This window comes from Narcine bancroftii, chromosome 9 (genome assembly GCF_036971445.1).
Source record: "Narcine bancroftii isolate sNarBan1 chromosome 9, sNarBan1.hap1, whole genome shotgun sequence".
In the NCBI taxonomy this organism is placed as follows: domain Eukaryota; kingdom Metazoa; phylum Chordata; class Chondrichthyes; order Torpediniformes; family Narcinidae; genus Narcine; species Narcine bancroftii.
In genome coordinates, this window is record NC_091477.1 from 124,953,335 (window position 1) to 125,097,513 (window position 144,179).

The following is a 144,179-nucleotide window of genomic DNA, read 5'->3' on the forward strand; positions in this document are numbered from 1 at the left end:
TCTTGGCATGTTTAACAGAAAATGACAGTGACCCAGGTTCAAATCTGTCCCTTGTGTCAGGATTTTCCCCCCATCACCTTTTACAAAATGGCAAGGTGAACAGGGGCATTTGTGTGGGTCAGGGTTTTTTTTAAATTAATTTTTAAGAGTTAGTTATATTCTTGTTAATTTTACAAGAATATAATTCAAATCCCGATACATGTGGTTGATTAATACAAATTGAGATCTACCCAGACCCACCCTCTCCACATCCCATATGAGGGACCAGAGATCTTCAACAGATGTTTTATTTAACCATAATATTGTGAATATTTCAAAACTTCACTTCAACCCACCTTTAGGAAATGTGGGCTCCAAAGATAGAATGTTCATCTCGTGAACGATACATTATTTTCTTGTGGTGAACAGTTCCGAACCTCAGCCAGTTTGCAAGATATGGCCACGCACTTTCTAGCTGTACAATTTGCAGCAATTTACACCTGGTAAATATTCAGTTCTAATTTAAATTTAATTCCTTAACATTTCTTTCTCATGGATCCTGTGGGAATTTTAAAAAAAATACTTATTTCAACCAAGCTGCCCAACTTTAGGACATTGCCAAGTCAAATGCAGAAAAGTACAAATGACTTGTTAACATTTGAAACAAATCCGATTCCATGTATTTTCTTTTGAGGTGTCTGGTGAATAAAATTGTATTGAACCAGTCTATCTCATTTATAACGATCAGTCCATTTTCTATGTTCAAATCTCCATCCCATCTTTGCCTCAGTTTATGAATTCCTAATTTCTCAGCTTTTGCAGTCATTTCTACATTACTGAATAAATTTATATTCCCATGACCTGTTTCAGATGGTCAGGGCTTGTTATGACCTGTTACTGTTCTATCTGCCACTGTATTTTACATTTTGCATATCCTCTTCCTAAAGACAAGGAAAGGACTTCTTGTTGGTCATCTAATCTCATGTACCAGTTAGGGTTAGGGAACACAAAAAAATCAACAGGAGTCTGGAAGAGTTGCTCACAGTTCACGTTAGTAATCATTCTCTGCCTGCCTGATTTCTGGTTTCCAATTTACCCAAATGTCTTAATTTCATAGCAGTCTTAAATTCTTCACTTCAAAGCAGAAACAATGCCATTCAGGGTCTGAGTGGTGCTGGGGGCTTATTGCAGCCTTTGGATCAGGTCTAACAATTTGCACCATTGTTTTGAAGATCAGGCAGGCATTTGGATATGTATGGCTCAGTAGAGGAGGTGAGAATTGATCCCTGTCTGGAATGTGCTTTTTAACTCTCTTTCCCAGCTTTCTGCCAAAGTGGTTTCTTCATCATAATTCCCAGAAGAAGATATTCTACAGCTAATATTCCACACACTTCACCAAATGAGGCTAGTTGTGGGAAAAAGAAGTTCCTGTCTGTGTGGATGGACAATTTAAGGGTGAAAAAATGACCTGATGTCCACATATAGTAACTCAACCAAATTCTGTAAGGACACAAATGCTGGAGAAGCTCATCTGATCAAGCAGTGAACCTTTATAGAGTACAAATACTCGTAGCCCTGTTAAAAGGCACAAGCCTGAAACACTGGTTGTGTATCTTTTTTTAAACTTTATTTATGAACATATAAAATACATAGTAAACAAAATAAACCAACCTCCCAAAAAAAACTATATTCCATCCCCCCTCCCCATAATTAACCCCCCCCAAACTCCCTCGACTGAGGGAGAGAAAAATCATATCAATTCGTTGCGGCAGAATGAAAACACCAAACCTAATTTTCCACGTCATCGCAATGCATTTACTGGCCACTGCTAATACTAACTGAATAAACTCAATTTGAGGTTTATCCATTCTTAATCCCGTTGTTCAAGTTGTAATATACCGCATTAGAAAAAGCAGTGGATCGAACATAAAAAGAGTTTCTTTAAAGTAGTTTCAAATAAATCCTCAAAGGCTTAACTTTATCACACAACCAGATAGACAAAAAAAAGTATTAATTTGAATCCCACAATGAAAACATTAGTCTGAATGACTAAATCCTTATCTTTTTTTCCTGGAGTTAAATACAACTGATGTAAAAAAAAATTATAATTCACCCAATTATATCGCACATTCATCAATTTAATCCACCATCTTCACACATAGTAAGTAGTCCGTTCTTCTTGGGTTAATTCAAAAGAAGAATCTCCCATTTAATCTAAAGTTGGTTTAGCCATTTTCTGTTGTCACAAACATTTCTGAAATAGATCCCTTTTTTTGCCCCATTTACAATTTTCAATTTTAGTTAACTTGGGTATCTTCAATTCCCGCCCAAATCCACCTGTGACAGCACTTGCATGGAATGACACCCGTTTACCATGTCCCTCTGTTCAACCTCACTCCTCAGTGCCCGACCGTTCACCGTGTCTATCTTTTCTTGGTTTGCCCTTCAAAATGTGACACCTCACACTTGTCTGCATTAAATTCCATCTGCCCTTTCTCCAGCTGGTCCAGATCCTTCTGCAAGATTTCCTGGCTGTCCACAACTCCTCCGTTCTTGGTGTCATCTGCCAACTTGCTAATCCAATTCACCACATTATTGTTCCAGCACCTATCCCTGAGGCACATCTCTCATCACAGGCCTCCAGTCTGAAGAGCAATTGGTCTCACCAACTCACTGGCTTCTCCTGCACAGCCGTTGTTTCACATCCAAAATACAGAGGACATATGGATGGATGTTAAAATTCTAAAAGGTACATTAGTTAAAATGGTGTCAAATCACAAGGAACAGAAGTTGGCCATTCATGCCACTGTGTCTGCTATCCCCTGATCTAAACAGTTCTCGCCTCTCATTCCAAGTTATGGCTTTTTCCCCTGATCCCTTGATACCCTGACTCATTAACCATTTATTAATTCCGCCCCCCCCCCCCCCACCACTTAAACTCTCTTAACAATCCAGCAACAAATTCCATGACCTTCTGGTGAAATAAATTTCTCATCTGCTTTAAATAGGTACCTTCCAATTCTAAGACAATGTCTTTTTATCCAAGGGAAACATTATTCACATCTACTGTCCAATCCTTTCAGCATTGGAAAGGTTTCTGAAATCTCCTCTCCTTCTTCTATACTCCAATGAAGAGTGGAGATATATCATCCTGGTAAATCTCTGCTCTCTCTCCAACAACAGCACATCCTTTTTAAGATAAACTTCGCAGTTCTCCAAATGAGGTCTCTCCCATGCCCTATCAACACCTCCCTACCCTAGAAACAAAGGCCAACATAGAATTTGCTTTCTTTTCCTGCCGATCCAACCTGGTGGTTACCCACTCACTATGTTTTCCTGAACGAGAACCCCCCAAGTCCCTTGACACTTGAAATAATTACATGTAATTTCTGTAACAAATTTGAAATTTTTGGAAAGATTTGGGAATCCTATTTATAAACTGTAGGAATTAAGTTGTAATCGCCCAACCTGAACCTTCTGACTCCTAAAATCAAGAAAATTTGTTAGATTTTATTTGATAGTTTTTTAGTAATTTTTTTATAAATACTTTCCAGACGTTATCTATCTTTTCTATTGGGTTGTTGGGCAGGGGGAATTAAAAAAAATACTATGTATTAATTTTTCATTATCTTTGAATGAGAAATTTACGTACGCATTTAATGCATGTGAAATTAAAATTTTCAAAGAGAAGCTTAACATAACGTGATACATTTGGCTTATTTTCAAGAGTTGTGGAGAGTGAGGAGGGTTTTCATGGAGTACAAAAGGATTTGGACTGTTTGGAAAGATGGCAGATGGAGTTTAATATAGGTAAGTGTGAGGGGCTTTATTTTGGTAAGAATAACCAAGACGTATGCAGTGAAGGGGAGGGCATTGAGGAACAGAGGGATCTTGGAAGAATGGTTCAATAGACAATAGGAGCAGGAGTAGGCCCTTCTGCCTGTCGAGCCTTCAGTGACCGCCATTTCACAGATCATGGCTGATCACTACTATCAGTACCCCTTTCCAGCCTTATCCCCATAACCCTGAACTCCTTTGCCCACAAGAGTCTTATCTAACTCTCTTTTGAACATAATCAGCGAATCTGCCTCTACCACCCTCTATGGCAGAGCATTCCACAGATTCACACTTCTCTGAGTAAAACAATGTTTTCTCATCTCCGTCCTAAAGGGCCTACCCTGTATTCTTAAACTATGCCCTCTAGTCCTCGTCTTCCCCATCACTGGGAACATGTAATCCGACTTCACCCTGTCCATCCCCCTGATAATTTTGTATACCTCAATCATGTCCCCCCTCATTCTTCTAAACTCCATCGGATACAAGTCTAGTTTTTCTAGCCTTTCAGCATATGTCAACCCCGCCATCGCTGGAACTAACCTTGTAAATCTGCGCTGCACATCCTCTATTGCTAGTATGTCCTTCCTCAAAATTGGAGACCAGTACTGGGTGCAATACTCCAGGTGGGGTCTCACCAGGGCCCTGTACAACTGCAGAAGGGCGTCTCTGTTCCTATACTCCAATCCCCTCTTTATGAAAGCCAACATGCCATTTGCCCATTTCACAGCTTTCTGAACGTGCATGTTAGCCTTCAGTGACCGGTGAACAAGTACACCCAGATCCATTTGCTCCTCCCCACTCCCTAGCTTGTCTCCATTTAAATAATACTCAGCTTTCCTATTATTGCCCCCGAAATGGATAACCTCACATTTGCTCACATTGAACGTCATCTTCCATTCAGCAGCCCACACCCCCAACCTGTCCAAGTCCCTCTGCATTTTCCTGACATCCTCCTCACACCCCACACCGCCACCCCGTTTAGTGTCATCTGCAAATTTGCTCATGTTAATAATAATCCCCTCATCCAAATCATTTACATAATTTACAAACAACTGAGGACCCAATACCGATTCCTGCGGCAATCCACTCATCACATCCTGCCATCCTGAAAAAGACCCGCTTACTCCAACCCTTTGTTTCCTATTTCTTAACCAATTTCCTATCCATGTCAGCACCTTACCTCCAATTCCATGCTCCCTGATCTTGCCCACTAGTCTCCCGTGCGGTACCTTATCAAAGGCCTTCTGGAAGTCCAAATACACCACATCCACTGGCTCTCCCAAGTCCACCCTCTTTGTCCCATCCACGAAAAATTCCAGAAGGTTAGTCAAGCATGACTTTTTTCTTCTTTGGCTTGGCTTCGCGGACGAAGATTTATGGAGGGGGTAAAAAGTCCACGTCAGCTGCAGGCTCGTTTGTGGCTGACCAGTCCGATGCGGGACAGGCAGACACGATTGCAGCGGTTGCAAGGGAAAATTGGTTGGTTGGGGTTGGGTGTTGGGTTTTTCCTCCTTTGCCTTTTGTCAGTGAGGTGGGCTCTGCGGTCTTCTTCAAAGGAGGCTGCTGCCCGCCAAACTGTGAGGCGCCAAGATGCACGGTTTGAGGCGTTATCAGCCCACTGGCGGTGGTCAATGTGGCAGGCACCAAGCATGACTTACCCTTAAGGAATCCATGCTGACTAGCCCTTATACTATTATTTCTGCCTAAGTGTTCTGCTATTACTCCTTTTATGATAGATTCCAGTATCTTCCCCACCACTGACATCAGGCTGACCGGTCTATAATTTCCCGTTTTCTCCCTCCCTCCCTTCTTAAAAATCGGCACCACATCAGCCACTCTCCAATCCTCAGGGACCTCCCCCGAATCTATGGAACTTTGGAAAATGTCGACCAGTGCCTCCACAATTTCCATAGCAACTTCTTTAAGCACCCTGGGATGCAGCCCATCAGGCCCTGGGGTTTTATCAGCCCTCAGTCCCAACAATTTACTCACAACCTCCTGCTTCTAGATCCGGATATCCATTAGATCCCCTACTTCCCCAGGAAAGTTCCCCAAGTCTCTTGATACCGCATGACCACTACCCCCTAACTGTCCATAACCTATATCCTCCTTGGTGAAGACAGATGCAAAGTATTTGTTAAATTCCTCAGCCAACTCCTTGTTTCCGGTAATAATTCCACCCTTTTCCATTCTTAATGGACCAATTGTAGACAGAACCAATTTCTTCCTCTTCACATATTGAAAAAAGCTTTTGCTATCCTCCATTATATTATTTGCTAATTTCCTCTCGTACTTCATTTTCCCCTCTCATGAATTTCTTAGTTACCCTCTGATGCTCTTTGAAGGTTTCCCAATCCTCTAACTTACCACTCTGCTTCGCTATCTTATACTTACTCCCTTTGGATTTGATAGTGCACTTGATTTCATTAGTTAGCCATGGCTGCCATTTGCATCTCCTAGAGCCTTTCCTCCACTTTGGAATAAATTTGTCTTGAATCCTGTAAAAAATGTCCAAAAATACCTGCCATTTTCCCCAGTTGTCCTCCCAGCTAGTGTATCTTTCCATTTTATTTTGGCTAGCTCCTCCCTCATAGCTGCATAATCCCCTTTATTTAACTGCAGTACAGATGCTTCCGACTTCCTTTCTTTTTCCCTTTCTAATTGCAGCTCAAAAATAACCATACCATGGTCACTATTCCCTAATGGCTCCCCTACATCGAGGTCACTTATTAACTCTGCGTCGCTGCACAGCACCAAGTCCAGAATCGACTTCCCCCTGGTAGGTTCTTCCACTTGCTGCTCCAAGAAAGTATCTCGTATTGGGTAGGACATGTAACACCAGCATCGTATAATTCAAAAGCAAGAGGAGTAGCTATATTAATTAGTAAAAATGTGCCATTTAAAATAGAAGAGGAAATAATAAATCCAGCAGGGAGATATGTAATGATAAAATGTCAGATATATTCAGAGTTTTGGAATCTACTCAATGTATATTCACCTAACGAAGAAGATCAAAAGTTGATGGAAGATATCTTTTTGAAGGTAGCAGATACGCAAGGGAACATATTAATAGGAGGGGATTTCAACCTGAATTTGGATTCAAATATGGATAAAACTGGGGAAAAAAATTAACAGAAAGAACAAAGTAACCAAATTATAATTAAATCAATGGAAGAAAGTATCTCGTAGACATTCAATAAACTCACTCTCTTGTGTTCCTGCCCCCGTCTGATTATCCCAGTCCACTTTCATGTTGAAGTCCCCCATAACTACCGTATTGCTACCACTTTGACATGCCACTCTTAATTCCTGATTTATACTTCTATATCTGAGCTACTTTTCGGAGGCCTGTAAATGACCCCCATTATGGTCCTCATGCCTTTACAATTTCTTAATTCTATCCAAACAGACTCGACCCACCTCTTTCAGTGTCTTTCCTTTCAAACGCCTGAATTTCATTTCTTACCAACAGAGCTAACCCACCCCCTCTTCCCAACTTTCTGTCTTTTCTATAGGACGTGTACCCAGGAACATTGATTTCCCAATCCTGCCCTTCCCGCAGCCATGTCTCCGTAACTCCGACATCTCCTGTTCAAGCTGCAGATTGCAAGGGCTGTAAAGTGCTGCCACCGCCTGTTCACACCGAGTACTGCATGCATGAAGCTAGGGAGAGAGAGAGAGAGAGATCTAGGTATAATACCACCACCTGGTGTCCGGACTCGCGAACTACAGGATACATGATTTTTATTTTTCATGGGAGTGTTGGAGAATGAGAGGAGACTTGATTAAGGTTAACAAAATAGAGCAAGATGGATAATATGGAGCTCCAATGAACAGGGAGGTCTCACCTGTGAAGGAGCAAGTGTGAGATCTCCCAGTTCATTCTTGCTCGGGCAGTGGTGGCCAATTCAAGACAGCTCCAATTAGGGGAAGAGAATATGCTGTTTCAGGTCATGGGTTTGAAACGGTTTCCCCAGTTGTGCCATTCAGACTCAAGAGAGCAGATGCTTGCAGACAGGAAGGAAACCTAGTTTTATTGTGGAGAATTGCTTGTTTTTCGGGGTGAAGGTTGTTTGTGGTCTGAGATTCCTAAATACTTTACAATGGAAGCAGCACTTTTCCTTGTGCCTGATTGCTACATAGCGGGTAAAATGTCTCAAATCTATCGCTCAGCCAGGACTTTGGGTCATTGATTTGGAGAGAGAGTGATGGCTTGGCAATATTTATAGCATGGTGAGTCCAAAGCTCTCAAAGTGACAGTGTGGAAGGAGTTTGTCTGTTGTTTGTGTTTTCTGCCACCCTTGAGAACTTAAAAAGTGTCCGTGAATTGTGGTATTGGTGAGACACAAGCTTGTTTTGCCCTCTTTTTGTACTGTATGTCTATAAAGTTTCAGTTTAGGGATAAAATGTCCAGACACTGTTCTGTTCAAAAGTCTAGTAACCAAATCAGATTCTCCCGAGTTCTTGTCATGGATATGTATCAAGAAGCCTGTTTTGCAGCAGTCGTGTTGCATTAGAGGTGCACATACAATTTTCAAAAATAATGAGTTTGAAACCAGAAAAAGATCAGGTCGTGCCCAAAGGTTCATCTGTGCTGTTGAATTGAATTGATGCCCCCAGGTCCAGAATGTGCACTTCCACCCCATGGTCTTGAGCTTCCCAAATCGCCAATGAACTTACGGCCCCCTTGAGCTGTGGAGTGTGGGAGGAAATCCACACAGACACCGAGAGGATGTAGAAACTTCTTGCAGTCAGTGCTGACTTGATCCTGGGGTGACTCGTGCTGGAGAGGTGGGACTACTGTCCTGCCTTCACCTTGTGATGGCTGATTTTTGTCTGTTGGTGGATGGACGTCTGACATGATATTCCCTTGGCCTTGAGGGAAAGAAGAGTAGAAATTGCAAGGGCTCTGACAGAAATGTTTAAAACCTGTTTATCCACGGGTGAGGTGCCAGAGGAATGGATGTAATCTAATGTTCCTTTGTTGAAAAACGGCTTCAAAAGCCAACCAGGTGAGCCTGACAGTGATAGGTTAATTATTGGAGGGTAATCAGAGAGTACCTCGAAAAGAATCTGTTCAAATAGCTGGCCTTGATCAACCATAGCATAGAATACGGGAGTTGGGCAGTGAGGTTGAGACTAGACAAGATATTGGTGAGGCCCTGTTGAGATACTGTGTACACTTCTGGTCACCAAATGAGAGGAAAGCTATCAACAAAGTAGAGAGGGTGGAGAGAAGATTTACGTCAATGTTACCTGGATATCAGCAACTAGATTACAAAGAAAGATTGAGCAAATGAAGTCTTTATTCTTTGGATTGTAGATGGTTGAGAGGGGATTTGATCGAGGTCTTTAAAATTACTAGGAGGATAGAACGAGTTGATGTGGATAGACTTTTTTCATTGCGGGAGCAGAGATTGAAACAGGAGGTAAAAGTTTGGAAGTAACATGAGGGGGAACTTCTTTACTCAGAGTGGTGGCTGAGTGGAGTGAGCTTCCGGGAGAAATAGTGGCGGCAGGGTCCATTTTGTCATTTCAGGGAAAATTGGAGGGGAGGGGAATGCAGAGAGGTGGTACGAGAGGAGAGTATTTAGTTCAGTGCAGACAAGAAGGGCCAAGTGACCTGTTTCTGTGCTGTAATTGTTATAGGGTTAAAATGTGTGGCAGTAACTTGGAAGTCCGATGCGTATTTGGGAATGGGTCGATGGCCACACTGAAATAGGCCGTTGATTCCCACTTGAAATAATTACATCGAATTCACGGAACAAATTTGAATTTCTCTTTTGAAGATTTGGGATGTGTATTTACCAATTGTCGGAATTAAGTGTTAACCACCCAACACGAACTTTCTGACTCCTAAAACCAAGAAAACCAAGATTTTATTTGAGAGTTTTGGTCAATTTTTATAAATACTATCTAGATGTTTTCTCTCTTTATTGTTTTCTATTGGGTAGCTGTGGGAGGGGTTACTTTTGAAATCACTATGCATTAATTTTATCTTATTTTCAAATAAGAAATTTAAGTTTTTTAATGCATATGTTAAATTAAATGTAAAAATGTTACAAATAAGATGAATGAAGAATTGTTTCAGGAACTGGCGATCTTCCACGAGTGCCGTCAACCCCAGGAAGCAGGAATGTGTGAACGAAACACAAAACTGGCCAGAAGAACTGAGGAAACACAGCTAAAAGTGTCCAAAAAGGTGCTGATGCCATCTTGATTTTAATGCAGGTGACACCGAGGAATGCGTTGGGGCAGAGATGGTCTATGGGCAGCCAATACGGACGCCTTGGGGAACAAAGCCCGCACCACCAGTAGGGATGGATAATGGTGGGTAATGAATAAGCATATATTAGAGACACCGAGAGAGAGCGACACACACATACCCAGACAGACAGACACACACACACAGACACAGAGAGACATATACACACACACAGACACACACAGAGACACACACAGACACACACGTAATATTTGCTTAAGTTGTCGTTTGTTTCCATGAAATTATCTCAAAGATATTGCTGCGGGTCGACTGTGGAGGCCACTCCTGTGACCGCGGTTCGTTTTACTGCGCTTTTTTGGCCAAAATGGCCACACTTTCACGCACGACCACGCCGTACATGGAAAGATTAATGATGCCTGGCGTCCCATTGGCCTGAAATATTCTATTAAATTTTATTAAAATGTTCAAAAAAAAGCTTAACATAACGTAATACATTTTGCTTATTTTCAAGTTGTGGAGAGTGAGGAGGGTTTTCATGGACTACAAAAGGATTTGGACTGTTTGGAAAGATGGCAGATGGAGTTTAATGTAGGTAAGTGTGAGGTACTTTATTTTGGTAAGAATAACCAAGACGTATGCAGTGAAGGGGAGGGCATTGAGGAACAGAGGGACCTTGGAGGAATGGTTCAATAGACAATAGGAGCAGGAGTAGGCCCTTCGGCCTGTCGAGCCTTCAGTGACCGCCATTTTACAGATCATGGCTGATCACTACTATCAGTACCCCATTCCAGCCTTATCCCCATAACCCTTTACTCCTTTGCCCACTAGAGTCTTATCTAACGCTCTTTTGAACATAATCAGCGAATCTGCCTCTTCCACCCTCTGTGGCAGAGCATTCCACAGATTCACACTTCTCTGGGTAAAAAAATGTTTTCTCATCTCCGTCCTAAAGGGCCTACCCTGTATTCTTAAACTATGCCCTCTAGTCCTCGTCTCCCCCATCACTGGGAACAAGTAATCCGACTTCACCCTGTCCATCCCCCTGATAATTTTGTATACCTCAATCATGTCCCCCCTCATCCTTCTAAACTCCATCGGATATAAGTTCAGTTTTTCTAGCCTTTCAGCATGGGATATCTGCAAGAGGAGTGAGGGACATGCAAGGCTGTGGGGGGCGGGGATCCTGCGAGGCTGAGGGGGACGGGTATCCAGAAGGTTGAGGGACACGCAAGGCTGAGGTACTCGTGGAACCAGAAGGGTGAGGGGAATGAGGACCCAGAAGGGTAATGGTGATCAGGACACAGAAGGGTGAGGGTGATCAGGACCCAGAAGGGTGAGGGTGATCAGGACCCAGAAGGGTGAGGGTGATCAGGACCCAGAAGGGTGAGGGTGATCTGGACCCAGAAGGGTGAGGGTGATCAGGACCCAGAAGGGTGAGGGTGATCAGGACCCAGAAGGGTGAGGGTGATCAGGACCCAGAAGGGTGAGGGTGATCAGGACCCAGAAAGGTTAGGGGGGACGGGGACCCAAAAAGCTGAGAGAGGACAGGGACCCAGATGGCTGACGGGGACCCAGAAGGCTGAGGGGGAAGTGGGGACCCAGAAGGCTGAGGGGGGAAGGGGACGGGGACCCAGAAGGTTGAGGAGGTACGGGGACCCAGAGGGCGGAGGGGAGGACCGGGACGTGGACCCAGAAGGCTGAGGGCACCTGCGAGGCTGAAGGTGGGGGTGGGAACCCGCGTGGTTTAGGGGATCCGTGTGGTTGAGGGGATCGGAGAACTGCGAGTGTGAGGGGGACCCGTGAGGGTGAGGGAGTCCCGGCCCCATGGATGGGAATGAGCAGGAAGGGGTGCTGGTCAGTGGGACGAGTATATCAGTTCACCACAGATTGTAAGCTTTCAGTTCTGTAATGAGACGTCATTAACTATGACACCGACAGCCCAACCCTCTTTCTCCCAGTTCCACTGCAGACATTGGAAGACGGTCCTCTTTAAAATAATCCAAATACCCCTTGGCGCGGACCCGCCGAAGCCACAGATTAGAATCTGCATCTCAGATGGTGAAGTCTTCAGATTTTTCTTTAAAATATTGTTTACATTGTAAAACCATTTGGAAAGTGCGTTCACATATATTGTTATGTTCAAATCAAAAGGAAAAACTAGCACTAAGCAAGGTTCAAAAAAAAACACACAGGAATAAAGTGCCAGCATCCTGGAGATGGATTTCACAGTGACTAAGGACAAGATTTGTTCTTGTCTCTAGCTGTGCACACACGAGGATGAGAGCAGTGTTTGAGATGCTCTAGCCAGAAAGAATTCCAATCCATATCCCCTCGGTTTTATTCCTCGGGCTGACGGCAAGGTTCAGACTGAAATAGCAGAGGATGAGAATCCAGGCAAAAGGACAGAAGCCCAGACCAAGCAACAATTTGGGCAGAAGGATTTAGATCCACTGGTAGAGAGAGAGAGAGAGAGAGAGTGGAAGGATACTGTCAGAATGCCCATAGGATTTAACCTGCTTAAAAGCAGGTGGCACAAATCTGTGCAGAGGGGCACAATTTAAAGGCGATTGCAGATGTTTGATTGGGAAGCTGCAGGAATTCAGCCCATCAGAATGAAGTAAATGCAATATCCAGAGAGAAACCTTGGGCTTTTCTCTGGAGTGATGCAGGAAGCTCATAGAGTGAATGGATTTGAGGCAGAGCTTGGTGGAGGAGCAGGCAGTGCTGAGGAAACACAAGGCTGCTGAAGGACTTGTAGAAAGAGAACGTGCAGAAGGCTGCGGGTGCCTGGAGTGCATGGCCGGGCAGGATGGTGTAGTCTGGAATAATAGGGACCTTTAACATTTAGACAGGCACATTGATGCAAGAAAAATAGTGGGTTTACGGGTGTGAGGGGTGAAAGGTTCAGTTTGTAGTAGGTTTGATCAGTTGTCTTGTGACACCAATACCCCTGAGCAAAAAGCTCTGCAAAAGTTAAGACACCACCCAGGATATCTTAGGTAAAAACCCTCCACCATTGAGAACATTTGCAGGGAACGCTGCTGTCAGAGAGCAGCAGCAATCAAGGATCCACATCACCCGCTCTGTTCTCACTGCTCCCATCAGGAAAGAGGTATAGCCGGGTTCAGGAACAGCTGCTTCCCCTTCACCACCAGACTCAACACACATTCAGGGACCCATTTAAAGACTCTTCCTTTTGCACTTTGAATTTTTTCTCTCTCTATTGCAGTTTGTTTTCATATCCACATTTTCAGAGATTACAAGTAGATGAGTCCAGTTGGGGAAACTTGGTTTTGGTCTATATAATGGTTACATTCATCCCCTTTTATTGTTCATTTATATTAGTGTCTGGGCCCCTATGTGGTCCAAGTACAGTTGACAGACCTTTACCAAAGGGTCACGTTTATGTGATTTTTTTTTCCCGTAGGTAACAGCAGTTCATTTCCACAGCCCAGCGTGCTATCGGACATCCAGTTGATCGTGATACATCTTTTCGCGAAGGCCAGTGCTATTTTTATAAATGAGATTAGATATTTGGTCAAGTTGTCGCTTGTTTCCATGAAGATATTGCTCCAGGTATCACGTGGAGGCCACTCCTGTGATCGTGGTTAATTTTTCTGCGCTTTCTTGCCAAAATGGCCTCACTTTCACGCACGACCACGTAGAAAAGTTTAATGAAGCTCATCATCCCATTGGCCTTCATTTCGGTTGAAGCACTGCATGCAGATTTTACAAAGCTGTCTGAAACCCTTTTTCCACGGGAATCCCAGTTCATTGGCCATGCAGTGTCTCAGGTTAGGAAGCCCTTGGTGCCATTTCCACTGGGACACAAGATTGCTTTTCCACTGAACACAACTCATCCCCGGGGAGCGGAGTGTTCTGCCTTCGACTGGAAACAGGTGATTCTCTGCTGTCTCTGTTCCACTGGTTTTACCATCAGGCCGACATCGGCAAACGCCGAGGATATGAGTAGGGTTAGAGGTGGCGTGAAATGACATCATTTGACACTGGCATTTGGACAGTGTCCCTTTTCCACTGGACCCTGTCCCAGTAAATTCCCGGGATTGGGCATGAGGGGCTGTACTTTTGAAGTTGAAACACTTTGCAGAGCAAAGTCTTGGAATTTAATTTCTTCAACTATGTACGCTATTCTGGCGCTCCATCCTGTAGGATGTAGGTGGTTCCTTTCATTGCACCTGAATCAATCCCTGACTAATCACAGAGCACTTCTGGTGTAGGGATTGCTTCAAGTGGAATTTGAGTTTGGGAGCATTTTGAAAACCACAGGTCTAAGTTATAGGGAAAGGTTAAGCAAGATTTTTATTCTGCGGAGCATAAAAGGTTGAGGTTGGATTGGGTTGAGGTATTTAAAATTATTGGGGTATAGATTTGACGTGGGTTGAGAGAAAGGGGCAGAAGTTTAGAGGAAATGTGAGGGGGGACTTTCACTCAGAGTGGTGGGTGTGTGGAATGGACTTGCAGATGAAGTGGAGGAGGCAGGCTCAATATTAGCTCTTAAGGAGAAGTGGGATATGTATTTGGACAGGAAAAGAATGGAGGGTCAAGGGGTGAGTGTAGGTCAATGGGATGAGGTAGGACAAAGTGTTCGGCGTGGACTCGAAGGGCCAAGTTGGCCTATTTCGATGCTGTAATAGTTAGAGAGGTAAAACGTGTATGTGAACATTTTGGGTCCAGTGACCATAGATTAGTTTCCAATCAATTATGGATAAGAGTGGGGTCTGCTGCAACAGCACCACTCAATCAATGCACCGGACACAGTTAATCAGGAAAGATGTTTATTCAGACTTGTTCCTCTCTTAGGTCTCTTGCCCACGACCTTACCAGAGAGAGGGGGATCTTTTTCTCTTCTATCCATTAGTGACTGGTGTCGCCCTCTATTCTGCTAATATTTCAAAACAGCACTGATCCCACGTTAAATGTTCCACTTGAAACTCAAACATGTTACAGACTAAACCAAGCCAGTCATCTTTGCTAAAATTAATGATGAGGGAGAAAATGAAGGGAACATAAAGCAAGGGAGTAACAGGGAGAGGATGCAGAAAATAATGCAGGCTGAATGAGAGGGGAAAGAAATCAGGCTTCAGATGATTAAGGAAGACGAGGCGAAAGAAGGAGACCCTAGGACACTGCCACCCTATGTTGAGAATGAGGACTCAAAAGATTCCTTGTGGGCAAGGCTATCTGCATGTGCTTCCCAGCAGCCACCGTGACTAGTCCTGCATCTCGCTTGGTTCAATAAAAGGTGGTTTCAGACTTGGCTCTGACGTAAACAATTTGCTCATTTTTAAACCAACTTTCCTCCCTCCGTCATTGACGGCCGTGACACTGTGCACGAGTGAGGAAGATGGGGTGAAAGATCTTGAACTGAAAGTTACCTGCAGTAATTGGAAACCTGCCTTCCAGAGAGCTTCAATCATGTCAATGTTTCACCAGTTATTGGACTTTACCAGCGATGAAACAGCGTCCCACTCCCACAGTGTTTCCTGTTACTAACTTGGACAGGAGTAAAAAAATGATTCACACAAAGAATTATAAACCAGGGGAAAGATATACTCTGAAAACAACAAGAAATGTTGTTCATATCCCACTGTGCTCCCGATAGAAGTCAAAATCCAATGGGCTTTATGAACTAAAACACAAATGGAACTTAACCCAAGATTATTCCCCCACCCCCCGTCCTATTAAATGTTGAATCCTGTTGTGTGAAGAAGGAGTTGCCTGGAACGTTAGCCCATCCCAGAAAGCTCACCAGACTTGGACTGCAGATCAACACTTAAGGATGACCAGCCGCAGCTTAATTTAATGCAATGCTTATCCCCCCCCCCCAGCAAAAATCTTCAGCATTGCTTCATTGAAACTGGTCTAATTCCAAATAAGATCAGCAATGTCTTTTGGACCGAGTACAAAAGAGAGAGAGCTGAGGTACCTTCGAAACCCAGAACCAAATACATGCAACATTCAGTGGCAGCTCTCCTTGCATCTAATCAAGCACTTTTGAGCCACTATGAACTGTTCCCCAAGAGAATTCATCCAACCATCCATGAGTGCATTCCTGTCAACTCGAAAGCCGAGAGGGGATTTGGTAGAGTATTTAAAATTACAAGAAGGATGGATAGAGTTGATGTGGATAGGCAATTCCATTGCAAGTGGGAGAGATTGAAACAAGAGGTCTTGAGTTAAGAGGCAAAAGTTTTGAAGTAACGTGAGGGGGAACTTCTTGACTCAATGGTGGCTGAGTGGAGTGAGCTTCCGGGAGAAATAGTGAAAGCAGGGTCCATTTTGTCATTTAAGAGAAAATTGGAGGGGTGGGGAATGCAGAGAGGTGGTACTAGAGGAGAGTATTTAGTTCAGAGCAGACGAGAAGGGCCAAATGACCTGTTTCTGTGCTGTAATTGTTCTTGGGGTAAAATGTGTGGCAGTAACTTGGAAGCTCAACATGAACCTTCCGACTCCTAAAATCAAGAAATTTAAGATGTTAGATTTTATTTGAAAGGTTTGGTAAATTTTTATAAATACTATCCAGATGTTTTTTTCTTTTTTTCTTTACATCAGGAAAAATTAAATGAAATGGTTCTTGCAGTCAAGAGCAAGAGAATTCCTCCAATCCAGCCCTTGCCCACAAACACCCCCCCCCCCCCATTCTGGGATCAACCCATCAGCAGCGTCCACTTCAGAGACAAACCTCAGGCACGAACATCTCAAAACCATCATCCCAAGACAAGGGGTTAATTTTTTTTAATCACTATGCATTCATTTGATGTTATTTCAAATAAAAAATTAGTTTTTAATGCATATGTGAAATTAAATAATTTAAAAAAAATAAGATGAATGAAGAATTATTTCAGGAATTATCAATCATCCACTACTCCCATTAACCCCAGACACCAGTACTGAATGAAAAACTAAACTGGCCAGATTGACTGAGTAAACACAGCTAAAATTGGCCAAAAGGTGCTGATGCCATCATTGATTTAAATGCAAGAGACACTGAGGACTGCATTGGGACAGAGATGGTCCATGGACAGCCAATACGGATGCCTTGGGGAACAAAGCCCGCACTGCCAGTTGGGATGAATTAGATTATGACATAAGCAAATATTAGATACCCCCCCCCCCCCCCCACAGAGAGACCCAGCCTTGATTTTCATTTTTTATATTGATAGAGAGATCCCAGACATCACCAAATGTACCGAGACCCCACCGCATGTTATCAGTTAAAGGCAACGTATTCCTCTCTAATGGAACTTTTACTACCTCTATTACAGGAAACATCCTCCCTGCCTCATTTGCCATTGGAACGTTAGGCCCGCTTGTCGTCACAAGGCCAGAAAACGCTTGAGTCAGAATACTGATCATCGTTTGAGGAGTGACGAAGGAATTTGTGAGCACGATAAGAATCCTGTTTCACTCTGGTCTGAGATTGGATGGTGAGTCCTCAGCTACACATCCCTGCAACACACTCTCCTTCGCCAACAACTGCCTCACACTCCTATTCACCCCACCAGCTCCGTGCATTCCCCCTCATTCACCTGCGATTTTCCCCCCCACAAACACCTGTTAACCTGCCACCTCCACTGAAGAGTGGGTGAACACACAAATCCCTTGCAGACGGGGCCAGATTTGATCCAGAGTCATGGACTTAACAGGACCATAACACCACCTGTGGCATAAATATTCCCAAACCAATGCTCTAGGGCACTGGGAGAGCAAACAGCTCAAATTCTGCATTTGAGAAGTTTGAACTGCTGCACAACCATCAGGATCAAAGAAAACCCTAGTTTGCTTAGTTTTCAGCTGTCATAGACCACAAAAGGCTTCCAAACCAAAATTCATAAGACAAGCCCCACAAACAAACAAATCTCTCATAAAGCTCTAACACTCCCCTATCGAGAGGTATCATCTCCTCAAACATCTCAATGCCACAGGTGAGAAAACTGTTTTAACTCCCACTCCAAATTAAAAAGGTGCTATTCCCTTAATTGCAGCTCTCTTGAAGGGCGGAGATGGGCCTTGTTTAAAGGGCCAGCCACAATTTACTGAGATATTTCACACCTGAATTAATTGTCCTCCTGATTCCAGCTCAGGGTTTCAAACAGGAGAGTTTCCCCACTCTCGTCACTTGCAGCTTTCAGGCAGAGATGAGGTGATGCTGCCATCAGTGGAAGGTAGGAAGCCTGGTTTTACTGTGGCTGCTTTTTCTGGGGTGGTTCTTTGAGTTGTTGGGGTGAAAGGAATCCGGTGTTTGTGGAAGCCCCTGTTTGTGGGTAGTTTGCAAACTGGTGTTCCATGTGGTTCGTGGGTATTGAGCCAGAGAAATGTGTTGTTTTAATGTGTGTGGTTTACGGTGCCTGCAACTTTAGCTCTTGTCTTGGGATGATGGTTTTGGGATGTTTGTGCCTGAGGTTTGGCTCTGAAGTTGTCGGACTCTGGCTTTCCCTTACTCTTAATTTAGTCTGTATGTGGTCTGAGTCCAGCGTGTTCTTTGAATGAAGTGATAGGAGAAGGTATTCGGTTCAACAGTCAATTTATTACCCAGCACAAGAATAAAACTTAACAGAGCTCTGGGTCAGTCGTTAGTTCATAGGTCACCTGCACAGTGAGCTATTCCCCAAGACTGACCCCTATTGTCCAGTTGGCTCAGTTTATATAGATCAACCTTATCATACAGAACAAAAGTTGGCTTCCTTTGCTAGATCTTTTTGCATAAGGGTTATCACAAGTCATCTCCTGTTTTGCAGATATCTGGGGTGTAGCGCTCCCATCTTAATCCTCCAGGCCAGACTATCCTGTTGTTTTGATCAGAAATTAATTCATCACCAGATATTTCTAATCACCATTCTGTTCCTGTCTGGCCAATTTCTGCTGTTCTCTTTAACACCTCCTCATGCCTTAATCTTCCTCCTAGACTGGTTTTCCATTTCCTTGGTTTCTTGCAGGCCATTCTTTGTTCTGGTCTGGCCTGTGTCTCCTGTGCTACTCACCACCTCCTTCAGTTGGAGCTTTCTTCCTAAATCGTTTTATGAATTTCCTCTCCCTGTATTTGGGAGCAGACAATTTTGCTCAGCCAACTTCGCTCCATGCTGTGAATGCCACTTAATCACATTCCTCTTTTTCCCTGAACCATGCAGTACATATCAACTTATTAATTAATCATTTCTTTCATAATGTTTTAACCCCTAGATTCCAACAAAGTGTAGGCTGCTGATGGTTTGATCCCAGAATTGGGGTGGGGAGGGGGGCGGGGGGTGTTATTTGTGGGCAAGGGCTGGTTTGGAGGCTGCAGGGAATTCTTTTGCTCTTGACTGTAAGAAGCATTTCATTTAATTTTTACTGATGTAACCATCTTACCTTACGTGTGTGTAATATTGCACTATGTTACAGGACAGTCAGTCGAATTTTGATCTTGGCATGTTTAACAGAAAATGACAGTGACCCAGGTTCAAATCTGTCCCTTGTGTCAGGATTTTCCCCCCATCACCTTTTACAAAATGGCAAGGTGAACAGGGGCATTTGTGTGGGTCAGGGTTTTTTTTTAATTAATTTTTAAGAGTTAGTTATATTCTTGTTAATTTTACAAGAATATAATTCAAATCCCGATACATGTGGTTGATTAATACAAATTGAGATCTACCCAGACCCACCCTCTCCACATCCCAAATGAGGGACCAGAGATCTTCAACAGATGTTTTATTTAACCATAATATTGTGAATATTTCAAAACTTCACTTCAACCCACCTTTAGGAAATGTGGGCTCCAAAGATAGAATGTTCATCTCGTGAACGATACATTATTTTCTTGTGGTGAACAGTTCCGAACCTCAGCCAGTTTGCAAGATATGGCCACGCACTTTCTAGCTGTACAATTTGCAGCAATTTACACCTGGTAAATATTCAGTTCTAATTTAAATTTAATTCCTTAACATTTCTTTCTCATGGATCCTGTGGGAATTTTAAAAAAATACTTATTTCAACCAAGCTGCCCAACTTTAGGACATTGCCAAGTCAAATGCAGAAAAGTACAAATGACTTGTTAACATTTGAAACAAATCCGATTCCATGTATTTTCTTTTGAGGTGTCTGGTGAATAAAATTGTATTGAACCAGTCTATCTCATTTATAACGATCAGTCCATTTTCTATGTTCAAATCTCCATCCCATCTTTGCCTCAGTTTATGAATTCCTAATTTCTCAGCTTTTGCAGTCATTTCTACATTACTGAATAAATTTATATTCCCATGACCTGTTTCAGATGGTCAGGGCTTGTTATGACCTGTTACTGTTCTATCTGCCACTGTATTTTACATTTTGCATATCCTCTTCCTAAAGACAAGGAAAGGACTTCTTGTTGGTCATCTAATCTCATGTACCAGTTAGGGTTAGGGAACACAAAAAAATCAACAGGAGTCTGGAAGAGTTGCTCACAGTTCACGTTAGTAATCATTCTCTGCCTGCCTGATTTCTGGTTTCCAATTTACCCAAATGTCTTAATTTCATAGCAGTCTTAAATTCTTCACTTCAAAGCAGAAACAATGCCATTCAGGGTCTGAGTGGTGCTGGGGGCTTATTGCAGCCTTTGGATCAGGTCTAACAATTTGCACCATTGTTTTGAAGATCAGGCAGGCATTTGGATATGTATGGCTCAGTAGAGGAGGTGAGAATTGATCCCTGTCTGGAATGTGCTTTTTAACTCTCTTTCCCAGCTTTCTGCCAAAGTGGTTTCTTCAACATAATTCCCAGAAGAAGATATTCTACAGCTAATATTCCACACACTTCACCAAATGAGGCTAGTTGTGGGAAAAAGAAGTTCCTGTCTGTGTGGATGGACAATTTAAGGGTGAAAAAATGACCTGATGTCCACATATAGTAACTCAACCAAATTCTGTAAGGACACAAATGCTGGAGAAGCTCATCTGATCAAGCAGTGAACCTTTATAGAGTACAGATACTCGTAGCCCTGTTAAAAGGCACAAGCCTGAAACACTGGTTGTGTATCTTTTTTTAAACTTTATTTATGAACATATAAAATACATAGTAAACAAAATAAACCAACCTCCCAAAAAAAACTATATTCCATCCCCCCTCCCCATAATTAACCCCCCCCAAACTCCCTCGACTGAGGGAGAGAAAAATCATATCAATTCGTTGCGGCAGAATGAAAACACCAAACCTAATTTTCCACGTCATCGCAATGCATTTACTGGCCACTGCTAATACTAACTGAATAAACTCAATTTGAGGTTTATCCATTCTTAATCCCGTTGTTCAAGTTGTAATATACCGCATTAGAAAAAGCAGTGGATCGAACATAAAAAGAGTTTCTTTAAAGTAGTTTCAAATAAATCCTCAAAGGCTTAACTTTATCACACAACCAGATAGACAAAAAAAAGTATTAATTTGAATCCCACAATGAAAACATTAGTCTGAATGACTAAATCCTTATCTTTTTTTCCTGGAGTTAAATACAACTGATGTAAAAAAAAATTATAATTCACCCAATTATATCGCACATTCATCAATTTAATCCACCATCTTCACACATAGTAAGTAGTCCGTTCTTCTTGGGTTAATTCAAAAGAAGAATCTCCCATTTAATCTAAAGTTGGTTTAGCCATTTTCTGTTGTCACAAACATTTCTGAAATAGATCCCTTTTTTTGCCCCATTTACAATTTTCAATTTTAGTTAACTTGGGTATCTTCAATTCCCGCCCAAATCCACCTGTGACAGCACTTGCATGGAATGACACCCGTTTACCATGTCCCTCTGTTCAACCTCACTCCTCAGTGCCCGACCGTTCACCGTGTCTATCTTTTCTTGGTTTGCCCTTCAAAATGTGACACCTCACACTTGTCTGCATTAAATTCCATCTGCCCTTTCTCCAGCTGGTCCAGATCCTTCTGCAAGATTTCCTGGCTGTCCACAACTCCTCCGTTCTTGGTGTCATCTGCCAACTTGCTAATCCAATTCACCACATTATTGTTCCAGCACCTATCCCTGAGGCACATCTCTCATCACAGGCCTCCAGTCTGAAGAGCAATTGGTCTCACCAACTCACTGGCTTCTCCTGCACAGCCGTTGTTTCACATCCAAAATACAGAGGACATATGGATGGATGTTAAAATTCTAAAAGGTACATTAGTTAAAATGGTGTCAAATCACAAGGAACAGAAGTTGGCCATTCATGCCACTGTGTCTGCTATCCCCTGATCTAAACAGTTCTCGCCTCTCATTCCAAGTTATGGCTTTTTCCCCTGATCCCTTGATACCCTGACTCATTAACCATTTATTAATTCCGCCCCCCCCCCCCCCCACCACTTAAACTCTCTTAACAATCCAGCAACAAATTCCATGACCTTCTGGTGAAATAAATTTCTCATCTGCTTTAAATAGGTACCTTCCAATTCTAAGACAATGTCTTTTTATCCAAGGGAAACATTATTCACATCTACTGTCCAATCCTTTCAGCATTGGAAAGGTTTCTGAAATCTCCTCTCCTTCTTCTATACTCCAATGAAGAGTGGAGATATATCATCCTGGTAAATCTCTGCTCTCTCTCCAACAACAGCACATCCTTTTTAAGATAAACTTCGCAGTTCTCCAAATGAGGTCTCTCCCATGCCCTATCAACACCTCCCTACCCTAGAAACAAAGGCCAACATAGAATTTGCTTTCTTTTCCTGCCGATCCAACCTGGTGGTTACCCACTCACTATGTTTTCCTGAACGAGAACCCCCCCCCCCAAGTCCCTTGACACTTGAAATAATTACATGTAATTTCTGTAACAAATTTGAAATTTTTGGAAAGATTTGGGAATCCTATTTATAAACTGTAGGAATTAAGTTGTAATCGCCCAACCTGAACCTTCTGACTCCTAAAATCAAGAAAATTTGTTAGATTTTATTTGATAGTTTTTTAGTAATTTTTTTATAAATACTTTCCAGACGTTATCTATCTTTTCTATTGGGTTGTTGGGCAGGGGGAATTAAAAAAAATACTATGTATTAATTTTTCATTATCTTTGAATGAGAAATTTACGTACGCATTTAATGCATGTGAAATTAAAATTTTCAAAGAGAAGCTTAACATAACGTAATACATTTGGCTTATTTTCAAGAGTTGTGGAGAGTGAGGAGGGTTTTCATGGAGTACAAAAGGATTTGGACTGTTTGGAAAGATGGCAGATGGAGTTTAATATAGGTAAGTGTGAGGGGCTTTATTTTGGTAAGAATAACCAAGACGTATGCAGTGAAGGGGAGGGCATTGAGGAACAGAGGGATCTTGGAAGAATGGTTCAATAGACAATAGGAGCAGGAGTAGGCCCTTCTGCCTGTCGAGCCTTCAGTGACCGCCATTTCACAGATCATGGCTGATCACTACTATCAGTACCCCTTTCCAGCCTTATCCCCATAACCCTGAACTCCTTTGCCCACAAGAGTCTTATCTAACTCTCTTTTGAACATAATCAGCGAATCTGCCTCTACCACCCTCTATGGCAGAGCATTCCACAGATTCACACTTCTCTGAGTAAAACAATGTTTTCTCATCTCCGTCCTAAAGGGCCTACCCTGTATTCTTAAACTATGCCCTCTAGTCCTCGTCTTCCCCATCACTGGGAACATGTAATCCGACTTCACCCTGTCCATCCCCCTGATAATTTTGTATACCTCAATCATGTCCCCCCTCATTCTTCTAAACTCCATCGGATACAAGTCTAGTTTTTCTAGCCTTTCAGCATATGTCAACCCCGCCATCGCTGGAACTAACCTTGTAAATCTGCGCTGCACATCCTCTATTGCTAGTATGTCCTTCCTCAAAATTGGAGACCAGTACTGGGTGCAATACTCCAGGTGGGGTCTCACCAGGGCCCTGTACAACTGCAGAAGGGCGTCTCTGTTCCTATACTCCAATCCCCTCTTTATGAAAGCCAACATGCCATTTGCCCATTTCACAGCTTTCTGAACGTGCATGTTAGCCTTCAGTGACCGGTGAACAAGTACACCCAGATCCATTTGCTCCTCCCCACTCCCTAGCTTGTCTCCATTTAAATAATACTCAGCTTTCCTATTATTGCCCCCGAAATGGATAACCTCACATTTGCTCACATTGAACGTCATCTTCCATTCAGCAGCCCACACCCCCAACCTGTCCAAGTCCCTCTGCATTTTCCTGACATCCTCCTCACACCCCACACCGCCACCCCATTTAGTGTCATCTGCAAATTTGCTCATGTTATTAATAATCCCCTCATCCAAATCATTTACATAAATTACAAACAACTGAGGACCCAATACCGATTCCTGCGGCAATCCACTCATCACATCCTGCCATCCTGAAAAAGACCCGCTTACTCCAACCCTTTGTTTCCTATTTCTTAACCAATTTCCTATCCATGTCAGCACCTTACCTCCAATTCCATGCTCCCTGATCTTGCCCACTAGTCTCCCGTGCGGTACCTTATCAAAGGCCTTCTGGAAGTCCAAATACACCACATCCACTGGCTCTCCCAAGTCCACCCTCTTTGTCCCATCCTCGAAAAATTCCAGAAGGTTAGTCAAGCATGACTTACCCTTAAGGAATCCATGCTGACTAGCCCTTATACTATTATTTCTGCCTAAGTGTTCTGCTATTACTCCTTTTATGATAGATTCCAGTATCTTCCCCACCACTGACATCAGGCTGACCGGTCTATAATTTCCCGTTTTCTCCCTCCCTCCCTTCTTAAAAATCGGCACCACATCAGCCACTCTCCAATCCTCAGGGACCTCCCCCGAATCTATGGAACTTTGGAAAATGTCGACCAGTGCCTCCACAATTTCCATAGCAACTTCTTTAAGCACCCTGGGATGCAGCCCATCAGGCCCTGGGGTTTTATCAGCCCTCAGTCCCAACAATTTACTCACAACCTCCTGCTTCTAGATCCGGATATCCATTAGATCCCCTACTTCCCCAGGAAAGTTCCCCAAGTCTCTTGATACCGCATGACCACTACCCCCTAACTGTCCATAACCTATATCCTCCTTGGTGAAGACAGATGCAAAGTATTTGTTAAATTCCTCAGCCAACTCCTTGTTTCCGGTAATAATTCCACCCTTTTCCATTCTTAATGGACCAATTGTAGACAGAACCAATTTCTTCCTCTTCACATATTGAAAAAAGCTTTTGCTATCCTCCATTATATTATTTGCTAATTTCCTCTCGTACTTCATTTTCCCCTCTCATGAATTTCTTAGTTACCCTCTGATGCTCTTTGAAGGTTTCCCAATCCTCTAACTTACCACTCTGCTTCGCTATCTTATACTTACTCCCTTTGGATTTGATAGTGCACTTGATTTCATTAGTTAGCCATGGCTGCCATTTGCATCTCCTAGAGCCTTTCCTCCACTTTGGAATAAATTTGTCTTGAATCCTGTAAAAAATGTCCAAAAATACCTGCCATTTTCCCCAGTTGTCCTCCCAGCTAGTGTATCTTTCCATTTTATTTTGGCTAGCTCCTCCCTCATAGCTGCATAATCCCCTTTATTTAACTGCAGTACAGATGCTTCCGACTTCCTTTCTCTTTCCCTTTCTAATTGCAGCTCAAAAATAACCATACCATGGTCACTATTCCCTAATGGCTCCCCTACATCGAGGTCACTTATTAACTCTGCGTCGCTGCACAGCACCAAGTCCAGAATCGACTTCCCCCTGGTAGGTTCTTCCACTTGCTGCTCCAAGAAAGTATCTCGTATTGGGTAGGACATGTAACACCAGCATCGTATAATTCAAAAGCAAGAGGAGTAGCTATATTAATTAGTAAAAATGTGCCATTTAAAATAGAAGAGGAAATAATAAATCCAGCAGGGAGATATGTAATGATAAAATGTCAGATATATTCAGAGTTTTGGAATCTACTCAATGTATATTCACCTAACGAAGAAGATCAAAAGTTGATGGAAGATATCTTTTTGAAGGTAGCAGATACGCAAGGGAACATATTAATAGGAGGGGATTTCAACCTGAATTTGGATTCAAATATGGATAAAACTGGGGAAAAAAATTAACAGAAAGAACAAAGTAACCAAATTATAATTAAATCAATGGAAGAAAGTATCTCGTAGACATTCAATAAACTCACTCTCTTGTGTTCCTGCCCCCGTCTGATTATCCCAGTCCACTTTCATGTTGAAGTCCCCCATAACTACCGTATTGCTACCACTTTGACATGCCACTCTTAATTCCTGATTTATACTTCTATATCTGAGCTACTTTTCGGAGGCCTGTAAATGACCCCCATTATGGTCCTCATGCCTTTACAATTTCTTAATTCTATCCAAACAGACTCGACCCACCTCTTTCAGTGTCTTTCCTTTCAAACGCCTGAATTTCATTTCTTACCAACAGAGCTAACCCACCCCCTCTTCCCAACTTTCTGTCTTTTCTATAGGACGTGTACCCAGGAACATTGATTTCCCAATCCTGCCCTTCCCGCAGCCATGTCTCCGTAACTCCGACATCTCCTGTTCAAGCTGCAGATTGCAAGGGCTGTAAAGTGCTGCCACCGCCTGTTCACACCGAGTACTGCATGCATGAAGCTAGGGAGAGAGAGAGAGAGAGATCTAGGTATAATACCACCACCTGGTGTCCGGACTCGCGAACTACAGGATACATGATTTTTATTTTTCATGGGAGTGTTGGAGAATGAGAGGAGACTTGATTAAGGTTAACAAAATAGAGCAAGATGGATAATATGGAGCTCCAATGAACAGGGAGGTCTCACCTGTGAAGGAGCAAGTGTGAGATCTCCCAGTTCATTCTTGCTCGGGCAGTGGTGGCCAATTCAAGACAGCTCCAATTAGGGGAAGAGAATATGCTGTTTCAGGTCATGGGTTTGAAACGGTTTCCCCAGTTGTGCCATTCAGACTCAAGAGAGCAGATGCTTGCAGACAGGAAGGAAACCTAGTTTTATTGTGGAGAATTGCTTGTTTTTCGGGGTGAAGGTTGTTTGTGGTCTGAGATTCCTAAATACTTTACAATGGAAGCAGCACTTTTCCTTGTGCCTGATTGCTACATAGCGGGTAAAATGTCTCAAATCTATCGCTCAGCCAGGACTTTGGGTCATTGATTTGGAGAGAGAGTGATGGCTTGGCAATATTTATAGCATGGTGAGTCCAAAGCTCTCAAAGTGACAGTGTGGAAGGAGTTTGTCTGTTGTTTGTGTTTTCTGCCACCCTTGAGAACTTAAAAAGTGTCCGTGAATTGTGGTATTGGTGAGACACAAGCTTGTTTTGCCCTCTTTTTGTACTGTATGTCTATAAAGTTTCAGTTTAGGGATAAAATGTCCAGACACTGTTCTGTTCAAAAGTCTAGTAACCAAATCAGATTCTCCCGAGTTCTTGTCATGGATATGTATCAAGAAGCCTGTTTTGCAGCAGTCGTGTTGCATTAGAGGTGCACATACAATTTTCAAAAATAATGAGTTTGAAACCAGAAAAAGATCAGGTCGTGCCCAAAGGTTCATCTGTGCTGTTGAATTGAATTGATGCCCCCAGGTCCAGAATGTGCACTTCCACCCCATGGTCTTGAGCTTCCCAAATCGCCAATGAACTTACGGCCCCCTTGAGCTGTGGAGTGTGGGAGGAAATCCACACAGACACCGAGAGGATGTAGAAACTTCTTGCAGTCAGTGCTGACTTGATCCTGGGGTGACTCGTGCTGGAGAGGTGGGACTACTGTCCTGCCTTCACCTTGTGATGGCTGATTTTTGTCTGTTGGTGGATGGACGTCTGACATGATATTCCCTTGGCCTTGAGGGAAAGAAGAGTAGAAATTGCAAGGGCTCTGACAGAAATGTTTAAAACCTGTTTATCCACGGGTGAGGTGCCAGAGGAATGGATGTAATCTAATGTTCCTTTGTTGAAAAACGGCTTCAAAAGCCAACCAGGTGAGCCTGACAGTGATAGGTTAATTATTGGAGGGTAATCAGAGAGTACCTCGAAAAGAATCTGTTCAAATAGCTGGCCTTGATCAACCATAGCATAGAATACGGGAGTTGGGCAGTGAGGTTGAGACTAGACAAGATATTGGTGAGGCCCTGTTGAGATACTGTGTACACTTCTGGTCACCAAATGAGAGGAAAGCTATCAACAAAGTAGAGAGGGTGGAGAGAAGATTTACGTCAATGTTACCTGGATATCAGCAACTAGATTACAAAGAAAGATTGAGCAAATGAAGTCTTTATTCTTTGGATTGTAGATGGTTGAGAGGGGATTTGATCGAGGTCTTTAAAATTACTAGGAGGATAGAACGAGTTGATGTGGATAGACTTTTTTCATTGCGGGAGCAGAGATTGAAACAGGAGGTAAAAGTTTGGAAGTAACATGAGGGGGAACTTCTTTACTCAGAGTGGTGGCTGAGTGGAGTGAGCTTCCGGGAGAAATAGTGGCGGCAGGGTCCATTTTGTCATTTCAGGGAAAATTGGAGGGGAGGGGAATGCAGAGAGGTGGTACGAGAGGAGAGTATTTAGTTCAGTGCAGACAAGAAGGGCCAAGTGACCTGTTTCTGTGCTGTAATTGTTATAGGGTTAAAATGTGTGGCAGTAACTTGGAAGTCCGATGCGTATTTGGGAATGGGTCGATGGCCACACTGAAATAGGCCGTTGATTCCCACTTGAAATAATTACATCGAATTCACGGAACAAATTTGAATTTCTCTTTTGAAGATTTGGGATGTGTATTTACCAATTGTCGGAATTAAGTGTTAACCACCCAACACGAACTTTCTGACTCCTAAAACCAAGAAAACCAAGATTTTATTTGAGAGTTTTGGTCAATTTTTATAAATACTATCTAGATGTTTTCTCTCTTTATTGTTTTCTATTGGGTAGCTGTGGGAGGGGTTACTTTTGAAATCACTATGCATTAATTTTATCTTATTTTCAAATAAGAAATTTAAGTTTTTTAATGCATATGTTAAATTAAATGTAAAAATGTTACAAATAAGATGAATGAAGAATTGTTTCAGGAACTGGCGATCTTCCACGAGTGCCGTCAACCCCAGGAAGCAGGAATGTGTGAACGAAACACAAAACTGGCCAGAAGAACTGAGGAAACACAGCTAAAAGTGTCCAAAAAGGTGCTGATGCCATCTTGATTTTAATGCAGGTGACACCGAGGAATGCGTTGGGGCAGAGATGGTCTATGGGCAGCCAATACGGACGCCTTGGGGAACAAAGCCCGCACCACCAGTAGGGATGGATAATGGTGGGTAATGAATAAGCATATATTAGAGACACCGAGAGAGAGCGACACACACATACCCAGACAGACAGACACACACACACAGACACAGAGAGACATATACACACACACAGACACACACAGAGACACACACAGACACACACGTAATATTTGCTTAAGTTGTCGTTTGTTTCCATGAAATTATCTCAAAGATATCGCTGCGGGTCGACTGTGGAGGCCACTCCTGTGATCGCGGTTCGTTTTACTGCGCTTTTTTGGCCAAAATGGCCACACTTTCACGCACGACCACGCCGTACATGGAAAGATTAATGATGCCTGGCGTCCCATTGGCCTGAAATATTCTATTAAATTTTATTAAAATGTTCAAAAAAAAGCTTAACATAACGTAATACATTTTGCTTATTTTCAAGTTGTGGAGAGTGAGGAGGGTTTTCATGGACTACAAAAGGATTTGGACTGTTTGGAAAGATGGCAGATGGAGTTTAATGTAGGTAAGTGTGAGGTACTTTATTTTGGTAAGAATAACCAAGACGTATGCAGTGAAGGGGAGGGCATTGAGGAACAGAGGGACCTTGGAGGAATGGTTCAATAGACAATAGGAGCAGGAGTAGGCCCTTCGGCCTGTCGAGCCTTCAGTGACCGCCATTTTACAGATCATGGCTGATCACTACTATCAGTACCCCATTCCAGCCTTATCCCCATAACCCTTTACTCCTTTGCCCACTAGAGTCTTATCTAACGCTCTTTTGAACATAATCAGCGAATCTGCCTCTTCCACCCTCTGTGGCAGAGCATTCCACAGATTCACACTTCTCTGGGTAAAAAAATGTTTTCTCATCTCCGTCCTAAAGGGCCTACCCTGTATTCTTAAACTATGCCCTCTAGTCCTCGTCTCCCCCATCACTGGGAACAAGTAATCCGACTTCACCCTGTCCATCCCCCTGATAATTTTGTATACCTCAATCATGTCCCCCCTCATCCTTCTAAACTCCATCGGATATAAGTTCAGTTTTTCTAGCCTTTCAGCATATGTCAACCCCGCCATCGCTGGAACTAACCTTGTAAATCTGCGCTGCACACCCACTATAGCTAGTATGTCCTTCCTCAAAATTGGAGACCAGTACTGGACGCAATACTCCAGGTGGGGTCTCACCAGGGCCCTGCACAACTGCAGAAGGGCGTCTCTGTTCCTATGCTCCAATCCCCTCTTTATGAAAGCCAACATGCTATTTGCCTTCTTCACAGCTTTCTGAACCTGCATGTTAGCCTTCAGTGACCGGTGAACAAGTACACCCAGATCCATTTGCTCCTCCCCACTCCATTTAGAGAATACTCAGCTTTCCTATTATTGTCCCCAAAATGGATAACCTCACATTTGCTCACATTGAACGTCATCTTCCATTCAGCAGCCCACACCCCCAACCTGTCCAAGTCCCTCTGCATTTTCCTGATATCACCCTCACACCCCACACCGCCACGCAGTTTAGTGTCATCTGCAAATTTGCTCATGTTATTAATCCCCTCATCCAAATCATTTACAGAAATTACAAACAACTGAGGACCCAATACCGATCCCTGCGGCACTCTACTCGTCACATCCTGCCATCCTGAAAAGGACCGGCTTACTCCAACCCTTTGTTTCCTATTTCTTAACCAATTTCCTATCCATGTCAGCACCTTACCTCCAATTCCTTGCTCCCTGATCTTGCCCACTAGTCTTCCACTTCTCTATCTTATACTTACTCCCTTTGGATTTGATATTGCACTTGATTTCATTAGTTAGCCACGACTGCCATTTGCATCTCCTAGAGCCTTTCCGCCACTTTGGAATAAATTTGTCCTGAATCCTGTGGAAAATGTCCAAAAGCACCTGCCATTTTTCCCGAGTTGTCCTCCCAGCTAGTGTATCTTTCCATTTTATTTTGGCTAGCTCCTCCATCATAGCTGCATAATCCCCTTTATTTAACTGCAGTACAGATGCTTCCGACTTCCTTTCTTTTTCCCTTTCTAATTGCCGCTCAAAAATAACCATACCATGGTCACTATTCCCTAATGGCTCCCCTACATCGAGGTCACTTATTAACTCTGCGTCGCTGCACAGCACCAAGTCCAGAATCGACTTCCCCCTGGTAGGTTCCTCCACTAGCTGCTCCAAGAAAGTATCTCGTATTGGGTAGGACACGTAACAGCAGCATCGTATAATTCAAAAGCAAGAGGAGTAGCTATATTAATTAGTAAAAATGTGCCATTTAAAATAGAAGAGGAAATAATAGATCCAGCAGGGAGATATGTAATGATAAAATGTCAGATATATTCGGAGTTTTGGAATCTACTCAATGTATATTCACCTAACGAAGAAGATCAAAAGTTTATGCAAGATATCTTTTTGAAGGTAGCAGATACGCAAGGGAACATATTAATAGGAGGGGATTTCAACCTGAATTTGGATTCAAATATGGATAAAACTGGGGAAAAAAATTAACATAAAGAACAAAGTAACCAAATTTATAATTAAATCAATGGATGAAAGTATCTCGTAGACATTCAATAAACTCACTCTCTTGTGTTCCTGCCCCCGTCTGATTATCCCAGTCCACTTTCATGTTGAAGTCCCCCATAACTACCGTATTGCTACCACTTTGACATGCCACTCTTAATTCCTGATTTATACTTTAATATCTGAGCTACTTTTCGGAGGCCTGTAAATGACCCCCATTATGGTCCTCATGCCTTTACAATTTCTTAATTCTATCAAAACAGACTCTACCCACCTGTTTCAATGTCTTTCCTTTCAAATGCCTGAATTTTATTTCTTACCAACAGAGCTACCCCACCTCCTCTTCCCAACTTTCTGTCTTTTCTATAGGACGTGTACCCGGGAACATTGATTTCCCAATCCTGCCGTTCCCGCAGCCATGTCTCTGTAACTCCGACATCTCCTGTCCAAGCTGCAGATTGCAAGAGCTGTAAAGTGCTGCCACCGCCTGTTCACACCGAGTACTGCATGCATGAAGCGAGAGGGGGAGAGAGAGAGAGAGAGATCTAGGTATAATACCACCACCTGGTGTCCAGACTCGCGAACTACAGGATACATGATTTTTATTTTTCATGGGAGTGTTGGAGAATGAGAGGAGACTTGATTAAGGTTAACAAAATTGAGCAAGATGGATAATATGGAGCTCCAATGAACAGGGAGGTCTCACCTGTGAAGGAGCAAGTGTGAGATCTCCCAGTTCATTCTTGCTCGGGCAGTGGTGGCCAATTGCAAGACAGCTCCAATTAGGGGAAGAGAATATGCTGTTTCAGGTCATGGATTTGAAACGGTTTCCCCAGTTGTGCCATTCAGACTCAAGAGAGCAGATGCTTGCAGACAGGAAGGAAACCTAGTTTTATTGTGGAGAATTGCTTGTTTTTCGGGGTGAAGGTTGTTTGTGGTCTGAGATTCCTAAATACTTCACAATGGAAGCAGCAATTTTCCTTGTGCCCGATTGCTACATAGCGGGTAAAATGTCTCAAATCTATCGCTCAGCCAGGACTTTGGGTCATTGATTTGGAGAGAGAGTGATGGCTTGGCAATATTTATAGCATGGTGAGTCCAAAGCTCTCAAAGTGACAGTGTGGAAGGAGTTTGTCTGTTGTTTGTGTTTTCTGCCACCCTTGAGAACTTAAAAAGTGTCCGTGAATTGTGGTATTGGTGAGACACAAGCTTGTTTTGCCCTCTTTTTGTTCTGTATGTCTATAAAGTTTCAGTTTAGGGATAAAATGTCCAGACACTGTTCTGTTCAAAAGTCTAGTAACTAAATCAGATTCTCCCGAGTTCTTGTCATGGATATGTATCAAGAAGCCTGTTTTGCAGCAGTCGTGTTGCATTAGAGGTGCACATACAATTTTCAAAAATAATGAGTTTGAAACCAGAAAAAGATCAGGTCGTGCCCAAAGGTTCATCCGTGCAGTTGAATTGAATTGATGCCCCCAGGTCCAGAATGTGCACTTCCACCCCATGGTCTTGAGCTTCCCAATTCGCCAATGAACTTACGGCCCCCTTGAGCTGTGGAGTGTGGGAGGAAATCCACACAGACACCAAGAGGATGTAGAAACTTCTTGCAGTCAGTGCTCACTTGATCCATGACTCGTGCTGGAGAGGTGGGACTACTGTCCTGCCTTCATCTTGTGTCGGCTAATTTTTGTCTGATGGTGGATGGACGTCTGACATGATATTCCCTTGGCCTTGAGGGAAAGAAGTGTAGAAATTGCCAGGGCTCTGACAGAAATATTTAAAACCTGTTTATCCACGGGTGAGGTGCCAGAGGAATGGATGTAATCTAATGTTCCTTTGTTGAAAAACGGCTTCAAAAGCCAACCAAGTGAGCCTGACAGTGATAGGTTAATTATTGGAGGGTAATCAGAGAGTACCTCGAAAAGAATCTGTTCAAATAGCTGGCGTTGATCAACCATCACATAGAATACAGGAGTCGGGCAGTGAGGTTGAGACTAGACAAGATATTGGTGAGGCTCTTTTGTGAGTACTGTGTGCAGTTCTGGTCACCAAATGAGAGGAAAGCTATCAATAAAGTAGAGAGGGTGCAGAGAAGATTTACGTCAATGTTACCTGGATATCAGCAACTAGATTACAAAGAAAGATTGAGCAAATGAAGTCTTTATTCTTTGGATTGTAGATGGTTGAGAGGGGATTTGATCGAAGTCTTTAAAATTACTAGGAGGATAGAACGAGTTGATGTGGATAGACTTTTTTCATTGCGGGGAGCAGGGATTGAAACAGGAGGTAAAAGTTTGGAAGTAACATGAGGGGGAACTTCTTTACTCAGAGTGGTGGCTGAGTGGAGTGAGCTTCCGGGAAAAGTAGTGGCGGCAGGGTCCATTTTGTCATTTCAGGGAAAATTGGAGGGGAGGGGAATGCAGAGAGGTGGTACAAGAGGAGAGTATTTCGTTCAGTGCAGACAAGAAGGGCCAAATGACCTGTTTCTGTGCTGTAATTGTTTTCGGGTTAAAATGTGTGGCAGTAACTTGGAAGTCCGATGCGTATTTGGGAATGGGTCGATAGCCACACTGAAATAGGCCGTTGTATCCCACTTGAAATAATTACATTGAATTCACGGAACAAATTTGAATTTCTCTTTTGAAGATTTGGGATGTGTATTTACCAATTGTAGGAATTAAGTTGTAATCACCCAACACGAACTTTCTGACTCCTAAAACCAAGAAAAGCAAGATTTTATTTGAGAGTTTTGCTCAATTTTTATGAATGCTATCTAGATGTTTCCTCTCTTTATTGTTTTCTATTGGGCAGCTGTGAGAGGGGTTACTTTTTAAATCACTATGCATTAATTTTATCTTATTTTCAAATAAGAAATTTAAGTTTTTTAATGCATATGTTAAATTAAATGTAAAAATGTTACAAATAAGATAAATGAAGAATTGTTTCAGGAACTGGCGATTTTCCACGAGTGCCGTGAACCCCAGGCAGCAGGAATGTGTGAACGAAACACAAAACTGGCCAGAACAACTGAGGAAATACGGCTAAAAGTGCCCAAAAAGGTGCTGATGCCACCTTGATTTTAATGCAGGTGACACCGAGGAATGCGTTGGGGCAGAGATGGTCCATGGACAGCCAATACGGACGCCTTGGGGAACAAAGCCCGCACCACCAGTCGGGATGGATAATGGTGGGTAATGAATAAGCAAATATTAGAGACACTGATAGAGAGCGACACACATACCCAGACAGACAGACACACACACACAGACACACACACACACACACACAGACACACACAGGAAGAGACAGAGAGAGACTCTGACAGCGAGAGAGAGACAGAGAGACACACACAGACGGATACACACACAGACACACACAGACAGATAGAGAGACACACACAGATGGAGAGAGAGATACACAGAGACAGAGAGACACACATAGAGACAGAGAGAGACACACACACACACGACACAGAGAGACAACACACACACACGACACAGAGAGACACACACACACACACACAGACAGAGAGAGAGAGAGACACACACACATACAGACACAGAGAGAGTCACACATTGAGACACAGAGGGAGAGACAGAAAGAGAGACACACACAGACAGTGACACACACAGAGAGAGAAAGACACACAAACAGACAGAGAGAGAGACACACAGAGAGAGAGAGAGACACACACACACAGACCCACACAGAGAGAGACACAGACAGAGAGAGAGAGAGATAGAGAGAGAGACATGGACACAGAGAAACAGACAGAGAGACACAGACAGAGAGACACAGACAGAGAAACACACACACACACAGACACACACACACACAGACACAGAGAGAGACACAGACACAGAGAGACACACACACACTGAGACAGACACAGAGACAGATACAGAGACACAGACAGAGAGACACACACACATACCCAGACAGACAGACACACTCACACAGAGACACAGAGAGACAGATATATAGACACAGAGAGACAGATATACCGACACAGACACACAGAGAGACACATACAGACAGAGAGAGAGAGACTGACAGCGAGAGAGAGACACACAGACAGAGAGAGACACACAGACAGAGAGAGACACACAGACAGAGAGAGACACACAGACAGAGACAGACACACACACACAGAGACAGACACAGAGACAGACACAGATACAGAGACACAGACAGAGAGAGACACACACACATACCCAGACAGACAGACACACTCACACACAGACACAGAGAGACAGATATATAGACAAAGAGAGACAGATATACAGACACAGACACACAGAGAGACACATACAGACAGAGAAAGAGACACTGACAGCGAGAGAGAGACAGAGAGAGAGACACAGACAGAGAGAGACAATTAGAGAGAGTCACAGACATACACACACAGAGACACACACAGACAGACACACACAGACAGAGAGAGACACACAGACAGAGAGAGACACACAGACACAGAGACACACAAAGAGAGACACAGATAGAGAGAGAGACACAGATAGAGAGAGAGACACAGACAGAGAGAGAGACACAGACAGAGAGAGAGACACAGACAGAGAGAGAGACAGACAGACAGAGACACAGACAGAGAGACACAGACAGAGAGAGAGAGACACACAGAGAGATAGAGACACACACAGACTGACAGAGAGAGACCCCTTGGTTGTGCACTTAACTCCCTCATCTCTCCTGGCAGGATCTCATCACCTTTCCTACCCGTGGACCATGACATCTGTCTGCTCATCCTCCTTCCTGAGAATGGTGTGAACTCTACCCTAGAAACCCCACAGCAAAGAAAAGGGACCCTTCGGCCCTTCTCGTCCATGGTGAAATATCATTCTGCCAGTTTCATCGACCTGCACCCAGTCCCTAACCCTCCTGACTTCCCACATCCATGGATCTCTGCAATTGATTCTTAAAACGTAAGAGTTTGAATGTTAAATGGCAGACCATTGAGGAGTGTTGTCAAACAAAGGGATTGAGGAACTGTGGTACAGAACTGCCCAAAAGTGGAGTCCCTTGTAGAGATGGGGGGGGTGGGGGGGAGTGAAGAAAGCTTCTGGTATTTTGGCCTTCAGAAGTGAGAGGATTGAGTGCAGGAGGTGGGAGGCCACGAGGAAGTTGGACGAGGCATGGGTGAGGCCAACTTGGGAACATTGTGTGCCGTTTGGGTGGCCAGAGGAGAGGAAGGATAGGAATGAGACAGCGCGTCGAGGAGAGTGACAAGAAGGTGGTCTGGCTTTCGGGGTTTGAGTTCCAGGGGAAGGTTGGACAGGCTGGGACTTTATTCCCTGGAGCGTCGAAGATTGAGGAAGATTTGAAAATTGTGAGGGGGGACGGATCGTGTCCATGGGGACAGGCTGTTTCCAAGGAGAGTGGGAGAGATTCAAAGAGGAGGACATGGATTGAGATTGAAGGGGGATTTTCTTCCCTCAGAGGGGGGTGGGAACGTGGAATGAGCTTTGGGCCAAGGTGGTGGAGGTGGGATGGACTGGAATCTTGGGGGGGAATGTGGGGCAGATCCTGGTGTGGAAATGTGCAGCCTGAAGGGGAGATGGACTGGAGGCCCGAGCCAGCTCTCGGACCCTTCCCCAGTGGGACGAGGTTCTCAGGAGAGAGGGGGCTCCAAAGGGCTGGACCTCGAGCCCTGGGGCTCCATCCAGGGGCTCGGGGTGGTGGAGAGGAGATCCCGAGGAGGGGTGGATCAAGCTCTCGCGAGAGCGACCCCTGGTGGCTGCCATGTTGTTGATCTTTCCCGCCTTTGGAGGAGTTGGTCGCGAGCGGGAGGGGGAGAGAGGTTCGTGTCGGTTCCTCACGGGCGGGAATCGGGGCATTTTGGGAGCGAGACCAGGGAGGACGGAGTTTCCACGGGTCGCCCTTTGGGTCTGGAGCGGCCGGAGCTCGGAGGGGAACGGGCAGGGGGATGGTTGTGAGGTGGGGCCGGGGTACCGTGAGGAAGTTTGGGTCGGGGTGGCGTTAGGGTGTGTGGTAGTCGGGGACCCGCGAGGCTTAAAGGGGGGGGGGGTCGGGGTCCGTGAGGCTGTGGGGGGGAGGGGGATCCGCGAGGCTGAGGGGGCTCGGGGCCCGCGAGGATGAGGGGGCTCGGGGCCCGCGAGGCAGAGGGGGGAGAGGGACGGGGACCCAGAAGGGTGAGGGGGTCGGGGACCCAGAAGGGAGAGGGGGTCGGGGACCCAGAAGGGTGAGGGGGTCGGGGACCCAGAAGGGTGAGGGGGTCGGGGACCCAGAAGGGTAAGGGGTTCGGGGACCCAGAAGGGTGAGGGGGGTAGAGGACCCAGAAGGGTGAGGGGGACCCGCCAGAGGGGTGTGGGATATCTGCAAGAGGAGTGAGGGACATGCAAGGCTGTGGGGGGCGGGGATCCTGCGAGGCTGAGGGGGACGGGTATCCAGAAGGTTGAGGGACACGCAAGGCTGAGGTACTCGTGGAACCAGAAGGGTGAGGGGAATGAGGACCCAGAAGGGTAATGGTGATCAGGACACAGAAGGGTGAGGGTGATCAGGACCCAGAAGGGTGAGGGTGATCAGGACCCAGAAGGGTGAGGGTGATCAGGACCCAGAAGGGTGAGGGTGATCTGGACCCAGAAGGGTGAGGGTGATCAGGACCCAGAAGGGTGAGGGTGATCAGGACCCAGAAGGGTGAGGGTGATCAGGACCCAGAAAGGTTAGGGGGGACGGGGACCCAAAAAGCTGAGAGAGGACAGGGACCCAGATGGCTGACGGGGACCCAGAAGGCTGAGGGGGAAGTGGGGACCCAGAAGGCTGAGGGGGGAAGGGGACGGGGACCCAGAAGGTTGAGGAGGTACGGGGACCCAGAGGGCGGAGGGGGGGACCGGGACGTGGACCCAGAAGGCTGAGGGCACCTGCGAGGCTGAAGGTGGGGGTGGGAACCCGCGTGGTTTAGGGGATCCGTGTGGTTGAGGGGATCGGAGAACTGCGAGTGTGAGGGGGACCCGTGAGGGTGAGGGAGTCCCGGCCCCATGGATGGGAATGAGCAGGAAGGGGTGCTGGTCAGTGGGACGAGTATATCAGTTCACCACAGATTGTAAGCTTTCAGTTCTGTAATGAGACGTCATTAACTATGACACCGACAGCCCAACCCTCTTTCTCCCAGTTCCACTGCAGACATTGGAAGACGGTCCTCTTTAAAATAATCCAAATACCCCTTGGCGCGGACCCGCCGAAGCCACAGATTAGAATCTGCATCTCAGATGGTGAAGTCTTCAGATTTTTCTTTAAAATATTGTTTACATTGTAAAACCATTTGGAAAGTGCGTTCACATATATTGTTATGTTCAAATCAAAAGGAAAAACTAGCACTAAGCAAGGTTCAAAAAAAAACACACAGGAATAAAGTGCCAGCATCCTGGAGATGGATTTCACAGTGACTAAGGACAAGATTTGTTCTTGTCTCTAGCTGTGCACACACGAGGATGAGAGCAGTGTTTGAGATGCTCTAGCCAGAAAGAATTCCAATCCATATCCCCTCGGTTTTATTCCTCGGGCTGACGGCAAGGTTCAGACTGAAATAGCAGAGGATGAGAATCCAGGCAAAAGGACAGAAGCCCAGACCAAGCAACAATTTGGGCAGAAGGATTTAGATCCACTGGTAGAGAGAGAGAGAGAGAGAGAGTGGAAGGATACTGTCAGAATGCCCATAGGATTTAACCTGCTTAAAAGCAGGTGGCACAAATCTGTGCAGAGGGGCACAATTTAAAGGCGATTGCAGATGTTTGATTGGGAAGCTGCAGGAATTCAGCCCATCAGAATGAAGTAAATGCAATATCCAGAGAGAAACCTTGGGCTTTTCTCTGGAGTGATGCAGGAAGCTCATAGAGTGAATGGATTTGAGGCAGAGCTTGGTGGAGGAGCAGGCAGTGCTGAGGAAACACAAGGCTGCTGAAGGACTTGTAGAAAGAGAACGTGCAGAAGGCTGCGGGTGCCTGGAGTGCATGGCCGGGCAGGATGGTGTAGTCTGGAATAATAGGGACCTTTAACATTTAGACAGGCACATTGATGCAAGAAAAATAGTGGGTTTACGGGTGTGAGGGGTGAAAGGTTCAGTTTGTAGTAGGTTTGATCAGTTGTCTTGTGACACCAATACCCCTGAGCAAAAATCTCTACAAAAGTATGGACACCGCCCAGGACATCTCATGTAAAAACCCGCCACATTTGGGAACATTTGCAGGGAACGCTGCTGTCAGAGAGCAGCAGCAATCAAGGATCCACATCACCCGCTCTGTTCTCACTGCTCCCATCAGGAAAGAGGTATAGCCAGGTTCAGGAACAGCTGCTACCCCTTCACCACGAGACTCAACACACATTCAGGGACTCATTTAAAGACTCTCCCTTTTGCACTTTGAATTTTTTCTCTCTCTATTGCAGTTTGTTTTCATATCCACATTTTCAGAGATTACAAGTAGATGAGTCCAGTTGGGGAAACTTGGTTTTGGTCTATATAATGGTTACATTCATCCCCTTTTATTGTTCATTTATATTAGTGTCTGGGCCCCTATGTGGTCCAGGTACAGCTGACAGACCTTTACCAAAGGGTCACGTTTATGTGATTTTTTTTTCCCGTAGGTAACAGCAGTTCATTTCCACAGCCCAGCGTGCTATCGGACATCCAGTTGATCGTGATACATCTTTTCGCGAAGGCCAGTGCTATTTTTATAAATGAGATTAGATATTTGGTCAAGTTGTCGCTTGTTTCCATGAAGATATTGCTCCAGGTCTCACGTGGAGGTCACTCCTGTGATCGTGGTTAATTTTTCTGCGCTTTCTTGCCAAAATGGCCTCACTTTCACGCACGACCACGTAGAAAAGTTTAATGAAGCTCATCATCCCATTGGCCTTCATTTCGGTTGAAGCACTGCATGCAGATTTTACAAAGCAGTCTGAAACCCTTTTTCCACGGGAATCCCAGTTCATTGGCCATGCAGTGTCTCAGGTTAGGAAGCCCTTGGTCCCATTTCCACTGGGACACAAGATTGCTTTTCCACTGAACACAACTCATCCCCGGGGAGCGGAGTGTTCTGCCTTCGACTGGAAACAGGTGATTTTCTGCTGTCTCTCTTCCACTGGTTTTACCATCAGGCCGACGTCGGCAAACGCCGCGGATATGAGTAGGGTTAGAGGTGGCGTGAAATGACATCGTTTGACACTGGCATTTGGACAGTGTCCCTTTTCCACTGGACCCTGTCCCAGTAAATTCCCGGGATTGGCCATGAGGGGCTGTACTTTTGAAGTTGAAACACTTTGCAGAGCAAAGTCTTGGAATTTAATTTCTTCAACTATGTACGCTATTCTGGCGCTCCATCCTGTAGGATGTAGATGGTTCCTTTCATAGCACCTGAATCAATTCCTGACTAATCACAGAGCACTTCTGGTGTAGGGATTGCTTCAAGTGGAATTTGAGTTTGAGAGCATTTTGAAAACCACAGGTCTAAGTTATAGGGAAAGGTTAAGCAAAATTTTTATTCTGCGGAGCATAAAAGGTTGAGGTTGGATTGGGTTGAGGTATTTAAAATTATTGGGGTATAGATTTGACGTGGGTTGAGAGAAAGGGGCAGAAGTTTCGAGGAAATGTGAGGGGGGGACTTTCACTCAGAGTGGTGGGTGTGTGGAATGGACTTGCAGATGAAGTGGAGGAGGCAGGCTCAATATTAGCTCTTAAGGAGAAGTTGGATATGTATTTGGACAGGAAAGGAATGGAGGGTCAAGGGGCGAGTGTAGGTCAATGGGATTAGGTAGGACAAAGTGTTCGGCGTGGACTCGAAGGGCAAAGTTGGCCTATTTCGATGCTGTAATAGTTGGAGAGGTAAAACGTGTATGTGAACATTTTGGGTCCAGTGACCATAGATTAGTTTCCAATCAATTATGGATAAGAGTGGGGTCTGCTGCAACAGCACCACTCAATCAATGCACCGGACACAGTTAATCAGGAAAGATGTTTATTCAGACTTGTTCCTCTCTTAGGTCTCTTGCCCACGACCTTACCAGAGAGAGGGGGATCTTTTTCTCTTCTATCCATTAGTGACTGGTGTCATCCTCTGTTCTGCTAATATTTCAAAACAGCACTGAGCCCACGTTAAATGTTCCACTTGAAACTCAAACATGTTACAGACTAAACCAAGCCAGTCATCTTTGCTAAAATTAATGATGAGGGAGAAAATGAAGGGAATAGAAAGCAATGGAGTAACAGGGAGAGGATGCAGAAAATAATGCAGGCTGAATGAGAGGGGAAAGAAATCAGGCTTCAGATGATTAAGGAAGACGAGGCGAAAGAAGGAGACCCTAGGACACTGCCACCCTATGTTGAGAATGAGGACTCAAAAGATTCCTTGTGGGCAAGGCTATCTGCATGTGCTTCCCAGCAGCCACCGTGACCAGTCCTGCATCTCACTTGATTCAATAAAAGGTGGTTTCAGACTTGGCTCTGACGTAAACAATTTGCTCATTTTCAAACCAACTTTCCTCCCTCCGTCATTGACGGCCGTGACACTGTGCACGAGTGAGGAAGATGGGGTGAAAGATCTTGAACTGAAAGTTACCTGCAGTAATTGGAAAGCTGCCTTCCAGAGAGCTTCAATCATGTCAATGTTTCACCAGTTGTTGGACTTTACCAGCGATGAAACAGCGTCCCACTCCCACAGTGTTTCCTGTTACTAACTTGGACAGGAGTAAAAAAATGATTCACACAAAGAATTATAAACCAGGGGAAAGATATACTCTGAAAACAACAAGAAATGTTGTTCATATCCCACTGTGCTCCCGATAGAAGTCAAAATCCAATGGGCTTTATGAACTAAAACACAAATGGAACTTAACCCAAGATTATTCCCCCACCTCCCGTCCTATTAAATGTTGAATCCTGTTGTGTGAAGAAGGAGTTGCCTGGAACGTTAGCCCATCCCAGAAAGCTCACCAGACTTGGACTGCAGATCAACACTTAAGGATGACCAGCCGCAGCTTAATTTAATGCAATGCTTATTCCCCCCCCCAGCAAAAATCTTCAGCATTGCTTCATTGAAACTGGTCTAATTCCAAATAAGATCAGCAATGTCTTTTGGACCGAGTACAAAAGAGAGAGAGCTGAGGTACCTTCGAAACCCAGAACCAAATACATGCAACATTCAGTGGCAGCTCTCCTTGCATCTAATCAAGCACTTTTGAGCCACTATGAACTGTTCCCCAAGAGAATTCATCCAACCATCCATGAGTGCATTCCTGTCAACTCGAAAGCCGAGAGGGGATTTGGTAGAGTATTTAAAATTACAAGAAGGATGGATAGAGTTGATGTGGATAGGCAATTCCATTGCAAGTGGGAGAGATTGAAACAAGAGGTCTTGAGTTAAGAGGCAAAAGTTTTGAAGTAACGTGAGGGGGAACTTCTTGACTCAATGGTGGCTGAGTGGAGTGAGCTTCCGGGACAAATAGTGAAAGCAGGGTCCATTTTGTCATTTAAGAGAAAATTGGAGGGGTGGGGAATGCAGAGAGGTGGTACTAGAGGAGAGTATTTAGTTCAGAGCAGACGAGAAGGGCCAAATGACCTGTTTCTGTGCTGTAATTGTTCTTGGGGTAAAATGTGTGGCAGTAACTTGGAAGCTCAACATGAACCTTCCGACTCCTAAAATCAAGAAATTTAAGATGTTAGATTTTATTTGAAAGGTTTGGTAAATTTTTATAAATACTATCCAGATGTTTTTTTCTTTTTTTCTTTACATCAGGAAAAATTAAATGAAATGGTTCTTGCAGTCAAGAGCAAGAGAATTCCTCCAATCCAGCCCTTGCCCACAAACACCCCCCCCCCCCCCCCCCATTCTGGGATCAACCCATCAGCAGCGTCCACTTCAGAGACAAACCTCAGGCACGAACATCCCAAAACCATCATCCCAAGACAAGGGGTTAATTTTTTTTAATCACTATGCATTCATTTGATGTTATTTCAAATAAAAAATTAGTTTTTAATGCATATGTGAAATTAAATAATTTAAAAAAAATAAGATGAATGAAGAATTATTTCAGGAATTATCAATCATCCACTACTCCCATTAACCCCAGACACCAGTACTGAATGAAAAACTAAACTGGCCAGATTGACTGAGTAAACACAGCTAAAATTGGCCAAAAGGTGCTGATGCCATCATTGATTTAAATGCAAGAGACACTGAGGACTGCATTGGGACAGAGATGGTCCATGGACAGCCAATACGGATGCCTTGGGGAACAAAGCCCGCACTGCCAGTTGGGATGAATTAGATTATGACATAAGCAAATATTAGATACCCCCCCCCCCCCCCCCCACAGAGAGACCCAGCCTTGATTTTCATTTTTTATATTGATAGAGAGATCCCAGACATCACCAAATGTACCGAGACCCCACCGCATGTTATCAGTTAAAGGCAACGTATTCCTCTCTAATGGAACTTTTACTACCTCTATTACAGGAAACATCCTCCCTGCCTCATTTGCCATTGGAACGTTAGGCCCGCTTGTCGTCACAAGGCCAGAAAACGCTTGAGTCAGAATACTGATCATCGTTTGAGGAGTGACGAAGGAATTTGTGAGCACGATAAGAATCCTGTTTCACTCTGGTCTGAGATTGGATGGTGAGTCCTCAGCTACACATCCCTGCAACACACTCTCCTTCGCCAACAACTGCCTCACACTCCTATTCACCCCACCAGCTCCGTGCATTCCCCCTCATTCACCTGCGATTTTCCCCCCCACAAACACCTGTTAACCTGCCACCTCCACTGAAGAGTGGGTGAACACACAAATCCCTTGCAGACGGGGCCAGATTTGATCCAGAGTCATGGACTTAACAGGACCATAACACCACCTGTGGCATAAATATTCCCAAACCAATGCTCTAGGGCACTGGGAGAGCAAACAGCTCAAATTCTGCATTTGAGAAGTTTGAACTGCTGCACAACCATCAGGATCAAAGAAAACCCTAGTTTGCTTAGTTTTCAGCTGTCATAGACCACAAAAGGCTTCCAAACCAAAATTCATAAGACAAGCCCCACAAACAAACAAATCTCTCATAAAGCTCTAACACTCCCCTATCGAGAGGTATCATCTCCTCAAACATCTCAATGCCACAGGTGAGAAAACTGTTTTAACTCCCACTCCAAATTAAAAAGGTGCTATTCCCTTAATTGCAGCTCTCTTGAAGGGCGGAGATGGGCTTTGTTTAAAGGGCCAGCCACAATTTACTGAGATATTTCACACCTGAATTAATTGTCCTCCTGATTCCAGCTCAGGGTTTCAAACAGGAGAGTTTCCCCACTCTCGTCACTTGCAGCTTTCAGGCAGAGATGAGGTGATGCTGCCATCAGTGGAAGGTAGGAAGCCTGGTTTTACTGTGGCTGCTTTTTCTGGGGTGGTTCTTTGAGTTGTTGGGGTGAAAGGAATCCGGTGTTTGTGGAAGCCCCTGTTTGTGGGTAGTTTGCAAACTGGTGTTCCATGTGGTTCGTGGGTATTGAGCCAGAGAAATGTGTTGTTTTAATGTGTGTGGTTTACGGTGCCTGCAACTTTAGCTCTTGTCTTGGGATGATGGTTTTGGGATGTTTGTGCCTGAGGTTTGGCTCTGAAGTTGTCGGACTCTGGCTTTCCCTTACTCTTAATTTAGTCTGTATGTGGTCTGAGTCCAGCGTGTTCTTTGAATGAAGTGATAGGAGAAGGTATTCGGTTCAACAGTCAATTTATTACCCAGCACAAGAATAAAACTTAACAGAGCTCTGGGTCAGTCGTTAGTTCATAGGTCACCTGCACAGTGAGCTATTCCCCAAGACTGACCCCTATTGTCCAGTTGGCTCAGTTTATATAGATCAACCTTATCATACAGAACAAAAGTTGGCTTCCTTTCCTAGATCTTTTTGCATAAGGGTTATCACAAGTCATCTCCTGTTTTGCAGATATCTGGGGTGTAGCGCTCCCATCTTAATCCTCCAGGCCAGACTATCCTGTTGTTTTGATCAGAAATTAATTCATCACCAGATATTTCTAATCACCATTCTGTTCCTGTCTGGCCAATTTCTGCTGTTCTCTTTAACACCTCCTCATGCCTTAATCTTCCTCCTAGACTGGTTTTCCATTTCCTTGGTTTCTTGCAGGCCATTCTTTGTTCTGGTCTGGCCTGTGTCTCCTGTGCTACTCACCACCTCCTTCAGTTGGAGCTTTCTTCCTAAATCGTTTTATGAATTTCCTCTCCCTGTATTTGGGAGCAGACAATTTTGCTCAGCCAACTTCGCTCCATGCTGTGATTGCCACTTAATCACATTCCTCTTTTTCCCTGAACCATGCAGTACATATCAACTTATTAATTAATCATTTCTTTCATAATGTTTTAACCCCTAGATTCCAACAAAGTGTAGGCTGCTGATGGTTTGATCCCAGAATTGGGGTGGGGAGGGGGGCGGGGGGTGTTATTTGTGGGCAAGGGCTGGTTTGGAGGCTGCAGGGAATTCTTTTGCTCTTGACTGTAAGAAGCATTTCATTTAATTTTTACTGATGTAACCATCTTACCTTACGTGTGTGTAATATTGCACTATGTTACAGGACAGTCAGTCGAATTTTGATCTTGGCATGTTTAACAGAAAATGACAGTGACCCAGGTTCAAATCTGTCCCTTGTGTCAGGATTTTCCCCCCATCACCTTTTACAAAATGGCAAGGTGAACAGGGGCATTTGTGTGGGTCAGGGTTTTTTTTTAATTAATTTTTAAGAGTTAGTTATATTCTTGTTAATTTTACAAGAATATAATTCAAATCCCGATACATGTGGTTGATTAATACAAATTGAGATCTACCCAGACCCACCCTCTCCACATCCCAAATGAGGGACCAGAGATCTTCAACAGATGTTTTATTTAACCATAATATTGTGAATATTTCAAAACTTCACTTCAACCCACCTTTAGGAAATGTGGGCTCCAAAGATAGAATGTTCATCTCGTGAACGATACATTATTTTCTTGTGGTGAACAGTTCCGAACCTCAGCCAGTTTGCAAGATATGGCCACGCACTTTCTAGCTGTACAATTTGCAGCAATTTACACCTGGTAAATATTCAGTTCTAATTTAAATTTAATTCCTTAACATTTCTTTCTCATGGATCCTGTGGGAATTTTAAAAAAAATACTTATTTCAACCAAGCTGCCCAACTTTAGGACATTGCCAAGTCAAATGCAGAAAAGTACAAATGACTTGTTAACATTTGAAACAAATCCGATTCCATGTATTTTCTTTTGAGGTGTCTGGTGAATAAAATTGTATTGAACCAGTCTATCTCATTTATAACGATCAGTCCATTTTCTATGTTCAAATCTCCATCCCATCTTTGCCTCAGTTTATGAATTCCTAATTTCTCAGCTTTTGCAGTCATTTCTACATTACTGAATAAATTTATATTCCCATGACCTGTTTCAGATGGTCAGGGCTTGTTATGACCTGTTACTGTTCTATCTGCCACTGTATTTTACATTTTGCATATCCTCTTCCTAAAGACAAGGAAAGGACTTCTTGTTGGTCATCTAATCTCATGTACCAGTTAGGGTTAGGGAACACAAAAAAATCAACAGGAGTCTGGAAGAGTTGCTCACAGTTCACGTTAGTAATCATTCTCTGCCTGCCTGATTTCTGGTTTCCAATTTACCCAAATGTCTTAATTTCATAGCAGTCTTAAATTCTTCACTTCAAAGCAGAAACAATGCCATTCAGGGTCTGAGTGGTGCTGGGGGCTTATTGCAGCCTTTGGATCAGGTCTAACAATTTGCACCATTGTTTTGAAGATCAGGCAGGCATTTGGATATGTATGGCTCAGTAGAGGAGGTGAGAATTGATCCCTGTCTGGAATGTGCTTTTTAACTCTCTTTCCCAGCTTTCTGCCAAAGTGGTTTCTTCATCATAATTCCCAGAAGAAGATATTCTACAGCTAATATTCCACACACTTCACCAAATGAGGCTAGTTGTGGGAAAAAGAAGTTCCTGTCTGTGTGGATGGACAATTTAAGGGTGAAAAAATGACCTGATGTCCACATATAGTAACTCAACCAAATTCTGTAAGGACACAAATGCTGGAGAAGCTCATCTGATCAAGCAGTGAACCTTTATAGAGTACAGATACTCGTAGCCCTGTTAAAAGGCACAAGCCTGAAACACTGGTTGTGTATCTTTTTTTAAACTTTATTTATGAACATATAAAATACATAGTAAACAAAATAAACCAACCTCCCAAAAAAAACTATATTCCATCCCCCCTCCCCATAATTAACCCCCCCCAAACTCCCTCGACTGAGGGAGAGAAAAATCATATCAATTCGTTGCGGCAGAATGAAAACACCAAACCTAATTTTCCACGTCATCGCAATGCATTTACTGGCCACTGCTAATACTAACTGAATAAACTCAATTTGAGGTTTATCCATTCTTAATCCCGTTGTTCAAGTTGTAATATACCGCATTAGAAAAAGCAGTGGATCGAACATAAAAAGAGTTTCTTTAAAGTAGTTTCAAATAAATCCTCAAAGGCTTAACTTTATCACACAACCAGATAGACAAAAAAAAGTATTAATTTGAATCCCACAATGAAAACATTAGTCTGAATGACTAAATCCTTATCTTTTTTTCCTGGAGTTAAATACAACTGATGTAAAAAAAAATTATAATTCACCCAATTATATCGCACATTCATCAATTTAATCCACCATCTTCACACATAGTAAGTAGTCCGTTCTTCTTGGGTTAATTCAAAAGAAGAATCTCCCATTTAATCTAAAGTTGGTTTAGCCATTTTCTGTTGTCACAAACATTTCTGAAATAGATCCCTTTTTTTGCCCCATTTACAATTTTCAATTTTAGTTAACTTGGGTATCTTCAATTCCCGCCCAAATCCACCTGTGACAGCACTTGCATGGAATGACACCCGTTTACCATGTCCCTCTGTTCAACCTCACTCCTCAGTGCCCGACCGTTCACCGTGTCTATCTTTTCTTGGTTTGCCCTTCAAAATGTGACACCTCACACTTGTCTGCATTAAATTCCATCTGCCCTTTCTCCAGCTGGTCCAGATCCTTCTGCAAGATTTCCTGGCTGTCCACAACTCCTCCGTTCTTGGTGTCATCTGCCAACTTGCTAATCCAATTCACCACATTATTGTTCCAGCACCTATCCCTGAGGCACATCTCTCATCACAGGCCTCCAGTCTGAAGAGCAATTGGTCTCACCAACTCACTGGCTTCTCCTGCACAGCCGTTGTTTCACATCCAAAATACAGAGGACATATGGATGGATGTTAAAATTCTAAAAGGTACATTAGTTAAAATGGTGTCAAATCACAAGGAACAGAAGTTGGCCATTCATGCCACTGTGTCTGCTATCCCCTGATCTAAACAGTTCTCGCCTCTCATTCCAAGTTATGGCTTTTTCCCCTGATCCCTTGATACCCTGACTCATTAACCATTTATTAATTCCGCCCCCCCCCCCCCCCCCACCACTTAAACTCTCTTAACAATCCAGCAACAAATTCCATGACCTTCTGGTGAAATAAATTTCTCATCTGCTTTAAATAGGTACCTTCCAATTCTAAGACAATGTCTTTTTATCCAAGGGAAACATTATTCACATCTACTGTCCAATCCTTTCAGCATTGGAAAGGTTTCTGAAATCTCCTCTCCTTCTTCTATACTCCAATGAAGAGTGGAGATATATCATCCTGGTAAATCTCTGCTCTCTCTCCAACAACAGCACATCCTTTTTAAGATAAACTTCGCAGTTCTCCAAATGAGGTCTCTCCCATGCCCTATCAACACCTCCCTACCCTAGAAACAAAGGCCAACATAGAATTTGCTTTCTTTTCCTGCCGATCCAACCTGGTGGTTACCCACTCACTATGTTTTCCTGAACGAGAACCCCCCAAGTCCCTTGACACTTGAAATAATTACATGTAATTTCTGTAACAAATTTGAAATTTTTGGAAAGATTTGGGAATCCTATTTATAAACTGTAGGAATTAAGTTGTAATCGCCCAACCTGAACCTTCTGACTCCTAAAATCAAGAAAATTTGTTAGATTTTATTTGATAGTTTTTTAGTAATTTTTTTATAAATACTTTCCAGACGTTATCTATCTTTTCTATTGGGTTGTTGGGCAGGGGGAATTAAAAAAAATACTATGTATTAATTTTTCATTATCTTTGAATGAGAAATTTACGTACGCATTTAATGCATGTGAAATTAAAATTTTCAAAGAGAAGCTTAACATAACGTGATACATTTGGCTTATTTTCAAGAGTTGTGGAGAGTGAGGAGGGTTTTCATGGAGTACAAAAGGATTTGGACTGTTTGGAAAGATGGCAGATGGAGTTTAATATAGGTAAGTGTGAGGGGCTTTATTTTGGTAAGAATAACCAAGACGTATGCAGTGAAGGGGAGGGCATTGAGGAACAGAGGGATCTTGGAAGAATGGTTCAATAGACAATAGGAGCAGGAGTAGGCCCTTCTGCCTGTCGAGCCTTCAGTGACCGCCATTTCACAGATCATGGCTGATCACTACTATCAGTACCCCTTTCCAGCCTTATCCCCATAACCCTGAACTCCTTTGCCCACAAGAGTCTTATCTAACTCTCTTTTGAACATAATCAGCGAATCTGCCTCTACCACCCTCTATGGCAGAGCATTCCACAGATTCACACTTCTCTGAGTAAAACAATGTTTTCTCATCTCCGTCCTAAAGGGCCTACCCTGTATTCTTAAACTATGCCCTCTAGTCCTCGTCTTCCCCATCACTGGGAACATGTAATCCGACTTCACCCTGTCCATCCCCCTGATAATTTTGTATACCTCAATCATGTCCCCCCTCATTCTTCTAAACTCCATCGGATACAAGTCTAGTTTTTCTAGCCTTTCAGCATATGTCAACCCCGCCATCGCTGGAACTAACCTTGTAAATCTGCGCTGCACATCCTCTATTGCTAGTATGTCCTTCCTCAAAATTGGAGACCAGTACTGGGTGCAATACTCCAGGTGGGGTCTCACCAGGGCCCTGTACAACTGCAGAAGGGCGTCTCTGTTCCTATACTCCAATCCCCTCTTTATGAAAGCCAACATGCCATTTGCCCATTTCACAGCTTTCTGAACGTGCATGTTAGCCTTCAGTGACCGGTGAACAAGTACACCCAGATCCATTTGCTCCTCCCCACTCCCTAGCTTGTCTCCATTTAAATAATACTCAGCTTTCCTATTATTGCCCCCGAAATGGATAACCTCACATTTGCTCACATTGAACGTCATCTTCCATTCAGCAGCCCACACCCCCAACCTGTCCAAGTCCCTCTGCATTTTCCTGACATCCTCCTCACACCCCACACCGCCACCCCGTTTAGTGTCATCTGCAAATTTGCTCATGTTAATAATAATCCCCTCATCCAAATCATTTACATAATTTACAAACAACTGAGGACCCAATACCGATTCCTGCGGCAATCCACTCATCACATCCTGCCATCCTGAAAAAGACCCGCTTACTCCAACCCTTTGTTTCCTATTTCTTAACCAATTTCCTATCCATGTCAGCACCTTACCTCCAATTCCATGCTCCCTGATCTTGCCCACTAGTCTCCCGTGCGGTACCTTATCAAAGGCCTTCTGGAAGTCCAAATACACCACATCCACTGGCTCTCCCAAGTCCACCCTCTTTGTCCCATCCTCGAAAAATTCCAGAAGGTTAGTCAAGCATGACTTTTTTCTTCTTTGGCTTGGCTTCGCGGACGAAGATTTATGGAGGGGGTAAAAAGTCCACGTCAGCTGCAGGCTCGTTTGTGGCTGACCAGTCCGATGCGGGACAGGCAGACACGATTGCAGCGGTTGCAAGGGAAAATTGGTTGGTTGGGGTTGGGTGTTGGGTTTTTCCTCCTTTGCCTTTTGTCAGTGAGGTGGGCTCTGCGGTCTTCTTCAAAGGAGGCTGCTGCCCGCCAAACTGTGAGGCGCCAAGATGCACGGTTTGAGGCGTTATCAGCCCACTGGCGGTGGTCAATGTGGCAGGCACCAAGCATGACTTACCCTTAAGGAATCCATGCTGACTAGCCCTTATACTATTATTTCTGCCTAAGTGTTCTGCTATTACTCCTTTTATGATAGATTCCAGTATCTTCCCCACCACTGACATCAGGCTGACCGGTCTATAATTTCCCGTTTTCTCCCTCCCTCCCTTCTTAAAAATCGGCACCACATCAGCCACTCTCCAATCCTCAGGGACCTCCCCCGAATCTATGGAACTTTGGAAAATGTCGACCAGTGCCTCCACAATTTCCATAGCAACTTCTTTAAGCACCCTGGGATGCAGCCCATCAGGCCCTGGGGTTTTATCAGCCCTCAGTCCCAACAATTTACTCACAACCTCCTGCTTCTAGATCCGGATATCCATTAGATCCCCTACTTCCCCAGGAAAGTTCCCCAAGTCTCTTGATACCGCATGACCACTACCCCCTAACTGTCCATAACCTATATCCTCCTTGGTGAAGACAGATGCAAAGTATTTGTTAAATTCCTCAGCCAACTCCTTGTTTCCGGTAATAATTCCACCCTTTTCCATTCTTAATGGACCAATTGTAGACAGAACCAATTTCTTCCTCTTCACATATTGAAAAAAGCTTTTGCTATCCTCCATTATATTATTTGCTAATTTCCTCTCGTACTTCATTTTCCCCTCTCATGAATTTCTTAGTTACCCTCTGATGCTCTTTGAAGGTTTCCCAATCCTCTAACTTACCACTCTGCTTCGCTATCTTATACTTACTCCCTTTGGATTTGATAGTGCACTTGATTTCATTAGTTAGCCATGGCTGCCATTTGCATCTCCTAGAGCCTTTCCTCCACTTTGGAATAAATTTGTCTTGAATCCTGTAAAAAATGTCCAAAAATACCTGCCATTTTCCCCAGTTGTCCTCCCAGCTAGTGTATCTTTCCATTTTATTTTGGCTAGCTCCTCCCTCATAGCTGCATAATCCCCTTTATTTAACTGCAGTACAGATGCTTCCGACTTCCTTTCTTTTTCCCTTTCTAATTGCAGCTCAAAAATAACCATACCATGGTCACTATTCCCTAATGGCTCCCCTACATCGAGGTCACTTATTAACTCTGCGTCGCTGCACAGCACCAAGTCCAGAATCGACTTCCCCCTGGTAGGTTCTTCCACTTGCTGCTCCAAGAAAGTATCTCGTATTGGGTAGGACATGTAACACCAGCATCGTATAATTCAAAAGCAAGAGGAGTAGCTATATTAATTAGTAAAAATGTGCCATTTAAAATAGAAGAGGAAATAATAAATCCAGCAGGGAGATATGTAATGATAAAATGTCAGATATATTCAGAGTTTTGGAATCTACTCAATGTATATTCACCTAACGAAGAAGATCAAAAGTTGATGGAAGATATCTTTTTGAAGGTAGCAGATACGCAAGGGAACATATTAATAGGAGGGGATTTCAACCTGAATTTGGATTCAAATATGGATAAAACTGGGGAAAAAAATTAACAGAAAGAACAAAGTAACCAAATTATAATTAAATCAATGGAAGAAAGTATCTCGTAGACATTCAATAAACTCACTCTCTTGTGTTCCTGCCCCCGTCTGATTATCCCAGTCCACTTTCATGTTGAAGTCCCCCATAACTACCGTATTGCTACCACTTTGACATGCCACTCTTAATTCCTGATTTATACTTCTATATCTGAGCTACTTTTCGGAGGCCTGTAAATGACCCCCATTATGGTCCTCATGCCTTTACAATTTCTTAATTCTATCCAAACAGACTCGACCCACCTCTTTCAGTGTCTTTCCTTTCAAACGCCTGAATTTCATTTCTTACCAACAGAGCTAACCCACCCCCTCTTCCCAACTTTCTGTCTTTTCTATAGGACGTGTACCCAGGAACATTGATTTCCCAATCCTGCCCTTCCCGCAGCCATGTCTCCGTAACTCCGACATCTCCTGTTCAAGCTGCAGATTGCAAGGGCTGTAAAGTGCTGCCACCGCCTGTTCACACCGAGTACTGCATGCATGAAGCTAGGGAGAGAGAGAGAGAGAGATCTAGGTATAATACCACCACCTGGTGTCCGGACTCGCGAACTACAGGATACATGATTTTTATTTTTCATGGGAGTGTTGGAGAATGAGAGGAGACTTGATTAAGGTTAACAAAATAGAGCAAGATGGATAATATGGAGCTCCAATGAACAGGGAGGTCTCACCTGTGAAGGAGCAAGTGTGAGATCTCCCAGTTCATTCTTGCTCGGGCAGTGGTGGCCAATTCAAGACAGCTCCAATTAGGGGAAGAGAATATGCTGTTTCAGGTCATGGGTTTGAAACGGTTTCCCCAGTTGTGCCATTCAGACTCAAGAGAGCAGATGCTTGCAGACAGGAAGGAAACCTAGTTTTATTGTGGAGAATTGCTTGTTTTTCGGGGTGAAGGTTGTTTGTGGTCTGAGATTCCTAAATACTTTACAATGGAAGCAGCACTTTTCCTTGTGCCTGATTGCTACATAGCGGGTAAAATGTCTCAAATCTATCGCTCAGCCAGGACTTTGGGTCATTGATTTGGAGAGAGAGTGATGGCTTGGCAATATTTATAGCATGGTGAGTCCAAAGCTCTCAAAGTGACAGTGTGGAAGGAGTTTGTCTGTTGTTTGTGTTTTCTGCCACCCTTGAGAACTTAAAAAGTGTCCGTGAATTGTGGTATTGGTGAGACACAAGCTTGTTTTGCCCTCTTTTTGTACTGTATGTCTATAAAGTTTCAGTTTAGGGATAAAATGTCCAGACACTGTTCTGTTCAAAAGTCTAGTAACCAAATCAGATTCTCCCGAGTTCTTGTCATGGATATGTATCAAGAAGCCTGTTTTGCAGCAGTCGTGTTGCATTAGAGGTGCACATACAATTTTCAAAAATAATGAGTTTGAAACCAGAAAAAGATCAGGTCGTGCCCAAAGGTTCATCTGTGCTGTTGAATTGAATTGATGCCCCCAGGTCCAGAATGTGCACTTCCACCCCATGGTCTTGAGCTTCCCAAATCGCCAATGAACTTACGGCCCCCTTGAGCTGTGGAGTGTGGGAGGAAATCCACACAGACACCGAGAGGATGTAGAAACTTCTTGCAGTCAGTGCTGACTTGATCCTGGGGTGACTCGTGCTGGAGAGGTGGGACTACTGTCCTGCCTTCACCTTGTGATGGCTGATTTTTGTCTGTTGGTGGATGGACGTCTGACATGATATTCCCTTGGCCTTGAGGGAAAGAAGAGTAGAAATTGCAAGGGCTCTGACAGAAATGTTTAAAACCTGTTTATCCACGGGTGAGGTGCCAGAGGAATGGATGTAATCTAATGTTCCTTTGTTGAAAAACGGCTTCAAAAGCCAACCAGGTGAGCCTGACAGTGATAGGTTAATTATTGGAGGGTAATCAGAGAGTACCTCGAAAAGAATCTGTTCAAATAGCTGGCCTTGATCAACCATAGCATAGAATACGGGAGTTGGGCAGTGAGGTTGAGACTAGACAAGATATTGGTGAGGCCCTGTTGAGATACTGTGTACACTTCTGGTCACCAAATGAGAGGAAAGCTATCAACAAAGTAGAGAGGGTGGAGAGAAGATTTACGTCAATGTTACCTGGATATCAGCAACTAGATTACAAAGAAAGATTGAGCAAATGAAGTCTTTATTCTTTGGATTGTAGATGGTTGAGAGGGGATTTGATCGAGGTCTTTAAAATTACTAGGAGGATAGAACGAGTTGATGTGGATAGACTTTTTTCATTGCGGGAGCAGAGATTGAAACAGGAGGTAAAAGTTTGGAAGTAACATGAGGGGGAACTTCTTTACTCAGAGTGGTGGCTGAGTGGAGTGAGCTTCCGGGAGAAATAGTGGCGGCAGGGTCCATTTTGTCATTTCAGGGAAAATTGGAGGGGAGGGGAATGCAGAGAGGTGGTACGAGAGGAGAGTATTTAGTTCAGTGCAGACAAGAAGGGCCAAGTGACCTGTTTCTGTGCTGTAATTGTTATAGGGTTAAAATGTGTGGCAGTAACTTGGAAGTCCGATGCGTATTTGGGAATGGGTCGATGGCCACACTGAAATAGGCCGTTGATTCCCACTTGAAATAATTACATCGAATTCACGGAACAAATTTGAATTTCTCTTTTGAAGATTTGGGATGTGTATTTACCAATTGTCGGAATTAAGTGTTAACCACCCAACACGAACTTTCTGACTCCTAAAACCAAGAAAACCAAGATTTTATTTGAGAGTTTTGGTCAATTTTTATAAATACTATCTAGATGTTTTCTCTCTTTATTGTTTTCTATTGGGTAGCTGTGGGAGGGGTTACTTTTGAAATCACTATGCATTAATTTTATCTTATTTTCAAATAAGAAATTTAAGTTTTTTAATGCATATGTTAAATTAAATGTAAAAATGTTACAAATAAGATGAATGAAGAATTGTTTCAGGAACTGGCGATCTTCCACGAGTGCCGTCAACCCCAGGAAGCAGGAATGTGTGAACGAAACACAAAACTGGCCAGAAGAACTGAGGAAACACAGCTAAAAGTGTCCAAAAAGGTGCTGATGCCATCTTGATTTTAATGCAGGTGACACCGAGGAATGCGTTGGGGCAGAGATGGTCTATGGGCAGCCAATACGGACGCCTTGGGGAACAAAGCCCGCACCACCAGTAGGGATGGATAATGGTGGGTAATGAATAAGCATATATTAGAGACACCGAGAGAGAGCGACACACACATACCCAGACAGACAGACACACACACACAGACACAGAGAGACATATACACACACACAGACACACACAGAGACACACACAGACACACACGTAATATTTGCTTAAGTTGTCGTTTGTTTCCATGAAATTATCTCAAAGATATTGCTGCGGGTCGACTGTGGAGGCCACTCCTGTGACCGCGGTTCGTTTTACTGCGCTTTTTTGGCCAAAATGGCCACACTTTCACGCACGACCACGCCGTACATGGAAAGATTAATGATGCCTGGCGTCCCATTGGCCTGAAATATTCTATTAAATTTTATTAAAATGTTCAAAAAAAAGCTTAACATAACGTAATACATTTTGCTTATTTTCAAGTTGTGGAGAGTGAGGAGGGTTTTCATGGACTACAAAAGGATTTGGACTGTTTGGAAAGATGGCAGATGGAGTTTAATGTAGGTAAGTGTGAGGTACTTTATTTTGGTAAGAATAACCAAGACGTATGCAGTGAAGGGGAGGGCATTGAGGAACAGAGGGACCTTGGAGGAATGGTTCAATAGACAATAGGAGCAGGAGTAGGCCCTTCGGCCTGTCGAGCCTTCAGTGACCGCCATTTTACAGATCATGGCTGATCACTACTATCAGTACCCCATTCCAGCCTTATCCCCATAACCCTTTACTCCTTTGCCCACTAGAGTCTTATCTAACGCTCTTTTGAACATAATCAGCGAATCTGCCTCTTCCACCCTCTGTGGCAGAGCATTCCACAGATTCACACTTCTCTGGGTAAAAAAATGTTTTCTCATCTCCGTCCTAAAGGGCCTACCCTGTATTCTTAAACTATGCCCTCTAGTCCTCGTCTCCCCCATCACTGGGAACAAGTAATCCGACTTCACCCTGTCCATCCCCCTGATAATTTTGTATACCTCAATCATGTCCCCCCTCATCCTTCTAAACTCCATCGGATATAAGTTCAGTTTTTCTAGCCTTTCAGCATGGGATATCTGCAAGAGGAGTGAGGGACATGCAAGGCTGTGGGGGGCGGGGATCCTGCGAGGCTGAGGGGGACGGGTATCCAGAAGGTTGAGGGACACGCAAGGCTGAGGTACTCGTGGAACCAGAAGGGTGAGGGGAATGAGGACCCAGAAGGGTAATGGTGATCAGGACACAGAAGGGTGAGGGTGATCAGGACCCAGAAGGGTGAGGGTGATCAGGACCCAGAAGGGTGAGGGTGATCAGGACCCAGAAGGGTGAGGGTGATCTGGACCCAGAAGGGTGAGGGTGATCAGGACCCAGAAGGGTGAGGGTGATCAGGACCCAGAAGGGTGAGGGTGATCAGGACCCAGAAGGGTGAGGGTGATCAGGACCCAGAAAGGTTAGGGGGGACGGGGACCCAAAAAGCTGAGAGAGGACAGGGACCCAGATGGCTGACGGGGACCCAGAAGGCTGAGGGGGAAGTGGGGACCCAGAAGGCTGAGGGGGGAAGGGGACGGGGACCCAGAAGGTTGAGGAGGTACGGGGACCCAGATGGCGGAGGGGAGGACCGGGACGTGGACCCAGAAGGCTGAGGGCACCTGCGAGGCTGAAGGTGGGGGTGGGAACCCGCGTGGTTTAGGGGATCCGTGTGGTTGAGGGGATCGGAGAACTGCGAGTGTGAGGGGGACCCGTGAGGGTGAGGGAGTCCCGGCCCCATGGATGGGAATGAGCAGGAAGGGGTGCTGGTCAGTGGGACGAGTATATCAGTTCACCACAGATTGTAAGCTTTCAGTTCTGTAATGAGACGTCATTAACTATGACACCGACAGCCCAACCCTCTTTCTCCCAGTTCCACTGCAGACATTGGAAGACGGTCCTCTTTAAAATAATCCAAATACCCCTTGGCGCGGACCCGCCGAAGCCACAGATTAGAATCTGCATCTCAGATGGTGAAGTCTTCAGATTTTTCTTTAAAATATTGTTTACATTGTAAAACCATTTGGAAAGTGCGTTCACATATATTGTTATGTTCAAATCAAAAGGAAAAACTAGCACTAAGCAAGGTTCAAAAAAAAACACACAGGAATAAAGTGCCAGCATCCTGGAGATGGATTTCACAGTGACTAAGGACAAGATTTGTTCTTGTCTCTAGCTGTGCACACACGAGGATGAGAGCAGTGTTTGAGATGCTCTAGCCAGAAAGAATTCCAATCCATATCCCCTCGGTTTTATTCCTCGGGCTGACGGCAAGGTTCAGACTGAAATAGCAGAGGATGAGAATCCAGGCAAAAGGACAGAAGCCCAGACCAAGCAACAATTTGGGCAGAAGGATTTAGATCCACTGGTAGAGAGAGAGAGAGAGAGAGAGTGGAAGGATACTGTCAGAATGCCCATAGGATTTAACCTGCTTAAAAGCAGGTGGCACAAATCTGTGCAGAGGGGCACAATTTAAAGGCGATTGCAGATGTTTGATTGGGAAGCTGCAGGAATTCAGCCCATCAGAATGAAGTAAATGCAATATCCAGAGAGAAACCTTGGGCTTTTCTCTGGAGTGATGCAGGAAGCTCATAGAGTGAATGGATTTGAGGCAGAGCTTGGTGGAGGAGCAGGCAGTGCTGAGGAAACACAAGGCTGCTGAAGGACTTGTAGAAAGAGAACGTGCAGAAGGCTGCGGGTGCCTGGAGTGCATGGCCGGGCAGGATGGTGTAGTCTGGAATAATAGGGACCTTTAACATTTAGACAGGCACATTGATGCAAGAAAAATAGTGGGTTTACGGGTGTGAGGGGTGAAAGGTTCAGTTTGTAGTAGGTTTGATCAGTTGTCTTGTGACACCAATACCCCTGAGCAAAAAGCTCTGCAAAAGTTAAGACACCACCCAGGATATCTTAGGTAAAAACCCTCCACCATTGAGAACATTTGCAGGGAACGCTGCTGTCAGAGAGCAGCAGCAATCAAGGATCCACATCACCCGCTCTGTTCTCACTGCTCCCATCAGGAAAGAGGTATAGCCGGGTTCAGGAACAGCTGCTTCCCCTTCACCACCAGACTCAACACACATTCAGGGACCCATTTAAAGACTCTTCCTTTTGCACTTTGAATTTTTTCTCTCTCTATTGCAGTTTGTTTTCATATCCACATTTTCAGAGATTACAAGTAGATGAGTCCAGTTGGGGAAACTTGGTTTTGGTCTATATAATGGTTACATTCATCCCCTTTTATTGTTCATTTATATTAGTGTCTGGGCCCCTATGTGGTCCAAGTACAGTTGACAGACCTTTACCAAAGGGTCACGTTTATGTGATTTTTTTTTCCCGTAGGTAACAGCAGTTCATTTCCACAGCCCAGCGTGCTATCGGACATCCAGTTGATCGCGATACATCTTTTCGCGAAGGCCAGTGCTATTTTTATAAATGAGATTAGATATTTGGTCAAGTTGTCGCTTGTTTCCATGAAGATATTGCTCCAGGTATCACGTGGAGGCCACTCCTGTGATCGTGGTTAATTTTTCTGCGCTTTCTTGCCAAAATGGCCTCACTTTCACGCACGACCACGTAGAAAAGTTTAATGAAGCTCATCATCCCATTGGCCTTCATTTCGGTTGAAGCACTGCATGCAGATTTTACAAAGCTGTCTGAAACCCTTTTTCCACGGGAATCCCAGTTCATTGGCCATGCAGTGTCTCAGGTTAGGAAGCCCTTGGTGCCATTTCCACTGGGACACAAGATTGCTTTTCCACTGAACACAACTCATCCCCGGGGAGCGGAGTGTTCTGCCTTCGACTGGAAACAGGTGATTCTCTGCTGTCTCTGTTCCACTGGTTTTACCACCAGGCCGACATCGGCAAACGCCGAGGATATGAGTAGGGTTAGAGGTGGCGTGAAATGACATCATTTGACACTGGCATTTGGACAGTGTCCCTTTTCCACTGGACCCTGTCCCAGTAAATTCCCGGGATTGGGCATGAGGGGCTGTACTTTTGAAGTTGAAACACTTTGCAGAGCAAAGTCTTGGAATTTAATTTCTTCAACTATGTACGCTATTCTGGCGCTCCATCCTGTAGGATGTAGGTGGTTCCTTTCATTGCACCTGAATCAATCCCTGACTAATCACAGAGCACTTCTGGTGTAGGGATTGCTTCAAGTGGAATTTGAGTTTGGGAGCATTTTGAAAACCACAGGTCTAAGTTATAGGGAAAGGTTAAGCAAGATTTTTATTCTGCGGAGCATAAAAGGTTGAGGTTGGATTGGGTTGAGGTATTTAAAATTATTGGGGTATAGATTTGAGGTGGGTTGAGAGAAAGGGGCAGAAGTTTAGAGGAAATGTGAGGGGGGACTTTCACTCAGAGTGGTGGGTGTGTGGAATAGACTTGCAGATGAAGTGGAGGAGGCAGGCTCAATATTAGCACTTAAGGAGAAGTGGGATATGTATTTGGACAGGAAAAGAATGGAGGGTCAAGGGGTGAGTGTAGGTCAATGGGATGAGGTAGGACAAAGTGTTCGGCGTGGACTCGAAGGGCCAAGTTGGCCTATTTCGATGCTGTAATAGTTAGAGAGGTAAAACGTGTATGTGAACATTTTGGGTCCAGTGACCATAGATTAGTTTCCAATCAATTATGGATAAGAGTGGGGTCTGCTGCAACAGCACCACTCAATCAATGCACCGGACACAGTTAATCAGGAAAGATGTTTATTCAGACTTGTTCCTCTCTTAGGTCTCTTGCCCACGACCTTACCAGAGAGAGGGGGATCTTTTTCTCTTCTATCCATTAGTGACTGGTGTCGCCCTCTATTCTGCTAATATTTCAAAACAGCACTGATCCCACGTTAAATGTTCCACTTGAAACTCAAACATGTTACAGACTAAACCAAGCCAGTCATCTTTGCTAAAATTAATGATGAGGGAGAAAATGAAGGGAACATAAAGCAAGGGAGTAACAGGGAGAGGATGCAGAAAATAATGCAGGCTGAATGAGAGGGGAAAGAAATCAGGCTTCAGATGATTAAGGAAGACGAGGCGAAAGAAGGAGACCCTAGGACACTGCCACCCTATGTTGAGAATGAGGACTCAAAAGATTCCTTGTGGGCAAGGCTATCTGCATGTGCTTCCCAGCAGCCACCGTGACTAGTCCTGCATCTCGCTTGGTTCAATAAAAGGTGGTTTCAGACTTGGCTCTGACGTAAACAATTTGCTCATTTTTAAACCAACTTTCCTCCCTCCGTCATTGACGGCCGTGACACTGTGCACGAGTGAGGAAGATGGGGTGAAAGATCTTGAACTGAAAGTTACCTGCAGTAATTGGAAACCTGCCTTCCAGAGAGCTTCAATCATGTCAATGTTTCACCAGTTATTGGACTTTACCAGCGATGAAACAGCGTCCCACTCCCACAGTGTTTCCTGTTACTAACTTGGACAGGAGTAAAAAAATGATTCACACAAAGAATTATAAACCAGGGGAAAGATATACTCTGAAAACAACAAGAAATGTTGTTCATAGCCCACTGTGCTCCCGATAGAAGTTAAAATCCAATGGGCTTTATGAACTAAAACACAAATGGAACTTAGCCCAAGATTATTCCCCCACCCCCCGTCCTATTAAATGTTGAATCCTGTTGTGTGAAGAAGGAGTTGCCTGGAACGTTAGCCCATCCCAGAAAGCTCACCAGACTTGGACTGCAGATCAACACTTAAGGATGACCAGCCGCAGCTTAATTTAATGCAATGCTTATCCCCCCCCCCAGCAAAAATCTTCAGCATTGCTTCATTGAAACTGGTCTAATTCCAAATAAGATCAGCAATGTCTTTTGGACCGAGTACAAAAGAGAGAGAGCTGAGGTACCTTCGAAACCCAGAACCAAATACATGCAACATTCAGTGGCAGCTCTCCTTGCATCTAATCAAGCACTTTTGAGCCACTATGAACTGTTCCCCAAGAGAATTCATCCAACCATCCATGAGTGCATTCCTGTCAACTCGAAAGCCGAGAGGGGATTTGGTAGAGTATTTAAAATTACAAGAAGGATGGATAGAGTTGATGTGGATAGGCAATTCCATTGCAAGTGGGAGAGATTGAAACAAGAGGTCTTGAGTTAAGAGGCAAAAGTTTTGAAGTAACGTGAGGGGGAACTTCTTGACTCAATGGTGGCTGAGTGGAGTGAGCTTCCGGGAGAAATAGTGAAAGCAGGGTCCATTTTGTCATTTAAGAGAAAATTGGAGGGGTGGGGAATGCAGAGAGGTGGTACTAGAGGAGAGTATTTAGTTCAGAGCAGACGAGAAGGGCCAAATGACCTGTTTCTGTGCTGTAATTGTTCTTGGGGTAAAATGTGTGGCAGTAACTTGGAAGCTCAACATGAACCTTCCGACTCCTAAAATCAAGAAATTTAAGATGTTAGATTTTATTTGAAAGGTTTGGTAAATTTTTATAAATACTATCCAGATGTTTTTTTCTTTTTTTCTTTACATCAGGAAAAATTAAATGAAATGGTTCTTGCAGTCAAGAGCAAGAGAATTCCTCCAATCCAGCCCTTGCCCACAAACACCCCCCCCCCCCCCATTCTGGGATCAACCCATCAGCAGCGTCCACTTCAGAGACAAACCTCAGGCACGAACATCTCAAAACCATCATCCCAAGACAAGGGGTTAATTTTTTTTAATCACTATGCATTCATTTGATGTTATTTCAAATAAAAAATTAGTTTTTAATGCATATGTGAAATTAAATAATTTAAAAAAAATAAGATGAATGAAGAATTATTTCAGGAATTATCAATCATCCACTACTCCCATTAACCCCAGACACCAGTACTGAATGAAAAACTAAACTGGCCAGATTGACTGAGTAAACACAGCTAAAATTGGCCAAAAGGTGCTGATGCCATCATTGATTTAAATGCAAGAGACACTGAGGACTGCATTGGGACAGAGATGGTCCATGGACAGCCAATACGGATGCCTTGGGGAACAAAGCCCGCACTGCCAGTTGGGATGAATTAGATTATGACATAAGCAAATATTAGATACCCCCCCCCCCCCCCCCACAGAGAGACCCAGCCTTGATTTTCATTTTTTATATTGATAGAGAGATCCCAGACATCACCAAATGTACCGAGACCCCACCGCATGTTATCAGTTAAAGGCAACGTATTCCTCTCTAATGGAACTTTTACTACCTCTATTACAGGAAACATCCTCCCTGCCTCATTTGCCATTGGAACGTTAGGCCCGCTTGTCGTCACAAGGCCAGAAAACGCTTGAGTCAGAATACTGATCATCGTTTGAGGAGTGACGAAGGAATTTGTGAGCACGATAAGAATCCTGTTTCACTCTGGTCTGAGATTGGATGGTGAGTCCTCAGCTACACATCCCTGCAACACACTCTCCTTCGCCAACAACTGCCTCACACTCCTATTCACCCCACCAGCTCCGTGCATTCCCCCTCATTCACCTGCGATTTTCCCCCCCACAAACACCTGTTAACCTGCCACCTCCACTGAAGAGTGGGTGAACACACAAATCCCTTGCAGACGGGGCCAGATTTGATCCAGAGTCATGGACTTAACAGGACCATAACACCACCTGTGGCATAAATATTCCCAAACCAATGCTCTAGGGCACTGGGAGAGCAAACAGCTCAAATTCTGCATTTGAGAAGTTTGAACTGCTGCACAACCATCAGGATCAAAGAAAACCCTAGTTTGCTTAGTTTTCAGCTGTCATAGACCACAAAAGGCTTCCAAACCAAAATTCATAAGACAAGCCCCACAAACAAACAAATCTCTCATAAAGCTCTAACACTCCCCTATCGAGAGGTATCATCTCCTCAAACATCTCAATGCCACAGGTGAGAAAACTGTTTTAACTCCCACTCCAAATTAAAAAGGTGCTATTCCCTTAATTGCAGCTCTCTTGAAGGGCGGAGATGGGCCTTGTTTAAAGGGCCAGCCACAATTTACTGAGATATTTCACACCTGAATTAATTGTCCTCCTGATTCCAGCTCAGGGTTTCAAACAGGAGAGTTTCCCCACTCTCGTCACTTGCAGCTTTCAGGCAGAGATGAGGTGATGCTGCCATCAGTGGAAGGTAGGAAGCCTGGTTTTACTGTGGCTGCTTTTTCTGGGGTGGTTCTTTGAGTTGTTGGGGTGAAAGGAATCCGGTGTTTGTGGAAGCCCCTGTTTGTGGGTAGTTTGCAAACTGGTGTTCCATGTGGTTCGTGGGTATTGAGCCAGAGAAATGTGTTGTTTTAATGTGTGTGGTTTACGGTGCCTGCAACTTTAGCTCTTGTCTTGGGATGATGGTTTTGGGATGTTTGTGCCTGAGGTTTGGCTCTGAAGTTGTCGGACTCTGGCTTTCCCTTACTCTTAATTTAGTCTGTATGTGGTCTGAGTCCAGCGTGTTCTTTGAATGAAGTGATAGGAGAAGGTATTCGGTTCAACAGTCAATTTATTACCCAGCACAAGAATAAAACTTAACAGAGCTCTGGGTCAGTCGTTAGTTCATAGGTCACCTGCACAGTGAGCTATTCCCCAAGACTGACCCCTATTGTCCAGTTGGCTCAGTTTATATAGATCAACCTTATCATACAGAACAAAAGTTGGCTTCCTTTGCTAGATCTTTTTGCATAAGGGTTATCACAAGTCATCTCCTGTTTTGCAGGTATCTGGGGTGTAGCGCTCCCATCTTAATCCTCCAGGCCAGACTATCCTGTTGTTTTGATCAGAAATTAATTCATCACCAGATATTTCTAATCACCATTCTGTTCCTGTCTGGCCAATTTCTGCTGTTCTCTTTAACACCTCCTCATGCCTTAATCTTCCTCCTAGACTGGTTTTCCATTTCCTTGGTTTCTTGCAGGCCATTCTTTGTTCTGGTCTGGCCTGTGTCTCCTGTGCTACTCACCACCTCCTTCAGTTGGAGCTTTCTTCCTAAATCGTTTTATGAATTTCCTCTCCCTGTATTTGGGAGCAGACAATTTTGCTCAGCCAACTTCGCTCCATGCTGTGAATGCCACTTAATCACATTCCTCTTTTTCCCTGAACCATGCAGTACATATCAACTTATTAATTAATCATTTCTTTCATAATGTTTTAACCCCTAGATTCCAACAAAGTGTAGGCTGCTGATGGTTTGATCCCAGAATTGGGGTGGGGAGGGGGGCGGGGGGTGTTATTTGTGGGCAAGGGCTGGTTTGGAGGCTGCAGGGAATTCTTTTGCTCTTGACTGTAAGAAGCATTTCATTTAATTTTTACTGATGTAACCATCTTACCTTACGTGTGTGTAATATTGCACTATGTTACAGGACAGTCAGTCGAATTTTGATCTTGGCATGTTTAACAGAAAATGACAGTGACCCAGGTTCAAATCTGTCCCTTGTGTCAGGATTTTCCCCCCATCACCTTTTACAAAATGGCAAGGTGAACAGGGGCATTTGTGTGGGTCAGGGTTTTTTTTAAATTAATTTTTAAGAGTTAGTTATATTCTTGTTAATTTTACAAGAATATAATTCAAATCCCAATACATGTGGTTGATTAATACAAATTGAGATCTACCCAGACCCACCCTCTCCACATCCCAAATGAGGGACCAGAGATCTTCAACAGATGTTTTATTTAACCATAATATTGTGAATATTTCAAAACTTCACTTCAACCCACCTTTAGGAAATGTGGGCTCCAAAGATAGAATGTTCATCTCGTGAACGATACATTATTTTCTTGTGGTGAACAGTTCCGAACCTCAGCCAGTTTGCAAGATATGGCCACGCACTTTCTAGCTGTACAATTTGCAGCAATTTACACCTGGTAAATATTCAGTTCTAATTTAAATTTAATTCCTTAACATTTCTTTCTCATGGATCCTGTGGGAATTTTAAAAAAAATACTTATTTCAACCAAGCTGCCCAACTTTAGGACATTGCCAAGTCAAATGCAGAAAAGTACAAATGACTTGTTAACATTTGAAACAAATCCGATTCCATGTATTTTCTTTTGAGGTGTCTGGTGAATAAAATTGTATTGAACCAGTCTATCTCATTTATAACGATCAGTCCATTTTCTATGTTCAAATCTCCATCCCATCTTTGCCTCAGTTTATGAATTCCTAATTTCTCAGCTTTTGCAGTCATTTCTACATTACTGAATAAATTTATATTCCCATGACCTGTTTCAGATGGTCAGGGCTTGTTATGACCTGTTACTGTTCTATCTGCCACTGTATTTTACATTTTGCATATCCTCTTCCTAAAGACAAGGAAAGGACTTCTTGTTGGTCATCTAATCTCATGTACCAGTTAGGGTTAGGGAACACAAAAAAATCAACAGGAGTCTGGAAGAGTTGCTCACAGTTCACGTTAGTAATCATTCTCTGCCTGCCTGATTTCTGGTTTCCAATTTACCCAAATGTCTTAATTTCATAGCAGTCTTAAATTCTTCACTTCAAAGCAGAAACAATGCCATTCAGGGTCTGAGTGGTGCTGGGGGCTTATTGCAGCCTTTGGATCAGGTCTAACAATTTGCACCATTGTTTTGAAGATCAGGCAGGCATTTGGATATGTATGGCTCAGTAGAGGAGGTGAGAATTGATCCCTGTCTGGAATGTGCTTTTTAACTCTCTTTCCCAGCTTTCTGCCAAAGTGGTTTCTTCATCATAATTCCCAGAAGAAGATATTCTACAGCTAATATTCCACACACTTCACCAAATGAGGCTAGTTGTGGGAAAAAGAAGTTCCTGTCTGTGTGGATGGACAATTTAAGGGTGAAAAAATGACCTGATGTCCACATATAGTAACTCAACCAAATTCTGTAAGGACACAAATGCTGGAGAAGCTCATCTGATCAAGCAGTGAACCTTTATAGAGTACAGATACTCGTAGCCCTGTTAAAAGGCACAAGCCTGAAACACTGGTTGTGTATCTTTTTTTAAACTTTATTTATGAACATATAAAATACATAGTAAACAAAATAAACCAACCTCCCAAAAAAAACTATATTCCATCCCCCCTCCCCATAATTAACCCCCCCCAAACTCCCTCGACTGAGGGAGAGAAAAATCATATCAATTCGTTGCGGCAGAATGAAAACACCAAACCTAATTTTCCACGTCATCGCAATGCATTTACTGGCCACTGCTAATACTAACTGAATAAACTCAATTTGAGGTTTATCCATTCTTAATCCCGTTGTTCAAGTTGTAATATACCGCATTAGAAAAAGCAGTGGATCGAACATAAAAAGAGTTTCTTTAAAGTAGTTTCAAATAAATCCTCAAAGGCTTAACTTTATCACACAACCAGATAGACAAAAAAAAGTATTAATTTGAATCCCACAATGAAAACATTAGTCTGAATGACTAAATCCTTATCTTTTTTTCCTGGAGTTAAATACAACTGATGTAAAAAAAAATTATAATTCACCCAATTATATCGCACATTCATCAATTTAATCCACCATCTTCACACATAGTAAGTAGTCCGTTCTTCTTGGGTTAATTCAAAAGAAGAATCTCCCATTTAATCTAAAGTTGGTTTAGCCATTTTCTGTTGTCACAAACATTTCTGAAATAGATCCCTTTTTTTGCCCCATTTACAATTTTCAATTTTAGTTAACTTGGGTATCTTCAATTCCCGCCCAAATCCACCTGTGACAGCACTTGCATGGAATGACACCCGTTTACCATGTCCCTCTGTTCAACCTCACTCCTCAGTGCCCGACCGTTCACCGTGTCTATCTTTTCTTGGTTTGCCCTTCAAAATGTGACACCTCACACTTGTCTGCATTAAATTCCATCTGCCCTTTCTCCAGCTGGTCCAGATCCTTCTGCAAGATTTCCTGGCTGTCCACAACTCCTCCGTTCTTGGTGTCATCTGCCAACTTGCTAATCCAATTCACCACATTATTGTTCCAGCACCTATCCCTGAGGCACATCTCTCATCACAGGCCTCCAGTCTGAAGAGCAATTGGTCTCACCAACTCACTGGCTTCTCCTGCACAGCCGTTGTTTCACATCCAAAATACAGAGGACATATGGATGGATGTTAAAATTCTAAAAGGTACATTAGTTAAAATGGTGTCAAATCACAAGGAACAGAAGTTGGCCATTCATGCCACTGTGTCTGCTATCCCCTGATCTAAACAGTTCTCGCCTCTCATTCCAAGTTATGGCTTTTTCCCCTGATCCCTTGATACCCTGACTCATTAACCATTTATTAATTCCGCCCCCCCCCCCCCCCCCACCACTTAAACTCTCTTAACAATCCAGCAACAAATTCCATGACCTTCTGGTGAAATAAATTTCTCATCTGCTTTAAATAGGTACCTTCCAATTCTAAGACAATGTCTTTTTATCCAAGGGAAACATTATTCACATCTACTGTCCAATCCTTTCAGCATTGGAAAGGTTTCTGAAATCTCCTCTCCTTCTTCTATACTCCAATGAAGAGTGGAGATATATCATCCTGGTAAATCTCTGCTCTCTCTCCAACAACAGCACATCCTTTTTAAGATAAACTTCGCAGTTCTCCAAATGAGGTCTCTCCCATGCCCTATCAACACCTCCCTACCCTAGAAACAAAGGCCAACATAGAATTTGCTTTCTTTTCCTGCCGATCCAACCTGGTGGTTACCCACTCACTATGTTTTCCTGAACGAGAACCCCCCAAGTCCCTTGACACTTGAAATAATTACATGTAATTTCTGTAACAAATTTGAAATTTTTGGAAAGATTTGGGAATCCTATTTATAAACTGTAGGAATTAAGTTGTAATCGCCCAACCTGAACCTTCTGACTCCTAAAATCAAGAAAATTTGTTAGATTTTATTTGATAGTTTTTTAGTAATTTTTTTATAAATACTTTCCAGACGTTATCTATCTTTTCTATTGGGTTGTTGGGCAGGGGGAATTAAAAAAAATACTATGTATTAATTTTTCATTATCTTTGAATGAGAAATTTACGTACGCATTTAATGCATGTGAAATTAAAATTTTCAAAGAGAAGCTTAACATAACGTAATACATTTGGCTTATTTTCAAGAGTTGTGGAGAGTGAGGAGGGTTTTCATGGAGTACAAAAGGATTTGGACTGTTTGGAAAGATGGCAGATGGAGTTTAATATAGGTAAGTGTGAGGGGCTTTATTTTGGTAAGAATAACCAAGACGTATGCAGTGAAGGGGAGGGCATTGAGGAACAGAGGGATCTTGGAAGAATGGTTCAATAGACAATAGGAGCAGGAGTAGGCCCTTCTGCCTGTCGAGCCTTCAGTGACCGCCATTTCACAGATCATGGCTGATCACTACTATCAGTACCCCTTTCCAGCCTTATCCCCATAACCCTGAACTCCTTTGCCCACAAGAGTCTTATCTAACTCTCTTTTGAACATAATCAGCGAATCTGCCTCTACCACCCTCTATGGCAGAGCATTCCACAGATTCACACTTCTCTGAGTAAAACAATGTTTTCTCATCTCCGTCCTAAAGGGCCTACCCTGTATTCTTAAACTATGCCCTCTAGTCCTCGTCTTCCCCATCACTGGGAACATGTAATCCGACTTCACCCTGTCCATCCCCCTGATAATTTTGTATACCTCAATCATGTCCCCCCTCATTCTTCTAAACTCCATCGGATACAAGTCTAGTTTTTCTAGCCTTTCAGCATATGTCAACCCCGCCATCGCTGGAACTAACCTTGTAAATCTGCGCTGCACATCCTCTATTGCTAGTATGTCCTTCCTCAAAATTGGAGACCAGTACTGGGTGCAATACTCCAGGTGGGGTCTCACCAGGGCCCTGTACAACTGCAGAAGGGCGTCTCTGTTCCTATACTCCAATCCCCTCTTTATGAAAGCCAACATGCCATTTGCCCATTTCACAGCTTTCTGAACGTGCATGTTAGCCTTCAGTGACCGGTGAACAAGTACACCCAGATCCATTTGCTCCTCCCCACTCCCTAGCTTGTCTCCATTTAAATAATACTCAGCTTTCCTATTATTGCCCCCGAAATGGATAACCTCACATTTGCTCACATTGAACGTCATCTTCCATTCAGCAGCCCACACCCCCAACCTGTCCAAGTCCCTCTGCATTTTCCTGACATCCTCCTCACACCCCACACCGCCACCCCATTTAGTGTCATCTGCAAATTTGCTCATGTTATTAATAATCCCCTCATCCAAATCATTTACATAAATTACAAACAACTGAGGACCCAATACCGATTCCTGCGGCAATCCACTCATCACATCCTGCCATCCTGAAAAAGACCCGCTTACTCCAACCCTTTGTTTCCTATTTCTTAACCAATTTCCTATCCATGTCAGCACCTTACCTCCAATTCCATGCTCCCTGATCTTGCCCACTAGTCTCCCGTGCGGTACCTTATCAAAGGCCTTCTGGAAGTCCAAATACACCACATCCACTGGCTCTCCCAAGTCCACCCTCTTTGTCCCATCCTCGAAAAATTCCAGAAGGTTAGTCAAGCATGACTTACCCTTAAGGAATCCATGCTGACTAGCCCTTATACTATTATTTCTGCCTAAGTGTTCTGCTATTACTCCTTTTATGATAGATTCCAGTATCTTCCCCACCACTGACATCAGGCTGACCGGTCTATAATTTCCCGTTTTCTCCCTCCCTCCCTTCTTAAAAATCGGCACCACATCAGCCACTCTCCAATCCTCAGGGACCTCCCCCGAATCTATGGAACTTTGGAAAATGTCGACCAGTGCCTCCACAATTTCCATAGCAACTTCTTTAAGCACCCTGGGATGCAGCCCATCAGGCCCTGGGGTTTTATCAGCCCTCAGTCCCAACAATTTACTCACAACCTCCTGCTTCTAGATCCGGATATCCATTAGATCCCCTACTTCCCCAGGAAAGTTCCCCAAGTCTCTTGATACCGCATGACCACTACCCCCTAACTGTCCATAACCTATATCCTCCTTGGTGAAGACAGATGCAAAGTATTTGTTAAATTCCTCAGCCAACTCCTTGTTTCCGGTAATAATTCCACCCTTTTCCATTCTTAATGGACCAATTGTAGACAGAACCAATTTCTTCCTCTTCACATATTGAAAAAAGCTTTTGCTATCCTCCATTATATTATTTGCTAATTTCCTCTCGTACTTCATTTTCCCCTCTCATGAATTTCTTAGTTACCCTCTGATGCTCTTTGAAGGTTTCCCAATCCTCTAACTTACCACTCTGCTTCGCTATCTTATACTTACTCCCTTTGGATTTGATAGTGCACTTGATTTCATTAGTTAGCCATGGCTGCCATTTGCATCTCCTAGAGCCTTTCCTCCACTTTGGAATAAATTTGTCTTGAATCCTGTAAAAAATGTCCAAAAATACCTGCCATTTTCCCCAGTTGTCCTCCCAGCTAGTGTATCTTTCCATTTTATTTTGGCTAGCTCCTCCCTCATAGCTGCATAATCCCCTTTATTTAACTGCAGTACAGATGCTTCCGACTTCCTTTCTCTTTCCCTTTCTAATTGCAGCTCAAAAATAACCATACCATGGTCACTATTCCCTAATGGCTCCCCTACATCGAGGTCACTTATTAACTCTGCGTCGCTGCACAGCACCAAGTCCAGAATCGACTTCCCCCTGGTAGGTTCTTCCACTTGCTGCTCCAAGAAAGTATCTCGTATTGGGTAGGACATGTAACACCAGCATCGTATAATTCAAAAGCAAGAGGAGTAGCTATATTAATTAGTAAAAATGTGCCATTTAAAATAGAAGAGGAAATAATAAATCCAGCAGGGAGATATGTAATGATAAAATGTCAGATATATTCAGAGTTTTGGAATCTACTCAATGTATATTCACCTAACGAAGAAGATCAAAAGTTGATGGAAGATATCTTTTTGAAGGTAGCAGATACGCAAGGGAACATATTAATAGGAGGGGATTTCAACCTGAATTTGGATTCAAATATGGATAAAACTGGGGAAAAAAATTAACAGAAAGAACAAAGTAACCAAATTATAATTAAATCAATGGAAGAAAGTATCTCGTAGACATTCAATAAACTCACTCTCTTGTGTTCCTGCCCCCGTCTGATTATCCCAGTCCACTTTCATGTTGAAGTCCCCCATAACTACCGTATTGCTACCACTTTGACATGCCACTCTTAATTCCTGATTTATACTTCTATATCTGAGCTACTTTTCGGAGGCCTGTAAATGACCCCCATTATGGTCCTCATGCCTTTACAATTTCTTAATTCTATCCAAACAGACTCGACCCACCTCTTTCAGTGTCTTTCCTTTCAAACGCCTGAATTTCATTTCTTACCAACAGAGCTAACCCACCTCCTCTTCCCAACTTTCTGTCTTTTCTATAGGACGTGTACCCAGGAACATTGATTTCCCAATCCTGCCCTTCCCGCAGCCATGTCTCCGTAACTCCGACATCTCCTGTTCAAGCTGCAGATTGCAAGGGCTGTAAAGTGCTGCCACCGCCTGTTCACACCGAGTACTGCATGCATGAAGCTAGGGAGAGAGAGAGAGAGAGAGAGGTATAATACCACCACCTGGTGTCCGGACTCGCGAACTACAGGATACATGATTTTTATTTTTCATGGGAGTGTTGGAGAATGAGAGGAGACTTGATTAAGGTTAACAAAATAGAGCAAGATGGATAATATGGAGCTCCAATGAACAGGGAGGTCTCACCTGTGAAGGAGCAAGTGTGAGATCTCCCAGTTCATTCTTGCTCGGGCAGTGGTGGCCAATTCAAGACAGCTCCAATTAGGGGAAGAGAATATGCTGTTTCAGGTCATGGGTTTGAAACGGTTTCCCCAGTTGTGCCATTCAGACTCAAGAGAGCAGATGCTTGCAGACAGGAAGGAAACCTAGTTTTATTGTGGAGAATTGCTTGTTTTTCGGGGTGAAGGTTGTTTGTGGTCTGAGATTCCTAAATACTTTACAATGGAAGCAGCACTTTTCCTTGTGCCTGATTGCTACATAGCGGGTAAAATGTCTCAAATCTATCGCTCAGCCAGGACTTTGGGTCATTGATTTGGAGAGAGAGTGATGGCTTGGCAATATTTATAGCATGGTGAGTCCAAAGCTCTCAAAGTGACAGTGTGGAAGGAGTTTGTCTGTTGTTTGTGTTTTCTGCCACCCTTGAGAACTTAAAAAGTGTCCGTGAATTGTGGTATTGGTGAGACACAAGCTTGTTTTGCCCTCTTTTTGTACTGTATGTCTATAAAGTTTCAGTTTAGGGATAAAATGTCCAGACACTGTTCTGTTCAAAAGTCTAGTAACCAAATCAGATTCTCCCGAGTTCTTGTCATGGATATGTATCAAGAAGCCTGTTTTGCAGCAGTCGTGTTGCATTAGAGGTGCACATACAATTTTCAAAAATAATGAGTTTGAAACCAGAAAAAGATCAGGTCGTGCCCAAAAGTTCATCTGTGCTGTTGAATTGAATTGATGCCCCCAGGTCCAGAATGTGCACTTCCACCCCATGGTCTTGAGCTTCCCAAATCGCCAATGAACTTACGGCCCCCTTGAGCTGTGGAGTGTGGGAGGAAATCCACACAGACACCGAGAGGATGTAGAAACTTCTTGCAGTCAGTGCTGACTTGATCCTGGGGTGACTCGTGCTGGAGAGGTGGGACTACTGTCCTGCCTTCACCTTGTGATGGCTGATTTTTGTCTGTTGGTGGATGGACGTCTGACATGATATTCCCTTGGCCTTGAGGGAAAGAAGAGTAGAAATTGCAAGGGCTCTGACAGAAATGTTTAAAACCTGTTTATCCACGGGTGAGGTGCCAGAGGAATGGATGTAATCTAATGTTCCTTTGTTGAAAAACGGCTTCAAAAGCCAACCAGGTGAGCCTGACAGTGATAGGTTAATTATTGGAGGGTAATCAGAGAGTACCTCGAAAAGAATCTGTTCAAATAGCTGGCCTTGATCAACCATAGCATAGAATACGGGAGTTGGGCAGTGAGGTTGAGACTAGACAAGATATTGGTGAGGCCCTGTTGAGATACTGTGTACACTTCTGGTCACCAAATGAGAGGAAAGCTATCAACAAAGTAGAGAGGGTGGAGAGAAGATTTACGTCAATGTTACCTGGATATCAGCAACTAGATTACAAAGAAAGATTGAGCAAATGAAGTCTTTATTCTTTGGATTGTAGATGGTTGAGAGGGGATTTGATCGAGGTCTTTAAAATTACTAGGAGGATAGAACGAGTTGATGTGGATAGACTTTTTTCATTGCGGGAGCAGAGATTGAAACAGGAGGTAAAAGTTTGGAAGTAACATGAGGGGGAACTTCTTTACTCAGAGTGGTGGCTGAGTGGAGTGAGCTTCCGGGAGAAATAGTGGCGGTAGGGTCCATTTTGTCATTTCAGGGAAAATTGGAGGGGAGGGGAATGCAGAGAGGTGGTACGAGAGGAGAGTATTTAGTTCAGTGCAGACAAGAAGGGCCAAGTGACCTGTTTCTGTGCTGTAATTGTTATAGGGTTAAAATGTGTGGCAGTAACTTGGAAGTCCGATGCGTATTTGGGAATGGGTCGATGGCCACACTGAAATAGGCCGTTGATTCCCACTTGAAATAATTACATCGAATTCACGGAACAAATTTGAATTTCTCTTTTGAAGATTTGGGATGTGTATTTACCAATTGTCGGAATTAAGTGTTAACCACCCAACACGAACTTTCTGACTCCTAAAACCAAGAAAACCAAGATTTTATTTGAGAGTTTTGGTCAATTTTTATAAATACTATCTAGATGTTTTCTCTCTTTATTGTTTTCTATTGGGTAGCTGTGGGAGGGGTTACTTTTGAAATCACTATGCATTAATTTTATCTTATTTTCAAATAAGAAATTTAAGTTTTTTAATGCATATGTTAAATTAAATGTAAAAATGTTACAAATAAGATGAATGAAGAATTGTTTCAGGAACTGGCGATCTTCCACGAGTGCCGTCAACCCCAGGAAGCAGGAATGTGTGAACGAAACACAAAACTGGCCAGAAGAACTGAGGAAACACAGCTAAAAGTGTCCAAAAAGGTGCTGATGCCATCTTGATTTTAATGCAGGTGACACCGAGGAATGCGTTGGGGCAGAGATGGTCTATGGGCAGCCAATACGGACGCCTTGGGGAACAAAGCCCGCACCACCAGTAGGGATGGATAATGGTGGGTAATGAATAAGCATATATTAGAGACACCGAGAGAGAGCGACACACACATACCCAGACAGACAGACACACACACACACAGACACAGAGAGACATATACACACACACAGACACACACAGAGACACACACAGACACACACGTAATATTTGCTTAAGTTGTCGTTTGTTTCCATGAAATTATCTCAAAGATATTGCTGCGGGTCGACTGTGGAGGCCACTCCTGTGACCGCGGTTCGTTTTACTGCGCTTTTTTGGCCAAAATGGCCACACTTTCACGCACGACCACGCCGTACATGGAAAGATTAATGATGCCTGGCGTCCCATTGGCCTGAAATATTCTATTAAATTTTATTAAAATGTTCAAAAAAAAGCTTAACATAACGTAATACATTTTGCTTATTTTCAAGTTGTGGAGAGTGAGGAGGGTTTTCATGGACTACAAAAGGATTTGGACTGTTTGGAAAGATGGCAGATGGAGTTTAATGTAGGTAAGTGTGAGGTACTTTATTTTGGTAAGAATAACCAAGACGTATGCAGTGAAGGGGAGGGCATTGAGGAACAGAGGGACCTTGGAGGAATGGTTCAATAGACAATAGGAGCAGGAGTAGGCCCTTCGGCCTGTCGAGCCTTCAGTGACCGCCATTTTACAGATCATGGCTGATCACTACTATCAGTACCCCATTCCAGCCTTATCCCCATAACCCTTTACTCCTTTGCCCACTAGAGTCTTATCTAACGCTCTTTTGAACATAATCAGCGAATCTGCCTCTTCCACCCTCTGTGGCAGAGCATTCCACAGATTCACACTACTCTGGGTAAAAAAATGTTTTCTCATCTCCGTCCTAAAGGGCCTACCCTGTATTCTTAAACTATGCCCTCTAGTCCTCGTCTCCCCCATCACTGGGAACAAGTAATCCGACTTCACCCTGTCCATCCCCCTGATAATTTTGTATACCTCAATCATGTCCCCCCTCATCCTTCTAAACTCCATCGGATATAAGTTCAGTTTTTCTAGCCTTTCAGCATGGGATATCTGCAAGAGGAGTGAGGGACATGCAAGGCTGTGGGGGGCGGGGATCCTGCGAGGCTGAGGGGGACGGGTATCCAGAAGGTTGAGGGACACGCAAGGCTGAGGTACTCGTGGAACCAGAAGGGTGAGGGGAATGAGGACCCAGAAGGGTAATGGTGATCAGGACACAGAAGGGTGAGGGTGATCAGGACCCAGAAGGGTGAGGGTAATCAGGACCCAGAAGGGTGAGGGTGATCAGGACCCAGAAGGGTGAGGGTGATCTGGACCCAGAAGGGTGAGGGTGATCAGGACCCAGAAGGGTGAGGGTGATCAGGACCCAGAAGGGTGAGGGTGATCAGGACCCAGAAGGGTGAGGGTGATCAGGACCCAGAAAGGTTAGGGGGGACGGGGACCCAAAAAGCTGAGAGAGGACAGGGACCCAGATGGCTGACGGGGACCCAGAAGGCTGAGGGGGAAGTGGGGACCCAGAAGGCTGTGGGGGGAAGGGGACGGGGACCCAGAAGGTTGAGGAGGTACGGGGACCCAGAGGGCGGAGGGGAGGACCGGGACGTGGACCCAGAAGGCTGAGGGCACCTGCGAGGCTGAAGGTGGGGGTGGGAACCCGCGTGGTTTAGTGGATCCGTGTGGTTGAGGGGATCGGAGAACTGCGAGTGTGAGGGGGACCCGTGAGGGTGAGGGAGTCCCGGCCCCATGGATGGGAATGAGCAGGAAGGGGTGCTGGTCAGTGGGACGAGTATATCAGTTCACCACAGATTGTAAGCTTTCAGTTCTGTAATGAGACGTCATTAACTATGACACCGACAGCCCAACCCTCTTTCTCCCAGTTCCACTGCAGACATTGGAAGACGGTCCTCTTTAAAATAATCCAAATACCCCTTGGCGCGGACCCGCCGAAGCCACAGATTAGAATCTGCATCTCAGATGGTGAAGTCTTCAGATTTTTCTTTAAAATATTGTTTACATTGTAAAACCATTTGGAAAGTGCGTTCACATATATTGTTATGTTCAAATCAAAAGGAAAAACTAGCACTAAGCAAGGTTCAAAAAAAAACACACAGGAATAAAGTGCCAGCATCCTGGAGATGGATTTCACAGTGACTAAGGACAAGATTTGTTCTTGTCTCTAGCTGTGCACACACGAGGATGAGAGCAGTGTTTGAGATGCTCTAGCCAGAAAGAATTCCAATCCATATCCCCTCGGTTTTATTCCTCGGGCTGACGGCAAGGTTCAGACTGAAATAGCAGAGGATGAGAATCCAGGCAAAAGGACAGAAGCCCAGACCAAGCAACAATTTGGGCAGAAGGATTTAGATCCACTGGTAGAGAGAGAGAGAGAGAGAGAGTGGAAGGATACTGTCAGAATGCCCATAGGATTTAACCTGCTTAAAAGCAGGTGGCACAAATCTGTGCAGAGGGGCACAATTTAAAGGCGATTGCAGATGTTTGATTGGGAAGCTGCAGGAATTCAGCCCATCAGAATGAAGTAAATGCAATATCCAGAGAGAAACCTTGGGCTTTTCTCTGGAGTGATGCAGGAAGCTCATAGAGTGAATGGATTTGAGGCAGAGCTTGGTGGAGGAGCAGGCAGTGCTGAGGAAACACAAGGCTGCTGAAGGACTTGTAGAAAGAGAACGTGCAGAAGGCTGCGGGTGCCTGGAGTGCATGGCCGGGCAGGATGGTGTAGTCTGGAATAATAGGGACCTTTAACATTTAGACAGGCACATTGATGCAAGAAAAATAGTGGGTTTACGGGTGTGAGGGGTGAAAGGTTCAGTTTGTAGTAGGTTTGATCAGTTGTCTTGTGACACCAATACCCCTGAGCAAAAAGCTCTGCAAAAGTTAAGACACCACCCAGGATATCTTAGGTAAAAACCCTCCACCATTGAGAACATTTGCAGGGAACGCTGCTGTCAGAGAGCAGCAGCAATCAAGGATCCACATCACCCGCTCTGTTCTCACTGCTCCCATCAGGAAAGAGGTATAGCCGGGTTCAGGAACAGCTGCTTCCCCTTCACCACCAGACTCAACACACATTCAGGGACCCATTTAAAGACTCTTCCTTTTGCACTTTGAATTTTTTCTCTCTCTATTGCAGTTTGTTTTCATATCCACATTTTCAGAGATTACAAGTAGATGAGTCCAGTTGGGGAAACTTGGTTTTGGTCTATATAATGGTTACATTCATCCCCTTTTATTGTTCATTTATATTAGTGTCTGGGCCCCTATGTGGTCCAAGTACAGTTGACAGACCTTTACCAAAGGGTCACGTTTATGTGATTTTTTTTTCCCGTAGGTAACAGCAGTTCATTTCCACAGCCCAGCGTGCTATCGGACATCCAGTTGATCGTGATACATCTTTTCGCGAAGGCCAGTGCTATTTTTATAAATGAGATTAGATATTTGGTCAAGTTGTCGCTTGTTTCCATGAAGATATTGCTCCAGGTATCACGTGGAGGCCACTCCTGTGATCGTGGTTAATTTTTCTGCGCTTTCTTGCCAAAATGGCCTCACTTTCACGCACGACCACGTAGAAAAGTTTAATGAAGCTCATCATCCCATTGGCCTTCATTTCGGTTGAAGCACTGCATGCAGATTTTACAAAGCTGTCTGAAACCCTTTTTCCACGGGAATCCCAGTTCATTGGCCATGCAGTGTCTCAGGTTAGGAAGCCCTTGGTGCCATTTTCACTGGGACACAAGATTGCTTTTCCACTGAACACAACTCATCCCCGGGGAGCGGAGTGTTCTGCCTTCGACTGGAAACAGGTGATTCTCTGCTGTCTCTGTTCCACTGGTTTTACCATCAGGCCGACATCGGCAAACGCCGAGGATATGAGTAGGGTTAGAGGTGGCGTGAAATGACATCATTTGACACTGGCATTTGGACAGTGTCCCTTTTCCACTGGACCCTGTCCCAGTAAATTCCCGGGATTGGGCATGAGGGGCTGTACTTTTGAAGTTGAAACACTTTGCAGAGCAAAGTCTTGGAATTTAATTTCTTCAACTATGTACGCTATTCTGGCGCTCCATCCTGTAGGATGTAGGTGGTTCCTTTCATTGCACCTGAATCAATCCCTGACTAATCACAGAGCACTTCTGGTGTAGGGATTGCTTCAAGTGGAATTTGAGTTTGGGAGCATTTTGAAAACCACAGGTCTAAGTTATAGGGAAAGGTTAAGCAAGATTTTTATTCTGCGGAGCATAAAAGGTTGAGGTTGGATTGGGTTGAGGTATTTAAAATTATTGGGGTATAGATTTGAGGTGGGTTGAGAGAAAGGGGCAGAAGTTTAGAGGAAATGTGAGGGGGGACTTTCACTCAGAGTGGTGGGTGTGTGGAATGGACTTGCAGATGAAGTGGAGGAGGCAGGCTCAATATTAGCACTTAAGGAGAAGTGGGATATGTATTTGGACAGGAAAAGAATGGAGGGTCAAGGGGTGAGTGTAGGTCAATGGGATGAGGTAGGACAAAGTGTTCGGCGTGGACTCGAAGGGCCAAGTTGGCCTATTTCGATGCTGTAATAGTTAGAGAGGTAAAACGTGTATGTGAACATTTTGGGTCCAGTGACCATAGATTAGTTTCCAATCAATTATGGATAAGAGTGGGGTCTGCTGCAACAGCACCACTCAATCAATGCACCGGACACAGTTAATCAGGAAAGATGTTTATTCAGACTTGTTCCTCTCTTAGGTCTCTTGCCCACGACCTTACCAGAGAGAGGGGGATCTTTTTCTCTTCTATCCATTAGTGACTGGTGTCGCCCTCTATTCTGCTAATATTTCAAAACAGCACTGATCCCACGTTAAATGTTCCACTTGAAACTCAAACATGTTACAGACTAAACCAAGCCAGTCATCTTTGCTAAAATTAATGATGAGGGAGAAAATGAAGGGAACATAAAGCAAGGGAGTAACAGGGAGAGGATGCAGAAAATAATGCAGGCTGAATGAGAGGGGAAAGAAATCAGGCTTCAGATGATTAAGGAAGACGAGGCGAAAGAAGGAGACCCTAGGACACTGCCACCCTATGTTGAGAATGAGGACTCAAAAGATTCCTTGTGGGCAAGGCTATCTGCATGTGCTTCCCAGCAGCCACCGTGACTAGTCCTGCATCTCGCTTGGTTCAATAAAAGGTGGTTTCAGACTTGGCTCTGACGTAAACAATTTGCTCATTTTTAAACCAACTTTCCTCCCTCCGTCATTGACGGCCGTGACACTGTGCACGAGTGAGGAAGATGGGGTGAAAGATCTTGAACTGAAAGTTACCTGCAGTAATTGGAAACCTGCCTTCCAGAGAGCTTCAATCATGTCAATGTTTCACCAGTTATTGGACTTTACCAGCGATGAAACAGCGTCCCACTCCCACAGTGTTTCCTGTTACTAACTTGGACAGGAGTAAAAAAATGATTCACACAAAGAATTATAAACCAGGGGAAAGATATACTCTGAAAACAACAAGAAATGTTGTTCATATCCCACTGTGCTCCCGATAGAAGTCAAAATCCAATGGGCTTTATGAACTAAAACACAAATGGAACTTAACCCAAGATTATTCCCCCACCCCCCGTCCTATTAAATGTTGAATCCTGTTGTGTGAAGAAGGAGTTGCCTGGAACGTTAGCCCATCCCAGAAAGCTCACCAGACTTGGACTGCAGATCAACACTTAAGGATGACCAGCCGCAGCTTAATTTAATGCAATGCTTATCCCCCCCCCCCAGCAAAAATCTTCAGCATTGCTTCATTGAAACTGGTCTAATTCCAAATAAGATCAGCAATGTCTTTTGGACCGAGTACAAAAGAGAGAGAGCTGAGGTACCTTCGAAACCCAGAACCAAATACATGCAACATTCAGTGGCAGCTCTCCTTGCATCTAATCAAGCACTTTTGAGCCACTATGAACTGTTCCCCAAGAGAATTCATCCAACCATCCATGAGTGCATTCCTGTCAACTCGAAAGCCGAGAGGGGATTTGGTAGAGTATTTAAAATTACAAGAAGGATGGATAGAGTTGATGTGGATAGGCAATTCCATTGCAAGTGGGAGAGATTGAAACAAGAGGTCTTGAGTTAAGAGGCAAAAGTTTTGAAGTAACGTGAGGGGGAACTTCTTGACTCAATGGTGGCTGAGTGGAGTGAGCTTCCGGGAGAAATAGTGAAAGCAGGGTCCATTTTGTCATTTAAGAGAAAATTGGAGGGGTGGGGAATGCAGAGAGGTGGTACTAGAGGAGAGTATTTAGTTCAGAGCAGACGAGAAGGGCCAAATGACCTGTTTCTGTGCTGTAATTGTTCTTGGGGTAAAATGTGTGGCAGTAACTTGGAAGCTCAACATGAACCTTCCGACTCCTAAAATCAAGAAATTTAAGATGTTAGATTTTATTTGAAAGGTTTGGTAAATTTTTATAAATACTATCCAGATGTTTTTTTCTTTTTTTCTTTACATCAGGAAAAATTAAATGAAATGGTTCTTGCAGTCAAGAGCAAGAGAATTCCTCCAATCCAGCCCTTGCCCACAAACACCCCCCCCCCCCCCATTCTGGGATCAACCCATCAGCAGCGTCCACTTCAGAGACAAACCTCAGGCACGAACATCTCAAAACCATCATCCCAAGACAAGGGGTTAATTTTTTTTAATCACTATGCATTCATTTGATGTTATTTCAAATAAAAAATTAGTTTTTAATGCATATGTGAAATTAAATAATTTAAAAAAAATAAGATGAATGAAGAATTATTTCAGGAATTATCAATCATCCACTACTCCCATTAACCCCAGACACCAGTACTGAATGAAAAACTAAACTGGCCAGATTGACTGAGTAAACACAGCTAAAATTGGCCAAAAGGTGCTGATGCCATCATTGATTTAAATGCAAGAGACACTGAGGACTGCATTGGGACAGAGATGGTCCATGGACAGCCAATACGGATGCCTTGGGGAACAAAGCCCGCACTGCCAGTTGGGATGAATTAGATTATGACATAAGCAAATATTAGATACCCCCCCCCCCCCCCACAGAGAGACCCAGCCTTGATTTTCATTTTTTATATTGATAGAGAGATCCCAGACATCACCAAATGTACCGAGACCCCACCGCATGTTATCAGTTAAAGGCAACGTATTCCTCTCTAATGGAACTTTTACTACCTCTATTACAGGAAACATCCTCCCTGCCTCATTTGCCATTGGAACGTTAGGCCCGCTTGTCGTCACAAGGCCAGAAAACGCTTGAGTCAGAATACTGATCATCGTTTGAGGAGTGACGAAGGAATTTGTGAGCACGATAAGAATCCTGTTTCACTCTGGTCTGAGATTGGATGGTGAGTCCTCAGCTACACATCCCTGCAACACACTCTCCTTCGCCAACAACTGCCTCACACTCCTATTCACCCCACCAGCTCCGTGCATTCCCCCTCATTCACCTGCGATTTTCCCCCCCACAAACACCTGTTAACCTGCCACCTCCACTGAAGAGTGGGTGAACACACAAATCCCTTGCAGACGGGGCCAGATTTGATCCAGAGTCATGGACTTAACAGGACCATAACACCACCTGTGGCATAAATATTCCCAAACCAATGCTCTAGGGCACTGGGAGAGCAAACAGCTCAAATTCTGCATTTGAGAAGTTTGAACTGCTGCACAACCATCAGGATCAAAGAAAACCCTAGTTTGCTTAGTTTTCAGCTGTCATAGACCACAAAAGGCTTCCAAACCAAAATTCATAAGACAAGCCCCACAAACAAACAAATCTCTCATAAAGCTCTAACACTCCCCTATCGAGAGGTATCATCTCCTCAAACATCTCAATGCCACAGGTGAGAAAACTGTTTTAACTCCCACTCCAAATTAAAAAGGTGCTATTCCCTTAATTGCAGCTCTCTTGAAGGGCGGAGATGGGCCTTGTTTAAAGGGCCAGCCACAATTTACTGAGATATTTCACACCTGAATTAATTGTCCTCCTGATTCCAGCTCAGGGTTTCAAACAGGAGAGTTTCCCCACTCTCGTCACTTGCAGCTTTCAGGCAGAGATGAGGTGATGCTGCCATCAGTGGAAGGTAGGAAGCCTGGTTTTACTGTGGCTGCTTTTTCTGGGGTGGTTCTTTGAGTTGTTGGGGTGAAAGGAATCCGGTGTTTGTGGAAGCCCCTGTTTGTGGGTAGTTTGCAAACTGGTGTTCCATGTGGTTCGTGGGTATTGAGCCAGAGAAATGTGTTGTTTTAATGTGTGTGGTTTACGGTGCCTGCAACTTTAGCTCTTGTCTTGGGATGATGGTTTTGGGATGTTTGTGCCTGAGGTTTGGCTCTGAAGTTGTCGGACTCTGGCTTTCCCTTACTCTTAATTTAGTCTGTATGTGGTCTGAGTCCAGCGTGTTCTTTGAATGAAGTGATAGGAGAAGGTATTCGGTTCAACAGTCAATTTATTACCCAGCACAAGAATAAAACTTAACAGAGCTCTGGGTCAGTCGTTAGTTCATAGGTCACCTGCACAGTGAGCTATTCCCCAAGACTGACCCCTATTGTCCAGTTGGCTCAGTTTATATAGATCAACCTTATCATACAGAACAAAAGTTGGCTTCCTTTGCTAGATCTTTTTGCATAAGGGTTATCACAAGTCATCTCCTGTTTTGCAGATATCTGGGGTGTAGCGCTCCCATCTTAATCCTCCAGGCCAGACTATCCTGTTGTTTTGATCAGAAATTAATTCATCACTAGATATTTCTAATCACCATTCTGTTCCTGTCTGGCCAATTTCTGCTGTTCTCTTTAACACCTCCTCATGCCTTAATCTTCCTCCTAGACTGGTTTTCCATTTCCTTGGTTTCTTGCAGGCCATTCTTTGTTCTGGTCTGGCCTGTGTCTCCTGTGCTACTCACCACCTCCTTCAGTTGGAGCTTTCTTCCTAAATCGTTTTATGAATTTCCTCTCCCTGTATTTGGGAGCAGACAATTTTGCTCAGCCAACTTCGCTCCATGCTGTGATTGCCACTTAATCACATTCCTCTTTTTCCCTGAACCATGCAGTACATATCAACTTATTAATTAATCATTTCTTTCATAATGTTTTAACCCCTAGATTCCAACAAAGTGTAGGCTGCTGATGGTTTGATCCCAGAATTGGGGTGGGGAGGGGGGCGGGGGGTGTTATTTGTGGGCAAGGGCTGGTTTGGAGGCTGCAGGGAATTCTTTTGCTCTTGACTGTAAGAAGCATTTCATTTAATTTTTACTGATGTAACCATCTTACCTTACGTGTGTGTAATATTGCACTATGTTACAGGACAGTCAGTCGAATTTTGATCTTGGCATGTTTAACAGAAAATGACAGTGACCCAGGTTCAAATCTGTCCCTTGTGTCAGGATTTTCCCCCCATCACCTTTTACAAAATGGCAAGGTGAACAGGGGCATTTGTGTGGGTCAGGGTTTTTTTTTAATTAATTTTTAAGAGTTAGTTATATTCTTGTTAATTTTACAAGAATATAATTCAAATCCCGATACATGTGGTTGATTAATACAAATTGAGATCTACCCAGACCCACCCTCTCCACATCCCATATGAGGGACCAGAGATCTTCAACAGATGTTTTATTTAACCATAATATTGTGAATATTTCAAAACTTCACTTCAACCCACCTTTAGGAAATGTGGGCTCCAAAGATAGAATGTTCATCTCGTGAACGATACATTATTTTCTTGTGGTGAACAGTTCCGAACCTCAGCCAGTTTGCAAGATATGGCCACGCACTTTCTAGCTGTACAATTTGCAGCAATTTACACCTGGTAAATATTCAGTTCTAATTTAAATTTAATTCCTTAACATTTCTTTCTCATGGATCCTGTGGGAATTTTAAAAAAAATACTTATTTCAACCAAGCTGCCCAACTTTAGGACATTGCCAAGTCAAATGCAGAAAAGTACAAATGACTTGTTAACATTTGAAACAAATCCGATTCCATGTATTTTCTTTTGAGGTGTCTGGTGAATAAAATTGTATTGAACCAGTCTATCTCATTTATAACGATCAGTCCATTTTCTATGTTCAAATCTCCATCCCATCTTTGCCTCAGTTTATGAATTCCTAATTTCTCAGCTTTTGCAGTCATTTCTACATTACTGAATAAATTTATATTCCCATGACCTGTTTCAGATGGTCAGGGCTTGTTATGACCTGTTACTGTTCTATCTGCCACTGTATTTTACATTTTGCATATCCTCTTCCTAAAGACAAGGAAAGGACTTCTTGTTGGTCATCTAATCTCATGTACCAGTTAGGGTTAGGGAACACAAAAAAATCAACAGGAGTCTGGAAGAGTTGCTCACAGTTCACGTTAGTAATCATTCTCTGCCTGCCTGATTTCTGGTTTCCAATTTACCCAAATGTCTTAATTTCATAGCAGTCTTAAATTCTTCACTTCAAAGCAGAAACAATGCCATTCAGGGTCTGAGTGGTGCTGGGGGCTTATTGCAGCCTTTGGATCAGGTCTAACAATTTGCACCATTGTTTTGAAGATCAGGCAGGCATTTGGATATGTATGGCTCAGTAGAGGAGGTGAGAATTGATCCCTGTCTGGAATGTGCTTTTTAACTCTCTTTCCCAGCTTTCTGCCAAAGTGGTTTCTTCAACATAATTCCCAGAAGAAGATATTCTACAGCTAATATTCCACACACTTCACCAAATGAGGCTAGTTGTGGGAAAAAGAAGTTCCTGTCTGTGTGGATGGACAATTTAAGGGTGAAAAAATGACCTGATGTCCACATATAGTAACTCAACCAAATTCTGTAAGGACACAAATGCTGGAGAAGCTCATCTGATCAAGCAGTGAACCTTTATAGAGTACAGATACTCGTAGCCCTGTTAAAAGGCACAAGCCTGAAACACTGGTTGTGTATCTTTTTTTAAACTTTATTTATGAACATATAAAATACATAGTAAACAAAATAAACCAACCTCCCAAAAAAAACTATATTCCATCCCCCCTCCCCATAATTAACCCCCCCCAAACTCCCTCGACTGAGGGAGAGAAAAATCATATCAATTCGTTGCGGCAGAATGAAAACACCAAACCTAATTTTCCACGTCATCGCAATGCATTTACTGGCCACTGCTAATACTAACTGAATAAACTCAATTTGAGGTTTATCCATTCTTAATCCCGTTGTTCAAGTTGTAATATACCGCATTAGAAAAAGCAGTGGATCGAACATAAAAAGAGTTTCTTTAAAGTAGTTTCAAATAAATCCTCAAAGGCTTAACTTTATCACACAACCAGATAGACAAAAAAAAGTATTAATTTGAATCCCACAATGAAAACATTAGTCTGAATGACTAAATCCTTATCTTTTTTTCCTGGAGTTAAATACAACTGATGTAAAAAAAAATTATAATTCACCCAATTATATCGCACATTCATCAATTTAATCCACCATCTTCACACATAGTAAGTAGTCCGTTCTTCTTGGGTTAATTCAAAAGAAGAATCTCCCATTTAATCTAAAGTTGGTTTAGCCATTTTCTGTTGTCACAAACATTTCTGAAATAGATCCCTTTTTTTGCCCCATTTACAATTTTCAATTTTAGTTAACTTGGGTATCTTCAATTCCCGCCCAAATCCACCTGTGACAGCACTTGCATGGAATGACACCCGTTTACCATGTCCCTCTGTTCAACCTCACTCCTCAGTGCCCGACCGTTCACCGTGTCTATCTTTTCTTGGTTTGCCCTTCAAAATGTGACACCTCACACTTGTCTGCATTAAATTCCATCTGCCCTTTCTCCAGCTGGTCCAGATCCTTCTGCAAGATTTCCTGGCTGTCCACAACTCCTCCGTTCTTGGTGTCATCTGCCAACTTGCTAATCCAATTCACCACATTATTGTTCCAGCACCTATCCCTGAGGCACATCTCTCATCACAGGCCTCCAGTCTGAAGAGCAATTGGTCTCACCAACTCACTGGCTTCTCCTGCACAGCCGTTGTTTCACATCCAAAATACAGAGGACATATGGATGGATGTTAAAATTCTAAAAGGTACATTAGTTAAAATGGTGTCAAATCACAAGGAACAGAAGTTGGCCATTCATGCCACTGTGTCTGCTATCCCCTGATCTAAACAGTTCTCGCCTCTCATTCCAAGTTATGGCTTTTTCCCCTGATCCCTTGATACCCTGACTCATTAACCATTTATTAATTCCGCCCCCCCCCCCCCCCCACCACTTAAACTCTCTTAACAATCCAGCAACAAATTCCATGACCTTCTGGTGAAATAAATTTCTCATCTGCTTTAAATAGGTACCTTCCAATTCTAAGACAATGTCTTTTTATCCAAGGGAAACATTATTCACATCTACTGTCCAATCCTTTCAGCATTGGAAAGGTTTCTGAAATCTCCTCTCCTTCTTCTATACTCCAATGAAGAGTGGAGATATATCATCCTGGTAAATCTCTGCTCTCTCTCCAACAACAGCACATCCTTTTTAAGATAAACTTCGCAGTTCTCCAAATGAGGTCTCTCCCATGCCCTATCAACACCTCCCTACCCTAGAAACAAAGGCCAACATAGAATTTGCTTTCTTTTCCTGCCGATCCAACCTGGTGGTTACCCACTCACTATGTTTTCCTGAACGAGAACCCCCCAAGTCCCTTGACACTTGAAATAATTACATGTAATTTCTGTAACAAATTTGAAATTTTTGGAAAGATTTGGGAATCCTATTTATAAACTGTAGGAATTAAGTTGTAATCGCCCAACCTGAACCTTCTGACTCCTAAAATCAAGAAAATTTGTTAGATTTTATTTGATAGTTTTTTAGTAATTTTTTTATAAATACTTTCCAGACGTTATCTATCTTTTCTATTGGGTTGTTGGGCAGGGGGAATTAAAAAAAATACTATGTATTAATTTTTCATTATCTTTGAATGAGAAATTTACGTACGCATTTAATGCATGTGAAATTAAAATTTTCAAAGAGAAGCTTAACATAACGTGATACATTTGGCTTATTTTCAAGAGTTGTGGAGAGTGAGGAGGGTTTTCATGGAGTACAAAAGGATTTGGACTGTTTGGAAAGATGGCAGATGGAGTTTAATATAGGTAAGTGTGAGGGGCTTTATTTTGGTAAGAATAACCAAGACGTATGCAGTGAAGGGGAGGGCATTGAGGAACAGAGGGATCTTGGAAGAATGGTTCAATAGACAATAGGAGCAGGAGTAGGCCCTTCTGCCTGTCGAGCCTTCAGTGACCGCCATTTCACAGATCATGGCTGATCACTACTATCAGTACCCCTTTCCAGCCTTATCCCCATAACCCTGAACTCCTTTGCCCACAAGAGTCTTATCTAACTCTCTTTTGAACATAATCAGCGAATCTGCCTCTACCACCCTCTATGGCAGAGCATTCCACAGATTCACACTTCTCTGAGTAAAACAATGTTTTCTCATGTCCGTCCTAAAGGGCCTACCCTGTATTCTTAAACTATGCCCTCTAGTCCTCGTCTTCCCCATCACTGGGAACATGTAATCCGACTTCACCCTGTCCATCCCCCTGATAATTTTGTATACCTCAATCATGTCCCCCCTCATTCTTCTAAACTCCATCGGATACAAGTCTAGTTTTTCTAGCCTTTCAGCATATGTCAACCCCGCCATCGCTGGAACTAACCTTGTAAATCTGCGCTGCACATCCTCTATTGCTAGTATGTCCTTCCTCAAAATTGGAGACCAGTACTGGGTGCAATACTCCAGGTGGGGTCTCACCAGGGCCCTGTACAACTGCAGAAGGGCGTCTCTGTTCCTATACTCCAATCCCCTCTTTATGAAAGCCAACATGCCATTTGCCCATTTCACAGCTTTCTGAACGTGCATGTTAGCCTTCAGTGACCGGTGAACAAGTACACCCAGATCCATTTGCTCCTCCCCACTCCCTAGCTTGTCTCCATTTAAATAATACTCAGCTTTCCTATTATTGCCCCCGAAATGGATAACCTCACATTTGCTCACATTGAACGTCATCTTCCATTCAGCAGCCCACACCCCCAACCTGTCCAAGTCCCTCTGCATTTTCCTGACATCCTCCTCACACCCCACACCGCCACCCCGTTTAGTGTCATCTGCAAATTTGCTCATGTTAATAATAATCCCCTCATCCAAATCATTTACATAATTTACAAACAACTGAGGACCCAATACCGATTCCTGCGGCAATCCACTCATCACATCCTGCCATCCTGAAAAAGACCCGCTTACTCCAACCCTTTGTTTCCTATTTCTTAACCAATTTCCTATCCATGTCAGCACCTTACCTCCAATTCCATGCTCCCTGATCTTGCCCACTAGTCTCCCGTGCGGTACCTTATCAAAGGCCTTCTGGAAGTCCAAATACACCACATCCACTGGCTCTCCCAAGTCCACCCTCTTTGTCCCATCCACGAAAAATTCCAGAAGGTTAGTCAAGCATGACTTTTTTCTTCTTTGGCTTGGCTTCGCGGACGAAGATTTATGGAGGGGGTAAAAAGTCCACGTCAGCTGCAGGCTCGTTTGTGGCTGACCAGTCCGATGCGGGACAGGCAGACACGATTGCAGCGGTTGCAAGGGAAAATTGGTTGGTTGGGGTTGGGTGTTGGGTTTTTCCTCCTTTGCCTTTTGTCAGTGAGGTGGGCTCTGCGGTCTTCTTCAAAGGAGGCTGCTGCCCGCCAAACTGTGAGGCGCCAAGATGCACGGTTTGAGGCGTTATCAGCCCACTGGCGGTGGTCAATGTGGCAGGCACCAAGCATGACTTACCCTTAAGGAATCCATGCTGACTAGCCCTTATACTATTATTTCTGCCTAAGTGTTCTGCTATTACTCCTTTTATGATAGATTCCAGTATCTTCCCCACCACTGACATCAGGCTGACCGGTCTATAATTTCCCGTTTTCTCCCTCCCTCCCTTCTTAAAAATCGGCACCACATCAGCCACTCTCCAATCCTCAGGGACCTCCCCCGAATCTATGGAACTTTGGAAAATGTCGACCAGTGCCTCCACAATTTCCATAGCAACTTCTTTAAGCACCCTGGGATGCAGCCCATCAGGCCCTGGGGTTTTATCAGCCCTCAGTCCCAACAATTTACTCACAACCTCCTGCTTCTAGATCCGGATATCCATTAGATCCCCTACTTCCCCAGGAAAGTTCCCCAAGTCTCTTGATACCGCATGACCACTACCCCCTAACTGTCCATAACCTATATCCTCCTTGGTGAAGACAGATGCAAAGTATTTGTTAAATTCCTCAGCCAACTCCTTGTTTCCGGTAATAATTCCACCCTTTTCCATTCTTAATGGACCAATTGTAGACAGAACCAATTTCTTCCTCTTCACATATTGAAAAAAGCTTTTGCTATCCTCCATTATATTATTTGCTAATTTCCTCTCGTACTTCATTTTCCCCTCTCATGAATTTCTTAGTTACCCTCTGATGCTCTTTGAAGGTTTCCCAATCCTCTAACTTACCACTCTGCTTCGCTATCTTATACTTACTCCCTTTGGATTTGATAGTGCACTTGATTTCATTAGTTAGCCATGGCTGCCATTTGCATCTCCTAGAGCCTTTCCTCCACTTTGGAATAAATTTGTCTTGAATCCTGTAAAAAATGTCCAAAAATACCTGCCATTTTCCCCAGTTGTCCTCCCAGCTAGTGTATCTTTCCATTTTATTTTGGCTAGCTCCTCCCTCATAGCTGCATAATCCCCTTTATTTAACTGCAGTACAGATGCTTCCGACTTCCTTTCTTTTTCCCTTTCTAATTGCAGCTCAAAAATAACCATACCATGGTCACTATTCCCTAATGGCTCCCCTACATCGAGGTCACTTATTAACTCTGCGTCGCTGCACAGCACCAAGTCCAGAATCGACTTCCCCCTGGTAGGTTCTTCCACTTGCTGCTCCAAGAAAGTATCTCGTATTGGGTAGGACATGTAACACCAGCATCGTATAATTCAAAAGCAAGAGGAGTAGCTATATTAATTAGTAAAAATGTGCCATTTAAAATAGAAGAGGAAATAATAAATCCAGCAGGGAGATATGTAATGATAAAATGTCAGATATATTCAGAGTTTTGGAATCTACTCAATGTATATTCACCTAACGAAGAAGATCAAAAGTTGATGGAAGATATCTTTTTGAAGGTAGCAGATACGCAAGGGAACATATTAATAGGAGGGGATTTCAACCTGAATTTGGATTCAAATATGGATAAAACTGGGGAAAAAAATTAACAGAAAGAACAAAGTAACCAAATTATAATTAAATCAATGGAAGAAAGTATCTCGTAGACATTCAATAAACTCACTCTCTTGTGTTCCTGCCCCCGTCTGATTATCCCAGTCCACTTTCATGTTGAAGTCCCCCATAACTACCGTATTGCTACCACTTTGACATGCCACTCTTAATTCCTGATTTATACTTCTATATCTGAGCTACTTTTCGGAGGCCTGTAAATGACCCCCATTATGGTCCTCATGCCTTTACAATTTCTTAATTCTATCCAAACAGACTCGACCCACCTCTTTCAGTGTCTTTCCTTTCAAACGCCTGAATTTCATTTCTTACCAACAGAGCTAACCCACCCCCTCTTCCCAACTTTCTGTCTTTTCTATAGGACGTGTACCCAGGAACATTGATTTCCCAATCCTGCCCTTCCCGCAGCCATGTCTCCGTAACTCCGACATCTCCTGTTCAAGCTGCAGATTGCAAGGGCTGTAAAGTGCTGCCACCGCCTGTTCACACCGAGTACTGCATGCATGAAGCTAGGGAGAGAGAGAGAGAGAGATCTAGGTATAATACCACCACCTGGTGTCCGGACTCGCGAACTACAGGATACATGATTTTTATTTTTCATGGGAGTGTTGGAGAATGAGAGGAGACTTGATTAAGGTTAACAAAATAGAGCAAGATGGATAATATGGAGCTCCAATGAACAGGGAGGTCTCACCTGTGAAGGAGCAAGTGTGAGATCTCCCAGTTCATTCTTGCTCGGGCAGTGGTGGCCAATTCAAGACAGCTCCAATTAGGGGAAGAGAATATGCTGTTTCAGGTCATGGGTTTGAAACGGTTTCCCCAGTTGTGCCATTCAGACTCAAGAGAGCAGATGCTTGCAGACAGGAAGGAAACCTAGTTTTATTGTGGAGAATTGCTTGTTTTTCGGGGTGAAGGTTGTTTGTGGTCTGAGATTCCTAAATACTTTACAATGGAAGCAGCACTTTTCCTTGTGCCTGATTGCTACATAGCGGGTAAAATGTCTCAAATCTATCGCTCAGCCAGGACTTTGGGTCATTGATTTGGAGAGAGAGTGATGGCTTGGCAATATTTATAGCATGGTGAGTCCAAAGCTCTCAAAGTGACAGTGTGGAAGGAGTTTGTCTGTTGTTTGTGTTTTCTGCCACCCTTGAGAACTTAAAAAGTGTCCGTGAATTGTGGTATTGGTGAGACACAAGCTTGTTTTGCCCTCTTTTTGTACTGTATGTCTATAAAGTTTCAGTTTAGGGATAAAATGTCCAGACACTGTTCTGTTCAAAAGTCTAGTAACCAAATCAGATTCTCCCGAGTTCTTGTCATGGATATGTATCAAGAAGCCTGTTTTGCAGCAGTCGTGTTGCATTAGAGGTGCACATACAATTTTCAAAAATAATGAGTTTGAAACCAGAAAAAGATCAGGTCGTGCCCAAAGGTTCATCTGTGCTGTTGAATTGAATTGATGCCCCCAGGTCCAGAATGTGCACTTCCACCCCATGGTCTTGAGCTTCCCAAATCGCCAATGAACTTACGGCCCCCTTGAGCTGTGGAGTGTGGGAGGAAATCCACACAGACACCGAGAGGATGTAGAAACTTCTTGCAGTCAGTGCTGACTTGATCCTGGGGTGACTCGTGCTGGAGAGGTGGGACTACTGTCCTGCCTTCACCTTGTGATGGCTGATTTTTGTCTGTTGGTGGATGGACGTCTGACATGATATTCCCTTGGCCTTGAGGGAAAGAAGAGTAGAAATTGCAAGGGCTCTGACAGAAATGTTTAAAACCTGTTTATCCACGGGTGAGGTGCCAGAGGAATGGATGTAATCTAATGTTCCTTTGTTGAAAAACGGCTTCAAAAGCCAACCAGGTGAGCCTGACAGTGATAGGTTAATTATTGGAGGGTAATCAGAGAGTACCTCGAAAAGAATCTGTTCAAATAGCTGGCCTTGATCAACCATAGCATAGAATACGGGAGTTGGGCAGTGAGGTTGAGACTAGACAAGATATTGGTGAGGCCCTGTTGAGATACTGTGTACACTTCTGGTCACCAAATGAGAGGAAAGCTATCAACAAAGTAGAGAGGGTGGAGAGAAGATTTACGTCAATGTTACCTGGATATCAGCAACTAGATTACAAAGAAAGATTGAGCAAATGAAGTCTTTATTCTTTGGATTGTAGATGGTTGAGAGGGGATTTGATCGAGGTCTTTAAAATTACTAGGAGGATAGAACGAGTTGATGTGGATAGACTTTTTTCATTGCGGGAGCAGAGATTGAAACAGGAGGTAAAAGTTTGGAAGTAACATGAGGGGGAACTTCTTTACTCAGAGTGGTGGCTGAGTGGAGTGAGCTTCCGGGAGAAATAGTGGCGGCAGGGTCCATTTTGTCATTTCAGGGAAAATTGGAGGGGAGGGGAATGCAGAGAGGTGGTACGAGAGGAGAGTATTTAGTTCAGTGCAGACAAGAAGGGCCAAGTGACCTGTTTCTGTGCTGTAATTGTTATAGGGTTAAAATGTGTGGCAGTAACTTGGAAGTCCGATGCGTATTTGGGAATGGGTCGATGGCCACACTGAAATAGGCCGTTGATTCCCACTTGAAATAATTACATCGAATTCACGGAACAAATTTGAATTTCTCTTTTGAAGATTTGGGATGTGTATTTACCAATTGTCGGAATTAAGTGTTAACCACCCAACACGAACTTTCTGACTCCTAAAACCAAGAAAACCAAGATTTTATTTGAGAGTTTTGGTCAATTTTTATAAATACTATCTAGATGTTTTCTCTCTTTATTGTTTTCTATTGGGTAGCTGTGGGAGGGGTTACTTTTGAAATCACTATGCATTAATTTTATCTTATTTTCAAATAAGAAATTTAAGTTTTTTAATGCCTATGTTAAATTAAATGTAAAAATGTTACAAATAAGATGAATGAAGAATTGTTTCAGGAACTGGCGATCTTCCACGAGTGCCGTCAACCCCAGGAAGCAGGAATGTGTGAACGAAACACAAAACTGGCCAGAAGAACTGAGGAAACACAGCTAAAAGTGTCCAAAAAGGTGCTGATGCCATCTTGATTTTAATGCAGGTGACACCGAGGAATGCGTTGGGGCAGAGATGGTCTATGGGCAGCCAATACGGACGCCTTGGGGAACAAAGCCCGCACCACCAGTAGGGATGGATAATGGTGGGTAATGAATAAGCATATATTAGAGACACCGAGAGAGAGCGACACACACATACCCAGACAGACAGACACACACACACAGACACAGAGAGACATATACACACACACAGACACACACAGAGACACACACAGACACACACGTAATATTTGCTTAAGTTGTCGTTTGTTTCCATGAAATTATCTCAAAGATATTGCTGCGGGTCGACTGTGGAGGCCACTCCTGTGACCGCGGTTCGTTTTACTGCGCTTTTTTGGCCAAAATGGCCACACTTTCACGCACGACCACGCCGTACATGGAAAGATTAATGATGCCTGGCGTCCCATTGGCCTGAAATATTCTATTAAATTTTATTAAAATGTTCAAAAAAAAGCTTAACATAACGTAATACATTTTGCTTATTTTCAAGTTGTGGAGAGTGAGGAGGGTTTTCATGGACTACAAAAGGATTTGGACTGTTTGGAAAGATGGCAGATGGAGTTTAATGTAGGTAAGTGTGAGGTACTTTATTTTGGTAAGAATAACCAAGACGTATGCAGTGAAGGGGAGGGCATTGAGGAACAGAGGGACCTTGGAGGAATGGTTCAATAGACAATAGGAGCAGGAGTAGGCCCTTCGGCCTGTCGAGCCTTCAGTGACCGCCATTTTACAGATCATGGCTGATCACTACTATCAGTACCCCATTCCAGCCTTATCCCCATAACCCTTTACTCCTTTGCCCACTAGAGTCTTATCTAACGCTCTTTTGAACATAATCAGCGAATCTGCCTCTTCCACCCTCTGTGGCAGAGCATTCCACAGATTCACACTTCTCTGGGTAAAAAAATGTTTTCTCATCTCCGTCCTAAAGGGCCTACCCTGTATTCTTAAACTATGCCCTCTAGTCCTCGTCTCCCCCATCACTGGGAACAAGTAATCCGACTTCACCCTGTCCATCCCCCTGATAATTTTGTATACCTCAATCATGTCCCCCCTCATCCTTCTAAACTCCATCGGATATAAGTTCAGTTTTTCTAGCCTTTCAGCATGGGATATCTGCAAGAGGAGTGAGGGACATGCAAGGCTGTGGGGGGCGGGGATCCTGCGAGGCTGAGGGGGACGGGTATCCAGAAGGTTGAGGGACACGCAAGGCTGAGGTACTCGTGGAACCAGAAGGGTGAGGGGAATGAGGACCCAGAAGGGTAATGGTGATCAGGACACAGAAGGGTGAGGGTGATCAGGACCCAGAAGGGTGAGGGTGATCAGGACCCAGAAGGGTGAGGGTGATCAGGACCCAGAAGGGTGAGGGTGATCTGGACCCAGAAGGGTGAGGGTGATCAGGACCCAGAAGGGTGAGGGTGATCAGGACCCAGAAGGGTGAGGGTGATCAGGACCCAGAAGGGTGAGGGTGATCAGGACCCAGAAAGGTTAGGGGGGACGGGGACCCAAAAAGCTGAGAGAGGACAGGGACCCAGATGGCTGACGGGGACCCAGAAGGCTGAGGGGGAAGTGGGGACCCAGAAGGCTGAGGGGGGAAGGGGACGGGGACCCAGAAGGTTGAGGAGGTACGGGGACCCAGAGGGCGGAGGGGAGGACCGGGACGTGGACCCAGAAGGCTGAGGGCACCTGCGAGGCTGAAGGTGGGGGTGGGAACCCGCGTGGTTTAGGGGATCCGTGTGGTTGAGGGGATCGGAGAACTGCGAGTGTGAGGGGGACCCGTGAGGGTGAGGGAGTCCCGGCCCCATGGATGGGAATGAGCAGGAAGGGGTGCTGGTCAGTGGGACGAGTATATCAGTTCACCACAGATTGTAAGCTTTCAGTTCTGTAATGAGACGTCATTAACTATGACACCGACAGCCCAACCCTCTTTCTCCCAGTTCCACTGCAGACATTGGAAGACGGTCCTCTTTAAAATAATCCAAATACCCCTTGGCGCGGACCCGCCGAAGCCACAGATTAGAATCTGCATCTCAGATGGTGAAGTCTTCAGATTTTTCTTTAAAATATTGTTTACATTGTAAAACCATTTGGAAAGTGCGTTCACATATATTGTTATGTTCAAATCAAAAGGAAAAACTAGCACTAAGCAAGGTTCAAAAAAAAACACACAGGAATAAAGTGCCAGCATCCTGGAGATGGATTTCACAGTGACTAAGGACAAGATTTGTTCTTGTCTCTAGCTGTGCACACACGAGGATGAGAGCAGTGTTTGAGATGCTCTAGCCAGAAAGAATTCCAATCCATATCCCCTCGGTTTTATTCCTCGGGCTGACGGCAAGGTTCAGACTGAAATAGCAGAGGATGAGAATCCAGGCAAAAGGACAGAAGCCCAGACCAAGCAACAATTTGGGCAGAAGGATTTAGATCCACTGGTAGAGAGAGAGAGAGAGAGAGAGTGGAAGGATACTGTCAGAATGCCCATAGGATTTAACCTGCTTAAAAGCAGGTGGCACAAATCTGTGCAGAGGGGCACAATTTAAAGGCGATTGCAGATGTTTGATTGGGAAGCTGCAGGAATTCAGCCCATCAGAATGAAGTAAATGCAATATCCAGAGAGAAACCTTGGGCTTTTCTCTGGAGTGATGCAGGAAGCTCATAGAGTGAATGGATTTGAGGCAGAGCTTGGTGGAGGAGCAGGCAGTGCTGAGGAAACACAAGGCTGCTGAAGGACTTGTAGAAAGAGAACGTGCAGAAGGCTGCGGGTGCCTGGAGTGCATGGCCGGGCAGGATGGTGTAGTCTGGAATAATAGGGACCTTTAACATTTAGACAGGCACATTGATGCAAGAAAAATAGTGGGTTTACGGGTGTGAGGGGTGAAAGGTTCAGTTTGTAGTAGGTTTGATCAGTTGTCTTGTGACACCAATACCCCTGAGCAAAAAGCTCTGCAAAAGTTAAGACACCACCCAGGATATCTTAGGTAAAAACCCTCCACCATTGAGAACATTTGCAGGGAACGCTGCTGTCAGAGAGCAGCAGCAATCAAGGATCCACATCACCCGCTCTGTTCTCACTGCTCCCATCAGGAAAGAGGTATAGCCGGGTTCAGGAACAGCTGCTTCCCCTTCACCACCAGACTCAACACACATTCAGGGACCCATTTAAAGACTCTTCCTTTTGCACTTTGAATTTTTTCTCTCTCTATTGCAGTTTGTTTTCATATCCACATTTTCAGAGATTACAAGTAGATGAGTCCAGTTGGGGAAACTTGGTTTTGGTCTATATAATGGTTACATTCATCCCCTTTTATTGTTCATTTATATTAGTGTCTGGGCCCCTATGTGGTCCAAGTACAGTTGACAGACCTTTACCAAAGGGTCACGTTTATGTGATTTTTTTTTCCCGTAGGTAACAGCAGTTCATTTCCACAGCCCAGCGTGCTATCGGACATCCAGTTGATCGTGATACATCTTTTCGCGAAGGCCAGTGCTATTTTTATAAATGAGATTAGATATTTGGTCAAGTTGTCGCTTGTTTCCATGAAGATATTGCTCCAGGTATCACGTGGAGGCCACTCCTGTGATCGTGGTTAATTTTTCTGCGCTTTCTTGCCAAAATGGCCTCACTTTCACGCACGACCACGTAGAAAAGTTTAATGAAGCTCATCATCCCATTGGCCTTCATTTCGGTTGAAGCACTGCATGCAGATTTTACAAAGCTGTCTGAAACCCTTTTTCCACGGGAATCCCAGTTCATTGGCCATGCAGTGTCTCAGGTTAGGAAGCCCTTGGTGCCATTTCCACTGGGACACAAGATTGCTTTTCCACTGAACACAACTCATCCCCGGGGAGCGGAGTGTTCTGCCTTCGACTGGAAACAGGTGATTCTCTGCTGTCTCTGTTCCACTGGTTTTACCACCAGGCCGACATCGGCAAACGCCGAGGATATGAGTAGGGTTAGAGGTGGCGTGAAATGACATCATTTGACACTGGCATTTGGACAGTGTCCCTTTTCCACTGGACCCTGTCCCAGTAAATTCCCGGGATTGGGCATGAGGGGCTGTACTTTTGAAGTTGAAACACTTTGCAGAGCAAAGTCTTGGAATTTAATTTCTTCAACTATGTACGCTATTCTGGCGCTCCATCCTGTAGGATGTAGGTGGTTCCTTTCATTGCACCTGAATCAATCCCTGACTAATCACAGAGCACTTCTGGTGTAGGGATTGCTTCAAGTGGAATTTGAGTTTGGGAGCATTTTGAAAACCACAGGTCTAAGTTATAGGGAAAGGTTAAGCAAGATTTTTATTCTGCGGAGCATAAAAGGTTGAGGTTGGATTGGGTTGAGGTATTTAAAATTATTGGGGTATAGATTTGAGGTGGGTTGAGAGAAAGGGGCAGAAGTTTAGAGGAAATGTGAGGGGGGACTTTCACTCAGAGTGGTGGGTGTGTGGAATAGACTTGCAGATGAAGTGGAGGAGGCAGGCTCAATATTAGCACTTAAGGAGAAGTGGGATATGTATTTGGACAGGAAAAGAATGGAGGGTCAAGGGGTGAGTGTAGGTCAATGGGATGAGGTAGGACAAAGTGTTCGGCGTGGACTCGAAGGGCCAAGTTGGCCTATTTCGATGCTGTAATAGTTAGAGAGGTAAAACGTGTATGTGAACATTTTGGGTCCAGTGACCATAGATTAGTTTCCAATCAATTATGGATAAGAGTGGGGTCTGCTGCAACAGCACCACTCAATCAATGCACCGGACACAGTTAATCAGGAAAGATGTTTATTCAGACTTGTTCCTCTCTTAGGTCTCTTGCCCACGACCTTACCAGAGAGAGGGGGATCTTTTTCTCTTCTATCCATTAGTGACTGGTGTCGCCCTCTATTCTGCTAATATTTCAAAACAGCACTGATCCCACGTTAAATGTTCCACTTGAAACTCAAACATGTTACAGACTAAACCAAGCCAGTCATCTTTGCTAAAATTAATGATGAGGGAGAAAATGAAGGGAACATAAAGCAAGGGAGTAACAGGGAGAGGATGCAGAAAATAATGCAGGCTGAATGAGAGGGGAAAGAAATCAGGCTTCAGATGATTAAGGAAGACGAGGCGAAAGAAGGAGACCCTAGGACACTGCCACCCTATGTTGAGAATGAGGACTCAAAAGATTCCTTGTGGGCAAGGCTATCTGCATGTGCTTCCCAGCAGCCACCGTGACTAGTCCTGCATCTCGCTTGGTTCAATAAAAGGTGGTTTCAGACTTGGCTCTGACGTAAACAATTTGCTCATTTTTAAACCAACTTTCCTCCCTCCGTCATTGACGGCCGTGACACTGTGCACGAGTGAGGAAGATGGGGTGAAAGATCTTGAACTGAAAGTTACCTGCAGTAATTGGAAACCTGCCTTCCAGAGAGCTTCAATCATGTCAATGTTTCACCAGTTATTGGACTTTACCAGCGATGAAACAGCGTCCCACTCCCACAGTGTTTCCTGTTACTAACTTGGACAGGAGTAAAAAAATGATTCACACAAAGAATTATAAACCAGGGGAAAGATATACTCTGAAAACAACAAGAAATGTTGTTCATATCCCACTGTGCTCCCGATAGAAGTCAAAATCCAATGGGCTTTATGAACTAAAACACAAATGGAACTTAACCCAAGATTATTCCCCCACCCCCCGTCCTATTAAATGTTGAATCCTGTTGTGTGAAGAAGGAGTTGCCTGGAACGTTAGCCCATCCCAGAAAGCTCACCAGACTTGGACTGCAGATCAACACTTAAGGATGACCAGCCGCAGCTTAATTTAATGCAATGCTTATCCCCCCCCCCCAGCAAAAATCTTCAGCATTGCTTCATTGAAACTGGTCTAATTCCAAATAAGATCAGCAATGTCTTTTGGACCGAGTACAAAAGAGAGAGAGCTGAGGTACCTTCGAAACCCAGAACCAAATACATGCAACATTCAGTGGCAGCTCTCCTTGCATCTAATCAAGCACTTTTGAGCCACTATGAACTGTTCCCCAAGAGAATTCATCCAACCATCCATGAGTGCATTCCTGTCAACTCGAAAGCCGAGAGGGGATTTGGTAGAGTATTTAAAATTACAAGAAGGATGGATAGAGTTGATGTGGATAGGCAATTCCATTGCAAGTGGGAGAGATTGAAACAAGAGGTCTTGAGTTAAGAGGCAAAAGTTTTGAAGTAACGTGAGGGGGAACTTCTTGACTCAATGGTGGCTGAGTGGAGTGAGCTTCCGGGAGAAATAGTGAAAGCAGGGTCCATTTTGTCATTTAAGAGAAAATTGGAGGGGTGGGGAATGCAGAGAGGTGGTACTAGAGGAGAGTATTTAGTTCAGAGCAGACGAGAAGGGCCAAATGACCTGTTTCTGTGCTGTAATTGTTCTTGGGGTAAAATGTGTGGCAGTAACTTGGAAGCTCAACATGAACCTTCCGACTCCTAAAATCAAGAAATTTAAGATGTTAGATTTTATTTGAAAGGTTTGGTAAATTTTTATAAATACTATCCAGATGTTTTTTTCTTTTTTTCTTTACATCAGGAAAAATTAAATGAAATGGTTCTTGCAGTCAAGAGCAAGAGAATTCCTCCAATCCAGCCCTTGCCCACAAACACCCCCCCCCCCCCATTCTGGGATCAACCCATCAGCAGCGTCCACTTCAGAGACAAACCTCAGGCACGAACATCTCAAAACCATCATCCCAAGACAAGGGGTTAATTTTTTTTAATCACTATGCATTCATTTGATGTTATTTCAAATAAAAAATTAGTTTTTAATGCATATGTGAAATTAAATAATTTAAAAAAAATAAGATGAATGAAGAATTATTTCAGGAATTATCAATCATCCACTACTCCCATTAACCCCAGACACCAGTACTGAATGAAAAACTAAACTGGCCAGATTGACTGAGTAAACACAGCTAAAATTGGCCAAAAGGTGCTGATGCCATCATTGATTTAAATGCAAGAGACACTGAGGACTGCATTGGGACAGAGATGGTCCATGGACAGCCAATACGGATGCCTTGGGGAACAAAGCCCGCACTGCCAGTTGGGATGAATTAGATTATGACATAAGCAAATATTAGATACCCCCCCCCCCCCCCCACAGAGAGACCCAGCCTTGATTTTCATTTTTTATATTGATAGAGAGATCCCAGACATCACCAAATGTACCGAGACCCCACCGCATGTTATCAGTTAAAGGCAACGTATTCCTCTCTAATGGAACTTTTACTACCTCTATTACAGGAAACATCCTCCCTGCCTCATTTGCCATTGGAACGTTAGGCCCGCTTGTCGTCACAAGGCCAGAAAACGCTTGAGTCAGAATACTGATCATCGTTTGAGGAGTGACGAAGGAATTTGTGAGCACGATAAGAATCCTGTTTCACTCTGGTCTGAGATTGGATGGTGAGTCCTCAGCTACACATCCCTGCAACACACTCTCCTTCGCCAACAACTGCCTCACACTCCTATTCACCCCACCAGCTCCGTGCATTCCCCCTCATTCACCTGCGATTTTCCCCCCCACAAACACCTGTTAACCTGCCACCTCCACTGAAGAGTGGGTGAACACACAAATCCCTTGCAGACGGGGCCAGATTTGATCCAGAGTCATGGACTTAACAGGACCATAACACCACCTGTGGCATAAATATTCCCAAACCAATGCTCTAGGGCACTGGGAGAGCAAACAGCTCAAATTCTGCATTTGAGAAGTTTGAACTGCTGCACAACCATCAGGATCAAAGAAAACCCTAGTTTGCTTAGTTTTCAGCTGTCATAGACCACAAAAGGCTTCCAAACCAAAATTCATAAGACAAGCCCCACAAACAAACAAATCTCTCATAAAGCTCTAACACTCCCCTATCGAGAGGTATCATCTCCTCAAACATCTCAATGCCACAGGTGAGAAAACTGTTTTAACTCCCACTCCAAATTAAAAAGGTGCTATTCCCTTAATTGCAGCTCTCTTGAAGGGCGGAGATGGGCCTTGTTTAAAGGGCCAGCCACAATTTACTGAGATATTTCACACCTGAATTAATTGTCCTCCTGATTCCAGCTCAGGGTTTCAAACAGGAGAGTTTCCCCACTCTCGTCACTTGCAGCTTTCAGGCAGAGATGAGGTGATGCTGCCATCAGTGGAAGGTAGGAAGCCTGGTTTTACTGTGGCTGCTTTTTCTGGGGTGGTTCTTTGAGTTGTTGGGGTGAAAGGAATCCGGTGTTTGTGGAAGCCCCTGTTTGTGGGTAGTTTGCAAACTGGTGTTCCATGTGGTTCGTGGGTATTGAGCCAGAGAAATGTGTTGTTTTAATGTGTGTGGTTTACGGTGCCTGCAACTTTAGCTCTTGTCTTGGGATGATGGTTTTGGGATGTTTGTGCCTGAGGTTTGGCTCTGAAGTTGTCGGACTCTGGCTTTCCCTTACTCTTAATTTAGTCTGTATGTGGTCTGAGTCCAGCGTGTTCTTTGAATGAAGTGATAGGAGAAGGTATTCGGTTCAACAGTCAATTTATTACCCAGCACAAGAATAAAACTTAACAGAGCTCTGGGTCAGTCGTTAGTTCATAGGTCACCTGCACAGTGAGCTATTCCCCAAGACTGACCCCTATTGTCCAGTTGGCTCAGTTTATATAGATCAACCTTATCATACAGAACAAAAGTTGGCTTCCTTTGCTAGATCTTTTTGCATAAGGGTTATCACAAGTCATCTCCTGTTTTGCAGATATCTGGGGTGTAGCGCTCCCATCTTAATCCTCCAGGCCAGACTATCCTGTTGTTTTGATCAGAAATTAATTCATCACCAGATATTTCTAATCACCATTCTGTTCCTGTCTGGCCAATTTCTGCTGTTCTCTTTAACACCTCCTCATGCCTTAATCTTCCTCCTAGACTGGTTTTCCATTTCCTTGGTTTCTTGCAGGCCATTCTTTGTTCTGGTCTGGCCTGTGTCTCCTGTGCTACTCACCACCTCCTTCAGTTGGAGCTTTCTTCCTAAATCGTTTTATGAATTTCCTCTCCCTGTATTTGGGAGCAGACAATTTTGCTCAGCCAACTTCGCTCCATGCTGTGAATGCCACTTAATCACATTCCTCTTTTTCCCTGAACCATGCAGTACATATCAACTTATTAATTAATCATTTCTTTCATAATGTTTTAACCCCTAGATTCCAACAAAGTGTAGGCTGCTGATGGTTTGATCCCAGAATTGGGGTGGGGAGGGGGGCGGGGGGTGTTATTTGTGGGCAAGGGCTGGTTTGGAGGCTGCAGGGAATTCTTTTGCTCTTGACTGTAAGAAGCATTTCATTTAATTTTTACTGATGTAACCATCTTACCTTACGTGTGTGTAATATTGCACTATGTTACAGGACAGTCAGTCGAATTTTGATCTTGGCATGTTTAACAGAAAATGACAGTGACCCAGGTTCAAATCTGTCCCTTGTGTCAGGATTTTCCCCCCATCACCTTTTACAAAATGGCAAGGTGAACAGGGGCATTTGTGTGGGTCAGGGTTTTTTTTTAATTAATTTTTAAGAGTTAGTTATATTCTTGTTAATTTTACAAGAATATAATTCAAATCCCGATACATGTGGTTGATTAATACAAATTGAGATCTACCCAGACCCACCCTCTCCACATCCCAAATGAGGGACCAGAGATCTTCAACAGATGTTTTATTTAACCATAATATTGTGAATATTTCAAAACTTCACTTCAACCCACCTTTAGGAAATGTGGGCTCCAAAGATAGAATGTTCATCTCGTGAACGATACATTATTTTCTTGTGGTGAACAGTTCCGAACCTCAGCCAGTTTGCAAGATATGGCCACGCACTTTCTAGCTGTACAATTTGCAGCAATTTACACCTGGTAAATATTCAGTTCTAATTTAAATTTAATTCCTTAACATTTCTTTCTCATGGATCCTGTGGGAATTTTAAAAAAAATACTTATTTCAACCAAGCTGCCCAACTTTAGGACATTGCCAAGTCAAATGCAGAAAAGTACAAATGACTTGTTAACATTTGAAACAAATCCGATTCCATGTATTTTCTTTTGAGGTGTCTGGTGAATAAAATTGTATTGAACCAGTCTATCTCATTTATAACGATCAGTCCATTTTCTATGTTCAAATCTCCATCCCATCTTTGCCTCAGTTTATGAATTCCTAATTTCTCAGCTTTTGCAGTCATTTCTACATTACTGAATAAATTTATATTCCCATGACCTGTTTCAGATGGTCAGGGCTTGTTATGACCTGTTACTGTTCTATCTGCCACTGTATTTTACATTTTGCATATCCTCTTCCTAAAGACAAGGAAAGGACTTCTTGTTGGTCATCTAATCTCATGTACCAGTTAGGGTTAGGGAACACAAAAAAATCAACAGGAGTCTGGAAGAGTTGCTCACAGTTCACGTTAGTAATCATTCTCTGCCTGCCTGATTTCTGGTTTCCAATTTACCCAAATGTCTTAATTTCATAGCAGTCTTAAATTCTTCACTTCAAAGCAGAAACAATGCCATTCAGGGTCTGAGTGGTGCTGGGGGCTTATTGCAGCCTTTGGATCAGGTCTAACAATTTGCACCATTGTTTTGAAGATCAGGCAGGCATTTGGATATGTATGGCTCAGTAGAGGAGGTGAGAATTGATCCCTGTCTGGAATGTGCTTTTTAACTCTCTTTCCCAGCTTTCTGCCAAAGTGGTTTCTTCATCATAATTCCCAGAAGAAGATATTCTACAGCTAATATTCCACACACTTCACCAAATGAGGCTAGTTGTGGGAAAAAGAAGTTCCTGTCTGTGTGGATGGACAATTTAAGGGTGAAAAAATGACCTGATGTCCACATATAGTAACTCAACCAAATTCTGTAAGGACACAAATGCTGGAGAAGCTCATCTGATCAAGCAGTGAACCTTTATAGAGTACAGATACTCGTAGCCCTGTTAAAAGGCACAAGCCTGAAACACTGGTTGTGTATCTTTTTTTAAACTTTATTTATGAACATATAAAATACATAGTAAACAAAATAAACCAACCTCCCAAAAAAAACTATATTCCATCCCCCCTCCCCATAATTAACCCCCCCCAAACTCCCTCGACTGAGGGAGAGAAAAATCATATCAATTCGTTGCGGTAGAATGAAAACACCAAACCTAATTTTCCACGTCATCGCAATGCATTTACTGGCCACTGCTAATACTAACTGAATAAACTCAATTTGAGGTTTATCCATTCTTAATCCCGTTGTTCAAGTTGTAATATACCGCATTAGAAAAAGCAGTGGATCGAACATAAAAAGAGTTTCTTTAAAGTAGTTTCAAATAAATCCTCAAAGGCTTAACTTTATCACACAACCAGATAGACAAAAAAAAGTATTAATTTGAATCCCACAATGAAAACATTAGTCTGAATGACTAAATCCTTATCTTTTTTTCCTGGAGTTAAATACAACTGATGTAAAAAAAAATTATAATTCACCCAATTATATCGCACATTCATCAATTTAATCCACCATCTTCACACATAGTAAGTAGTCCGTTCTTCTTGGGTTAATTCAAAAGAAGAATCTCCCATTTAATCTAAAGTTGGTTTAGCCATTTTCTGTTGTCACAAACATTTCTGAAATAGATCCCTTTTTTTGCCCCATTTACAATTTTCAATTTTAGTTAACTTGGGTATCTTCAATTCCCGCCCAAATCCACCTGTGACAGCACTTGCATGGAATGACACCCGTTTACCATGTCCCTCTGTTCAACCTCACTCCTCAGTGCCCGACCGTTCACCGTGTCTATCTTTTCTTGGTTTGCCCTTCAAAATGTGACACCTCACACTTGTCTGCATTAAATTCCATCTGCCCTTTCTCCAGCTGGTCCAGATCCTTCTGCAAGATTTCCTGGCTGTCCACAACTCCTCCGTTCTTGGTGTCATCTGCCAACTTGCTAATCCAATTCACCACATTATTGTTCCAGCACCTATCCCTGAGGCACATCTCTCATCACAGGCCTCCAGTCTGAAGAGCAATTGGTCTCACCAACTCACTGGCTTCTCCTGCACAGCCGTTGTTTCACATCCAAAATACAGAGGACATATGGATGGATGTTAAAATTCTAAAAGGTACATTAGTTAAAATGGTGTCAAATCACAAGGAACAGAAGTTGGCCATTCATGCCACTGTGTCTGCTATCCCCTGATCTAAACAGTTCTCGCCTCTCATTCCAAGTTATGGCTTTTTCCCCTGATCCCTTGATACCCTGACTCATTAACCATTTATTAATTCCGCCCCCCCCCCCCCCCCCACCACTTAAACTCTCTTAACAATCCAGCAACAAATTCCATGACCTTCTGGTGAAATAAATTTCTCATCTGCTTTAAATAGGTACCTTCCAATTCTAAGACAATGTCTTTTTATCCAAGGGAAACATTATTCACATCTACTGTCCAATCCTTTCAGCATTGGAAAGGTTTCTGAAATCTCCTCTCCTTCTTCTATACTCCAATGAAGAGTGGAGATATATCATCCTGGTAAATCTCTGCTCTCTCTCCAACAACAGCACATCCTTTTTAAGATAAACTTCGCAGTTCTCCAAATGAGGTCTCTCCCATGCCCTATCAACACCTCCCTACCCTAGAAACAAAGGCCAACATAGAATTTGCTTTCTTTTCCTGCCGATCCAACCTGGTGGTTACCCACTCACTATGTTTTCCTGAACGAGAACCCCCCAAGTCCCTTGACACTTGAAATAATTACATGTAATTTCTGTAACAAATTTGAAATTTTTGGAAAGATTTGGGAATCCTATTTATAAACTGTAGGAATTAAGTTGTAATCGCCCAACCTGAACCTTCTGACTCCTAAAATCAAGAAAATTTGTTAGATTTTATTTGATAGTTTTTTAGTAATTTTTTTATAAATACTTTCCAGACGTTATCTATCTTTTCTATTGGGTTGTTGGGCAGGGGGAATTAAAAAAAATACTATGTATTAATTTTTCATTATCTTTGAATGAGAAATTTACGTACGCATTTAATGCATGTGAAATTAAAATTTTCAAAGAGAAGCTTAACATAACGTAATACATTTGGCTTATTTTCAAGAGTTGTGGAGAGTGAGGAGGGTTTTCATGGAGTACAAAAGGATTTGGACTGTTTGGAAAGATGGCAGATGGAGTTTAATATAGGTAAGTGTGAGGGGCTTTATTTTGGTAAGAATAACCAAGACGTATGCAGTGAAGGGGAGGGCATTGAGGAACAGAGGGATCTTGGAAGAATGGTTCAATAGACAATAGGAGCAGGAGTAGGCCCTTCTGCCTGTCGAGCCTTCAGTGACCGCCATTTCACAGATCATGGCTGATCACTACTATCAGTACCCCTTTCCAGCCTTATCCCCATAACCCTGAACTCCTTTGCCCACAAGAGTCTTATCTAACTCTCTTTTGAACATAATCAGCGAATCTGCCTCTACCACCCTCTATGGCAGAGCATTCCACAGATTCACACTTCTCTGAGTAAAACAATGTTTTCTCATCTCCGTCCTAAAGGGCCTACCCTGTATTCTTAAACTATGCCCTCTAGTCCTCGTCTTCCCCATCACTGGGAACATGTAATCCGACTTCACCCTGTCCATCCCCCTGATAATTTTGTATACCTCAATCATGTCCCCCCTCATTCTTCTAAACTCCATCGGATACAAGTCTAGTTTTTCTAGCCTTTCAGCATATGTCAACCCCGCCATCGCTGGAACTAACCTTGTAAATCTGCGCTGCACATCCTCTATTGCTAGTATGTCCTTCCTCAAAATTGGAGACCAGTACTGGGTGCAATACTCCAGGTGGGGTCTCACCAGGGCCCTGTACAACTGCAGAAGGGCGTCTCTGTTCCTATACTCCAATCCCCTCTTTATGAAAGCCAACATGCCATTTGCCCATTTCACAGCTTTCTGAACGTGCATGTTAGCCTTCAGTGACCGGTGAACAAGTACACCCAGATCCATTTGCTCCTCCCCACTCCCTAGCTTGTCTCCATTTAAATAATACTCAGCTTTCCTATTATTGCCCCCGAAATGGATAACCTCACATTTGCTCACATTGAACGTCATCTTCCATTCAGCAGCCCACACCCCCAACCTGTCCAAGTCCCTCTGCATTTTCCTGACATCCTCCTCACACCCCACACCGCCACCCCATTTAGTGTCATCTGCAAATTTGCTCATGTTATTAATAATCCCCTCATCCAAATCATTTACATAAATTACAAACAACTGAGGACCCAATACCGATTCCTGCGGCAATCCACTCATCACATCCTGCCATCCTGAAAAAGACCCGCTTACTCCAACCCTTTGTTTCCTATTTCTTAACCAATTTCCTATCCATGTCAGCACCTTACCTCCAATTCCATGCTCCCTGATCTTGCCCACTAGTCTCCCGTGCGGTACCTTATCAAAGGCCTTCTGGAAGTCCAAATACACCACATCCACTGGCTCTCCCAAGTCCACCCTCTTTGTCCCATCCTCGAAAAATTCCAGAAGGTTAGTCAAGCATGACTTACCCTTAAGGAATCCATGCTGACTAGCCCTTATACTATTATTTCTGCCTAAGTGTTCTGCTATTACTCCTTTTATGATAGATTCCAGTATCTTCCCCACCACTGACATCAGGCTGACCGGTCTATAATTTCCCGTTTTCTCCCTCCCTCCCTTCTTAAAAATCGGCACCACATCAGCCACTCTCCAATCCTCAGGGACCTCCCCCGAATCTATGGAACTTTGGAAAATGTCGACCAGTGCCTCCACAATTTCCATAGCAACTTCTTTAAGCACCCTGGGATGCAGCCCATCAGGCCCTGGGGTTTTATCAGCCCTCAGTCCCAACAATTTACTCACAACCTCCTGCTTCTAGATCCGGATATCCATTAGATCCCCTACTTCCCCAGGAAAGTTCCCCAAGTCTCTTGATACCGCATGACCACTACCCCCTAACTGTCCATAACCTATATCCTCCTTGGTGAAGACAGATGCAAAGTATTTGTTAAATTCCTCAGCCAACTCCTTGTTTCCGGTAATAATTCCACCCTTTTCCATTCTTAATGGACCAATTGTAGACAGAACCAATTTCTTCCTCTTCACATATTGAAAAAAGCTTTTGCTATCCTCCATTATATTATTTGCTAATTTCCTCTCGTACTTCATTTTCCCCTCTCATGAATTTCTTAGTTACCCTCTGATGCTCTTTGAAGGTTTCCCAATCCTCTAACTTACCACTCTGCTTCGCTATCTTATACTTACTCCCTTTGGATTTGATAGTGCACTTGATTTCATTAGTTAGCCATGGCTGCCATTTGCATCTCCTAGAGCCTTTCCTCCACTTTGGAATAAATTTGTCTTGAATCCTGTAAAAAATGTCCAAAAATACCTGCCATTTTCCCCAGTTGTCCTCCCAGCTAGTGTATCTTTCCATTTTATTTTGGCTAGCTCCTCCCTCATAGCTGCATAATCCCCTTTATTTAACTGCAGTACAGATGCTTCCGACTTCCTTTCTCTTTCCCTTTCTAATTGCAGCTCAAAAATAACCATACCATGGTCACTATTCCCTAATGGCTCCCCTACATCGAGGTCACTTATTAACTCTGCGTCGCTGCACAGCACCAAGTCCAGAATCGACTTCCCCCTGGTAGGTTCTTCCACTTGCTGCTCCAAGAAAGTATCTCGTATTGGGTAGGACATGTAACACCAGCATCGTATAATTCAAAAGCAAGAGGAGTAGCTATATTAATTAGTAAAAATGTGCCATTTAAAATAGAAGAGGAAATAATAAATCCAGCAGGGAGATATGTAATGATAAAATGTCAGATATATTCAGAGTTTTGGAATCTACTCAATGTATATTCACCTAACGAAGAAGATCAAAAGTTGATGGAAGATATCTTTTTGAAGGTAGCAGATACGCAAGGGAACATATTAATAGGAGGGGATTTCAACCTGAATTTGGATTCAAATATGGATAAAACTGGGGAAAAAAATTAACAGAAAGAACAAAGTAACCAAATTATAATTAAATCAATGGAAGAAAGTATCTCGTAGACATTCAATAAACTCACTCTCTTGTGTTCCTGCCCCCGTCTGATTATCCCAGTCCACTTTCATGTTGAAGTCCCCCATAACTACCGTATTGCTACCACTTTGACATGCCACTCTTAATTCCTGATTTATACTTCTATATCTGAGCTACTTTTCGGAGGCCTGTAAATGACCCCCATTATGGTCCTCATGCCTTTACAATTTCTTAATTCTATCCAAACAGACTCGACCCACCTCTTTCAGTGTCTTTCCTTTCAAACGCCTGAATTTCATTTCTTACCAACAGAGCTAACCCACCCCCTCTTCCCAACTTTCTGTCTTTTCTATAGGACGTGTACCCAGGAACATTGATTTCCCAATCCTGCCGTTCCCGCAGCCATGTCTCCGTAACTCCGACATCTCCTGTTCAAGCTGCAGATTGCAAGGGCTGTAAAGTGCTGCCACCGCCTGTTCACACCGAGTACTGCATGCATGAAGCTAGGGAGAGAGAGAGAGAGAGAGAGGTATAATACCACCACCTGGTGTCCGGACTCGCGAACTACAGGATACATGATTTTTATTTTTCATGGGAGTGTTGGAGAATGAGAGGAGACTTGATTAAGGTTAACAAAATAGAGCAAGATGGATAATATGGAGCTCCAATGAACAGGGAGGTCTCACCTGTGAAGGAGCAAGTGTGAGATCTCCCAGTTCATTCTTGCTCGGGCAGTGGTGGCCAATTCAAGACAGCTCCAATTAGGGGAAGAGAATATGCTGTTTCAGGTCATGGGTTTGAAACGGTTTCCCCAGTTGTGCCATTCAGACTCAAGAGAGCAGATGCTTGCAGACAGGAAGGAAACCTAGTTTTATTGTGGAGAATTGCTTGTTTTTCGGGGTGAAGGTTGTTTGTGGTCTGAGATTCCTAAATACTTTACAATGGAAGCAGCACTTTTCCTTGTGCCTGATTGCTACATAGCGGGTAAAATGTCTCAAATCTATCGCTCAGCCAGGACTTTGGGTCATTGATTTGGAGAGAGAGTGATGGCTTGGCAATATTTATAGCATGGTGAGTCCAAAGCTCTCAAAGTGACAGTGTGGAAGGAGTTTGTCTGTTGTTTGTGTTTTCTGCCACCCTTGAGAACTTAAAAAGTGTCCGTGAATTGTGGTATTGGTGAGACACAAGCTTGTTTTGCCCTCTTTTTGTACTGTATGTCTATAAAGTTTCAGTTTAGGGATAAAATGTCCAGACACTGTTCTGTTCAAAAGTCTAGTAACCAAATCAGATTCTCCCGAGTTCTTGTCATGGATATGTATCAAGAAGCCTGTTTTGCAGCAGTCGTGTTGCATTAGAGGTGCACATACAATTTTCAAAAATAATGAGTTTGAAACCAGAAAAAGATCAGGTCGTGCCCAAAGGTTCATCTGTGCTGTTGAATTGAATTGATGCCCCCAGGTCCAGAATGTGCACTTCCACCCCATGGTCTTGAGCTTCCCAAATCGCCAATGAACTTACGGCCCCCTTGAGCTGTGGAGTGTGGGAGGAAATCCACACAGACACCGAGAGGATGTAGAAACTTCTTGCAGTCAGTGCTGACTTGATCCTGGGGTGACTCGTGCTGGAGAGGTGGGACTACTGTCCTGCCTTCACCTTGTGATGGCTGATTTTTGTCTGTTGGTGGATGGACGTCTGACATGATATTCCCTTGGCCTTGAGGGAAAGAAGAGTAGAAATTGCAAGGGCTCTGACAGAAATGTTTAAAACCTGTTTATCCACGGGTGAGGTGCCAGAGGAATGGATGTAATCTAATGTTCCTTTGTTGAAAAACGGCTTCAAAAGCCAACCAGGTGAGCCTGACAGTGATAGGTTAATTATTGGAGGGTAATCAGAGAGTACCTCGAAAAGAATCTGTTCAAATAGCTGGCCTTGATCAACCATAGCATAGAATACGGGAGTTGGGCAGTGAGGTTGAGACTAGACAAGATATTGGTGAGGCCCTGTTGAGATACTGTGTACACTTCTGGTCACCAAATGAGAGGAAAGCTATCAACAAAGTAGAGAGGGTGGAGAGAAGATTTACGTCAATGTTACCTGGATATCAGCAACTAGATTACAAAGAAAGATTGAGCAAATGAAGTCTTTATTCTTTGGATTGTAGATGGTTGAGAGGGGATTTGATCGAGGTCTTTAAAATTACTAGGAGGATAGAACGAGTTGATGTGGATAGACTTTTTTCATTGCGGGAGCAGAGATTGAAACAGGAGGTAAAAGTTTGGAAGTAACATGAGGGGGAACTTCTTTACTCAGAGTGGTGGCTGAGTGGAGTGAGCTTCCGGGAGAAATAGTGGCGGCAGGGTCCATTTTGTCATTTCAGGGAAAATTGGAGGGGAGGGGAATGCAGAGAGGTGGTACGAGAGGAGAGTATTTAGTTCAGTGCAGACAAGAAGGGCCAAGTGACCTGTTTCTGTGCTGTAATTGTTATAGGGTTAAAATGTGTGGCAGTAACTTGGAAGTCCGATGCGTATTTGGGAATGGGTCGATGGCCACACTGAAATAGGCCGTTGATTCCCACTTGAAATAATTACATCGAATTCACGGAACAAATTTGAATTTCTCTTTTGAAGATTTGGGATGTGTATTTACCAATTGTCGGAATTAAGTGTTAACCACCCAACACGAACTTTCTGACTCCTAAAACCAAGAAAACCAAGATTTTATTTGAGAGTTTTGGTCAATTTTTATAAATACTATCTAGATGTTTTCTCTCTTTATTGTTTTCTATTGGGTAGCTGTGGGAGGGGTTACTTTTGAAATCACTATGCATTAATTTTATCTTATTTTCAAATAAGAAATTTAAGTTTTTTAATGCATATGTTAAATTAAATGTAAAAATGTTACAAATAAGATGAATGAAGAATTGTTTCAGGAACTGGCGATCTTCCACGAGTGCCGTCAACCCCAGGAAGCAGGAATGTGTGAACGAAACACAAAACTGGCCAGAAGAACTGAGGAAACACAGCTAAAAGTGTCCAAAAAGGTGCTGATGCCATCTTGATTTTAATGCAGGTGACACCGAGGAATGCGTTGGGGCAGAGATGGTCTATGGGCAGCCAATACGGACGCCTTGGGGAACAAAGCCCGCACCACCAGTAGGGATGGATAATGGTGGGTAATGAATAAGCATATATTAGAGACACCGAGAGAGAGCGACACACACATACCCAGACAGACAGACACACACACACAGACACAGAGAGACATATACACACACACAGACACACACAGAGACACACACAGACACACACGTAATATTTGCTTAAGTTGTCGTTTGTTTCCATGAAATTATCTCAAAGATATCGCTGCGGGTCGACTGTGGAGGCCACTCCTGTGATCGCGGTTCGTTTTACTGCGCTTTTTTGGCCAAAATGGCCACACTTTCACGCACGACCACGCCGTACATGGAAAGATTAATGATGCCTGGCGTCCCATTGGCCTGAAATATTCTATTAAATTTTATTAAAATGTTCAAAAAAAAGCTTAACATAACGTAATACATTTTGCTTATTTTCAAGTTGTGGAGAGTGAGGAGGGTTTTCATGGACTACAAAAGGATTTGGACTGTTTGGAAAGATGGCAGATGGAGTTTAATGTAGGTAAGTGTGAGGTACTTTATTTTGGTAAGAATAACCAAGACGTATGCAGTGAAGGGGAGGGCATTGAGGAACAGAGGGACCTTGGAGGAATGGTTCAATAGACAATAGGAGCAGGAGTAGGCCCTTCGGCCTGTCGAGCCTTCAGTGACCGCCATTTTACAGATCATGGCTGATCACTACTATCAGTACCCCATTCCAGCCTTATCCCCATAACCCTTTACTCCTTTGCCCACTAGAGTCTTATCTAACGCTCTTTTGAACATAATCAGCGAATCTGCCTCTTCCACCCTCTGTGGCAGAGCATTCCACAGATTCACACTTCTCTGGGTAAAAAAATGTTTTCTCATCTCCGTCCTAAAGGGCCTACCCTGTATTCTTAAACTATGCCCTCTAGTCCTCGTCTCCCCCATCACTGGGAACAAGTAATCCGACTTCACCCTGTCCATCCCCCTGATAATTTTGTATACCTCAATCATGTCCCCCCTCATCCTTCTAAACTCCATCGGATATAAGTTCAGTTTTTCTAGCCTTTCAGCATATGTCAACCCCGCCATCGCTGGAACTAACCTTGTAAATCTGCGCTGCACACCCACTATAGCTAGTATGTCCTTCCTCAAAATTGGAGACCAGTACTGGACGCAATACTCCAGGTGGGGTCTCACCAGGGCCCTGCACAACTGCAGAAGGGCGTCTCTGTTCCTATGCTCCAATCCCCTCTTTATGAAAGCCAACATGCTATTTGCCTTCTTCACAGCTTTCTGAACCTGCATGTTAGCCTTCAGTGACCGGTGAACAAGTACACCCAGATCCATTTGCTCCTCCCCACTCCTTAGCTTGTCTCCATTTAGAGAATACTCAGCTTTCCTATTATTGCCCCCAAAATGGATAACCTCTCATTTGCTCACATTGAACGTCATCTTCCATTCAGCAGCCCACACCCCCAACCTGTCCAAGTCCCTCTGCATTTTCCTGATATCACCCTCACACCCCACACCGCCACGCAGTTTAGTGTCATCTGCAAATTTGCTCATGTTATTAATCCCCTCATCCAAATCATTTACAGAAATTACAAACAACTGAGGACCCAATACCGATCCCTGCGGCACTCTACTCGTCACATCCTGCCATCCTGAAAAGGACCGGCTTACTCCAATCCTTTGTTTCCTATTTCTTAACCAATTTCCTATCCATGTCAGCACCTTACCTCCAATTCCATGCTCCCTGATCTTGCCCACTAGTCTTCCACTTCTCTATCTTATACTTACTCCCTTTGGATTTGATATTGCACTTGATTTCATTAGTTAGCCACGACTGCCATTTGCATCTCCTAGAGCCTTTCCGCCACTTTGGAATAAATTTGTCCTGAATCCTGTGGAAAATGTCCAAAAGCACCTGCCATTTTTCCCGAGTTGTCCTCCCAGCTAGTGTATCTTTCCATTTTATTTTGGCTAGCTCCTCCATCATAGCTGCATAATCCCCTTTATTTAACTGCAGTACAGATGCTTCCGACTTCCTTTCTTTTTCCCTTTCTAATTGCCGCTCAAAAATAACCATACCATGGTCACTATTCCCTAATGGCTCCCCTACATCGAGGTCACTTATTAACTCTGCGTCGCTGCACAGCACCAAGTCCAGAATTGACTTCCCCCTGGTAGGTTCCTCCACTAGCTGCTCCAAGAAAGTATCTCGTATTGGGTAGGACACGTAACAGCAGCATCGTATAATTCAAAAGCAAGAGGAGTAGCTATATTAATTAGTAAAAATGTGCCATTTAAAATAGAAGAGGAAATAATAGATCCAGCAGGGAGATATGTAATGATAAAATGTCAGATATATTCGGAGTTTTGGAATCTACTCAATGTATATTCACCTAACGAAGAAGATCAAAAGTTTATGCAAGATATCTTTTTGAAGGTAGCAGATACGCAAGGGAACATATTAATAGGAGGGGATTTCAACCTGAATTTGGATTCAAATATGGATAAAACTGGGGAAAAAAATTAACATAAAGAACAAAGTAACCAAATTTATAATTAAATCAATGGATGAAAGTATCTCGTAGACATTCAATAAACTCACTCTCTTGTGTTCCTGCCCCCGTCTGATTATCCCAGTCCACTTTCATGTTGAAGTCCCCCATAACTACCGTATTGCTACCACTTTGACATGCCACTCTTAATTCCTGATTTATACTTTAATATCTGAGCTACTTTTCGGAGGCCTGTAAATGACCCCCATTATGGTCCTCATGCCTTTACAATTTCTTAATTCTATCAAAACAGACTCTACCCACCTGTTTCAATGTCTTTCCTTTCAAATGCCTGAATTTTATTTCTTACCAACAGAGCTACCCCACCTCCTCTTCCCAACTTTCTGTCTTTTCTATAGGACGTGTACCCGGGAACATTGATTTCCCAATCCTGCCGTTCCCGCAGCCATGTCTCTGTAACTCCGACATCTCCTGTCCAAGCTGCAGATTGCAAGAGCTGTAAAGTGCTGCCACCGCCTGTTCACACCGAGTACTGCATGCATGAAGCGAGAGGGGGAGAGAGAGAGAGAGAGATCTAGGTATAATACCACCACCTGGTGTCCAGACTCGCGAACTACAGGATACATGATTTTTATTTTTCATGGGAGTGTTGGAGAATGAGAGGAGACTTGATTAAGGTTAACAAAATTGAGCAAGATGGATAATATGGAGCTCCAATGAACAGGGAGGTCTCACCTGTGAAGGAGCAAGTGTGAGATCTCCCAGTTCATTCTTGCTCGGGCAGTGGTGGCCAATTGCAAGACAGCTCCAATTAGGGGAAGAGAATATGCTGTTTCAGGTCATGGATTTGAAACGGTTTCCCCAGTTGTGCCATTCAGACTCAAGAGAGCAGATGCTTGCAGACAGGAAGGAAACCTAGTTTTATTGTGGAGAATTGCTTGTTTTTCGGGGTGAAGGTTGTTTGTGGTCTGAGATTCCTAAATACTTCACAATGGAAGCAGCAATTTTCCTTGTGCCCGATTGCTACATAGCGGGTAAAATGTCTCAAATCTATCGCTCAGCCAGGACTTTGGGTCATTGATTTGGAGAGAGAGTGATGGCTTGGCAATATTTATAGCATGGTGAGTCCAAAGCTCTCAAAGTGACAGTGTGGAAGGAGTTTGTCTGTTCTTTGTGTTTTCTGCCACCCTTGAGAACTTAAAAAGTGTCCGTGAATTGTGGTATTGGTGAGACACAAGCTTGTTTTGCCCTCTTTTTGTTCTGTATGTCTATAAAGTTTCAGTTTAGGGATAAAATGTCCAGACACTGTTCTGTTCAAAAGTCTAGTAACTAAATCAGATTCTCCCGAGTTCTTGTCATGGATATGTATCAAGAAGCCTGTTTTGCAGCAGTCGTGTTGCATTAGAGGTGCACATACAATTTTCAAAAATAATGAGTTTGAAACCAGAAAAAGATCAGGTCGTGCCCAAAGGTTCATCCGTGCAGTTGAATTGAATTGATGCCCCCAGGTCCAGAATGTGCACTTCCACCCCATGGTCTTGAGCTTCCCAATTCGCCAATGAACTTACGGCCCCCTTGAGCTGTGGAGTGTGGGAGGAAATCCACACAGACACCAAGAGGATGTAGAAACTTCTTGCAGTCAGTGCTCACTTGATCCATGACTCGTGCTGGAGAGGTGGGACTACTGTCCTGCCTTCATCTTGTGTCGGCTAATTTTTGTCTGATGGTGGATGGACGTCTGACATGATATTCCCTTGGCCTTGAGGGAAAGAAGTGTAGAAATTGCCAGGGCTCTGACAGAAATATTTAAAACCTGTTTATCCACGGGTGAGGTGCCAGAGGAATGGATGTAATCTAATGTTCCTTTGTTGAAAAACGGCTTCAAAAGCCAACCAAGTGAGCCTGACAGTGATAGGTTAATTATTGGAGGGTAATCAGAGAGTACCTCGAAAAGAATCTGTTCAAATAGCTGGCGTTGATCAACCATCACATAGAATACAGGAGTCGGGCAGTGAGGTTGAGACTAGACAAGATATTGGTGAGGCTCTTTTGTGAGTACTGTGTGCAGTTCTGGTCACCAAATGAGAGGAAAGCTATCAATAAAGTAGAGAGGGTGCAGAGAAGATTTACGTCAATGTTACCTGGATATCAGCAACTAGATTACAAAGAAAGATTGAGCAAATGAAGTCTTTATTCTTTGGATTGTAGATGGTTGAGAGGGGATTTGATCGAAGTCTTTAAAATTACTAGGAGGATAGAACGAGTTGATGTGGATAGACTTTTTTCATTGCGGGGAGCAGGGATTGAAACAGGAGGTAAAAGTTTGGAAGTAACATGAGGGGGAACTTCTTTACTCAGAGTGGTGGCTGAGTGGAGTGAGCTTCCGGGAAAAGTAGTGGCGGCAGGGTCCATTTTGTCATTTCAGGGAAAATTGGAGGGGAGGGGAATGCAGAGAGGTGGTACAAGAGGAGAGTATTTCGTTCAGTGCAGACAAGAAGGGCCAAATGACCTGTTTCTGTGCTGTAATTGTTTTCGGGTTAAAATGTGTGGCAGTAACTTGGAAGTCCGATGCGTATTTGGGAATGGGTCGATAGCCACACTGAAATAGGCCGTTGTATCCCACTTGAAATAATTACATTGAATTCACGGAACAAATTTGAATTTCTCTTTTGAAGATTTGGGATGTGTATTTACCAATTGTAGGAATTAAGTTGTAATCACCCAACACGAACTTTCTGACTCCTAAAACCAAGAAAAGCAAGATTTTATTTGAGAGTTTTGCTCAATTTTTATGAATGCTATCTAGATGTTTCCTCTCTTTATTGTTTTCTATTGGGCAGCTGTGAGAGGGGTTACTTTTTAAATCACTATGCATTAATTTTATCTTATTTTCAAATAAGAAATTTAAGTTTTTTAATGCATATGTTAAATTAAATGTAAAAATGTTACAAATAAGATAAATGAAGAATTGTTTCAGGAACTGGCGATTTTCCACGAGTGCCGTGAACCCCAGGCAGCAGGAATGTGTGAACGAAACACAAAACTGGCCAGAACAACTGAGGAAATACGGCTAAAAGTGCCCAAAAAGGTGCTGATGCCACCTTGATTTTAATGCAGGTGACACCGAGGAATGCGTTGGGGCAGAGATGGTCCATGGACAGCCAATACGGACGCCTTGGGGAACAAAGCCCGCACCACCAGTCGGGATGGATAATGGTGGGTAATGAATAAGCAAATATTAGAGACACTGATAGAGAGCGACACACATACCCAGACAGACAGACACACACACACACACACACACACACACAGACACACACAGGAAGAGACAGAGAGAGACTCTGACAGCGAGAGAGAGACAGAGAGACACACACAGACGGATACACACACAGACACACACAGACAGATAGAGAGACACACACAGATGGAGAGAGAGATACACAGAGACAGAGAGACACACATAGAGACAGAGAGAGACACACACACACACGACACAGAGAGACAACACACACACACGACACAGAGAGACACACACACACACACACACACACACACACACACACACACACACACACACACACACACACACACACACACACACACACACACAGAGAGAGAGAGACACACACACATACAGACACAGAGAGAGTCACACATTGAGACACAGAGGGAGAGACAGAAAGACACACACACACAGACAGTGACACACACAGAGAGAGAAAGACACACAAACAGACAGAGAGAGAGACACACAGAGAGTGAGAGAGAGACACACACACACAGACCCACACAGAGAGAGACACAGACAGAGAGAGAGAGATAGAGAGAGAGACATGGACACAGAGAAACAGACAGAGAGACACAGACAGAGAGACACAGACAGAGAAACACACACACACACACAGACACACACACACACAGACACACAGACACAGAGAGAGACACAGACACAGAGAGACACACACACACTGAGACAGACACAGAGACAGATACAGAGACACAGACAGAGAGACACACACACATACCCAGACAGACAGACACACTCACACAGAGACACAGAGAGACAGATATATAGACACAGAGAGACAGATATACCGACACAGACACACAGAGAGACACATACAGACAGAGAGAGAGAGACTGACAGCGAGAGAGAGACACACAGACAGAGAGAGACACACAGACAGAGAGAGACACACACACACAGAGACAGACACAGAGACAGACACAGATACAGAGACACAGACAGAGAGAGACACACACACATACCCAGACAGACAGACACACTCACACACAGACACAGAGAGACAGATATATAGACAAAGAGAGACAGATATACAGACACAGACACACAGAGAGACACATACAGACAGAGAAAGAGACACTGACAGCGAGAGAGAGACAGAGAGAGAGACACAGACAGAGAGAGACAGAGAGAGAGAGTCACAGACATACACACACAGGGACACACACAGACAGACACACACAGACAGAGAGAGACACACAGACAGAGAGAGACACACAGACACAGAGACACACACAGAGAGACACAGAGTGACACAAAGAGAGACACAGATAGAGAGAGAGACACAGACAGAGAGAGAGACACAGACAGAGAGAGAGACACAGACAGACAGAGACACAGACAGACAGAGACACAGACAGAGAGACACAGACAGAGAGAGAGAGAGACACAGAGAGATAGAGACACACACAGACTGACAGAGAGAGACCCCTTGGTTGTGCACTTAACTCCCTCATCTCTCCTGGCAGGATCTCATCACCTTTCCTACCCGTGGACCATGACATCTGTCTGCTCATCCTCCTTCCTGAGAATGGTGTGAACTCTACCCTAGAAACCCCACAGCAAAGAAAAGGGACCCTTCGGCCCTTCTCGTCCATGGTGAAATATCATTCTGCCAGTTTCATCGACCTGCACCCAGTCCCTAACCCTCCTGACTTCCCACATCCATGGATCTCTGCAATTGATTCTTAAAATGTAAGAGTTTGAATGTTAAATGGCAGACCATTGAGGAGTGTTGTCAAACAAAGGGATTGAGGAACTGTGGTACAGAACTGCCCAAAAGTGGAGTCCCTTGTAGAGATGGGGGGGGTGGGGGGGAGTGAAGAAAGCTTCTGGTATTTTGGCCTTCAGAAGTGAGAGGATTGAGTGCAGGAGGTGGGAGGCCACGAGGAAGTTGGACGAGGCATGGGTGAGGCCAACTTGGGAACATTGTGTGCCGTTTGGGTGGCCGGAGGAGAGGAAGGATAGGAATGAGACAGCGCGTCGAGGAGAGTGACAAGAAGGTGGTCTGGCTTTCGGGGTTTGAGTTCCAGGGGAAGGTTGGACAGGCTGGGACTTTATTCCCTGGAGCGTCGAAGATTGAGGAAGATTTGAAAATTGTGAGGGGGGACGGATCGTGTCCATGGGGACAGGCTGTTTCCAAGGAGAGTGGGAGAGATTCAAAGAGGAGGACATGGATTGAGATTGAAGGGGGATTTTCTTCCCTCAGAGGGGGGTGGGAACGTGGAATGAGCTTTGGGCCAAGGTGGTGGAGGTGGGATGGACTGGAATCTTGGGGGGGAATGTGGGGCAGATCCTGGTGTGGAAATGTGCAGCCTGAAGGGGAGATGGACTGGAGGCCCGAGCCAGCTCTCGGACCCTTCCCCAGTGGGACGAGGTTCTCAGGAGAGAGGGGGCTCCAAAGGGCTGGACCTCGAGCCCTGGGGCTCCATCCAGGGGCTCGGGGTGGTGGAGAGGAGATCCCGAGGAGGGGTGGATCAAGCTCTCGTGAGAGCGACCCCTGGTGGCTGCCATGTTGTTGATCTTTCCCGCCTTTGGAGGAGTTGGTCGCGAGCGGGAGGGGGAGAGAGGTTCGTGTCGGTTCCTCACGGGCGGGAATCGGGGCATTTTGGGAGCGAGACCAGGGAGGACGGAGTTTCCACGGGTCGCCCTTTGGGTCTGGAGCGGCCGGAGCTCGGAGGGGAACGGGCAGGGGGATGGTTGTGAGGTGGGGCCGGGGTACCGTGAGGAAGTTTGGGTCGGGGTGGCGTTAGGGTGTGTGGTAGTCGGGGACCCGCGAGGCTTAAGGGGGGGGGTTCGGGGTCCGTGAGGCTGTGGGGGGGAGGGGGATCCGCGAGGCTGAGGGGGCTCGGGGCCCGCGAGGCAGAGGGGGGAGAGGGACGGGGACCCAGAAGGGTGAGGGGGTCGGGGACCCAGAAGGGTGAGGGGGTCGGGGACCCAGAAGGGTGAGGGGGTCGGGGACCCAGAAGGGTGAGGGGGTCGGGGACCCAGAAGGGTGAGGGGTTCGGGGACCCAGAAGGGTGAGGGAGGTAGAGGACCCAGAAGGGTGAGGGGGACCCGCCAGAGGGGTGTGGGATATCTGCAAGAGGAGTGAGGGACATGCAAGGCTGTGGGGGGCGGGGATCCTGCGAGGCTGAGGGGGACGGGTATCCAGAAGGTTGAGGGACACGCAAGGCTGAGGTACTCGTGGAACCAGAAGGGTCAGGGGAATGAGGACCCAGAAGGGTAATGGTGATCAGGACACAGAAGGGTGAGGGTGATCAGGACCCAGAAGGGTGAGGGTGATCAGGACCCAGAAGGGTGAGGGTGATCAGGACCCAGAAGGGTGAGGGTGATCTGGACCCAGAAGGGTGAGGGTGATCAGGACCCAGAAGGGTGAGGGTGATCAGGACCCAGAAGGGTGAGGGTGATCAGGACCCAGAAGGGTGAGGGTGATCAGGACCCAGAAAGGTTAGGGGGGACGGGGACCCAAAAAGCTGAGAGAGGACAGGGACCCAGATGGCTGACGGGGACCCAGAAGGCTGAGGGGGAAGTGGGGACCCAGAAGGCTGAGGGGGGAAGGGGACGGGGACCCAGAAGGTTGAGGAGGTACGGGGACCCAGAGGGCGGAGGGGGGGACCGGGACGTGGACCCAGAAGGCTGAGGGCACCTGCGAGGCTGAAGGTGGGGGTGGGAACCCGCGTGGTTTAGGGGATCCGTGTGGTTGAGGGGATCGGAGAACTGCGAGTGTGAGGGGGACCCGTGAGGGTGAGGGAGTCCCGGCCCCATGGATGGGAATGAGCAGGAAGGGGTGCTGGTCAGTGGGACGAGAATATCAGTTCACCACAGACTGTAAGCTTTCAGTTCTGTAATGAGACGTCATTAACTATGACACCGACAGCCCAACCCTCTTTCTCCCAGTTCCACTGCAGACATTGGAAGACGGTCCTCTTTAAAATAATCCAAATACCCCTTGGCGCGGACCCGCCGAAGCCACAGATTAGAATCTGCATCTCAGATGGTGAAGTCTTCAGATTTTTCTTTAAAATATTGTTTACATTGTAAAACCATTTGGAAAGTGCGTTCACATATATTGTTATGTTCAAATCAAAAGGAAAAACTAGCACTAAGCAAGGTTCAAAAAAAAACACCCAGGAATAAAGTGCCAGCATCCTGGAGATGGATTTCACAGTGACTAAGGACAAGATTTGTTCTTGTCTCTAGCTGTGCACACACGAGGATGAGAGCAGTGTTTGAGATGCTCTAGCCAGAAAGAATTCCAATCCATATCCCCTCGGTTTTATTCCTCGGGCTGACGGCAAGGTTCAGACTGAAATAGCAGAGGATGAGAATCCAGGCAAAAGGACAGAAGCCCAGACCAAGCAACAATTTGGGCAGAAGGATTTAGATCCACTGGTAGAGAGAGAGAGAGAGAGAGAGTGGAAGGATACTGTCAGAATGCCCATAGGATTTAACCTGCTTAAAAGCAGGTGGCACAAATCTGTGCAGAGGGGCACAATTTAAAGGCGATTGCAGATGTTTGATTGGGAAGCTGCAGGAATTCAGCCCATCAGAATGAAGTAAATGCAATATCCAGAGAGAAACCTTGGGCTTTTCTCTGGAGTGATGCAGGAAGCTCATAGAGTGAATGGATTTGAGGCAGAGCTTGGTGGAGGAGCAGGCAGTGCTGAGGAAACACAAGGCTGCTGAAGGACTTGTAGAAAGAGAACGTGCAGAAGGCTGCGGGTGCCTGGAGTGCATGGCCGGGCAGGATGGTGTAGTCTGGAATAATAGGGACCTTTAACATTTAGACAGGGACATTGATGCAAGAAAAATAGTGGGTTTACGGGTGTGAGGGGTGAAAGGTTCAGTTTGTAGTAGGTTTGATCAGTTGTCTTGTGACACCAATACCCCTGAGCAAAAAGCTCTGCAAAAGTTAAGACACCACCCAGGATATCTTAGGTAAAAACCCTCCACCATTGAGAACATTTGCAGGGAACGCTGCTGTCAGAGAGCAGCAGCAATCAAGGATCCACATCACCCGCTCTGTTCTCACTGCTCCCATCAGGAAAGAGGTATAGCCGGGTTCAGGAACAGCTGCTTCCCCTTCACCACCAGACTCAACACACGTTCAGGGACCCATTTAAAGACTCTTCCTTTTGCACTTTGAATTTTTTCTCTCTCTATTGCAGTTTGTTTTCATATCCACATTTTCAGAGATTACAAGTAGATGAGTCCAGTTGGGGAAACTTGGTTTTGGTCTATATAATGGTTACATTCATCCCCTTTTATTGTTCATTTATATTAGTGTCTGGGCCCCTATGTGGTCCAAGTACAGTTGACAGACCTTTACCAAAGGGTCACGTTTATGTGATTTTTTTTTCCCGTAGGTAACAGCAGTTCATTTCCACAGCCCAGCGTGCTATCGGACATCCAGTTGATCGTGATACATCTTTTCGCGAAGGCCAGTGCTATTTTTATAAATGAGATTAGATATTTGGTCAAGTTGTCGCTTGTTTCCATGAAGATATTGCTCCAGGTATCACGTGGAGGCCACTCCTGTGATCGTGGTTAATTTTTCTGCGCTTTCTTGCCAAAATGGCCTCACTTTCACGCACGACCACGTAGAAAAGTTTAATGAAGCTCATCATCCCATTGGCCTTCATTTCGGTTGAAGCACTGCATGCAGATTTTACAAAGCTGTCTGAAACCCTTTTTCCACGGGAATCCCAGTTCATTGGCCATGCAGTGTCTCAGGTTAGGAAGCCCTTGGTGCCATTTCCACTGGGACACAAGATTGCTTTTCCACTGAACACAACTCATCCCCGGGGAGCGGAGTGTTCTGCCTTCGACTGGAAACAGGTGATTCTCTGCTGTCTCTGTTCCACTGGTTTTACCACCAGGCCGACATCGGCAAACGCCGAGGATATGAGTAGGGTTAGAGGTGGCGTGAAATGACATCATTTGACACTGGCATTTGGACAGTGTCCCTTTTCCACTGGACCCTGTCCCAGTAAATTCCCGGGATTGGGCATGAGGGGCTGTACTTTTGAAGTTGAAACACTTTGCAGAGCAAAGTCTTGGAATTTAATTTCTTCAACTATGTACGCTATTCTGGCGCTCCATCCTGTAGGATGTAGGTGGTTCCTTTCATTGCACCTGAATCAATCCCTGACTAATCACAGAGCACTTCTGGTGTAGGGATTGCTTCAAGTGGAATTTGAGTTTGGGAGCATTTTGAAAACCACAGGTCTAAGTTATAGGGAAAGGTTAAGCAAGATTTTTATTCTGCGGAGCATAAAAGGTTGAGGTTGGATTGGGTTGAGGTATTTAAAATTATTGGGGTATAGATTTGAGGTGGGTTGAGAGAAAGGGGCAGAGGTTTAGAGGAAATGTGAGGGGGGACTTTCACTCAGAGTGGTGGGTGTGTGGAATGGACTTGCAGATGAAGTGGAGGAGGCAGGCTCAATATTAGCTCTTAAGGAGAAGTTGGATATGTATTTGGACAGGAAAGGAATGGAGGGTCAAGGGGCGAGTGTAGGTCAATGGGATTAGGTAGGACAAAGTGTTCGGCGTGGACTCGAAGGGCAAAGTTGGCCTATTTCGATGCTGTAATAGTTGGAGAGGTAAAACGTGTATGTGAACATTTTGGGTCCAGTGACCATAGATTAGTTTCCAATCAATTATGGATAAGAGTGGGGTCTGCTGCAACAGCACCACTCAATCAATGCACCGGACACAGTTAATCAGGAAAGATGTTTATTCAGACTTGTTCCTCTCTTAGGTCTCTTGCCCACGACCTTACCAGAGAGAGGGGGATCTTTTTCTCTTCTATCCATTAGTGACTGGTGTCATCCTCTGTTCTGCTAATATTTCAAAACAGCACTGAGCCCACGTTAAATGTTCCACTTGAAACTCAAACATGTTACAGACTAAACCAAGCCAGTCATCTTTGCTAAAATTAATGATGAGGGAGAAAATGAAGGGAATAGAAAGCAAGGGAGTAACAGGGAGAGGATGCAGAAAATAATGCAGGCTGAATGAGAGGGGAAAGAAATCAGGCTTCAGATGATTAAGGAAGACGAGGCGAAAGAAGGAGACCCTAGGACACTGCCACCCTATGTTGAGAATGAGGACTCAAAAGATTCCTTGTGGGCAAGGCTATCTGCATGTGCTTCCCAGCAGCCACCGTGACCAGTCCTGCATCTCACTTGATTCAATAAAAGGTGGTTTCAGACTTGGCTCTGACGTAAACAATTTGCTCATTTTCAAACCAACTTTCCTCCCTCCGTCATTGACGGCCGTGACACTGTGCACGAGTGAGGAAGATGGGGTGAAAGATCTTGAACTGAAAGTTACCTGCAGTAATTGGAAACCTGCCTTCAAGAGAGCTTCAATCATGTCAATGTTTCACCAGTTGTTGGACTTTACCAGCGATGAAACAGCGTCCCACTCCCACAGTGTTTCCTGTTACTAACTTGGACAGGAGTAAAAAAATGATTCACACAAAGAATTATAAACCAGGGGAAAGATATACTCTGAAAACAACAAGAAATGTTGTTCATATCCCACTGTGCTCCCGATAGAAGTCAAAATCCAATGGGCTTTATGAACTAAAACACAAATGGAACTTAACCCAAGATTATTCCCCCACCCCCCGTCCTATTAAATGTTGAATCCTGTTGTGTGAAGAAGGAGTTGCCTGGAACGTTAGCCCATCCCAGAAAGCTCACCAGACTTGGACTGCAGATCAACACTTAAGGATGACCAGCCGCAGCTTAATTTAATGCAATGCTTATTCCCCCCCTCCAGCAAAAATCTTCAGCATTGCTTCATTGAAACTGGTCTAATTCCAAATAAGATCAGCAATATCTTTTGGACCGAGTACAAAAGAGAGAGAGCTGAGGTACCTTCGAAACCCAGAACCAAATACATGCAACATTCAGTGGCAGCTCTCCTTGCATCTAATCAAGCACTTTTGAGCCACTATGAACTGTTCCCCAAGAGAATTCATCCAACCATCCATGAGTGCATTCCTGTCAACTCGAAAGCCGAGAGGGGATTTGGTAGAGTATTTAAAATTACAAGAAGGATGGATAGAGTTGATGCGGATAGGCAATTCCATTGCAAGTGGGAGAGATTGAAACAAGAGGTCTTGAGTTAAGAGGCAAAAGTTTTGAAGTAACGTGAGGGGGAACTTCTTGACTCAATGGTGGCTGAGTGGAGTGAGCTTCCGGGAGAAATAGTGGCAGCAGGGTCCATTTTGTCATTTAAGAGAAAATTGGAGGGGTGGGGAATGCAGAGAGGTGGTACTGGAGGAGAGTATTTAGTTCAGAGCAGACGAGAAGGGCCAAATGACCTGTTTCTGTGCTGTAATTGTTCTAGGGGTAAAATGTGTGGCAGTAACTTGGAAGCTCAACATGAACCTTCCGACTCCTAAAATCAAGAAATTTAAGATGTTAGATTTTATTTGAAAGGTTTGGTAAATTTTTATAAATACTATCCAGATGTTTTTTCTTTTTTTCTTTACATCAGGAAAAATTAAATGAAATGGTTCTTGCAGTCAAGAGCAAGAGAATTCCTCCAATCCAGCCCTTGCCCACAAACACCCCCCCCCCGCCCATTCTGGGATCAACCCATCAGCAGCGTCCACTTCAGAGACAAACCTCAGGCACAAACATCCCAAAACCATCATCCCAAGACAAGGGGTTAATTTTTTAAATCACTATGCATTCATTTGATGTTATTTCAAATAAAAAATTAGTTTTTAATGCATATGTGAAATTAAATAATTAAAAAAAAAAATAAGATGAATGAAGAATTATTTCAGGAATTATCAATCATCCACTACTCCCATTAACCCCAGACACCAGTACTGAATGAAAAACTAAACTGGCCAGATTGACTGAGTAAACACAGCTAAAATTGGCCAAAAGGTGCTGATGCCATCATTGATTTAAATGCAAGAGACACTGAGGACTGCATTGGGACAGAGATGGTCCATGGACAGCCAATACGGATGCCTTGGGGAACAAAGCCCGCACTGCCAGTTGGGATGAATTAGATTATGACAAGCAAATATTAGATACCCCCCCCCCCCCCCCACAGAGAGACCCAGCCTTGATTTTCATTTTTTATATTGATAGAGAGATCCCAGACATCACCAAATGTATCGAGACCCCACCGCATGTTATCAGTTAAAGGCAACGTATTCCTCTCTAATGGAACTTTTACTACCTCTATTACAGGAAACATCCTCCCTGCCTCATTTGCCATTGGAACGTTAGGCCCGCTTGTCGTCACAAGGCCAGAAAACGCTTGAGTCAGAATACTGATCATCGTTTGAGGAGTGACGAAGGAATTTGTGAGCACGATAAGAATCCTGTTTCACTCTGGTCTGAGATTGGATGGTGAGTCCTTAGCTACACATCCCTGCAACACACTCTCCTTCGCCAACAACTGCCTCACACTCCTATTCACCCCACCAGCTCTGTGCATTCCCCCTCATTCACCTGCGATTTTCCCCCCCACAAACCCCTGTTAACCTGCCACCTCCACTGAAGAGTGGGTGAACACACAAACCCCTTACAGACGGGGCCAGATTTGATCCAGAGTCATTGACTTAACAGGACCATAACACCACCTGTGGCATAAATATTCCCAAACCAATGCTCTAGGGCACTGGGAGAGCAAACAGCTCAAATTCTGCATTTGAGAAGTTTGAACTGCTGCACAACCATCAGGATCAAAGAAAACCCTAGTTTGCTTAGTTTTCAGCTGTCATAGACCACAAAAGGCTTCCAAACCAAAATTCAAAAGACAAGCCCCACAAACAAACAAATCTCTCATAAAGCTCTAACACTCCCCTATCTAGAGGTATCATCTCCTCAAACATCTCAATGCCACAGGTGAGAAAACTGTTTTAACTCCCACTCCAAATTAAAAAGGTGCTATTCCCTTAATTGCAGCTCTCTTGAAGGGCGGAGATGGGCCTTGTTTAAAGGGCCAGCCACAATTTACTGAGATATTTCACACCTGAATTAATTGTCCTCCTGATTCCAGCTCAGGGTTTAAAACAGCCCCACTCTAGTCACTTGCAGGTTTCAGGCAGAGATGAGGTGATGCTGCCATCAGAGGAAGGTAGGAAGCCTGGTTTTACTGTGGCTGCTTTTTCTGGGGTGGTTCTTTGAGTTGTTGGGGTGAAAGGAATCCGGTGTTTGTGGGTCGTTTGCAAACTGGTGTTCCATGTGGTTCGTGGGTATTGAGCCAGAGAAATGTGTTGTTTTAATGTGTGTGGTTTACGGTGCCTGCAACTTTAGCTCTTGTCTTGGGATGATGGTTTTGGGATGTTTGTGCCTGAGGTTTGGCTCTGAAGTTGTCGGACTCTGGCTTTCCCTTACTCTTAATTTAGTCTGTATGTGGTCTGAGTCCAGCGTGTTCTTTGAATGAAGTGATAGGAGAAGGTATTCGGTTCAACAGTCAATTTATTACCCAGCACAAGAATAAAACTTAACAGAGCTCTGGGTCAGTCGTTAGTTCATAGGTCACCTGCACAGTGAGCTATTCCCCAAGACTGACCCCTATTGTCCAGTTGGCTCAGTTTATATAGATCAACCTTATCATACAGAACAAAAGTTGGCTTCCTTTGCTAGATCTTTTTGCATAAGGGTTATCACAAGTCATCTCCTGTTTTGCAGATATCTGGGGTGTAGCGCTCCCATCTTAATCCTCCAGGCCAGACTATCCTGTTGTTTTGATCAGAAATTAATTCATCACCAGATATTTCTAATCACCATTCTGTTCCTGTCTGGCCAATTTCTGCTGTTCTCTTTAACACCTCCTCATGCCTTAATCTTCCTCCTAGACTGGTTTTCCATTCCCTTGGTTTCTTGCAGGCCATTCTTTGTTCTGGTCTGGCCTGTGTCTCCTGTGCTACTCACCACCTCCTTCAGTTGGAGCTTTCCTCCTAAATCGTTTTATGAATTTCCTCTCCCTGTATTTGGGAGCAGACAATTTTGCTCAGCCAACTTCGCTCCATGCTGTGATTGCCACTTAATCACATTCCTCTTTTTCCCTGAACCATGCAGTACATATCAACTTATTAATTAATCATTTCTTTCATAATGTTTTAACCCCTAGATTCCAACAAAGTGTAGGCTGCTGATGGTTTGATCCCAGAATTGGGGTGGGGAGGGGGGCGGGGGTGTTATTTGTGGGCAAGGGCTGGTTTGGAGGCTGCAGGGAATTCTTTTGCTCTTGACTGTAAGAAGCATTTCATTTAATTTTTACTGATGTAACCATCTTACCTTACGTGTGTGTAATATTGCACTATGTTACAGGACAGTCAGTCGAATTTTGATCTTGGCATGTTTAACAGAAAATGACAGTGACCCAGGTTCAAATCTGTCCCTTGTGTCAGGATTTTCCCCCCATCACCTTTTACAAAATGGCAAGGTGAACAGAGGCATTTGTGTGGGTCAGGGTTTTTTTTTAATTAATTTTTAAGAGTTAGTTATATTCTTGTTAATTTTACAAGAATATAATTCAAATCCCGATACATGTGGTTGATTAATACAAATTGAGATCTACCCAGACCCACCCTCTCCACATCCCATATGAGGGACCAGAGATCTTCAACAGATGTTTTATTTAACCATAATATTGTGAATATTTCAAAACCTCACTTCAACCCACCTTTAGGAAATGTGGGCTCCAAAGATAGAATGTTCATCTCGTGAACGATACATTATTTTCTTGTGGTGAACAGTTCCGAACCTCAGCCAGTTTGCAAGATATGGCCACGCACTTTCTAGCTGTACAATTTGCAGCAATTTAAACCTGGTAAATATTCAGTTTTAATTTAAATTAATTCCTTAACATCTCTTTCTCATGGATCCTGTGGGAATTTTTAAAAAAATACTTATTTCAACCAAGCTGCCCAACTTTAGGACATTGCCAAGTCAAATGCAGAAAAGTACAAATGACTTGGTAACATTTGAAACAAATCCGATTCCATGTATTTTCTTTTGAGGTGTCTGGTGAATAAAATTGTATTGAACCAGTCTATCTCATTTATAACGATCAGTCCATTTTCTATGTTCAAATCTCCATCCCATCTTTGCCTCAGTTTATGAATTCCTAATTTCTCAGCTTTTGCAGTCATTTCTACATTACTGAATAAATTTATATTCCCATGACCTGTTTCAGATGGTCAGGGCTTGTTATGACCTGTTACTGTTCTATCTGCCACTGTATTTTACATTTTGCATATCCTCTTCCTAAAGACAAGGAAAGGACTTCTTGTTGGTCATCTAATCTCATGTACCAGTTAGGGTGAGGGAACACAAAAAAATCAACAGGAGTCTGGAAGAGTTGCTCACAGTTCACGTTAGTAATCATTCTCTCCCTGCCTGATTTCTGGTTTCCAATTTACCCAAATGTCTTAATTTCATAGCAGTCTTAAATTCTTCACTTCAAAGCAGAAACAATACCATTCAGGGTCTGAGTGGTGCTGGGGGCTTATTGCAGCCTTTGGATCAGGTCTAACAATTTGCACCATTGTTTTGAAGATCAGGCAGGCATTTGGATATGTATGGCTCAGTAGAGGAGGTGAGAATTGATCCCTGTCTGGAATGTGCTTTTTAACTCTCTTTCCCAGCTTTCTGGCAAAGTCTGTGTGATGGTTTCTTCATCATAATTCCCAGAAGAAGATATTCTACAGCTAATATTCCACACACTTCACCAAATGAGGCTAGTTGTGGGAAAAAGAAGTTCCTGTCTGTTTGGATGGACAGTTTAAGGGTGAAAAAATGACCTGATGTCCACATATAGTAACTCAACCAAATTCTGTAAGGACACAAATGCTGGAGAAGCTCATCTGATCAAGCAGTGAACCTTTATAGAGTACAGATACTCGTAGCCCTGTTAAAAGGCACAAGCCTGAAACTCTGGTTGTGTATCTTTTTTTAAACTTTATTTATGAACATATAAAATACATAGTAAACAAAATAAACCAACCTCCCAAAAAAAACTATATTCCATCCCCCCTCCCCATAATTACCCCCCCCAAACTCCCTCGACTGAGGGAGAGAAAAATCATATCAATTCGTTGCGGCAGAATGAAAACACCAAACCTAATTTTCCACGTCATCGCAATGCATTTACTGGCCACTGCTAATACTAACTGAATAACCTCAATTTGAGGTTTATCCATTCTTAATCCCGTTGATCAAGTTGTAATATACCGCATTAGAAAAAGCAGTGGATCGAACATAAAAAGAGTTTCTTTAAAGTAGTTTCAAATAAATCCTCAAAGGCTTAACTTTATCACACAACCAGACAGACAAAAAAAAGTATTAATTTGAATCCCACAATGAAAACATTAGTCTGAATTACTAAATCCTTATCTTTTTTTTCCTGGAGTTAAATACAACTGATGTAAAAAAAAATTATAATTCACCCAATTATATCACACATTCATCAATTTAATCCACCATCTTCACACATAGTAAGTAGTCCGTTCTTCTTGGGTTATTTCTAAAGAAGAATCTCTCATTTAATCTAAAGTTGGTTTAGCCATTTTCTGTTGTCACAATCATTTCTGAAATAGATCCCTTTTTTTGCCCCATTTACAATTTTCAATTTTAGTTAACTTGGGTATCTTCAATTCTCGCCCAAATCCACCTGTGACAGCACTTACATGGAATGACACCCGTTTACCATGTCCCTCTGTTCAACCTCACTCCTCAGTGCCCGACCGTTCACCGTGTCTATCTTTTCTTGGTTTGCCCTTCAAAATGTGACACCTCACACTTGTCTGCATTAAATTCCATCTGCCCTTTCTCCAGCTGGTCCAGATCCTTCTGCAAGATTTCTTGGCTGTCCACAACTCCTCCGTTCTTGGTGTCACCTGCCAACTTGCTAATCCAATTCACCACATTATTGTTCCAGCACCTATCCCTGAGGCACATCTCTCATCACAGGCCTCCAGTCTGAAGAGCAATTGGTCTCACCAACTCACTGGCTTCTCCTGCACAGCCGTTGTTTCACATCCAAAATACAGAGGACATATGGATGGATGTTAAAATTCTCAAAGGTACATTAGTTAAAATGGTGTCAAATCACAAGGAACAGAAGTTGGCCATTCAGCCCACTGTGTCTGCTATCCCCTGATCTAAACAGTTCTCGCCTCTTATTCCAAGTTATGGCTTTTTCCCCTGATCCCTTGATACCCTGACTCATTAAACATCTATTAATTCCGCCCCCCCCCCCACCACTTAAACTCTCTCAACAATCCAGCAACAAATTCCATGACCTTCTGGTGAAATAAATTTCTCATCTGCTTTAAATAGGTACCTTCCAATTCTAAGACAATGTCTTTTTATCCAAGGGAAACATTATTCACATCTACTGTCCAATCCTTTCAGCGTTGGAAATGTTTCTGAAATCTCCTCTCCTTCTTCTATACTCCAATGAAGAGTGGAGATATATCATCCTGGTAAATCTCTGCTCTCTCTCCAACATCAGCACATCCTTTTTAAGATAGACTTCGCAGTTCTCCAAATGAGGTCTCTCCCATGCCCCATCAACACCTCCCTACCCTTGAAACAAAGGCCAACATAGAATTTGCTTTCTTTTCCTGCCGATCCAACCTGGTGGTTACCAACTCACTATGTTTTCCTGAACGACAACCCCCCCAAGTCCCTTGACACTTGAAATAATTACATGTAATTTACGTAACAAATTTGAAATTTTTGGAAAGATTTGGGAATCCTATTTATAAACTGTAGGAATTAAGTTGTAATCGCCCAACCTGAACCTTCTGACTCCTAAAATCAAGAAAATTTGTTAGATTTTATTTGATAGTTTTTTAGTAATTTTTTTATAAATACTTTCCAGATGTTATCTTTCTTTTCTATTGGGTTGTTTGGCAGGGGGAATAAAAAAAATGCTATGTATTAATTTTTCATTATCTTTGAATGAGAAATTTACGTACGCATTTAATGCATGTGAAATTAAAATTTTCAAAGAGAAGCTTAACATAACGTAATACATTTTGCTTATTTTCAAGAGTTGTGGAGAGTGAGGAGGGTTTTCATGGAGTACAAAAGGATTTGGACTGTTTGGAAAGATGGCAGATGGAGTTTAATGTAGGTAAGTGTGAGGGGCTTTATTTTGGTAAGAATAACCAAGACGTATGCAGTGAAGGGGAGGGCATTGAGGAACAGAGGGATCTTGGAAGAATGGTTCAATAGACAATAGGAGCAGGAGTAGGCCCTTCTGCCTGTCGAGCCTTCAGTGACCGCCATTTCACAGGTCATGGCTGATCACTACTATCAGTACCCCTTTCCAGCCTTATCCCCATAACCCTGAACTCCTTTGCCCACAAGAGTCTTATCTAACTCTCTTTTGAACATAATCAGCGAATCTGCCTCTACCACCCTCTGCGGCAGAGCATTCCACAGATTCACACTTCTCTGGGTAAAACAATGTTTTCTCATCTCCGTCCTAAAGGGCCTACCCTGTATTCTTAAACTATGCCCTCTAGTCCTCGTCTCTCCCATCACTGGGAACAAGTAATCTGACTTCACCCTGTCCATCCCCCTGATAATTTTGTATACCTCAATCATGTCCCCCCTCATCCTTCTAAACTCCATCAGATACAAGTCTAGTTTTTCTAGCCTTTCAGCATATGTCAACCCCGCCATCGCTGGAACTAACCTTGTAAATCTGCGCTGCACATCCTCTATAGCTAGTATGTCCTTCCTCAAAATTGGAGACCAGTACTGGACGCAATACTCCAGGTGGGGTCTCACCAGGGCCCTGTACAACTGCAGAAGGGCGTCTCTGTTCCTATACTCCAATCCGCTCTTTATGAAAGCCAACATGCCATTTGCCCATTTCACAGCTTTCTGAACGTGCATGTTAGCCTTCAGTGACCGGTGAACAAGTACACCCAGATCCATTTGCTCCTCCCCACTCCCTAGCTTGTCTCCATTTAAATAATACTCAGCTTTCCTATTATTGCCCCCAAAATGGTTAACCTCACATTTGCTCACATTTAACGTTATCTTCCATTCAGCAGCCCACACCCCCAACCTGTCCAAGTCCCTCTGCATTTTCCTGACATCCTCCTCACACCCCACACCGCCACCCCGTTTAGTGTCATCTGCAAATCTGCTCATGTTATTAATAATCCCCTCATCCAAATCATTTACATAAATTACAAACAACTGAGGACCCAATACCGATCCCTGCGGCACTCCACTCGTCACATCCTGCCATCCTGAAAAAGACCCGCTTACTCCAACCCTTTGTTTCCTATTTCTTAACCAATTTCCTATCCATGTCAGCACCTTACCTCCAATACCATGCTCCCTGATCTTACCCACTAGTCTCCCGTGCGGTACCTTATCAAAGGCCTTCTGGAAGTCCAAATACACCACATCCACTGGCTCTCCCAAGTCCACCCTCTTTGTCACATCCTCGAAAAATTCCAGAAGGTTAGTCAAGCATGACTTACCCTTAAGGAATCCATGCTGACTAGCCCTTATCCTATTTCTGCCTAAGTGTTCTGGTATTACTCCTTTTATGATAGATTCCAATATCTTCCCCACCACTGACGTCAGGCTGACCGGTCTATAATTTCCCGTTTTCTCCCTCCCTCCCTTCTTAAAAATCGGCACCACATCAGCCATTCTCCAATCCTCAGGGACCTCCCCCGAATCTATGGAACTTTGGAAAATGTCGACCAGTGCCTCCACAATTTCCATAGCAACTTCTTTAAGCACCCTGGGATGCAGCCCATCAGGCCCTGGGGATTTATCAGCCCTCAGTCCCAACAATTTACTCACAACCTCCTCCTTCTAGATCTGGATATCCATTAGATCCCCTACTTCCCCAGGAAAGTTCCCCAAGTCTCTTGATACCGCATGACCACTACCCCCTAACTGACCATAACCTATATCCTCCTTGGTGAAGACAGATGCAAAGTATTTGTTAAATTCCTCAGCTAACTCCTTGTTTCCGTTAATAATTCCACCCTTTTCCATTCTTAATGGGCCAATTTTAGACCGAACCAATTTCTTCCTCTTCACATATTTAAAAAAGCTTTTGCTATCCTCCATTATATTATTTGCTAATTTCCTCTCGTAGTTCATTTTCCCCTCTCTTATGACTTTCTTAGTTACCCTCTGATGCTCTTTGAAGGTTTCCCAATCCTCTAGCTTCCCACTCCACTTCGCTATCTTATACTTACTCCCTTTGGATTTGATATTGCACTTGATTTCATTAGTTAGCCACGGCTGCCATTTGCATCTCCTAGATACTTTCCTCCACTTTGGAATAAATTTGTCTTGAATCCTGTAAAAAAATGTCCAAAAATACCTGCCATTTTCTCCAGTTGTCCTCCCAGCTAGTGTATCTTTCCATTTTATTTTGGCTAGCTCCTCCCTCATAGCTGCATAATCCCCTTTATTTAACTGCAGTACAGATGCTTCCGACTTCCTTTCTTTTTCCCTTTCTAATTGCAGCTCAAAAGTAACCATACCATGCTCACTATTCCCTAATGGCTCTCCTACATCGAAGTCACTTATTAACTCTGCGTTGCTGCACAGCACCAAGTCCAGAATCGACTTCCCCATGCTATGTTCCTCCACTAGCTGCTCCAAGAAAGTATCTCGTAGACATTCAATAAACTCACTCATGTGTTCCTGCCCCCGTCTGAATATCCCAGTCCACCTTCATGTTGAAGTCCCCCATAACTAATGTATTGCTACCACTTTGACATGCCACTGTTAATTCCTGATTTATACTTCTACCGAGATCTGAGTTAATTTTCGGAGGCCTGTAAATGACCCCCATTATGGTCTCATGCCTTTACAATTTCTTAATTCTATCCAAACAGACTCTACCCACCTGTTTCAATGTCTTTCCTTTCAAACGCCTGAATTTCATTTCTTACCAACAGAGATACCCCACCTCCTCTTCCTAACTTTCTGTCTTTTCTATAGGACGTGTACCCGGGAATATTGATTTCCCAATCCTGCCTTTCCCGCAGCCATGTCTCCGTAACTCCGACAATGTCATAACCTCCCATTGCCATTTGCGCCTCAAGCTCATCCATTTTATTCCTTACACTCCGTGCATTCATACACAATACCTTGATACCATATCTCCATTCTCCCTCCTATCACTTTTAGTTCCCTTTTTCCTTATCGTTTCACCGTCTAACAGAACCACCCCTATATTCACTCTCCTATCTGCTTCCCTATCAGTCCTGTTCCCTTCCCCCTGCCAAATTAGTTTTAAATTTGAAGGTGGATTCCCATGGAGATAGAAGGCTTTGGGTACGCTGGCCTTTATAAATCATAGCATGGAATATAGAATCTGGGGAGGTGATGTTCAGAGTGTTGGTGAGGCCAAGTTTGGAGTATTGTATGCCGTTCTGGACTCCAAATTATAGGAAGGATATCAATAAGGTAGAGAGAGTGCAAAGAAGTTTGACGAAAATGTTGCCTGGATTGCAGTATTTTGAATACGTAGAAAGATTGAGTAGACTGGGACTTCATTCATTGGAGCATAGAGGGTTGAGCGGGGATTTGATAGAGGTATTTAAAATTATCAAGGGAATAGATAGAGTAGCCGTGAATGGGCTCTTTCCCCTAAGGGGAGCAGAGATTGGAACAAGGGGTCATAAGTTAAGGGGCAAAACTTAAGTAATACAAGAGGATGCTTCTTCACTCAGAGTGGTGGCTGAGTGGAATGATCTACTGGAAGAAGTTGCGCCAGGGTCAATTCTGTCATTTAAGATGAGGTTATATGAGTACATGGATGCGAGGGGGTGGGAGGGTTATGGGCAAGGGAAGTAGGTAGGTGGAACTCGTGGAGTTTCACGTAAATCGGTGCTTTAGGTGCCATGAGCAAGTTGGCTCTTTCTTGCACTCGACTTGATTACGTGAAACCTTTCTGGGATAGAATCAAGGAACTTATTAAAATTTAAACTTTCACTTGATCCTAAGGTATTTTTACTGGGTGATATGAAGAAATTGAGTTTAGAATTAAAATTAGATGAGTCTCAAATTGCTCTTTGAGATTGGCTTTAGCTGGGGCTAGAAAATGACGAGTATTCAATGGTGGCATTCAGAAAGGAGGTCTTGTATTCCATTAGAAAAGATAACGATTAATACAAGCCTCGTCTCCCAGTGGAAATTTTAAACAGGCAGAAAACTATTCATAGTCTGAAAATGAGAGGTTATCCATATAAAAGAGATCAGGAAGAACTTCTTTAGCCAGAGGGTCGTGGATGTGTGGAACTCACTGCAGCATACAGCAGTGGAAGCCAGATCGCTGGGAGTATTTTAAAAAGAACGACAAATATCTCATTAGTGAGGGCATCAAGGGATTATGGGGGAAAGGCCAAAAATGAGAACTAGTGTAGAGTAGCTTAGTGTAGATTTATGGAACAGACTCGATGGGCCTAGTGGCCTGGTTCTGTTCCTTTGTCTGTGATCACTAATGGAGTTATTTCAGAAATGTACAGAAAAAAAGCTCCTATATTAGAAATTCATAAATCAAGATTAAAATGGGAATCTGATTTGAAAGTTAAAATATGAAAATCATTAAGTACAACTAAAATTATTAATGTCAGGTCGAGACTGGCACAATATAATCTTTTTCACATCGATTATACTTGAAACCCAATTAAAATAAATTTAATTTGACATTATCAGATTTGTCTTGGATGTAATAAAGTAGGTTCTTTTATGTGGATAAATGTGAGGTGATCCACTTTGGAGGCAAGAACAGGGAAGAGGACTATTATCTCAACGGTATCTGTTCAGGAAATGCAGAGAGACTTGGGTGTTGCTGTGCATCAGTCGTTGAAAGTGGGCATGCAGGTGCAACAGGCGGTGAGGAAGGCATTCATAGCAAGAGGATTTGAGTACAGAGATCCTGCTGCAGCCATACACGGCCTTGGTGAGACCACACCTGCAATACTGCGTGCCGTTTTGGCCTCTTTAATCCGAGGAAGGACATCCTCGCCGTGGAGTGGGTGCAGAGAAGATTCACTAGACTGATACCATTGAAGGAAGGACTTGCAGATGAAGAAAGGTTGGATAGACTAGGCTTTTATTCTCTGGAATTTAGGAAATTGAAGGGGGATCTTATAGAAACAAAATTCTAAAGGGTTTAGACAGACTAGATGCGGGTAGGTTGTTTGCAATGCTGGGAAAAACAGAACCAGGGGTTACAGTTTAAGGATAACCATACTATAACCATATAACCATTTACGGAGCGGAAACAGGCCATGTTGGCCTTTCGAGTCCGCACCAGTTCACTGATTTTATGCGCCCTCTTCAGGCATTGGGGGAAGGTTTTCAGGACCGAGATGAGGAAAGATTTCCTCTCTTGGAGGATGATGGATCTATGGAATTCTTTGCTACAGAAAGTAGTTGAGGCTGGTTCCTTGTCAATGTTCAAGAGTAGGTTAGAATTGGCCCTTGTGGCTAAGGGGATCAGGAGGTATGGAGAGAAGGCAGGAACTGGGAACTGATCAGCCATGATCGTATTGAATGGCAGGGTAGGTTTGAAGGGCCAAATGGCCGAATCCTGCACCTATTTTTCTATGTTTATATATTCTACTTGGGTTTGTCCAAAATATATACATTTTGGTCCAAAATTAAAATTTTGAACACTCCCAATGGATCCTAGAATATTTTTCCTGGAAGAGACTAAAAATATTTGGATTAAACGGGATTTTTACAGGTTGCTTTAGCTGGTTCATATTTGGAGGACCAAGTCACCAAATTGCAGAATCCATGTGATTGAAGAAGTGCAGAGATTGGTTAGGATATTGCTGGGACTTGAAGGTGAACCCACCAGGGCCTACAGCTGGTCCTCAATGTTGTCGACACATTCTTGGAAAGTGTGACTTGAAGTGAAATGAAGGTTTTACCATGGGCTCAATGATCAAAAATAAGAGAAGTTCCTATTGGGCGATCCTGTCTCTCAATCCACCACAATCTCAGAACCTCTGAATTGTAGTTGTGGCCTCCCCGTTCTTTTCTGAGCTGAGACCAATATTGACGTTTAGGTCATGGTTGCAGATGGGTTGGAAATACTGAAGAAGTTTCCTCTTGCCTTACTCAGTTGCAGTGTCCATACTGGATGGGTAACCCTGGCCATTGATCAGCAGATCCAGAGAACACAGCACAGTATAGGCCCTTCAGGCCTTGATGTTGTTCTAGCCCATATATTCACTCCTTAAATATAATGTACTAAACCAATGGTTCTCAACCTTTTTCCTTGCACTCACATACCACTTTTAGTGGTAAGTGGGTGGAAAGAAAGTTCAAACCCTATTTTAAAATAATCATATGAACAATCTAGAATCGTCATTCTCAAGCTTCCTTTCCCACTCACCTACCACATGAATCAATCCCTTAATGTTCAGAGATTACTTAAGGTGGTAGGTGAGTGAGAAGATGAAGGTTGAGAACCTCTTTCTGCAGGCAAACTAATTCTGAATCCACACAACCAAGGTTCCACAGATCCTTTGCCTCATGACTATCAGAATGAATCTACCCTGGGCAACCCTGTCAAAGGCCTCACTAAAATCCACACACCCCACATCCACTCCCCTGCCCTTCATTTGTTATTTCATTGTTTTCAAACACTTTCTTTCCCCCCCATTCATGAGTCATCCCTGACTAATCACGGAACCAACAGTCAAAGGACAAGGCCAGTGCCATTTTTATAAATGAGATTTGATATTTGCTTAAGTTGTCGTTTGTTTCCATGAAATTACCTCAAAGATACTCCTGTGATCGCGGTTCGTTTTACTGCGCTTTTTTGGCCAAAATGGCCACACTTTCACACACGACCACGCGGTACATAGAAAGATTAATGATGCCTAGCGTCCCATTGGCCTGAAATATTCCATTAAATTTTATTAAAATTTTCAAAGAAAAGCTTAACATAACGTTATACATTTTGCTTATTTTCAAGTTGTGGAGAGTGAGGAGGGTTTTCATGGATTACAAAAGGATTTGGACTGTTTGGAAAGATGGCAGATGGAGTTTAATGTAGGTAAGTGTGAGGTGCTTTATGTTGGGAAGAATAGCCAAAACGTATGCAGTGAAGGGGAGGGCATTGAGTAACAGAGGGATCTTGGAGGAATGGTTCAATAGACAATAAGAGTTGGAGTAGGCCCTTCGGCCTGTCGAGCCAGCACCGCCATTTTACAGATCATGGCTGATCACTACTATCAGTACCCCTTTCCAGCCTTATCCCCATAACCCTTAACTCCTTTGCCCACTAGAGTCTTTTCTAACTCTCTTTTGAACATAATTAGCGAATCTGCCTCTACCACCCTCTGTGGCAGAGCATTCCACAGATTCACACCTCTCTGGGTAAAAAAATGTTTTCTCATCTCCGTCCTAAAGGACCTACCCTGTATTCTTAAACTATGCCCTCTAGTCCTCGTCTCCCCCATCACTGGGAACAAGTAATCCGACTTCACCCTGTCTGTGCCCCTGATAATTTTGTATACCTCAATCATGTCCCCCCTCATCCTTCTAAACTCCATCGGATACAAGTCCAATTTTCTAGCCTTTCAGCATATGTCAACCCCGCCATCCCTGGAACTAACCTTGTAAATCTGCTCTGCACATCCTCTATAGCTAGTATGTCCTTCCTCAAAATTGGAGACCAGAACTGGACACAATACTCCAGGTGGGGTCTCACCAGGGCCCTGCAGAACTGCAGAAGGGCGTCTCTGTTCCTATACTCCAATCCCCTCTTTATGAAAGCCAACATGCCATTTTCCTTCTTCACAGCTTTCTGAACGTGCATGTTAGCCTTCAGTGACCGGTGAACAAGTACACCCAGATCCATTTGCTCCTTCCCATTCCCTAGCCTGTCTCCATTTAAATAATACTCACCTTTCCTATTATTGCCCCCAAAATGGATAACCTCACATTTGCTCACATTGAACGTCATCTTCCATTCAGCAGCCCACACCCCCAACCAGTCCAAGTCCCTCTGCATTTTCCTGACATCCTCCTCACACCCCACACCGCCACCCAGTTTAGTGTCATCTGCAAATCTGCTCATGTTATTAATAATCCGCTCATCCAAATCATTTACATAAATTACAAACAACTGAGGACCCAATACCGATCCCTGCGGCACTCCACTCGTCACATGCTGCCATCCTGAAAAAGACCCGCTTACTCCAACCCTTTATTTCCTATTTCTTAACCAATTTCCTATCCATGTCAGCACCTTACCTCCAATACCATGCTCCCTGATCTTGCCCACTAGTCTCCCGTGTGGTACCTTATTAAAGGCCTTCTGGAAGTCCAAATACACCACATCCACTGGCTCTCCCAAGTCCACCCACTTTGTCACATCCTCGAAAAATTCCAGAAGGTTAGTCAAGCATGACTTACCCTTAAGGAATCCATGCTGACTAGCCCTTATACTATTATTTCTGCCTAAGTGTTCTGCTATTACTCCTTTTATGATAGATTCCAATATCTTCCCCACCACTGAATTCAGGCTGACCGGTCTATAATTTCCCGTTTTCTCCCTCCCTCCCTTCTTAAAAATCGGCACCACATCAGCCACTCTCCAATCCTCAGGGACCTCCCCCGAATCTATGGAACTTTGGAAAATGTCGACCAGTGCCTCCACAATTTCCATAGCAACTTCTGGGATGCAGCCCATCAGGCCCTGGGGATTTATCAGCCCTCAGTCCCAACAATTTACTCACAACCTCCTGCTTCTAGATCCGGATATCCATTAGATCCCCTACTACCCCAGTAAAGATCCCCAAGTCTCTTGACTTATATCCTCCTTGGTGAAGACAGATGCAAAGTATTTGTTAAATTCCTCAGCCAACTCCTTGTTTCCGGTAATAATTCCAGCCTTTTCCATTCTTAATGGACCAATTTTAAACCGAACCAATTTCTTCCTCTTCACATATTTAAAAAAGCTTTTGCTATCCTCCATTATATTATTTGCTAATTTCCTCTCGTACTTCATTTTCCCCTCTCTTATGACTTTCTTAGTTACCCTCTGATGCTCT